Source organism: Gobio gobio (assembly GCF_949357685.1).
Source record: "Gobio gobio genome assembly, chromosome: 18".
NCBI classification, from domain to species: domain Eukaryota; kingdom Metazoa; phylum Chordata; class Actinopteri; order Cypriniformes; family Gobionidae; genus Gobio; species Gobio gobio.
Window position 1 is genome coordinate 9,859,570 of NC_137111.1, and position 144,179 is coordinate 10,003,748.

At 38.4% G+C, this 144,179-nt stretch overlaps 3 protein-coding genes across 5 annotated transcripts in view; 2 read left to right on the forward strand and 1 right to left on the reverse strand.

Annotated features, from left to right (window-relative positions):
• Positions 1-11,754: 11,754 nt before the first annotated feature.
• On the reverse strand, positions 11,755-41,353 carry phf10 (PHD finger protein 10). Of its 2 annotated transcripts, XM_079843580.1 has the most exons (12): positions 41,245-41,341; positions 40,752-40,858; positions 39,323-39,453; positions 39,143-39,226; positions 37,644-37,786; positions 33,968-34,117; positions 30,329-30,438; positions 30,011-30,161; positions 21,701-21,844; positions 14,442-14,550; positions 13,939-14,127; positions 11,755-12,028 (listed from the first exon to the last, which is right to left on the reverse strand). In XM_079843580.1, the coding sequence occupies exons 1-12, from the start codon at positions 41,311-41,313 to the stop codon at positions 11,943-11,945; spliced, it is 1,473 nt and encodes a 490-aa protein (XP_079699706.1). In that variant the 5' UTR covers positions 41,314-41,341; the 3' UTR covers positions 11,755-11,942. The 2 variants fall into 2 exon arrangements, with proteins under 2 accessions (XP_079699706.1, XP_079699707.1); XM_079843581.1 differs by lacking the exon at positions 21,701-21,844 and having other exon boundaries at positions 41,245-41,353.
• Positions 41,354-42,181: 828 nt separating this feature from the next.
• Positions 42,182-76,649, forward strand: actr2b (actin related protein 2b). 2 transcript variants are annotated; one of them, XM_079843162.1, is made up of 10 exons: positions 42,182-42,330; positions 52,207-52,317; positions 52,531-52,545; positions 58,126-58,341; positions 61,858-61,930; positions 62,082-62,218; positions 69,641-69,790; positions 71,972-72,117; positions 72,665-72,797; positions 75,373-76,649. In XM_079843162.1, the coding sequence occupies exons 1-10, from the start codon at positions 42,283-42,285 to the stop codon at positions 75,541-75,543; spliced, it is 1,200 nt and encodes a 399-aa protein (XP_079699288.1). In that variant the 5' UTR covers positions 42,182-42,282; the 3' UTR covers positions 75,544-76,649. The 2 variants fall into 2 exon arrangements, with proteins under 2 accessions (XP_079699288.1, XP_079699289.1); XM_079843163.1 differs by lacking the exon at positions 52,531-52,545 and having other exon boundaries at positions 75,373-76,648.
• A 9,462-nt stretch (positions 76,650-86,111) lies between these two features.
• Positions 86,112-144,179, forward strand: part of spred2b (sprouty related EVH1 domain containing 2b) — a 59,867-nt gene continuing 1,799 nt past the window's right edge. Inside the window, exons 1-6 of the mRNA XM_079842962.1 lie at positions 86,112-86,567; positions 120,307-120,484; positions 120,713-120,881; positions 126,658-126,722; positions 139,581-139,721; positions 142,788-144,179. The exon at positions 142,788-144,179 is cut by the window's right edge and continues 1,799 nt beyond it. Of these exons, the coding sequence (XP_079699088.1) occupies positions 86,542-86,567; positions 120,307-120,484; positions 120,713-120,881; positions 126,658-126,722; positions 139,581-139,721; positions 142,788-143,456 (1,248 nt within the window). The 5' untranslated portion in view covers positions 86,112-86,541 and the 3' untranslated portion in view covers positions 143,457-144,179. The remainder of the gene's footprint in view (positions 86,568-120,306; positions 120,485-120,712; positions 120,882-126,657; positions 126,723-139,580; positions 139,722-142,787) is intronic.

Consider the following 144,179-nt stretch of genomic DNA (forward strand, 5'->3'; position numbering starts at 1 on the left):
GGTGCTGAAAGCATTCTTTAGAAATGTTGGCCCATATTGATAGGATAGCATCTTGCAGTTGATGGAGATTTGTGGGATGCACATCCAGGGCACGAAGCTCCCGTTCCACCACATCCCAAAGATGCTCTATTGGGTTGAGATCTGGTGACTGTGGGGGCCATTTTAGTCCAGTGAACTCATTGTCATGTTCAAGAAACCAATTTGAAATGATTGGAGCTTTGTGACATGGTGTATTATCCTGCTGGAAGTAGCCATCAGAGGATGGGGACATGGTGGTCATAAAGGGATGGACATGGTCAGAAACAATGCTCAGGTAGGCCGTGGCATTTAAACGATGCCCAATTGGCACTAAGGGGCCTAAAGTGTACCAAGAAAACATCCCCCACAACATTACACCACCACCACCATCCTGCACAGTGGTAACAAGGCATGATGGATCCATGTTCTCATTCTGTTTACGCCAAATTCTGACTCTACCATCTGAATGTCTCAACAGAAATCGAGACTCATCAAACCAGGCAACATTTTTCCAGTCTTCAACTGTCCAATTTTGGTGAGCTGGTGCAAATTGTAGCCTCTTTGTCCTATTTGTAGTGGAGATGAGTGGTACCCGGTGGGGTCTTCTGCTGTTGTAGCCCATCCGCCTCAAGGTTGTGCGTGTTGTGGCTTCTCAAATGCTTTGCTGCATACCTCGGTTGTAACGAGTGGTTATTTCAGTCAAAGTTGCTCTTCTATCAGCTTGAATAAGTCGGCCCTTTCTCCTCTGACCTCTAGCATCAACGAGGCATTTTCGCCCACAGGACTGCCACATACTGGATGTTTTTACCTTTTCACACCATTCTTTGTAAACCCTAGAAATGGTTGTGCGTGAAAATCCCAGTAACTGAGCAGATTGTGAAATACTCAGACCGGCCCGTCTGGCACCAACAACCATGCCACGCTCAAAATTGCTTAAATCACCTTTCTTTCCCATTCTGACATTCAGTTTGGAGTTCAGGAGATTGTCTTGACCAGGACCACACGCCTAAATGCATTGAAGCAACTGCCATGTGATTGGTTGATTAGATAATTGCATTAATGAGAAATTGAACAGGTGTTCCTAATAATCCTTTAGGTGAGTGTAAATACAACATATTGTTTCCAAACTTAAATTGGCTATACTTAATGTTGGTTGTATAAACCTGAAGAACATTTTCAATTAAAAATTATTTGTATAAGCAACTTTCAGAATAAATGTATGCAAGCAGCTTACGTCCTGCATTAAGATCCCCAGTGAGCAAGATAAAGGGGACTATAGTGAGAAAAACTCACCAGAAAGATACGAAGCAAACATACAATTCTGGAAAGTATGTAAACGGCAAGAAATGAGAGAAACATTTAGAAATGAAACGGTTAGAATGTTTGGTAGACTTTATCCATTTTTGCTGTGTCTTTTCTGGACCCCTTAGAACCTTGTGGAGGACCCCTGGTGGTCCCCGGACCCCAGTTTGAAAACCCCTGATTTAAATTATGCTCAATTGGTTCTAAGGGGCACAAAGTGAGCCAAGAAAACATCCTTCACACCATTACACCAACAGCAGCTTGAACCGTTGATACAAGACACGATGGATGCATGCTTTCATGATGTTTACACCAAATTCTGACTCTAACATCTGAATGTTGCAGCAGAAATTGAGACTCATCAGACCAGGCATCATTTTTCTAATATTATATGGTCCAATTATGGTGAACTGTAGCCTCAGTTTGCTGTTCTCTGCCGACAGGAGTGGCGCCGGTGTGTCTTCTGCTGCTGTAGCCCATGATCTGCTTCAAGGTTGGACGTGTTGTGTGTTCAAAGACGCTCTTCTGCAGACCTCGGTTGTAACGAGTGCTTATCTGAGTTACTGTTGCCTTCCTATCAGCTGAACCAGTCTGGCCATTCTCATCTGACCTCTGGCATCAACAAGGCATTTTCTCTCACAGAACTGCCGCTCACTGGATATTTTCTCTTTTTCTCACCATTCTCCGCAAATTCTTGAGATGGTTTTGTGTGAAAATCGCAGAAGATCAGCCTTTTCGGAAATACTCAGACGTCTGGCACCAAGAACCATGCCATGTTTAAATTCAAGTAAATCACTTTTATTCCTCATTCTGATGCCCAGTTTGAACTTCAGCAGACCATCTTCACCATGTCTACATGCCTAAATGCTTTCAGTAGCTGCCATGTGTTTGGCTGATTATATATTTGCGTTAACAAGCAGTTGAACAGGTGTGCCTAATAAAGTGACCGGTGAGTGTTACACACAGATATTTAAGAAGTTTTAAAGTATAAGGAGATTGATGTCATTCCCAGAACTTCATGGGAGTGGGCAGTTCTTTAGGTCATTATTCTCTGATTGGTGGAGATTTCTCTGCAGATTCATCAGGATAAAATTCTCAGGAGTTGCACTGTCAAACGGGTTATTTAAAGATAATGTGGGATGATGTCTTTAACGGAAGCAAACACCATCGAGTAACAGCTTCATGACTCACAGCAGGGCTGTCTTTGAAGGTTTATAAGTAATCACTCAAATTCAGTTTCGCTATGGAGAAAATTAATGGGAATTTTCCTGCTGGAACCCAGCTGTTGAACTTTATAAGCAAAAATACACACTACACAGAAATATTAGGCAAACTTGTTCTTTTTTAACTACACTGATTGATCATTTTCAGCATTGAATGAATTACATCTTTATTTATAATCAGAGCCAGAAAGTATGCATACAACCTGATTTTTCTAATCGCGCGTCTGCAGTCTTTTTTGTGCTAGTTCGTTTGTCCACAGGGAGGTAACAGTGAGCCAGAGCTGTTAAGAAAAAACTGAATAAGTGGAAGAGAAAAATGTGTACAAGCTACAACAACAATGGATGATTGCATCGAGAGATAGTGCAAAGAGGTTAGACAGTACCCGCATTTGTACAACTCTAGCCTAATAGTTTATAAAGATGTGTAACTATCTTCACAACAGATGCACCGATCAGGCATAACATTATGATTATAAAACTGATTATCTCTTCATCACGGCACCTGTTAGTGTGTGGGATATATTAGGCAGCAAGTGAACATTTTGTGTGTTAGTAGCAGGAAAAATGGCCAAGCTTAAGGATTTGAGCGAGTTTGACAAGGGCCAAATTGTGATGGCTAGACGACTGGGTCAGAGCATCTCCAAAACTGCAGCTCTTGTGGGGTGTTCCCGGTCTGCAGTGGTCAGTCTCTATCAAAAGTGCTCCAAAGAAGGAACAGTGGTGAACCAGTCCTTCCAGAAAAATGCGGCTTTTTTTTGTGTGATTGTTGCGGGCAAAAATCCTTGATTATGCGGCACGTTTTCTTAAAAAATGCGATGGAAAATGCGGGATATTTATGCAATTTTATGCGATAAAATTGCGGGAACTTGCAAAAACTGCGGTTTGAAGAAAAAGAGAAAAAAAGCACTACATCACAGAAAGAATATTTAAGTTCTCATCTTGTTTTATTGAAGACCTTAATAAACACATGGCTCAAATTTAAAAAACATTGAGTCAAACAAGTTCTGTAGCTTTACAAAAGGAATATGCTACAACTTCTGAAAAAATGAATAAATAACTTCCTGTTTTACAGAGGTAGCTTTACAAAACAGACATTTGAGAGCTTCCAATGCACAAAGTGCAATCTCTTAAAGGGTTAGTTCACCTAAAAATGTAAATTCAGTCATTAATGACTTTCCCTCATGTCGTTGGACACCCGTCAGACCTCCGTTCATCTTCAGAACACAAATTAAGATATTTTAGTTGAAATCCGATCGCTCAGAAAGGCCTCCATTGGCACAATGCACGGTTCACTCTCAAGACCCATAAAAGCTACTAAAGACGTTGTTACAAAGTCCATCTCACTACAGTGGTTCTACAATAACTTTATGAAGTGACGAGAATAGTTTTTGTGCTAAAACCTAAATAACGACTTATATAGTGATGACGATTTAAAAAAACAGCATCATGAAGATTTGAAGTGTTATGAATCAGCGAGTCGATTCATGATTTGGATCGTGTGTCAAACTGCTGAAATACGTGACTTTGGCGATCCAAACCGCTGAATCGACTCACTGATTCATAACGCTTCGAAGCTTCTTGATGCTGTGTTTTGAAATCGGTCAACACACCGGGAAACTGCTTTGCGCTGTCTTTTGCTGTTATTTTTGTTGGCAAATGGGAATTAGCGTGCTTCATCATGGTTTCACCGATATCTATGGTTTCACCACAGGGTTTGCAGCTTTTCGATAACGTTCATGTCGGGTAATTACGTCACTTCAAAACATTCCCATGGCAATAGGGGGAAATGGCGGCTCTTGTGTGAAGTAAACAAACATTTTTCAACTTTCTGTTAATATATGTGACTTTTTTGCAATGAAAATGCGGGGATTATGAAATCATGCTAGCCCCGCATATTTTGCATGCGGAAATAGGCAATTTACGCTGCAAAAGTGCGGCGTATTAGAAAAAATGCGGCCCCCGCATAAATATGCAGACTTTGGCTAATTATGCATTAAATCATGCAAACGCATAATTGCGTTTTTCTGGAGGGACTGTTGAACCTGTGACAGGGTCATGGGCGGCCAAGGCTCATTGATGCACGTGGGGAGCGAAGGCTCTATCAAACAGATGAGCTAGTGTAGCTCAAATTGCTCAAGAAGTTAATGCTGGTTCTGATAGAAAGGTGTCAGAATACACACTGCGTATGGGGCGGCATAGCCGCAGACCAGTCAGGGTGCCCATGCCAACAGTGGGCACGTGAGCATCAGAACTGGACCACGGAGCAATGGAAGAAGTTCCAATGAATCACGTTTTTTTTTACATCACGTGGATGGCCTGGTGCGTGTGCGTCGCTTACCTGGGGAACACATGGCAACAGGATGCACTATGGGAAGAAGGCAATCTGGCTTCGACAGGTCAGGGCTGTTTTGGCAGCAAAAGGGGGACCAACACAATATTAGGTCATAATGTTATGCCCAATCGGTGTGTGTGTGAGTAAAAGTTGTCATAATACATATACACATCAAAAGGAGTATACTTGTGTACAACTGTGCTTAAGCAACAAAGAAAAACAAAGTATACTTTGGGCTTTAGAATGCCGTCTACATAGGAAGCTCAGTAGATATTGGACCGGAGCCCTGGACACTCAGTGGCCACTGGCCATCCTATTAGAGTGAGTATCTGTAGCAACTCTTTCCAATTGAGGTTTAACATCTCCAAGTCTTTGTTTTGGCCAACAGCCGGCGTTTGGAACAACTGCAGCATCACTCGTCACCGACCAATATTGCTCCCTAGAGGGTTTGCTCTTCATTATTGCTACAGCCCAAATATATAAAGAACTAAAAAATAGCCTTTATTCAATTCTATCAACAACTAGGGATAACTAGCTTGTTCATCTTGGTGTCAGCTTTTAACAGCACAAACTGACCTCAGTGTCAACGTCCCAAAAGCAAAGAGACCGAGCCATTTCTATTGTGACGGGGCAACAGGTGTGAGGCAGGTGCCCAAGCGTCGAGGCCGCTGCTCAAATATGAATGAGTTTCTCCGTTGCTTCACTGCTGTCTTGTGGTTCCAGCAGTTTTGAAAACAGAAAACGGCGGAAAGTATGGGGGTATTTGTTACCGAATCCTCCGCTCAGAATGCAAGGAGAAGTAAAAGCTTTCATTTAGACCTTGTAATGGGGTTTTCTATTGCATGTGGTTAGCTGTTTAAATATTGATTCTCTGTATGGTAAGACAACCACTACTCATTTGTTTGGACACAGGTCACACAGTTGTACAAGAGGGTGAGTAACCCAATGTGTTGTGTTCTTTAAACACCCCATCCCTGCTATAGATGTTATTGTGAACGATTCATCCATGTATATGTTTGCCAAACAGAGCGTTCGGGGGAGAAGGGCCTTAGTCAGGGAGGTGAGGTGACCAAAAATAGGTGCGCCAAGCTGGAAGCATCATACTCAAAAAGACTTGAGGCTGTAATTGGTGCTTCAACAAAGTATTGAGCATAGGCTGTGAATACTTATGTACATGTGATTTTTTTTCTTCCCCTTTTTAATACACTTGCAAAGATTTCAAACAAACTTCTTTCACGTTGTCATTATGGGGTATTGTTTGTAGAATTTTGAGGAAAATAATGAATTTGATACATTTTGGAATAAGGCTGTAACATCACAAAATGTGGAAAAAGTGAAGCGTTATGAACACTTTCCGGATGCACTGTAATATATTAAAGCGTATTTGGTGTTTCCGTGGTTTCTACAAAATAAAACCAGAAATTGAGGGTAACGTGGGTATGATGTCATTGATAGGCGATGCACGGTCACAGTCCGTGTCCTGGTTAAAATTGCTTATTTTTCTGGATTTAAACATTCTTGGGAACATTTTGGATAATGTAAGTACACAAGTCAAGAAAAAACACTATATTGCCAAAATTATTGGGACACCCCTCCAAATCATTAAATTCAGGTGTTCCAGTCACTTCCCTGGCCAAAGGTGCATAAAATCCAGCACTAGGCATGCAGACGCTTCTACAAACATTTGTGAAAGAATGGGTCGCTCTCAGTGAACTCAAGCGTGGTACCGGGATCGGTTGCCACCTGTGCAATACGTCCATTTGTGAAATTTCTTCACTACTAAATATTCTACAGTCAACTGTTAGTGGTGTTATAACAAAGTGGAAGCAATTGGGAACAACAGCAACTCAGCCACATAGTGGTAGGCCACGTAAAATCACAGAGTGAGGTCAGCGCATGCTGAGTCGCCAACTTTCTGCAGAGTCAATAGCTACAGACCTCCAAACTTTGTGTGGCCTTTAGATTAGCTCAAGAACAGTGCGTGGAGAGCTTCATAGAATGGGTTTCCATGGCCGAGCAGCTCATCCAAGCCTTACATCACTAAGTGCAATACAAAGCGTGGGATGCAGTGGGGTAAACCACGCCACCACTGGATTCTAGAGACGTGTTCTCTGGAGTGACCAATCACGCTTCTCTGTCCGGCAATCCGATGGACGAGTCTGGGTTTGGCGGTTGCCAGAAGAACGGTACTTGTCTGACTGCATTGTGCCAAGTGTAAAGTTTGGTGGAGGGGGGATTATGGTGTATGGTTGTTTTATAGGGGTTTGACCTCTTAATGCTTCAGCATACCAAGACATTTTGGACAATTTCATGCTCCAAAATTTGTGGGAACATTTTGGGGATGGCCCCTTCCTGTCCCAACATGACTGCGCACCAGTGCACAAAGCGTCGGCCCATAAAGACATGGATGAGCGAGTTTGGTGAGGAGGAACTCGACTGCCCTGCACAGAGTCCTGACCTCAACCCGATAGAACACCTTTGAGATGAATTAGAGCTGAGACTGAGAGCCAGGCCTTCTCGTCCAACATCAGTGCCTGACCTCACAAAGGCACTTCTAGAAGAATGGTCAAAAATAATTCCCATAAACACACTCCTAAACCTTGTGGAAAGCCTTCCCAGAAGAGTTGAAGCTGTTATAGCTGCAAAGGGTGGGCCAACTCCATATTAAACCCTACGGATTAAGAATGGGATGCAATTCAAATTCAAGTGCATTTAAAGGCAGACGTCCCAAAACTTTTGTCAATATAGTGTATATAACATTGTTCTAGTGTTATCTAAAAAAATGTACATATTGTGTAACCATATACCATATTTCAACCAAAGGAATACAATAGAAGTAATTGAAATCACATAAAAAGATGCACTTATGTTCGACGTAGGCATGTAAAAAACACTCTTAAATTCCACTAATCGCATTTAATATACATTTAAACCAATACATTTTATTTATTTGTAAATAATAAGCAGTTAAGTGCCTTTACAATCATTCACACTTAAGTATATTAGTTGTTTATTTAAAAGTATGCTAAAGTGTACTTGTTCCCATAAGTCCAGCACTACATTTTCACTTCAGTTTCACTCAGATGTATGTCACAATAATGAAAAAAAGATCTGTCAGGACTTCTGCATCGTGACTTTACGCTAACTCTGTACAGCTCTGGATTACAACACCACACAATTCAAAAGTCCATCGAGTATCAATTTAACAAATCCTCACTGCTATTAGCCTACTAATATCATCATTATTATATGTTATTATTGCTAAGATGTTCTGAATGGTTTTAGCACATTGCTATACAATTTCTATGCGGTTACTTACTGGCCCAAATTACTAATACTTAGGGTTGGGGGGTTTATTCATATTTCAATGCACGGGCACAGTATGCTTGATTTAGCAAACATTTCTAATAATATCATTATGTACGCTATGCTAATAAGCTAAAACATTTGCTATAATAACACATTACAAATGCATTTGGGTATTTGATCTGCCTTTGAAGTCGTAGCATTTACAATATATTTGACCAAGGGATATTATGGCTTGACTGAAGGTTTTACATAATTTGGCTATTCCTAAAGCCATAATTACTTATAAACCGACCGATTACACTGGGAATTTGTGTGGAGGGTTAAAGAGCTCTATTTGTGAATCAGAATTATGTATAAGATTGCCAGCTCTGAAAAAGAGTCGTTGCTGTCATCAGCACATTTGAACTCTGTGACTCCTTAAAATGAATATGTTTGTGATGTAATTCAATGAGACAGACAGACAGACAGACAGACAGACAGACAGACAGACAGACAGACAGACAGACAGACAGACAGACAGACAGACAGACAGACAGACAGATAGATAGATAGATAGATAGATAGATAGATAGATAGATAGATAGATAGATAGATAGATAGATAGATAGATAGATAGATAGTAAAAAAGAAGAAATACCATTATTTCTTTAAGTTTTATATGTTAGAAGCCAGCCCAAAAAGGCAAACATGCCAACATCCACTCAAACTAAAGAAGCAAAATGATTTAAAATTCATCTTTGACATTAAAGTCTCATCCATTTTTCCCTAAGTAAAGTTTAAAAAAAAAGATTTGCGAGTCACTTTCATGTATGTTTACCTTGTTTTACTTTGTTCCTATAGCCTACTACTTTGAGTTATATTATGAGTCTTGGGTAACAAACTTTCAAGTGTCTAGTTCAAAATTAGTCCTGAGTTATGAATATAGACATTTATTAAATTTTTATTTGGGTATGTCGTTTTCAGAAAATCCCCAAAAATAGGGGCGCGGGTCAACCTTACAGTGATATAAGATAAAAGAAAAGATATAAAGCAAAAAAATCCCACCAACACTACACATTTTCAAACTCTTCTTAATCAAGCACACCTGATTCACCTTGATTCACCACATTTAATAGAGACCCCAAGATCAGAAATATATGGGTCAGATAAGAGAGATATCCAAAATGTGTAGGGCTACTGTTGGTGAGCCTCCAGGATCAGAGTTGGGAAACACTGGCCTGTATAATGAGGATGTGCTGCAAGGGAGCCGCTGTTCCTGCTCTGAGGGAAACGTGAAAACGGAGTAACTGCGCCCTCGTGTGGTTTTCTATGGAGCCTAAGGGGGATATGGCGAAGAAAAAAAAATGTTATGGGAGGAAAAATGATTTGGTAATGCTGTTGCGTTCACTGACAATTTGTGGCAAAGAACACAAAGGTTTTGTGAGGGAACGCAAACGTTCTACCACCATTTCCTCTTAAGGCCTCCGTAGTTTTCAAAGGTGTCAGAGAACAAAACAATCTATCTCATTCGTTCGTGGTCAACCAAAATTAGAAAATAATACAAGAGTAGCCTAAATTTAAATCTAAATGGACTCGACTAATAGCCTACATTAAAGCTCAATACCTGACATCATCATTAAAATGGCATCGATTCAGTTCCTCCTCTTGAATGTTACGTTTCGTCAATCGATATTAGGCCTACGTGTAAACATCCCCACCTGAGGCATAACGAAAGACTTTTTTTTCTTTATGTATTATCTGTTTAGGCCTACTCGATGTCCCTCGTACCAAGTAAGTTGTTCTTTTAATTGTTAAATTCAACTTAGTTTCAATATGTTGTTGGATTGAATGTTAATTGTTTTTACTTGAGGATTTAATAAAATAAAAAAAATACGTGTAAACATTAAAATAGTTCTGACAATTAGGAATTAAATTGATAAAGAATGTGTGTTGTATTGGAAGGATGTGTTAATAATCAACAAAGCCAGTAGTATCAATCTAAAAAAAAATATTTTTTTCTTTTTGTGTGTAATTAATCTGATCTTGTTACTCGCTAAATACCACACTCATAAATCTAAATATCTAAATGCTAAGACTCTCTTTCTTATTTTTGTGAAAGAACTTGAAAAATACCTCCTTTCAATTAAATTATCTGAGAACAAAAATGCCATAAAACATTCTGTTTGAAATTCTTTTCCTTTTTTCAGTGTCATGTAATTCTCGTAAGTTATCAATATGTTAATTTATATTATCCCCCCAGTTTTTTTGTTCGTATTCTGTTGTTTTTTGTTATAACTTGTGTATTGTTTTGAGTATAAAAAAAATTGTTCTGGCTGTCTGAAAACCTTACCGCAGATTCCTCAATTTTTGTAACACGTCTGAATGCCATTGCATCAGATAAATTACCTAACGAAATGTCATTTATTTGAATGAATGTATAAACAAAATGAAAGTTTGTTGGCTGTCAAACGATGTGACTTTTTTTTTTTTTTAACACCTGTGTAACTTACTCTACCAAAAAATAACAAAACACTTACCGGTAATTCAAATCATTAAAAAAATTATACTAAAAAAATAAAAATAAAGAGATTTTAGGTTGGGTTAGCATTATTATTAAAATCGATATTCAAAATTTGTTCAAACTCAACTGTTTTCATCATTGAAAATCAGTATATTTTTATGATTTCTGAAGGATCATGTGGCACTGAAGACTAGTTAATAACGTTTTAAAATATATGAAAATAGAAAAGTTATTTTAAAGTGTAATAATATCTCACATTAGTTTTTAAATTATTTTTGATACTTTGTCTAAGGCAATGACATCTACACTTTAAAAGTTGCTAATGTAACCACTAACCATAGATATATAGGCTAAACATCTATGACTGGAACCATCATTATTAGATGCATGTTCATTTTCAGTTTATTAGTGAATAAAACTGAGAAATATGATCAAATCTATGCATTTGATTATAATAGATCAGAAGAGCCTAAGACTGCATACACTAACTCCTGGTTGCATAAGTCTACTTTTCTTTAAGACTGGCGTATCATTTTCATCCAAAGGGAGCTTTTGAATGGTTACCTGACTCTGGCCAGATCCAGTTACACAACACAACCTCCAAACAGCCAGACATCACCTGTGGCTCGGTCAAAACAGAGCCTCAATGGAAAGCTGGATCCTTTGTAATGAGGCTTTCACAAGTGTCTCTTTTCCAAGGAGCAGGTTGGCGCGTTTATTGTGCTGCATACACACATATCAGGTGGCAGAGCAGCCGTCTCACACACACCCACACCTGTTATCTGCTGTTTTACTATTGACCTCCACGTGGCATCTGCTACACAGCACAATACAACACAAAAATACTGTTCCCATTCACTAGTCAGTGAAAGTTGAGACTGACTTGTGTCATTATGGTGTGGTTAAAACACCCTGTGCGTCCGCCTGCTGCTCGGTTAAAAACACACGAGTTGCCACAATTACTGCATCAGGACGTTTCAAGTCTGAGTTATGAGGGTCACTAAGAAAGAAGTGAGCAGTGTTTAAGAACAATCAGAAATGACCAGCCACACACACACACACACACAAAATCTGTTTTGAACTTTATTTTAAACAATACAAAAACATCTACAGTGGAAACAATTGTATTAAAATCAGCTAGAAAATATTAAAAAAATGTATGCAACGTACCACACATATGACTTGTCATTCAAATAATAGAAAAATAAAAATTAATATCAAAAGTGTTGTAAAAAAAAATTTGTCGGTTTTTTGGAACTTATTTGGATTTTTTGGGTGTTTTTATTGTTCCTTTCTTCTGAGGTGTAGGTAAGTCTTTGTTACATAAATCACAGACCCAGCAACCTGTCAATGAGAGAGAAAAAGAAATATGGAATAATGGACTTTTGGACTCATCAAAAATATCCCTTTGATGGTACATTCTAAAATCACTTTACATTTTAATTACTGCTGTCAAATTGATGAATCGCATCCAATATATATGTATGTGTATGTGTGCGTGATATATACAGCGAGGAAAATAAGTATTTGAACACCATGCTATTTTGCAAGTTCTCCCACTTAGAAATCATGGAGGGGTCTGAAATTGTCATCGTAGGTGCATGTCCACTGTGAGAGACATAATCTAAAAAAAAAATCCAGAAATCACAATGTATGATTTTTTTAACTATTTATTTGTATGATACAGCTTCAAATAAGTATTTGAACACCTGTCTATCAGCTAGAATTCTGCCCCTCAAAGACCTGTTAGTCTGCCTTTAAAATGTCCACCTCCACTCCATTTATTATCCTAAATTAGATGCACCTGTTTGAGGTTGTTAGCTGCATAAAGACACCTGTCCACCCCATACAATCAGTAAAAATCCAACTACTAACATGGCCAAGACCAAAGAGCTGTCCAAAGACACTAGAGACAAAATTGTACACCTCCACAAGGCTGGAGATCTCACCTCGTGGGGTCTCAATGATCCTAAGAAAGGTGAGAAATCAGCCCAGAACTACACGGGAGGAGCTGGTCAATGACCTGAAAAGAGCTGGGACCACCGTTTACAAGGTTACTGTTGGTAATACACTAAGACGTCATGGTTTGAAATCATGCATGGCACGGAAGGTTCCCCTGCTTAAACCAGCACATGTCCAGGCCCGTCTTAAGTTTGCCAATGACCATTTGGATGATCCAGAGGAGTCATGGGAGAAAGTCATGTGGTCAGATGAGAACAAAATATAACTTTTTGGTCATAATTCCACTAAACGTGTTTGGAGGAAGAAGAATGATGAGTACCATCTCAAGAACACCATCCCTACTGTGAAGCATGGGGGTGGTAGCATCATGCTTTGGGGGTGTTTTTCTGCACATGGGACAGGGCGACTGCACTGTATTAAGGAGAGGATGACCGGGGCCATGTATTGAAAGATTTTGGGGAACAACTTCCTTCCCTCAGTTAGAGCATTGAAGATGGGTCGAGGCTGGGTCTTCCAACATGACAATGAGCCGAAGCACACAGCCAGGATAACCCAGGAGTGGCTCTGTAAGAAGTATATCAAGGTTCTGGCGTGGCCTAGCCCGTCTCCAGACTTAAACCCAATAGAGAATCTTTGGAGGGAGCTCAAACTCTGTGTTTCTCAGCGACAGGCCAGAAACCTGACTGATCTAGAGAAGATCTGTGTGGAGGAGTGGGCCAAAATCCCTCCTGCAGTGCAAACCTGCTGAAAAACTACAGGAAACGTTTGACCTCTGTAATTGCAAACAAAGGCTACTGTACCAAATATTAACATTGATTTTCTCTGGTGCTCAAATACTTATTTGCAGCTGTATCATACAAATAAATAGTAAAAAAAGCATACATTGTGATTTCTGGATTTTTTCTGGATGTCTCTCACAGTGGACATGCACCTACGATGACAATTTCAGACCCCTCCATGATTTCTAAGTGGGAGAACTTGCAAAATAACGGTGTTCAAATACTTATTTTCCTCACTGTATATATATATATATATATATATATATATATATATATACACATACACAACTCCAATTAAATAGCCTACATGAAAAAATATAAACGAGGCTCAAACATCCATTTAAGCATGCATGTTTATTTTAGTAGCTACATCCGTCAGTAAAACAATAAATGCCTACTACAGCCTGTAAAACATTTAAATAAATATCAGTAATAATACCCGCCCCCACCGCGTGGGAAAAAACTGCCACCGTCACAGCCCTAATGAATATAGAGCATCATCCAAAGACTCACCCAGAGGAATGGCGTCCATGCCCACACAGAAGGTGTGGTAGCCTCGATCACACTTGTCACAGAACATCATCTCCTCCTCGTGGTGGGGCTGCTGGCAGACGGTGCAGGTCTTGCACTCCATGCACTGCCAGGGATACATCTTGATCTTGGACACCAAGCCCGCACTCATATCCAAGCAGGACGGGTGACCTGAACACAAAGAGAGGCCTCTCATCATCTCCGCTATTCTCACAATGCTAGAAACCCTCAGGCTGAACCAACAGGATGCTGACACTTGGGAAACGATGCTTAAGATATCATAAAACAGCATCTTTAATCATCAAGAGGACAATGGTGACAGTTTTAGATGAGTGCTGTCCTACTAATACACCGAAATGTGAGAAGGAATAAACACTAGTAGTGTGGTAGACTAGAAGTTAAATACATCTCGATTCGACTTTTGTGTTTTATTGCACTTGTTTGAAAAGATGCACGCTAAAATAAAGGAAGAGATTTTGACTTACCACTGTTTTGGCACTGGGAGCAGTGGATGAGAGCCTCCGGTTTGCCTTTCTTGTTGGCCTCCTTACCCTTCTGGCATATGCCACACATAGCATTGGGAATGACCTTAGGCTGCAAGGGCAGAGTAATGCTATAAACGCCATGGCAACCAAGGTCATACACACCATGTGATATTATGCTTGAACCAAAACCACTATGATTTTTAAAATTAAAGAGATAGTTCACCCAAAAAAGAAAATTCTGTCATCAATTACTCACCCTTCCTTTCTTCTGTTGAACACAAAATATTATATTTTAAAGAATGTTTGTAACCAGACAGTTGACGACACCCATAGTATTTATGCCCTACTATGGTATCGTCCACTGTCAACCTGAGGGTGAGTAAATGATGACAGAATTTTCTTTTTTGGGTGAACTATCCCTTTAAATTAACAAAAATAGCAGAGTAATCTGAGTCCAGGATCTTTAAATGAATTGGAATCACCTAATATTTAAATTAAGCAGCACACAATATGTAAATAATAGACAAGCAACAAAGACAAAAAACAACAACATCTGTATTGCACATAAATGTGGACAAAACACACTACCGTTCAAAAGTTTGGGGTCGCTAAGATTTTTTAAAGAAATACATTTATTCAGCAAGCCCTCTGTTACCGTTCATGTGTCAGTCAAAAATGACCAATTATTTTATTTTTTATTTCAATGAAATGATTATACAATATTTTATTTTAGTTCGATAATGTTCTTTAATTAATATTTTGTATTTTTAGGGGATTTTATGGTACTAAATGATATTTACGCAGTAGCTATAATCCATTTATTAACTTAGCATAGACCTGAAAATGAAATTTCCAGCTTTAAACTGTCATACATTTTGAATGCTTTGGAGCACAGACTGGAGTTTGGTCTCTTTTTAAAAAGATGACAGATTGGCAGATAATTACTGAAGTAAAAAAAAGTTTTAAAAAGTGAACTTTTGTTTTGTATTAAAATATGTTACATTTATTGTTATTAAAATGTTAATTTTTTTATGAAATATATATTTTCCAAAACACGTTTTACTCTAAAACTGTGCAAAAATTAAAGCCATGAATCTAAACAAGCCGTTCCAAATTTAAAGGAGGATATTCTAATAATTTTAAAAAATGTGTTGGTAAAAAAAATAAAAAAAATGACAGAACAGCATCAGAGGGTTCATTTGTTCAAAAGCAAGATTAAAAAGACATTTAGAATGTAACAAACAATTTCTATAATTTCAAATAAATGCTTTTGTTTTGAACTTTCTATTAATCCAAGAATCATGAAAAAACATCTATATCTATAACTTTTCATAAAATAGTTAGCAGCGCAACCGTTTTCCACATTGATAATAATCAGAAGTATTTGTGCAGCAAATCAGCATATTAGAATGATTTCTGAATGATCATGTGACTGAAGACTGGAGTAATGATGCTGAAAATTCAGCTTTGATCACAGGAATAAATAACTTCTCTAAAATACACTATATTGCCCAAAGTATTGGGACACCCCTCCAAATCATTGAATTCAGGTGTTCCAATCACTTCCGTGATCGGTTGCCACCTGTGCAATAAGTCCATTCACGAAATCTCCTCACTACTAAATATTCTACGGTCAACTGTTAGTGGTATTAACAAAGTGGAAGCAATTGGGAACAACAGCAACTCAGCCACAAAGTAAAATCACAGAGCGGGGTCAGCGCATGCAGAGGGTCACAGTGTGCAGGAGTCGCCAACTTTCTGCAGAGTCAATAGCTACAGACCTCCAACTTTGTGTGGCCTTCAGATGAGCTCAAGAACAGTGCGTGGAGAGCTTCATAGAATGGGTTTACATGGCCTTACATCACCAAGTGCAATACAAAGAGTGGGATGCAGTGGTGTAAAGCACGCCGCTACTGGACTCTAGAGACGTGGAGACGTGTTCTCTGGAGTGACCAATCACGCATCTCTGTCTGGCAATCCGATGGACGAGTCTGGGTTTGACGGTTGCCAGAAGAACGGTACTTGTCTGACTGCATTGTGCCAAGTGTAAAGTTTGGTGGAGGGGGGATTATGGTGTAGGGTTGTTTTTCAGGGGTTTGACCTCTTAATGCTTCAGCATACCAAGACATTTTGGACAATTTCATGCTCCAAAATTTGTGGGAACAGTTTGGGAATGGCCCCTTCCTGTCCCAACATGACTGCACACCAGTGCACAAAGCGTCGGCCCATAAAGACATGGATGAGCGAGTTTGGTGTGGAGGAACTCGACTGCCCTGCACAGAGTCCTGATCTCAACCCGATAGAACACCTTTGAGATGAATTAGAGCAGAGACTGAGAGCCAGGCCTTCTCGTCCAACATCAGTGCCTGACCTCACAAAGGCACTTCTAGAAGAATGGTCAAAAATTCCCATAAGGGAAAGTGAAGTGACGTGTGGCCAAGTATGGTGACCCATACTTGGAATTTGTGCTCTGCATTTAACCCATCCAAGTGCACACACCGAGTAGTGAACACACAAACACCGTGAACACACACCCGGAGCAGTGGGCAGCCATATTGCTGCGGCGCCCGGGGGCAGTTGGGGTGTCTTGCTCAAGGGTCTCACCTCAATCGTGGTATTGAGGGTGGAGGAGGGCGCTGGTTATTCACTCCCCCCACCGAACCTGAGACTCGAACCTGAAACCTTCCGTTTACAAGTCCGACTCTCTAACCATTAGGCCACGAATGCCCTTGTGGAACACACTCCTAAACCTTGTGGAAAGCCTTCCCAGAAGAGTTGAAGCTGTTAGAGCTGCAAAGGGTGGGCCAACTCCATATTAAACCCTACCGAATAAGAATGGGATGTCATTAAAATTCATGTGCATGTAAAGGCAGGCGTCCCAAAACTTTTGGCAATATAGTGTATATTCAAATAGAAATCTGTTATTTTAAATTATACACATACATCACTGTTTTACTGTATTTTTGATCAAATAAATGCAACTTTGGTGAAAAAAAGCTGACCCCAAACTTTTGAATGGTTGTGCATGTAATTTACAGGATATCAAGAATGACATACAATGTGATCATCTGAATGATTGTTTCAGTAAATTCACTCGCATAAAATATTGCGATATTCAAAATTAGAATAGAGGAAAACGTAGAGGAAGCTACAAAACATTAAACTATCATATTTACTGTATTACAAATAGTTAAAAGATGTTTCAACCCATTAAACAAATAGGCAAAAGAGTAACATAAGTGTATATAAAAGGTCATAACACCCAAAAAACAACAATATTTGTGCGCTACTTGTAGAAATGCAGACTTGACACTTTCATTCAGTGCTGACAGCCATTAAGAAATCTCTCTACAGTCTAATTTCTTTAAAACCTCTTTATTCAAAAGGTTACTCTAAATACGAACATGTCAGAGGCCCTACCATAAAAACGGTTCAACTGAAAAGAGCAGTGACAACATTGTGTGGGGGGAAAAAAACGAAAGAGGCAGGCCGAGCTACAGTTAAAGACACATTTAGATGTTAGTGAAGCTCACAGTTATGTTAACGGAAGGACAAAAGCCTTCATTCTGTCACAGTAGGAAAGTACTAGCTGAACTAAGAGTATTACAACAACAAAAAATAATAATAAATCACATAACAGGAACAAGAACATTTAATGTTGTTTAACTACAAACACTTTTAACAAGACTCGAGAGATTGAATAAAAGAGGGATGGAAATAAACAAGCCAACAACATACTTACAGTGAGAGGATCAACAGAAGCTGTACCTACCGTGTTTTAATAAAGCACCGCAGTGATTCATGACTAAAACTTCAAATTAGATCGTTTAAAATGTAACGAATGTTTTCAAATTTCCAAAACACTTCTGGCAGCCTTTCTTCAACGATTTATCAGCACAATAAAACAATCGACCCATATAAACCCAGATGATGAACTACTAAAGAAAGAACACACTCTGAAGCACCGTTTACACCAAATATGATCACTATAAAGTTAATAACCGTGTGAAGTCTATGAGAATACTGAAGTTCGCACCACAGCTATAATGAGAAGAATATTGATGGAATTAGAATGTTTTTTTGTTCAGCTTCTAAATGATAAAACACTGGCATCAAATCAGAATCCCCTCTGCTTTAAAGAAACACGCCGCCTTTTTGGGACTTTAGCTTATTCACCGTATCCCCCAGAGTTAGATAAGTCCATACATACCATTCTCATCTCCGTGCGTGCCATAACTCTGTCTGACGCACCCACCGCTAGCCTAGCTTAGCACAAAGACTGGAGGTAAATGGCTCCAGCTAGTCTAATGCTCAATAAGTGACAAAATAACGCCAACATTTTCCTATTTACATGTTGTAATGTGTATAGTTACATTGTGTACTAAGACCGACGGAAAATTAAAAGTTGCTATTTTCTAGACCGATATGGCTAGGAACTATATTCTTATTCCTGCGTATTAATCAATGTACTTTGCTGCGTAATATCAGTGAAAAAACGCAACTTTTCATTTTCAGTCTTTGTACACGATGTAACTATACACATTACAACATGTAAATAGGAAAATGTTGGCGTTATTTAGTCACTTATTGAGCTGTAGGCTAGCTGGAGCCATTTACCTCCAGTCTTTGTGCTAAGCTAGGCTAGCGGTGGGTGCGTCAGACACGCGCGGAGATGAGAATGGTATGTATGGACTTATCTAACCCTGGGGGATATGGTGAATGAGCTAAAGTCCCCAAAAGTCTGCGTGTTCCTTTAAAAGAGCTTGAGCATTTAAAGCAGCACTTATAATAAACAATAGTTATTGTTATCATTCTTAGTGCTGTGAACGGGCCTGAATCCTGACAATCTAATGTTTAAGAGGTGGAAATATACTGGGGCTGACCAGAATTGAATACTAGCCGTTTACTGCATATATTATGTAGTATACACTGCATACTGCCTATTCTTCTTCTAAGAAAGTGAAACAGTATGCAATATTAAAAAACAAAAAACCTTTTGACTAGTAGTATGCTATATAGTAGTATCACATGTCCTCACGTGTTCTCATCTTGCAAATAAATTGGTTATTATCATGCCCTTCTAAAATGTCATTTTTCATTCAATTTGGGAATTCATCAGATTGGAAATTGAAGGTGAGTTGGAGTGCACTGCATTGTGGGATACAGTGTTCACTGTAGTATACTGGCAGACTACTCTGACAAATGTAGAAGGTCATTCGGGTACTCTCTGCATACAGAAAATCGACATGCTATGCATACTCTGAGTAGAATGCTATTGCGAGATTAGCTGGGCCAGTTTACACTGAGATAACGGAAGTACTAAAAAAACAAAATAAAAAAAAAACAAAGTACTACAGGGGAAACTAATGATAATTAAAGTGGGGGAAAAAAGTGTCCAATAAAATGATATGCAAACATTTTTTCTACAAGAAAAGGTTTGATAAGAGATTAAGAACAAACCTTTACAACCAAGAATAATTAAGATCGTCATTAACATTTAAAAAAAAAAAAAACGCACCTATTGCACAAATAAGGATTCATGTAAGCAGAAATAGAGCTTGAAATGCAAGCATATACGGGCAAGATACTAAATTAAATGTATTAAAACACTGCCAAACTTTGTCTAAATTTAGTTTTGTACAACAAGAGTAAAATGTAGTAATCTGTTGTTGTGGAAAATTAGTAATGTGTTAAGGTAAACCTTTTGTTGATCCGGCAAGCATTTTGACAAGAAAACAAAAAAACCCCATCAACTTACACAATTTAAACAGAATAAATCAAAGGAAACACTGATATCATATTTAAGGTGCCCATAGAGTCAGTGTAGAAAACTACTGACTTCGACAATGTTATACCAAACAATAGTTTGATAACCATTTCATGCCTGAAAGATAGTAATGCATCACTAGCATGACAAACAAAGGAAAAATAAAGCTACGTCTAAAAGTGCACTCAGTAAGTTTATGTCATGTTTCACTGGCTCTTCTTCATCTAGCATCTTTAAAGGGTATGACTAACTTTCTTCTGTGGAACATCAAATATTGTATTCAAAAATAAAATATGACCCTTTCTTCTGCTGAAAATACAATAAAATAGGAAAGAAATGTCTCAGTTATCCATACAATGGATGTCAATGGTAACCAAAATGGTATAAACATTTTGAAGAATGTTGGTATAAATGTTATGATTTGCATCATCTATCCCTTTACGACTATCAGCTAGAATGAATAAAATGTTTTGAAAGTTGGAATAGCTATATTTCAAGTTTTCTGTAGTCATATGATAACTATGCATGGTTCTTTTATGGTGACATTAATGGGGATAATGGGTGACATTAATAATCACAAAAGACATTTCACAAAAAAATAAACCAAATATACAGAATGAGATTTAAAAAAGAGAATTTAAATTCACAAATAAATAAAATGTTGGAGCTTGACAGCCATGGTCACTATGAACTGCTGCTAAATGGAAAAGAGCTTTAAAAACACATGTTGAGCACTGGAAATATGCTGCTTTATTATTATTGCTATTTGTGTTTTAATTACTAGTAACTTGGTCTGGTTGCAACACACAGCTGGCCATGTGATTTCAAAACAATAACAACTTGACATATGATTGGAGTCCTCATCCAAAAGTGCTATTCAAATCTTTGCTTCTTGCGATTATACATTTATAAATCATGGAAAACATTACTGAGTGCACTCTTAATATTTTCTTCAACTGTTTTATATCTATGGATTAACACTTTTCAGAGTTAAGCAGCCAAAGGGAACTGCTCACGTGCCCTGCAGTATAACTGACAGGCAGGTGGATAGATAAATATTGATAGATAAATAGAGGTATTTTAAGCTATATGAAGTACTGTTGACTTTATAAGGGTATTTACCTTCACAAGTGCATCACAGCAAAAGAAAGAGAGCCCTAAACTAACAGCAGTACCACACAAAAATGTTATTGCTCAAAAGGTTTGTGCAGAACACAGGAACTGTCACTGGGTTTCCTGGCACTGAAAAAAATGAGTGCCACACTTAAAAAGGAAAATAAGTTCCATTGACTCGTGCAGTCCCAATCTATGACCACCAGCGAGAGTGTGTGTGCGTGAGTGCATGAGAGTGTTTGGACAAGGTACTGATGATCAAGCCAGAAGAAAGAGGACTTCTCTGCTGAAAGTGCTGGAAAAGAGGGGTGGCGAAAAGGGGAGAAGAGAGGTGTTGGGTTATTTAAAAAAAAAAATATCAGGGGCTTTTTTCTTCTACCTTGTACCCAGGGACAGATTTGTGTTGGATGGAGCGAGGAGTGGCGTCTTTGCCCTGGGTGCCGGGTCGGTCTTTGCTTTTGACTTTGGATTGAATTCCGCTGTCTTGGCTGTCTCCATCTGAAGTGTTTCCTGATGAACTGTCCTGCAAGTCAATAGGAAATAAAATTGACCCACTTTTTTCAACACACTTCCTATCATCCGCACGATTCATTGCTGCACGTTATTCAAAAGGCGGGAAGTTTTTTTCCTTTTTGGATGATGTCACCTTTCATATAGGCCATCAATCAATCCAATTTATTCCTATTGGTTAAAATCAAATTTTTATATTATACATCGATCAGGCATATACAGTGGGGAGAACAAGTATTTGATACACTGCCGATTTTGCAGTTTTCCTACTTACACAGCATGTAGAGGTTTGTAATTTTTATCGTAGATACACTTCAACTGTGAGAGACGGAATCTGAAAATCACATTGTATGATTTTTAAATAATTAATTTGCATTTTATTGCTTGACATAAGTATTTGATCACCTACCAACTAGTAAGAATTTCGGCTCTCACAGACCTGTTAGTTTTTCTTTAAGAAGCCCGCCTGTTCTCCACTCATTACCTGTATTAACTGCACCTGTTTGAATTCGTTACCTGTATAAAAGACACCTGTCCACACACTCAATCAAACAGACTCCAACCTCTCCACAATGGCCAAGACCAGAGAGCTGAGTAAGGACATCAGGGATGAAATTGTAGACCTGCACAAGGCTGGGATGGGCTACGGCACAATAGGCAAGCAGCTTGGTGAGAAGGCAACAACTGTTGGTGCAATTATAAGAAAATGGAAGTTCAAGATGACGGTCAATCTCCCTCGGTCTGGGGCACCATGCAAGATCTCACCTCGTGGGGCATCAATGATCATGAGGAAGGTGAGAAATCAGCCCAGAACTATACACGGCAGGAGCTGGTCAATGACCTGAAGAGAGCTGGGACCACAGTCTCAAAGAAAACCATTAGTAACACACTACGCCGTCATGGATTAAAATCCTGCAGCACACGCAAGATCCCCCTGCTCAAGGCCCGTCTGAAGTTTGCCAATGACCATCTGGATGATCCAGAGGAGTAATGGGAGAAGGTCATGTGATCTGATGAGACAAAAATAGAGCTTTTTGGTCTAAACTCCACTCGTCGTGTTTGGAGGAAGAAGAAGGACGAGTACAACCCCAAGAACACCATCCCAACCGTGAAGCATGGAGGTAGAAACATCATTCTTTGGAGATGCTTTTCTGCAAAGGGGACAGGACGACTGCACCGTATTGAGGGGAGGATGGATGGGGCCATGTATCACGAGATCTTGGCCAACAACCTCCTTCCCTCAGTAAGAGCATTGAAGATGGGTCGTGCCTGGGTCTTCCAGCATGACAACGACCGAAAACACACAGCCAGGGCAACTAAGGAGTAGCTCCGTAAGAAGCATCTCAAGGTCCTGGAGTGGCCTAGCCAGTCTCCAGACCTGAACCCAATAAAAAATCTTTGGAGAGAGCTGAAAGTCCGTATTGCCCAGCGACAGCCCCGAAACCTGAAGGATCTGGAGAAGGTCTGTATGGAGGAGTGGGCCAAAATCCCTGCTGCAGTGTGTGCAAACCTGGTCAAGAACTACAGGAAACGTATAACCTCTGTAATTGCAAACAAAGGCTTCTGTACCAAATATTAAAGGTCCCGTTTTTTTAAAGCTTTGATTGTGTTTACAGTGTGCAATATAACATGTGTTCATGTTTCACGTGTAAAAAAAACACAGTATTTTTCACACAATTTACTTATCTGTATCCCGCTGTTTTCATTGTCCTCAAAACAGCTTGAAAGATTTCCCTGTTCTATGAAGTCCCTCCTTCAGAAACACGTAACGAGTTCTGATTGTGCCAGCGGTTCCTGGTTGTGATTCGACAGCAGCTTAGCGCACGTTGCCCGGAAAGGTCACGCCTCTTACCATAACGGGGAGATGAACAAGCTCAAACTACAGCCCCTGAAGGCCAAACAAAGGTGATTTGACTCCGGGATGAAAATAACAGCGTCTGGACGACATGGCGACAAACGCAACACTTCCTCTTCTCCACGTGGGAGAGCAACAAGACCACGCCCCCTTTTTCGCGTATTCTTGTGGGCGGAGGTTAGTCAACAAATTGTTCTACTGACGTCATTAAAGCAGGATGTACAGAGATGTAGTCCAAACCGGCCGTTCGCTGTAGGCTTTGAAAGGGAACTTCTGTTAAATAAAATATCTCGCTTGGCATTGAACTTTGAGCTTTATAATTTTACAGGTATTATATATGCTCTAACAGCAACATTACACACTAACTAAAGTTTGAAAAATGGGATCACGAAGAACAGGACCTTTAAGTTCTGCTTTTCTGATGTATCAAATACTTATGTCATGCAATAAAATGAAAAAGAATTACTTAAAAATCATACAATGTGATTTTCTGGATTTTTGTTTTACATTCCGTCACTCACAGTTGAAGAGTACCTATGATAAAAATTACAGACTACTACATGCTTTGTACATGCATCTACATACACTCTATTCAGTACAAACTACAAGCTACAACAATATGAGCAGCGTGTATGTAAAAGTATTTTTGAGAAAATGACGTTTATGCGTGGTTAGTGAAAAAAAAAAAAAACTGATTTTTTTTTGTCTTGTAGCCTACATTTTTTTACTACAAAATAATGTGCAAGTCATCCTAACCACTTATTCACATACAATATATTGATTTACATCTTGTAAGGCACTATTTATGTTAGAAAGGCAGAATGCGAGAGCCATGGACATTGATGTGATTCACACCTGGGGACACAAAGACACTCCCCTAAAATGGGCCTATCAAAATGAATGGGATTGACAGAAACAAAAGAATGTGAGGAGAATGTGAGTAGTAGTTTTGTAGTTTATTTTCAAGATCGTGCACAACAAAATATACATAATGAAGGTCAAAGGCACATTATTGAGCACATTGACCAAAACACAGACAATAGTACAGTTATGCACCTTTGTGCCATTTCTGAAAACATTTCCTGCTCAACTCAAGTGAACCATACCTGGCATTTCCAAGGTGTCTCCTGCTTCTGAAGAAAGAAAAAACTGCCCTAACATCAGTAGTTAGTGATGGAGCTTATTTTACCATGATCATGTAGAATATCAGTCCAGTGCAGTTGAAGAGCCTGCTGATGGTCAAGCACTCAAACAGTTTGAAGACAAAGTTTGAGTCAGCAGGACTCATCTGTGGTGCGGGAAACTGATCACTGTATATAAAAAAAGAGGGGGAAAAAGCAAACAACTGTAAGAATAATGTCAGGAGCAACAATATTACATTAGAAATCACTAATAGCCTACTTATATTCCCCACAGGTAAAACAAAAACATTCATAGACAGTCAAAATTGCAGTCATTCTATATTATCATACAGTACAAAACGAAACTATTATTGTTAAGCACATTATAAACATCTAATCTTGAGGAGATACTCCTGTACAGTATTTTACAGTAAACACTGGGGTAAGTGTAAAATGAATCATGTAACCGTATAAACACTCATATTACTTTTATATTGTATTATGCTTTTATATTATCATACAACATTTACATGCAATTCCAAACTAAGTCTCACTCGATTTAACACATTTTAGTCTGGCAATATAGTTTGGGAACTAGTAAAATGCGTACACGTTTATGTAAAAACACCTAAAATAATGTAAAAAATTTAATGGCTTGGAAAAACAGCCTTCTACTTTAGAAATATCGCAAAGCTAAGGAACATACAATCTGTTTCTGATGCAGAAAAACTAGATCATGCATTCATGACCTCTAGACTGGATTACTGTAATGCATTACAAGCTGGTTGTCCTTCATCCTCAATAAACAAGCTACAATTAGTCCAAAATGCAGCTGCTAGAGTTCTTACTATGTCAAGAAGTTATGATCATTTAACACCAATTCTATCATTCCTACACTGGTTACCTATTAAATTCTTTATCAATTATAAAGTATTGCTACTGACCTATAAGGCCCTAACTGGTTCAGCTCCTGTGTATTTAACGGCACTTTTATTGCCCTACAATCCATCACGCTCTCAAGGTCACAAAACTCTGGGCTTCTGGTAGTAACTAGGATATAGAAGTCGACTAAAGGAAGGAGAGCGTTTTCGTATTTGGCTCATAAATTCAGTTCTCAGACTCACTCTCCCAGTTTAAATCTAGATTAAAGACATATTATGAACAGCAGCTACGCTAACTATTTTCCATTTGCTTTTCTGTTTTATCTCAGGATGTCAGCTCAAGTTTGAATCCAGCCTCTCCAGACTTCAGACGCCTCAACACCTGTGAAGAGACGACTCCAACTCCTGCGAGGACTTCAGATGACGCAAACTCTGAATCAACATGCACCAATGCTACATTTTCTTGACAACTTGTGATTAATTACTTCAATGAGCTCATTGTTTCTGCCTTAAATGTAATGCATTATTAGCTAATTGCATGATTTGTATAAAGTACATTTCTGAAATAAGTATATTGGACACAGTCACCTCTGATAACAGATTACTCTAAATTGTAATGTCGACATGCATTTTCTGTAAAGCTGCTTTGAAACTATATGTATTGTGAAAAGGGGTATGCAAATGAATGTGAACTGAATTGAACTTACTCGTCAGTAAAATCCTCCGCTGGATCAAGTTGCATCGCGTTCTTCTTCTGGGGTAAATTCAAGGCTTATTCCTCATAGCGCGTTGTCTTCCAAACACGATGAAAAGTAGAGTAACCTGAAGCAGCTTGACGCTTTGTTTATCCAGGTGATGGGGGCGTTTACAGGACAATTACCGTATGAATAGTCTGCGCTGCGCGTAGATGTGACCACATTACAGAAGTTTAACTCTGTTTCCCACAGGATTGTAGTGGGTGGACCTCGATCCCTCCGCAATAATTTTTTTTTAATTTTAAAGTTAAATTCATCAATCTGGTGCACATTGAAAGTTCGATATTAAGAGCTCCAACCCATGTTCAGTGTGCAAATTTAACAAAGAAAAAAGTTGGTGAATTGACTTGTACCTAAACTTTAAAAGGTGCACTATGTAACTTTTCCGTCCACTAGAGGTCGCCTGTTCAAAACAAAGGCTTAGTTTGATGACGACATGTTTGAGCGCATATGAAGCAGAGCAGGACCAAGTGTTGTGGAGCTGAGCAAGGCCGCTGGAGCGATTGATAATGAGAAGAGAGGCGGGACTTTTATTATGACAGTCGCTGGCGCCACTTCCGGTTTTCCGGTCTTGAGTATGAGGTAACGCAGCTCTGTTTATCATATTAGACACATCTGAGTGTGTTGAAAATTATGTTATGACGTTACTCTGTGCGTTCGCTCGGCGGCTGCTATGACACTTGTTCACACTGCAGTAGGGATGCGCGGTATACCGGTACTGGAAAAATACCGGTATATATTTTATTTCAAACGGTACAATATCATGATTTTGCTCATTTCGGTATATGCTGCTGTTCCGAAGTTGGCAGCGCGCTACCCAAACTGACGTGAAACCGGCAAATGTGGCAACAGAACAAGATGAATACAGCAGTTGAATCTCAGTCAACACGCACAAAACTCATTAATAAAGAGAGGAGTAGACGTGAAATTTGGAATTACTTTGCTTATAAAACTGCTGAAGAACTATCAAACCTTGCCAAGCATCGGTCACTTCATTCCTGACTTGTAAGACATTAAGAGATCGACAGGTGAGTGCATAATTCTAACGATCTAATTTAGACATTTTTCTTTTAACACTGATTAACGCACATACATAAGATCGTATAGTTTAAATTAATATCCAGCGTTCGTTTCAACCAGTGACGTTTAGACCTCATAATATTTGCACGCATACTATTGCACTATTTACATCCGCGAAAGACATAATCAACTGTGTTTATGTAACTACTCACTAAAGATTGACATTTTTGACATAATCTTGTGTGTATTTGACTGAGGAAAAACAACTTAATTTGGAATGCGCGAGCTCTTTAGGCCTGAGCTCTTTAGGCTTATGTGTGTGTGTGTGTGTGTGTGTGTGTGTGCGCGTGCGTGTTTGTTGTTGGCATGAGCGCAAAGACAACTCTCTCAAAGAGCTCTCATCCCATATGTATTACGAAATGCTATAAAATCGCTTGCATGTTCAAATTGGCGAGGTCTAAAAAGACGTGGGCAGTAATGTCCGTCAGCTGTCGCAACGGAAGCGAAAGTGTTGAATCTGAGCGCGCAGGTTGCTTTTATAGTGCAGGTGCGATGTCTTTTGAAGCCAGAAGCAATTTGCTCTGGCAAATTTACTTACAAGAAAGTTTCCAAATGACTGATTGATGTGATAATCTTTGTTGATTAATTTAATAATAAACATTTGCGGTAATTTCCCGCTTCATAAACCCAAAACTTGCGAGAGTGAGTAAAATTATGCGCAATACCCGCATCAAAATTCAGACCCTGTATGGTATCGATTTAATATCGGTACTTTGGTATTAGATTGTGGTACCGTACCGAAGACAAAATTGTGGTATCGAGCCATCCCCACACTGCAGTGAGTAAAGTGTTTCTGCAAAATAAAACCGGAAACCGAGGGGAACGCAGATATGACGCCATTGACAGGCGACTCCCTCACATGTCCCGGTTCCTTGGTTAAAATAGCAGTTTCTCACGATTTACAAATAGTTGGAAACATTTGGGATATTGTAAGTACTCAACTGAACAAAATATATAACACTGGCCTAGTGGTTTTTGGATATTTTACAAATTTTTTTTACATAGGACTAAATTATTTTATTTTATCAGTCTATATTACATTCACTCTGGTGTATTAGGAAGCCAAACAATTAGTATATAATGGTAAATTAATTATAGTAAAATTATCAAACCATTTTATATTATTATTATCCCTATGACAGTTATTGCCATATATTGTTAAACAAATGCACTGTAAAATAGATGAAAATGAATACTTCATAAGTATTTTTCACTTTATGCTACAGAATGGAAATTATACTTTTTCCCTAATTTCTACATTTGCAACATAAAAACCCTTGAGCTTTAATTTTGACGAAAACTGCAGTTGGGCTTTTATCTCAACACAGAGAAAAGTGTGAGAAGTGTTTCTCGTGTGTGCCCACTTTGCTCTGAAAGTTGCAGCGTAAACAGACTTATTTAGGTCACAGACTTTTGCTATTTGATTAGTGGATACTGCAACGTTAAATATATTTTCGGATCACTAAAGCCCAATTTCCACCGAAATTATCCAGAACAATTTGCCCCAGGAATTTTTTTCCCAGGAACTCTTTTTTTCCCCCAGACCTGCAGCTGTCTGCGTTTCCATTGCGGTCTAAAGTACTGTGAAGATTAGTCTGGTGACTTAGGACTTTTAGGTTGAAATAAAATGCTGCATGAACCAATCAGCATGTTCAGCGCCCAAGTCCCACCGCCGAAAGTTCCTGCACTTTGAAAAAAGTACTACCTTGCAAGAAGGGCCGTTTTGAGGGGGACATTTTTACCCGGAACTTTATTTAGACCCCGGTTCCTGCGGTTGAAACACACTGAGTACCACCCCAAAGTCCTTAGTTCCTGGGGAAAGTTCCCGCGGTGGATACGCGGCTTATGAAACTGTGGCGGGACATATTAGACTATGGCAGGCCGCCACACGTGAAACATTCATTAACTAGTGTTAATCTCAGCTTCAGAGGTCACGCCCACGGACTGGTCCCACTGAATTTTGGCACACAAAATTGGAAACACTTCAGGAGTTTCAAACTTGTCATCTGATTGGTTGAATTCTACAGGATTTCCGGGAGATGTGTGTCGCATTCATTAACGGTCCGCCTGGAAACAAAGATGCTGTGACGCCAAACCTCATCATGGAAGGAGAAAGCCGTTGTGTTTACAACTGCGATAATGATCGCTTATCAGGATCAACTAAATGCTGGATTTCAAAAAATATGTGAATTATGTAAAGCTTGGGTCATGGACTCTTTAAAACGCGTCCAACACGTTACACACCGGTCTGTTACTGTTGGGACGTCGAAGTTACATTTTCATGCCCCTAAACATGACGCAGAACAAAACAAACGGTTATTGGTTGCTTTACATGTCAGTCAGACAGCCTCTGGGCGGTCCTTGGCAAATGAAAACTGCTATGGAGGTCAGACCTTCTGCCGTCAGACTAAAGGTCTGGCTATATGAGACTATGACTAAACCGACTGTGCATTTACAGTCACAAATGGTCACATGAAAACAACTTACAGAGGAACCTTTATGTTTTTTTCCATCTTCTTTTCCATCTTCACCATCATCAGAGTCGCCATCACTGTCCAGGGCAGGCAGCTCTGGGTCCAGCGGAGGCTCATAGAGAGCTGTGTTCAAGGGCAAGTAGCGGAGCTCATTTGGAGAGTACCTACAAGCGTAGATGAGGCAAGAAAAGCTCAGTCAGAAAGCTGAAAGGTGGCCATATTTTAGGACAACATTGCAGTGTTGTTCTCAAGTATAATGGAGATTACAGTAAATCATCAACAGGTAAATCAGAAGCTCAGCAGGATTTTGAAAATGTATTACACAATTGACCTTTTGTAGTACTCTTGGAACTGGCCAGGAATGAGTGCAACTGGGTATGGACCGGTCTTGGTTCTTTCTGGTGGGAGGACTTTGTATTTTCCTTGAGGTACCTGAATAATCTTCAGATAAAAGAGAAATAGCGAACCAAATAAGTTAAGTGTTTACATAGGTGTTCAAAGCCATTGCCAGGGTGTTGCTAGGCTATTGTTTTTCTGTTGGGGTGTAACAGATCGTAGATTAAATTAGCTAATTATTTGGAAAGTTTACACTACTTAGAAAAAAGTTTGATACTGTTCAGTTTATTTAAAAAATAATTTTCATTTCATCAGGTTTCTCATTCAAACAAAATTGCATGGTGTTAAACTGACTTGAAACAGTTGCCTTTTAGCTCAACTCAATATTTTCATTTTGAAAGAACATGTTTCAGTTACGTAGGCCGGAAATAACATTTGATGCTTGTTCAATTTACTCAAGTAAATTAAGTTAATCCAACAAATCTTTTCGACCACTTTACTTAAAGCTACACTGTGTAACTTTTTTAATTTATTCTTAGCTAAAAACACTTAGTTCTTTCAAAAATATATGTGCTCATTAATGTATATTTACTTCTTTCAAGTAATAAAGTAAAGTATTCTCGTAAGTTTATAATATGCCATTGAAAATACATACGGGTGAGGGGTTCGAATGCCGGTCGCCATGTTGCCCCTCCATCTTGAAAGTACATTAGCCAAAGAGGGACATACCCGTAAATTCAAGCTTCACCTTTTCGCGTTTTAACACTCGATGGCACCGTGTCGAATGTGGACGAGGTCGAACTGGAAGCCATGTTAATCTTGGACTAAATCAGCCACCGTAGGAGTTAAAACGAAATCGGAATTGAGAAGAACAGAAACTAATATTCACTGGATGGTCATATACCTTTTCACCACTAGATGGGGGAAAATATTACACAGTGTAGCTTTAATCCATTTGAGTTGAGAGTACATAAATGATTTTAGTTGTTTTAAAACTGCATTATAGAAACTAGGGATGCACGATATTTTCGGTACGACATCGGAATTGGCCAATAAACGCTTAATATATATAAAATGGCATAGGTCGATATGAAAAAAGATGCCGATATGCCTTGCCGATATGATAACATGTAGATATGCGCCTGCAATAACAGCAGCGTGGTCATTCTTGAAGGGAACTTTTATGTCAACAAGCAAATACATTATATGTATGGTGATTTATATTGACAGTTTTTAAATGCTGCCTTGAACTTGAGAATGCGTGTACAGAAGGACGTGACTGTCAACAGTGACTCCCCACTCCAACAGCCTCCACAGCAGCAGAAGCCTCCTCCAGGTCCTAGTGCCCGCCGGTAGATTGTTATATATATTTAGTGGGGGCGCTGTTGTTATAGTAATAATATGTAAAGTAGAATACAAAAATAACTTGCAGTAATGATGTCATATAACACAAGCACGACACAGGTAAATTAAATACTTATATACATATAAGTATATACAGTTTATTAATCTGTAATAAAATTTTATGAAACTGAAAATAATTAAGTAGTAAAATAACTGTAGAATTTTTTATTTGAAGCTCAAGACAGCATCAACTGATGTCAGCTCACCCCTACTTCATGTGCACAAACATTAAATCCAAAAATAAAATATTTAGGTTACAACTCTATCTGTCTGGGGTGAAAAATTACTGACTTTATTATTGTTAGTTTCAGAACTTTTTATATACTTTTATTATAAAAACAAGTTTATTAACATTTATTTATCTTTAACAAGTATCCTTTTCCTCAGAAATCTGAAACCAGAAAAAAAAAAAAAAAGTTTTTGCTTAAAATGGTGTCGTTTCCAAAAAAAGGAAAAAAATAAACCTATATCGGTATCGGCCAAAATGAGTTGAAAAATATCAGCATATCGGATTTCGGCCAAAAATCCAATATCGTACATCCCTAATAGAAACCAGGGACAGGATTTCCCCTTCCCATCATGCTTTGCACAGGACTGGATACGGAGAGTTAAAGGGTTAGTTCACCCAAAAATGAAAATTCTGTCATTAATTACTCACCCTCATGTCGTTGGACACCCGTAAGACCTCCGTTCATATTCGGAACACAAATGAAGATATTTTAGTTGAAAGCTGATGGCTGAGAAAGGCTTCACACAGGCCTCCATTGGCATTCAGTACATTGACACTTCCAAGATCCATGAAAGGCACTTAAAACGTCGTTACAAAGTCTATCTCACCACAGTGGCTCTACAATCATCATACAATGCGACGACAATAGTTTTTGTGCGCAAAAAAAAAATCAAAATAACACCTTTATCCAACTTGTTCTCGACTTCCGTGTGTGCCTCCACGACGCATGCGCGAGAATATGACGCAGATCCGGCGTTCGGACACATGACCCAGAAGCGATTTGTTTACGAGCAGAGGAAGACGCGCGTGTCTAAGCTGTTGGATTCTACATTGATCGTGCTTTAGGTCTCGGCGTAGTGCTCAAAATGGGGCTTAAGTGTGTATTTCATCGATTCCCGAACACCGGCGCTACGTCATATTCTCGCGCATGCGTCGTGGAGGCACACACGGAAGTTGAGAACAAGTTGGATAAAGGTGTTATTTTGATTTTTTTTTGCGCACAAAAACTATTGTCGTCGCATTGTATGATTATTGTAGAGCCACTGTGGTGAGATAGACTTTGTAACGACGTTTTAAGTGCCTTTCATGGATCTTGGAAGTGTCAATGTACTGAATGCCAATGGAGGCCTGTGTGAAGCCTTTCTCAGCCATCAGCTTTCAACTAAAATATCTTCATTTGTGTTCCGAATATGAACGGAGGTCTTACGGGTGTCGAACGACATGAGGGTGAGTAATTAATGACAGAATTTTCATTTTTGGGTGAACTAACCCTTTAATGTTGAAATAAAAATGTTATTATATGCGTTCTCTCATCAAGATGCTTAATGTTCTTTTATTTTTATATTTAAAAGAGATTCTGGTATGTTGGTGTTTTTGGAGGTTACCATTGTGGTGAAGTGTAGAGCATGTGCTTGGGGTGAGGACCTGCTAATAACAATTAAAGTTGTTTTAATAATTAAAAAAAAAAAACTACTTTGGGCATACCATGGATGTAACAAAACCATCTTCTGGCTAGCCAATAAGATTTTGTAAAACGCTTTCTTGTTAGACAACATTTGTAAATGTTGTACAAATTGTATTTCACCAAAATAAAAAATAATCAGTTAAACTGGATTACTCATTATGGTTTTTGTTTGATATTCATTTTAGAAAAATGTAACTTAATAGTTTTGGACAAAATTAAGAATGTTAACCTGATTTAACTACATGTCATTGAATTAACCTTATATATTAAAAACTTAAGTTTCCTGAAATAAACAATGTTAATTGAATTCAACATAACCCAGTTACGTGGAACCCGTTGACAAAAAGTTAAGTAAAATCCAATGTATAATTTTTTTTATAATTTAAGTCACAATCACGTTGCATTGTTATCTGTGCCAAGGACATTGTTTGGTAATTGCTGGATGCTTCTATTTGTGGATCGAAATGAAGCTGTTTTATATGCATTTTACACACCACAGTACACAAAGATTATCAAAGAACATGAGCACATCTTACATGTGTTTGAAGGTCAAAATAAGCCCTTCTCTCTTCCATCCGCTCTCGGTTGAAATTACTGTTGAATTCAGCAGCTTTTTTAGCCGCTTTCTTTATGTATTCTGGCACTTTACTTGCTTCAACTTTTTGAGGATTCTGTTGCTGCATTTGCTAAAGAGAAAAAAAGTCACACCATTAGCACCCACAGATTTAATTACAACATTATTGCTGCAAACAAGGATATACCAGTATACATGTTTTTAAACAAAGTCACTTATGCTCAACAAGGCTGCATTTATTTGATCAAAAAGAGTAAAAACTGTATTCTTGTGAAATATTATTACAATTAAAAATCACTGTTTTCTATTTGAATATACTGCATTTTGAAATGTACTTTGTTTCTGTGATCAAAGCTGAATTTTCATCATCACTACTCCAGTCTTGAGTGTCAAATGATCCTTCAGAAATCATTCTAATACGCTGAATTGCTGCTCAACCATAAGCCGCGTTTCCACCGCAGGAACTTTCCCCAGGAACTAGGGACTTTGGGGTGATACTCTGTGTGTTTCGACCGCAGGAACCAGGGTCTAAATGAAGTTCCGGGTAAGTATTTCCCCCTCCAAATGGCCCTGCTCGTGAGGTAGTACTTTTTAAAAGTTCAGGAACTTTCGGGGGTGGGACTTGGGCGCTGAACATGCTGATTGGTTGAGCTCACGCAGCATTTCATTTCAACCAGCATTTTAAAAAGTCTTTTGCGAGGTTCATTCTGCGTTCAGTAAATATCAGTCTTGCTCTTTCGGTCCAATGGCGCGCGTTGTCTCAGCCATCTCACAGTCAATGTCCGTAATAGCTGATAATAACATACGTTGTCTTATTTTAAATCTGGCTTTACGAGCTTTCAGAATACACTTTAGTATCAGTGCTCGTCTCTTTTCCGCCGTTTTGTTAATTACCTCGTTAGTAAACCAATACATAACTAACAAAAGCAGCGCTGCTTGAATCTCCTCCATACTTGTTATATTGTTGCAGACAGTATCGCATAAAAATGATTACTGTCCGTCGCTGACTGGGAGGAGAAGTCGCGCGCAGTCCCACGTCTCTGGACTAATTTGCCTAATCTTCATGGTACTTTAGACCGTAGTGGAAACGCAGACAGTAGCAGGTCTGGGGGTAAAAAAGTTCCAATTAAAAAAGACCCTGGAACAAATTTTTACGGGTAATTTCGGTGGAAACGGGGCTATAGACTGTAAAAAAATATGGACGTAGTGTCCATGACGTCACCCATAGGTTTCTTAAGAGCGTTTCTGAAGCCTAAAGTGTTGCCATCTTGGCAGCGCGTCACCACGCGTCACTCCCGGATAACAGAAAATGGGCAAAGATGAGCTAACAGGGGGAGTGGGTGGAGCTAACAGACAGCAGACAAATGGCTAGTAGTGACAGCAGCGGCAATCCACCTGTCACTCAAGTGACCACGCCCTTAATTATGCAGAACTTTAAGGCTTAATATAATTTAAACTAATTAGTTATAATATAGTTATTAAATAATATAGAATATAGTTCTTCTTATTATCAATATTGAAAACAGTTTTACTGTGTAATATTTGTGGAAACTGTGACGTTTTCAAGCTATCAGGATTTGTTTATGAATAAACCAAAGTAAAAAGTCGGCTACTTGCACAACTACTTCTGCATTGCACTTATTATGGCTTGTTGATTACAGTTGATTAAAACAATGAATCATGTTCTCTGTATTAACATGAATATTGAACCTGCTGAAACTTTCCTATATATTTTCTTTTCCAAATGCGTTGTGTGAATAATACATACATTTCCTACTAACCTGCAGCAATGTATTGCTCATTTTCTCATTAACAGTGCTTTTCACATACTGATCATATTTCATACCTGTCGAGTTTCCATGTATAAATGAATTAGACTGGCAAACAGGATTTCCTTGTGTTGCGCTTGTTGTGCTCTTATTCCAGTCATTTAACATTGTTTGAATGAATGCGCTACCTGCCTTAAAGAAATGTAATGATGGCAAACATTTAATAAGTCTTAAACAGTAACACATTGACAGTGCTACTACTATGAACATGAATTAAGAATTGTGCCATAATCATACTCACGTAAATGATACGCAACGAAATGACTGTCAATGTTTAAAGGGGTCATGAACTGAGAATTAAAGTTTTCGTTGATCTTTTGACAGTTGAGAGGTTATATAATATACTTTAGAAATATTCAAGATTCAAAACTTGCTTGTTATTTGAAAAACAGCTTTTACTGAAACCCAAGGCTAGAAAACGACAGGATCTGAAACAACAGGATTTCACAGTAGATTATTTGGTAATTCAATTGCAATTTCCGCGCAGGCTTTGCAAACAGACTCGACAGTAATGCGACATGTAAGTAACCGTATTAAATCTAATGCCTGATCTGTGACCAGTGATTTAGGTGTAATTATTCAAGTTCAGACAGATTTCTTAGAGTTCAATATTGTTTATGCATCAGTAAATCAAGCCAGTGACTAAATTATCAACTTTTATAATTGGTGCACCGAAACACTGCTTCATGAAGCTACGGAGTGTTATGAATCAGTGTGTCGAATCATGACTCGGATTGCCTATCAAACCGCCAAACTGCTGAAATCACATGACTTTGGCGCTCCGAATCATGATTCGACGTGCTGATTCATCTCGCTCCGAAGCTTCATGATGCTGTGTTTTGAAATCGGCCATCACTATATAAGTCGCTATTTAGTTTTTCTCGTTGCTTTATAATATTATTATTGAACCATTGTACTCACATGAACTGATTTAATATGTTTTAATGGATCTTGAGAGAGGAAATGTTGGCCATTGCTGGCTACGCAGGCCTCACTGAGCCATCGGATTTCAACACAAATATCTTCATTTGTGTTCTGAAGATGAATGGAGATCTTACGGGTGTGGAACGGCATGAGGGTGAGTAATAAATGACATAATTTTCATTTTTGGGTGAACTAACCCTTTAATTCCACATCAGCTACATAAATTAATCAACTAAACATTCAGGAACGTCCTATCTCATTCTACATGTTGTCACTTCTGAGTCTCTCCCTCATTCTCCGCCTCCAGTTTGAACACAAAAGGCTGAACAGTTTCATGGCATGTCTGCATGAGGTTATCAGATCAGCTAACAGGAGTTGTTGAAGCTCCGCCCCATGAGCAGCAGCTCATTTGCATTTAAAGACACACACAAAAACTCACCCTCAAAAAGTGACAATTTTAACATGCTACAAAAAAAGATCTGTGGGGCATTTTGAGCTAAAACTTCACATACACACTCTACGAACATCTTGTAAAAAGGGGCAAACAACCACCTCTTTAAAAAAAAAATGTAAATAAAGGACCATTCTAATATTATTCATCAAAACATTTCTTCTGCCGTTCTTGAAAATGCCCAGGTTTTTAAAACTTCTTGCAGATACACAGTGGCGTTCAGTCAACTAGGTGGCTATAGCACAACCGGAAGCTAGCGAGCCGTACTATTTGAAAACAAAACTAATTTGCAAGTAGTCCATTGAAATATATTTTTTTCTGTAAAAACTTCAAGGTTACTCTTGATCAATTTAATGCATCCTTGCTGAACAAATGTATTCATTAATTTAAATAAATAAAATATATATATAAGTACAAATAAAAGTGTTACTCACTGCACTAAGAGTGCTCACAGAGTACTCCTTAGTTATCCTCTGCCGCTCTCGCTCCTGTAGTATGACGGAGTACTCGGCATGCTTGGCTGGGTACTCCTTAATCATCAAATCAATAACTTCATCACTGCGCAAAGCAGTCAGACCTAGGGAAAAGGGCAATGTCAATAAAGGATTCTCGCATTTAGCCTTAGACTAAGCTGATACAGTGAACTTATTACTATTATTTGTATTATTACTACTACATCACAGTAAGCTACACATCAAGGCTAAAAAGGTGTTGAGCAAATTATGAATTAAATCACTGTGTTGGAAAACTAAACCATCCAAGTTTGAGTTTGTGTATTGACATTCAATCAAATATTTTCAGGGCAAGAATAAAGTTACCTGTAGGGTTGCAAGGCTGGAAACTTTCCATGAGAATTAACGGGAATTAGTAAAATGGCAGGTTATCCTATAACTGGAAACTTAAATGTAGTTGAAGAAAAGTCTTGGTTATACAACCAGATTTAATGCACTCTACACATTCCTCCATAACATGCACAATTGATCAAAAATACAGAAGAAAACAGTGATATTGTGAAATATTATTACAATTGAAAATTAAATAATATACTTTAAAATATAATTTATTTCTGTAATGCAAAGCTTAATTTTAATCAGCCCTTCGGAAATCATTCTTATATGATTTATTATCAATGTTGGAAACAGTTGTGCTGCTTAATTTTTGTATAACTAATATTTTTTTCAGGATTCTTTGATGAATAAAAAGTTTAAAAAAGAACAGCATTTATTTCAAATAGAAATCTTTGGTAACAATATAGGCCTGCACTACCGTTCAAAAGTTTGGGGTCAGTAATTTTTTTACTTTCTTTTTTTTGTTGTTGAAAAAAATTTATACTTTTATTCAGCATGAATGTGTTAAATTGATCAAATGTTTTGGTAAATACTTATATTGTTAGAAAAGATTTCTATTTTGAATAAATGCTGTTCTTTTTAACTTTTTATTTATGAGCGAATCCTGAAAAAGTTTCCAAAAAAATATTAAGCAGCACAATTGTTTCCAACATTGATAATAAATCAAAATATTAGAATGATTTCTGAAGGGTCATGTGACACTGAAATAAATACCATGAATAACAATTGCTGCAATAAAAATATTTTTATTTTACATTTACTAAATTAGAAGTAATCAATTGGAAAATATATCAATATGCAAAGAAAAACATATCCGCTTATGACCAAATAAAATTATTATATTTATGTTTGTATATGATAGTTTATATAAATTTCCCTAAATTTTCAATTAATTCCATCAATTCCTGTAAAGTTTACAAATTGGAATATTTCCAAAATTCCCCAGATTAAGTTCCTGTGGAAAGTTTCCGGAAAGTTCCGCCCCTTTGCAACCCTAGTTACCCGTTGTCAATTTTAAAATATATTACATTTTTCTGTTAAAAAAATAAATTGAAATGACAAAGCCTGAATTATTAAAATCTTACCCAGTGTACATTGTGTTTCCGTAATGACATTCTGCTCTCTCAGATAAAGTTTTTCTTTGTGAGACAGGTCTCTTCTTTCCAAATCTGGTATTAAGTTAAAAATGTAAAAAAGTGTTATACGTAATAACATGAAAACTTTTCAACTCAATTTTCCCTGCTGACAGTTATAGAGGATCATACCTGGATATTTCCGTTTGAATGACGTGACTCCCAAGTACTCGCTCACTTGTTCTTGTAACATATAATACTCCCCAGTGTCATCCGGAGGCCATTTGTATTCTGTCAGGTTTTCCGCAGGGAAGTATGTCGGTCTGTAATAAAACAGAAAGGCTCAATACACAAAGTAACACCGGGCCAGAATATTGAGTAAAAATTGGTTTTGGCCAGCTAGTAAGCAACCAACAGGTGCAGTTTCATAGAAATACGATATTATAAATAAAATATGATGGTACAAGATAAAACAGCTAAATAATTCAATTGTCATGGTGAAGGAATATCATTTTAATAAAAAAAATAAATCAATAAAGTTTCATAGTTCATAAGAAATATTTCTAGATAAATTATCTTAACCCTCACATTGTGTTCTGGTCAATTTGACCCAAAGAGGATTTTCTTTTTCCCAAAAATGCTGGTTAAAAGGGATAGTTCACCCAAAAATTTAAATTATCCCATGATTTACTCGCCCTCAAGTCATCCTAGGTGTATATGACATTCTTCTTTCAGACGAACACAATCAGACAGAATAGAAAACTGTTCTGGCTCTTCCAAGCTTTATAATGGCAGCCCAAAAAAAAGTGCATGCCATCCATTATATAACTGCTCCACACGGCTCCAGGGCTTAATAAAGGCTTTAGAAGTGAATCGATGGGTTTGTGTAAGAAAAATATCCATATTTAAAACTTTATAAAGTAAAATATTTCGCTTCTGCCGGACCGCCTTCTGTGTTCATCTTACGAAAAAGCGTAGCTGGCGTGATGATGACGTCAGACGTAGCGTAAGCATTTTGAACTGCGAGAGGCTTTACACTTTCTGTGTACGTTGAATAAGGAAGGTGGTCAGGCAGTAGCTAGATATTTTACTTTACATATGAATTCATACTGAATCAAGATCGAAATCGATATTTGTGCCCATCGTCTCATAAGCTAATGCTGACTTTAGGCATCTACGGTGTAAATCAACCAGTTAGCTATGGTGTTGTGGCACATGCATTATGCAAGTTATATACATTTTATGTAACTTATTTTGCCACACAATATATTGCGTTTTTTTTAAACTAAAACTAGACTAAAAATGACGAGACTTTTAGTCGACTAAAACTTGACTAACAAAAAAAGATATGTGAATGACTAAATATGACTAAAACTAACAAGGACATTTGGCACAAGACTAAGACTAAATTATAAATAGGTGACAAAATTAACACTAGTCTCTATAATTTTGTTTACATTTGCTATTCCTTATTCAAACTTGACCTCCGACATAATCATTGTTTGTCTGCTTGAAACTCATTGCATCTCCAACCAAACAACAACAACAGCAAAAATGTGCCATCGCCGCTGGCCAGGTTTAACAGAAACACCTGTGATGGTGTGTCAGATGTGCGGCTCACCCCAGCTCATGGTTGGACGTGTCACAGCTCCGGGAACTGTCCCCTGAGCCCATCCTGCGTCTCTTGGGGGCTTGACTACCATCACTGGAATTCTCCTCAATGTCATCCTGTTTGAAGAGACATAAATAAGATTCTGTCAAGGACATTTCTGAATTCGCCATTGTGATTAATAAATAATATGTTTAGCTGCGCTACCTAAAATCATACTATATGACCGTAATAAATTATTATTGACTGTCCAAAACCATCTAAATGAAACATATGGAGTCCTTTCATGTGTTTTAATTTCTTTTAGATTAGAAGTATTACTCTGAGCATCATCTATGTCTTTAGCTCTCTCGGCTAATACAGGCTAATAGTAAATAAACAAAGGCGACAGTGGCTCGCGTTCAAGTTTTAATGGACGCAGTAACAGCATAGATGTGTGCCTTATATTCTGCAATGTTATAACTGCCGTCTGTGCAACAAGATGTAGCCGTAAACACCCACAAACCTTCACAGACTGCGTCCCAGGAGTCGCAGGATTGCTATCGCACGGTCTCGGCGACAGAACAGCTGCCATGTTGATGTTCTGCTAATGAAAGAGTGTCGCATTTCCGACTGGAAACGAGGAACACGAGGAAGTGTTCCGACCTCAACACACAAAAAGCACCGTGCAAATACTTTTTATATCGAGAAAAAAAAGTAATCTTATTTACATTTTATACACTTTTCATAGGAACAATTTATACTTAATTTATTAGCAATATTTGTTATGATTTATTTAGACACAATTTAAAACACAAAAGGCTAGATTTTTCCAATTCTGTGGTTTAATTGTCTTAATAACGTTTAGCTTTATTTGATGTATTAATAATTTCATGTACAATACACTTTAAACTTACAGCTGGGGTAAAATCCACATTAATGAATAATATATTTTATGAAAATAACAATTATTTATAACAAACGTTTCAACGATTCAATTTATTTTGAGAGTTGAGTACCTTCCTTGGCCATATAACATTTGGGTTAAATTGGCCTTATTGTTTATTTGAAATCTTTTAATAAATACTGTTTGCGCTTAATTTTGCCATAAATGTCTATTGATGTCTATATGTTTAGATATAGATTTATAAAGTGTGTGTGTGTACTGTATCTCTAGAGTAGAAGTTATCAATAATTGTAACCTAAAGGCATTCTTGATTAATGCCAAGACATTACAGAGGAAAAGTGACAAATTATGTTACATACCGTATATAGAGTTTACTGCAATAAAATGTAAATATCTTATAATTACTATAAGAATGACAGTTTACTGGGTTTACTGCTATATGAATGACACCTCAACTGTCCAATCGTAGGCCGGTTGGAAAGTCTTACTAGCCAATTGGGACGCAGGAGGCGGGGCATTAAAAAAAAAACAGGCCGATCTGCTCGCGCGAGTCTCTGGATGGAACAGGAAGTGAAACCAGCTCCAGCTGCCGCTGAGTGCGAGAAGCACTTTGTTCAGAAACTTCGGCTGCCTCTGACGGCTCCGGGGCTTTAAAAGATGGACAGCCAAGGACGAAAAGTGGTGGTTTGTGATAACGGAACAGGGGTACGTTCGCAACTCTAACACCTGGCATTTATTTGTTGGCTCGTTTAGCTGTTGACTAAAGTTAAATGAGAGTGAGGCAGACAGACCTCTAACAGGAAGTCGCGAAAGCTTAGCGCAGCTATAAGGAATGTCTGACAGCTGCCCTCATATTCTTCTCTTATCCGACTGTGAAGTGATTTATGTTCTTATTACACACTGTGCATTAAATGCTAGTAGCACAGTTGCTGTGAAATGTGGGGTGATTTGCGTATATGATCCTGATATATCACTACACAATATAAACACAGTGATCATTTCGTATCTGGGTCGGTTGCATGACCAAACCCCGAGGGCTCAATCCTGCAGTTATCTCAGCCTGCTAGCTTGCTCCAATTATTGCTATCATAACATTAACTGAGATTAATTTTCGTTACAATGGCTACAATCTATGTTCCCATCCACTGCCTGTTATGGTCATCCACTTGCTTTGATAACGCTTTGCATATTGCAACACTTGAGATGCTACTTCCTCTTGCGCCTTTCGGTGTAAACGAGTTTCACTAACGTTGTGGAAGATCTTGGTAGATCGTAAACACAATAGAATTGATGCCTCAAATAATTTGCCCTGGAATTTGGGGGCGTGGTCGTGTATCCTGACCTCATAGTTGGCCAGTGAGTGAGTGGTCAGAATCTGATCTGGAAATAATGTGATCAAGGAATATTTTAGAAGTGTATTTTCAGCAAATACTAAAAGTGGTTGGGTCAGGGCGGCCAATGAAACGAAGAGCCGTGATGAGTCAGAAGGAAGTGATGTCACCTGTTAAAACCACAGCATGCTCAGAGAAAGCAGCAGTTGTTTGGTTGACCAATAAATGAGCCTGAAAGCCTTCAGACCATTTTTGGAATGGTGTTAATATGAGAGACAAATGAAATGAGTTTTATGCAGCTTGTTTGTTGGCGATGATTCACATACCATCAGGGAAGGATGAAACCAAACTTGAATTTGCGACCCGTGCTGGCTAAATTAATGAGTTATTCTTATTTGAATTCTCTATTTTTTAAAAAAAACTTCAAAACGATGTTTGATTTGTTTGAATCGGACAAATGACTAAGCTGCACTTTAGAGTCGAATTTGAGAAAATCTAGTTAAAGTTTTTAAACCTAGCAACCATACCTTAACATCCCTGGTCATAACACCAAATTCGGCACACACCAAGGCAAAACCAACCAAATATCTAAAGGAAAAATATATATCCGACTTCATATAATTCCTTGATACACTCAACAAACAAAAAAAACCTGTTGAACAAACTTAATTAAATTAAAGCTACACTGTAACTTTTTTAGTTTATTCTTACCTAAAAACACTTGGTTCTTTCAAAAACATATCTGCTCATTAATGTATATTTACTTCTTTCAAGTAATAAAGTAGTGATGCACCGATCATGATTTTACATGGCTGATTCCGATACCGATTTTTTTCAAGAAAACTGGCCGATTCCGATACCGATTTCCGATTTTTGTAATGAAGTAATGAAAGTATACATGAACAAGATGTTTATTTGGTATTTAACAGGCTAAATTGGCTTTTGGCTAATGAAAACAAGTCCGCAATCTGAAATTAACAGAAAATTGAATTGGAAATTAAAAGGCAGAAAGGTGAAATTAAAGGCAACAACTGCATATTCTGCAATCCAAACAAAGATGTTACTTAAATCAGCATTTGTTTTTAAATTCAGTGTAAAGAAAAAAAGTCTTTACCAGTGAAATTCAATAAAACCAAAGTATATAATTGTTCCAAAATGTTAAATCAAATAATGTTTAGTGCAACGAAAAAAACTAAGATGCTACAGCAGGTGCCTTTTAAATCAAATTAAGTCAATGTAATTTTAAGGTAAAATAAAAGGTAACACTTTAGAATAATGGTCATTAGTTAACATTAGTTAATGTATTAACTAACATGAACTAACTATGAGCAGTACATTTGTTACTGTATTTGTTCATCTTTGTTAACGTTAGTTAATATAAATACAGCTGTTCATGGTTTGTTCATGTTAGTTCACAGTGCATGAACTAATGTTAACAAGATTTGAATAATGCAGTTCTCTCTCATTAGTAAATGTTGAAATTAACATTAACAAAGATTAATAAATGCTTTATAAGTGCAGTTCATAATTAGTTAATGTTAACTAATGTAGTTAACTAATGTTAACTAATGACCATTATTCTAAAGTGTTACCAAATATAAATGATGATCCTATAAGCTACAGAACTGATAGTAGGCTATTTCATTTCTAAAATGCATGCATGTTCTTCTTTAGGCTACAAAAAGAAGTATTTCGGCTTTTTCACAAGTTAGTCTGTTTCGTTCTCATCCCGATCCAACACGTGAGAATCTGAGCAGAACAAACGCTCACTATCTACACTTGTGCAGGGCGGAGAGGTAAGCTCGCGCAGGAAAGCGGCTCTTCATTCCCTTCAGCGTATCTCGTCTCTCCCCCGGTCTCCAGGTTCTGTTTGTAACACACAAGTGACATGTTCGCGAATGATTGCAATATAGGCGTATGTGCACGCGGGCGCACTTCCGGATAAATCGGCAGAAAAATACAAAGAAACCGGCCGGTTGCCGATCGCGCGCTAGAAGCAAAAACCGGCCGGTTCCGGTTTTTGGCCGGTCAACCGGTGCATCCCTATAATAAAGTATTCTCATAAGTTTATAATATGCCATTGAAAATACATACGGGTGAGGGGTTCGAATGCCGGTCGCCATGTTGCCCCTCCATCTTGAAAGTACATTAGCCAAAGAGGGACATACCCGTAAATTCAAGCTGCGCCTTTCGCGTTTTAACACTCGATGGCACCGTGTCGAATGTGGACGAGGTCGAACTGGAAGCCATGTTAATCTTGGACTAAAGGAGTTAAAACGAAATCGGAATTGAGAGGAAGAGAATCTAATATTCACTGGATGGTCATATACCTTTTCACCACTAGATGGGGGAAAATATCACACAGTGTAGCTTTAAAGGGGCTATATGCAACTTTTTCCCCAAAATTAACGTAACAATAGCCTTTTTATTTTACCATTTATGACTCCAACATCTCCTGATGAGCATACTGACACCTTGTCCGCTCACAGTGGGTGCACCTATAAGCCTGTATCCTATTTTTCCTATTTTCTGTCGGGTCAGATTTTTCCCGCGCTGTCTGCGGATGTGACGTCACCACCGCTGCGACAGCGAGCAGAAAGTAAGAGCAGTTCTGTTTTTTGGCCACAGGTGTCAGTCGCGAGTTTAAATTTCAGAAAAACGCATATAGCCCCTTTAAGGAAAACTTTTCCAGGAAATTTAATTACATTTTTCCAACAAAATCTAATACGAGTTTGAAATTATTTGTTGTAATCTTGATTATCTTAAATTAATTTAGTCAAGACTACTAAAAAAATGGTGTCATTCCAACTAGATAAAGTTTAGTGCTTCGGTTGTGAGTAGCTGCCGTACACACACACACACACACACACACACACACACACACACACACACACACACACACACACACACACACACACACACACACACACACACACACACACACACACGTTCCAAGATTGTTTGAGAGTGGTAGATCTGATGAACATATGTAGACTGCGGGAACTGAATCAAACTCTATTTCTATAACAACTGATAACCAATACAACACTTGTTCACACGCTAAGTGAAGTGTGAAATTTTTGTAGCATGCGAGTATCGTTAAAGTATAACACTTAGAGAACTGACTTATTTCACATAGCCACCCACAACCTAACCACAAGGTCTACACTTCACGACAATGGTAAAAATCAACATAACATAAACTCTTTTAAATATTAAATATAACTGAACACCAAACTTTAACAGGTCTTTCCCTTTACTAAAAAAACACATTGAACAGCACTCAATTTCAACATTTACTCTCCTTATCTATCCCTATGCAAAGCATGCTGGGAACTAGACGTACACTGCACATATCAGTCAGCACAACAGAAATGATTCGTATAGTCCCAACACAAATGGTTTAGGTTAATTTAAAATGTTACAAATTTAATTTCATTTAACATAATAAAACTTGGTGCAAATAGCAATTAAGTTAAAAACTAAATATTTGTGTTGTTCCAGCTTATTTTATTTTAATAAACTGAGAAAATAGCCAGTGGTGTAAAGTAATGAATTACAAATACTCTCGTTACTGTGTGAGTAGTTTTTCTCAGGATTTGTACTTTATTAAGTAGTTTAAAAACAGTGTACATTTACTTTTACTTGAGTACATTTTAAGTGCTGTATCGGTACTTTTACTGCCCTATTTTCCCTAAACCTGCCGTCGCTACATTAAATTGTTATTTTTTTCCTGTCATCCTGATTGGCTTAGGCCAGGGGTGTCCAAACTTTTTTTAAAGGGGGCCAGATTCGATGTTGTGGACACACCCGGGGGCCAATTCCCTTTCTATTATATATAGCCTATAGCATATATAGCCATATATATATATATATATGGAAATCAAAATGAATTGAGTTTTTCCTTAAAACAAGCAAAATTATCTGCCAATGGGGTAAGAAAAATAATCTTGTTTCGGTTTGGGACAGAAACAAGAATGCAAACAGAAATAATATTATTTTTCTTACCCCATTGGCAGATAAATATGCCTGTTTTAAGCAAAAACTCACTTCAGTTTCATTTTATTTTCCAGAAAAAAATATCTTATGACATTTAACTTATCTAGTAAATGCATCTTGATTTAAGATTTTTTTTATATATATATATTTAGACTAGAAACCAGACAAAAATACAAAATAAGAGTATTTTTTGCAGTGCACACATGGCACCTCACTGCATGGTAAAAAGTAAAAAAATATGATTTCTATATCTAGAATGGCTTTATGGTATTTAGTCTATAAACATATAAATACAAATGCACAAAACTTTAAGTTAGTTTATGACAAAAATAGTCTGTAATTTGGCCTTTTTTACTCATTTAATACATGTCATGCATTACAAATTAAATACAATTAGATATTAACCTACATTTCTGACAAATTACCATGGTTACAGTTAGTGTTACCACAGTAAATCCATGATAAATGTTGGTGAATTGTTGTTTGAAAAGTATTCTAACCGTTTCTCCTGATTTGCACGTTAGTGTTGTTGTTAAGTCAGCGCTGTTTAACTGGCTTTAAACGAAATGAAATCACCGAGATATTTGCAGCTTGTAGCTAAGACCTCTGTGGCGAACTCGAACGCTTTTCACAGGCTGTTTAGTGGGCGCGTGATCGACACTCAGCAGGTAAACACATTTGATCAGAGTCAGAGCTTTCTTTTACTGTCTATGGTTCAGAGAGCTTGCGAGTTCCGCTTTTTGGCGCTGCTTCCTTGGCCTTCTAGTATTTTCCACCTTGCGTTGACATCGTGAAACTGCAGGATTTGTAAATGATGCGTGGCGGGCCACATATAATATATTTCAGTGTTTCCCCTACAATATTTTCAGCGCCACTGCAAAATCTTCACATGATCAGTAATATCACGACATTCACTTACACACTGTAAAAGAGAGAGAGAGAGAGAGAGATTGACGATGGCCAGAGAACTAAACAATAATGTAGTCTGCTTACACTTTAGGGCTGTGATATTAATCTTATTTTATTTTCGCTTCCAAGGATTATAAAAATAAGATATGAGGTAAACCTATTATAAACTATGCTCGCGCATCGTCTAGCACAAGGTCCTTCCCTTCATAGCGCGCTGTCATTTCTCCCCAAACGTCAGATTCAGCACAATCTGTGATTGTTGTCAAATGAACTCTCCACTTAGGCTAAATTGCAATGAAAAGCACAATAATCCACGCAATAGACGCTGTTTCCAAGTTCAAGGCGGGTGTGTGTTTGTGTGTGTGTGTGTGCGCGCACGCTGCGAAACCGACTTGCACATATGCTTTGTGTGTGCGACTAAACCATCAAACACACGAAAAAATAGCCTATATATCAAAATGACAGGCTTGGAGAGTATTCACTTAAACACAGTTTAGCTTAAATGGGCGTGACTGCATTCGGTCTTAAAGGGGCAGCATCTAATACACCTGGTGACGATTGAGCCATTAATGTGAATCAAACAACAAAAGACAAAGAGAAAATTACTTGCAGCTCTTGTATGATATGTGATTGTTTTTTTTAACCTTTTTATTAATCATTTATTTGATTAATAAAAAGGTTAAAAAAAACATGTAATAATATTTCACAATATTAGGCTACTGGTTTTTTCCCCCGGTATTTTTGATTAAATAAATGCAGGCTTGATAAGCATGAGATTTTTTCAAAAACATAAAATAGTATCCAAACACTTTTTTTATTTGTATTTTTACATATTGCCCCTTTCTTACATTTGAGCCCTTGCCCCTTAGGACCGTTCTGCACGTCCCTGCAGGTTATTGAAGTAAAATAGGCTATAAGCTAGTCACCTTTTAAACTAATGAAAAGTTTAATTTGGATTTTAATGTTCAAAATGTCTATTTCTATCCACAAAACTTGCCAGAAGTCATGGTTTAAGGGGTTATTTTTAAAAAAAATTCTTCCGGAGGTGCATGCCACCGGACCCCCCGACGCGCGGCTTGGTAACAACCTCCGGCACGTAACAGCACCGCTGCTGGAAAAATTTCTAGGGTAAACACTGTATTTTAATAGACAAGTTGCGGCACCGTTTGAAATTCATCCCCGGGCCGCATTTGGCCCACAGGCCGGACTTTGGACACCCCTGGCTTAGGCGAATAATCAGTCCTGTGACTCTATGCTTCACGCGTGTGACTCCAGTCAAATCAATGATAGCGACCAGCCTAGAGTGAGAGGCACGCACGCTTTATGAAAGGGGGTTGTTGCTGGTTACTGTATGATGACTGAAATCGTGAAATTGCCTTAAACACTTACTTAAAATTGACTGCAGAATATTACATTTTCTAATACACGCACAAATGGTACGTATTCTGTTAGCGCCGCACGAGCTCGCGGTGCCATCTGCTGGAAACACTTCATTTAGCTTGATTGTCTGCCAGGCTTCAGTGCATTAGATTAGGCATTAACCAATCGTTACTGCTCGATTTGTGTCACTTACATCGGTTTCGCTCAACACATTAACCTGCTTTCTGTCGGCTTGTTCAAGTGCATATTTTAATGTAAGGCGTTCTCAAATGAGATCTAACATTTTTGTCCATGTATATAGCAAATAACTTTCATAAAACATCCGATTTATATTTAAATCAGGTTTATTTTTTTAATTGCAAGCAAAAATAATCAGTGGTGAAAATTGTGAGTTACTCGATTCTGATTTCTGAAGTGTATTCTTTTTACAGAGAAAACATCCGTTGAAATTAAAGCAGCACATGCGTCTTGAAAATAAATAACTCTGCTTTTTTTTAATGTAAAATTAAATGTTACCAGATTATTGGTTGCTTTCTCAAATATAGCATGGCTGTATTTTTAGTGCTAGCAGTCAAAAGTAAAACTTGGAGAAATATTCAAATACTGTTGGTGATCTCATGTTTTTTTTTTTGTTCTTACTGAGAATCATCCATAAAAGAGTAAGCTACATTTTTAATTTGCAGGGTATAAGGTGGAATAACATTCATAGCAGACTACTCACTACTCTTGAGTACTTTTAAAAGGGCTACTTTTTTACTCCTACTTTGAGTAGTATTTAGGACCGGTACTTTTACTCTACTTGTTGCACTACATTTTTTGACAAGTAACAGTACTTTTACTTGAGTATGCTTTTTCAGTACTCTTTCCACCACTGCAAATAGCTAGAATAATTTTTTGAGTGTACCACAATTGTTGGATTAACAGTAATTAAACAGACAGCCTATATATTAAGACCTTCTGTACTGCACGGATCTAAACTAATGTCACACATCGGATGTTTTTCCTCAACAGTTAACCAAGTGTTCACTTAAGACATAACAGATAATGTTTGCGTGAATACTCACCATGACAGATTTTTTTGAAGTACTGCAATTCTGACTACTTTAAGACTATTTTTATATATTGGGGGGTTACGGTCCTACTGTCTGGAGTTATGGATAGATAAGTACAGATAAATATCTTAAAACAATATGGGACATTCTCACTAGGGCAGTTGTCTAATAGGAGACAGATCAAGTACTTCATGACACTCACCTTGATTTGTTGTTGCAGCTCATTTGTTGGTGGCCTGAATGATGAATGATGAAGTCAAGAAACTATAAATATGTAAAACAATTAAGAACACATTTATACAAATTTACAGATCATCAAATACTGTATTACAGTGCAGCAGGAGTTAGTCCTAAAACCTGGAAACAAGGAGGCATTTTTGATTTTCCATTTCCATCGTCCTAGAGTCAATCGTTTTTGAATGGGTTTTTGGGTAAATGCCTGAAATAAGGACTGTGGTGAACACAAGCTCAAGATATGTTTATCATTTATTCATAAAATACATATATACATGACAATATACACATCCCAACACATAATGTGTCTTAAGAAAGGCGGTTGCTAACAAGAGGCTAAACTGGACTTTAGAGCATATACACCGATCAGGCATAACATTATGACCCAATATTGTGTTGGTCCCCCTTTTGCTGCCAAAACAGGCCTGACCCGTCGGGGCATGGACTCCACTAGACCCCTGAAGGTGTGCTGTGGTATCTGGCACCAAAATGTTAGCAGCAGATCCTTTAAGTCCTGTAAGTTGTGAGGTGGAGCCTCCATGGATTGGACTTGTTTGTTCAGCACACCATACAGATGCTCGATTGGATTGAGATCTGGGATCTCTGTTTGATTGGACCACACGGGCCAGCCTTCGCTCCCCACGTGCATCAATGAGCCTTGGCCGCCCATGACCGTGTCATCTGTTCACCACTGTTAGTTTCTTGGAGCACTTTTGATAGATACTGACCACTGCAGACCGTGAACACCCCACAAGAGCTTCAGTTTTGGAGATGCTCTGACCCAGTCGTCTAGCCATCACAATTTGGCCCTTGTTAAACTCACTCAAATCCTTACGCTTGCCCATCTTTCCTGCTTCTAACACATCAACTTTGAGGACAAAATGTTCACTTACTGCCTAATATATCCAACCCACTAACAGGTGTCGTGATGAAGAGATAATCAGTCATAATGGGTCAATAGGTCATAATGTTATGCCTGATCTGTGTATATATACGTAGATACCGTCCATTACAAATATGTCATCCTTGTGGCACTCTATTGTAGTATTTTATAAAACGTGTGTTATAGCATTCTAAACGTTATTAAAACCAGGCCTTTTGTCATTGGATATTTAGGAGAAATTCTATGAATCTTTATGAAATTGATACTTTCATCTCGTAATTTTGTTGGTCAAATATTGTAGTGACCATGGGAATAATTTTTTCGGAACACTTTAGATTAAGATCCAATTCTCACTATTAACTGACTATTAACTATGACTTTTGCCTAAATAAAATCCTATTTACTGCTTATTAATAGTTAGTAAGGTAGTTGTTAAGTTTAGGTATTGGGTGGTTGAAAGGAGGGATGTAGAATATGGTCATGCAGAATAAGGCATTAATATGTGCTTTATAAGTACTAATAAACAGCCACTAATATCCTAATATGCATGCTAATAAGCAACTAGTTAATAGTGAGAATTGCAACGTAAACTAAAGTGGTACCATTTTTTTAGTTTGCTGTTAATATATAACATCTGCACCAGCGGACCATATCAATGGCCAACCATCAAGATGTGTTAAAGGCATCAAAAATTCGGTTTTGCTTTGCTGTCTTGTTCTCTCCTGTTTAAATAAGTAGAGGATGAACACAGTATTCTTCATTACTTTTCTCTCTCTACCTCTCAATCCTTTAGTTTGTCAAGTGTGGCTATGCCGGATCCAACTTCCCAGAGCACATCTTCCCAGCATTGGTGGGCAGGCCCATCATCCGATCCTCAACTAAAGTGGGCAACATTGAGATTAAGGTGAGGTCCACACTCTCACACTCATACTCTACTTTCTCCCTGGTCAGATGATCGATTTGCAGTTTGTTAGAGAATACTTTATATTGAAGGATTCTCAAAAGTAATGTTCAAAACCTTTTCAGCTTAGTTGTTTTAAAGAGAGCCTTCATTCTGTCCTGTTTGACCTTCTTTTTATACTTGCACTCTTTCCTCCTGGTTCTTCACATGAAGTAGAATAACAAAAAAATGGTAAGTGCAGCCTGACGTGTGCTCTGTTTAACACTTATCGCCTGCTGAGGAGAGTGTGTTGCACCAAGCACATTTTCAGTGGGGTTGCCGATTATTGATCTTCGATTTCTATTTATTCTTGATTTATTTTGAAGAGTTTCTCATTCCATATAACCAGGTCTGGGTGATATAAACAAAAGAGTATATCTCTTTTTACAATATATTCGCTATAGTTCTATAACTAGTCTAGGGCCGTATGATTTCCGCTATGCAGAAAATGGAATCACGGAATCCAGTCATAAAAACGGAATTTACTGTATAATACGGAATTTCACAGAATTTGTCAAATTTTATAAAAAAATAAAAAGCAGGTCAGTGTACTTAAATCAAATTGCGATATAAATAAATATATATACACTAGTGTCTGTGAATATTAACATCTCAATGTATTAACAATACTAACACTTATAATAATGCAAATAAAATATTATTAAAACTTAATTTTTTGTGCAGCACTTTGTTGTCTATCAAACACAAAGTTTGTCTATTTCTATATGATTTCATAATGTGGGAACTTAATAAATGTCATAAGGGCCCTAAACATGTAACGTTTGTAAATCTTTTTGAAGTGACAAAGGACCATCTTGTCACTTAGGCTAGAGGTGTTGTTGGGTTATCTGACGCATGGGATCCAAAACGATGCGTGATAATCCACAAAGAAGCACTTCCAGTCCAGTACTGCATTTATCACCTTTATTTGTCACAGTTCCGATGCTCAAACACAGTATTCCTCATACCCACTCCTGACACGGTCAAAAATTGTTTGCTTCCCTCATTACACCTGACCTCACTTCCTCTCTGGCTACCTATACCAATTAAACCCACACTCCCCCCGGTGTCTAACAGTGGAACTACAACAGACATTTAAATAGAGCATAATGGCTCTTACACTTTTAATAAATTGTTGTAAACAGTTTCATGATTTCAATTACCATTATAACCTAATAACTCTGTCTGAACCAATATAACATTAAAATGGAGTCCAAAAACATTTAAATGGAAGAAAAACAGAATACAGGCAAGGCAAGTTTATTTGTATAGCACATTTCATACACAGTGGCAATTCAAAGTGCTTTACACAGAAATGGAATTAAAATATTCGTAAGGTGAATAAAATAAAAAATATATATAAAATAGTTATAATAAGAATAAAATAAAAATAGAAACGATACAGGTATAAAAGAATGAAAAGAGTAAAAAAGATGCAAAGATGAAACAGGGTTTAAATTGAAACATAAAATAAAGTGCAAGCAGTTCGGACAAAGCACAGTGCTCATTCAGTAAATGCACAGCTAAACTGTTTTGAGTCTGGATTTGAAAGTGGCTACTGTTGGAGCACATCTGATCTGTTCAGGAAGCTGGTTCCAGCTACGGCTGGCATAATAGCTAAAAGCAGACTCTCCTTGCTTTGAGTGAACCCTTGGTATTTCTAACTGACTTGATCCTGATGATCTGAGTGATCTGTTGGGTTTGTGTTCCATCAGCATATCTGCAATGTATTGAGGTCCTAGGCCATTAAGTGATTTAAATACCAGTAATAATACTTTAAAATCTATTCTAAATATAACTGGAAGCCAGTGTTAAGGCTTGAGGACTGGTGTCCTCAAGAAAAATTAAAATGGAAAAATGGAATTTGGGAAAAAATAAAACTGATTTAAAAAAAAAGTCCCTCTCCCCAGTAACAGGAACCATCTTTTCTGCCAAACATTTCTGCCAAACATATGCCAAACTTTTCATACCACACACATAAATCCTTTAATCAACAAAAATAACTCGTATCATATTAAATTTCTCATATTAGCCTATGCTCATATTGCCCACCCCTTGCCAAACTGCACATACCAGCTGATAAACAATGTAGTCTTGATTTGGGTGGTTACTGCATTTGAAAGTTTAAAAGGGTTTTAAATCTTATAAATCAAGTAAAATTACTCAAAAACAAGTAATTTAAGCATACCAAAGTCAACTTTAATCATATAAAATGTAATTTCCAAACGGCAAAATTGTGGCCAGTGAAAATGCTGAGTGGCTAGTAACTTTGGAAAACCACTAGCCACAGTGGCTGGTGAGCAAAAAAGTTAATGTCAAACCCTGGTAGCAGGTACGAAAGATCACCTTTTTTAGCACCCCTATCCAAAAAGCACAACCAGTTTTATTACATTTCAACATAAACATACATCGCTAGACAGGTAAAGAACATAATGCATTTATAAGTAATTTATGGCTGAAATATTGCAGGTATATGTAACAAAGTATTTATCATAATTCAGTTTAGATAACATAAAAAAATATCAGTTCTGCTGTTGTTCATAAATACCAGTAGTGACGTTGACAAATAACCTGTTTTCATGTCACCATCAGTGTCCCAATGTTTAGTGAGCCTTACAGGGTCCTTACTGTCCTTACCAGTGCAATTCAAATACAGTTTCTTTTACTGACGTTTATATGATATATTGTGAGTACTCTATATATCGCCCAACCCTACTTCAAATCGTAGTTTTATTTTTTGTTCTGTTGTTTATTGTTTTATCTAAATTGCCACAGTGCATCGCTCAAAGTGCCCTTATGCTGCACTTTGTCTTCTGTTTCAAAGCTGCAAATGTCTTTCACAGAACTTGGCAACAATTCAGATCCCCATCAGACATTATAGCTTAATTTCCTCCTCCGGTCCGAAATAGATTTAGCAGAAGTTGGCCTCAAGATGGAGGGAAATGTTGATGTCTCTGCACTTTGTGTAGCTGCCCGTAATCCTGCCTGTCTGTTCAATGTCCTCTGTCTTCTAGAATAAAGTTTGAGGAACTATAAGATACCAAAAAGGAACCAATAAGCTCTAAATAGATTCGGATGTGTCACCAAAGATGCATTGGTAGCAGTGTTCACACGATATTGTTTTGCAGGCAGAGCTGCTTTTAAAACACTTCTAGACTAGACAGCCCTGAATATGCCTTTTCAGATAAACAAAATGTTGCTGAAGGTGTGCTGTACCCAGGAAGTTAGTCAGACAGATGAAATTTAAGGACAGCAGGGCTCCATTGAAAACACATGGCTCGACCAGACACATCCTGTACTGCTGCCAAAGAACACACTGTACCCGTGCACGGCGTGATAATCCATTTAATTACCATTCAGTGATTCATTCAATACTCAAAGCCTTCCTAGTTATCTCAGACAAGCATCTCTATTACCAAAGTGTAAATAAAAAAACCGCTCAATGATTGGATCATTATTGCAGTGATTATTGTGTTTCTAGCATGTTATATGTTTGGTAACAGTTCTAACCCTAATTGATGGAGTGTGTAGCTTTCCTTTTCTTAAACATCCATGTAGGAAGACACATCATGGCCAAATTCAAATGACCTTAAATTCATTGAAAGTCTCTTTGGAGGAGACTTTACAGAGCGTTGGGTTCTTGCAATGCCAATGCAAGACCTTGAACAAAAATGGATGCACCTCTTGATGGAAATAAATGTTGTGATGTTATTTCCATCAAGAGGTGCATCATAATTTTTTTCATTTTTGCAAATGTCAAGCACTCTGCAAAGTCTCCTCCTGGAAATATGGCTATGATGCGTCTTCACATGGTTGTTTAACCCTCATCCTTCCCTCGGGTCATTTTGACATGAAAAAATTGTTCATCGGAGTGGTCCTAGACCAGGGATCCTCAAATCTGGCCCACGAGATCCACTTTCCTGCAGAGTTTAGCTCTAACCCTAATTAAACACACCTGAACATGCTAATCAATGTCTTCAGGTTCACTAGAAAATCACAGGTAGGTGAGTTTGATCAGGGTTGGAGCTAAAGGCCCTCCAGGGCAAGATTTGAGGAACCCTGTCCTAGACCCTAGGACTTTGCACTTGAACCACGAATACGTACAAAAAATGTACTGGATTCGATGAGTTTTGTGCTTGAAATTTTAAAAAGTAACAAATCCTTCCCTCGCATGCCAATTTGACCCCCTTAGCAATCAATGAAATGTGAGGAATGCTTCAGTACACCTAGAAAAACCTAAAAATCCTAAAATTTACCAAAAAATATTTTTAAAAGATTTTTTTTTAATGCGTTCTGAAGAGAACTGACTTTAGGACCCAGCAGAACAGCTCATTTTCTCCATATAGAGCTATAAGGCCATCTAGTGGCAAGAGTCATGAAATATCATGTTATATAATTTTTTTCCTCAAGAGGTCAGCAAAGACAACCAATGTAGGTTATTTTGAGCTTGGGTTATTTTTAATTGAAAGGCACTGTGTAAATTTTAGCGGTATCTAGCAGTGAGGTTGTGAATTGCAACCGCCCACTGCTCACCCCTCCCTTTCGAAGCACATAGAGAAGCTACGGTGGCCGACAAAGGACAGCGATGTCATCTGAGAGAGCAGAGAGTGACTAGCGCTCTGTAGAGAAGTTTTTTAGTTTAGGGCTACTGTAGAAACATGGCGGCGCAAAATGGCGATTTCACCGTAAGGGGACCCGCGGTGTATGGAGATAGAAACGGCTCATTCTAAAAATGAAAGACATAACGGTATGTAAGGTCTTTATACACCACTGAAAACATATCTATGCATATTATATTGCATTTCTGTCAACAGATCCTCATAAATATTACACACTGCAAGTTGAAAGAATGTGAAGAATATGCTTAAATTATTATTTTTCATTTATTGATAAAATCTAGTATTTTAAAGGTAAATCAAATAAAAAAAAATCCCCCAATTGCATTAAAATAGAAAAAATATTTTTAAAATGAAATAAGCTTTCTGGACAAAAAAAGAAGTATAATTTTTAGGGCCATTTTTGAATGAATCATTTTGACCTGGGGGGGGAGGATTTGTTACAAAGTGCGAGGGAAGGATGAGTGTTAAGAAATGAAAAGCTACACACTCCATTAATTAATTCATTTTAGTTACAGGTGTTATAGGTGTGGACTTCCCTTTTCTCATAAGCCGCGTGTCAATTCCGCAAAAATTCCCATATATTGCAAAAAAAGTTTTTACTCTCGCATGAGGTGGTTTTTCTGGCAATTCGAAAAAATTATATTTCGCAAAACTGTAATGGAAACAGTTTTTTCTCATTTACAGGTCACCTGGCGTAAGTAAAACTCAATAATTATTTTAAAGAAGGTGCGTTATGTATGGACAGAAGATGAGACCGAGTTCTTTATTAAACTCATAAAAGACAAAAGATTAATGCTAAACATGTGAGGGTTTATCTGGGGTAAAGGGGGTCAATGAAAATTACTAACATGTTGTGCATGGAGATCTGCTGCTCTGTGCATGTTGGTTCTAGTGAAGGAGGGCCGTGTTTACTGTGCTTGAGCTCTACATGAGCCATAACGGAGGTGTCCTCGTGACTCATACTCTAACTCTGCACCAAAGTGTATCAGCTGTGGGACATGAGATTCCCTGTGTCCTGCATCTATTGTGGAAATGCTGATGCTGAGCTGCCACATTGAAGTGTTTTTGACTGATACTATCAGTGACCTCTGGTCTCATCATCATAGCTATGAGCCGAGATGGTTTTCCTAACCTTTGACTTATGATTACTCAGGATCTGATGGTGGGAGATGAAGCGAGTGAACTGCGCTCAATGCTGGAGGTGAACTATCCAATGGAGAACGGCATCGTCAGGAACTGGGATGATATGAAGCACTTATGGGATTACACCTTCGGCCCGGAGAAGCTCAATATCAACTCGCGCAACTGCAAGATCCTCCTCACAGAGCCTCCCATGAACCCGACCAAGAACCGCGAGAAGATCATAGAGGTGTGTAGTCAGACCATTCTTCTGAATCTGTCCATGTCACATTTCACACCATAATCTAAAGAAATGAATTGAGAAATTAATATTTCCATTAAGACAAATGTAGCCTACCCACCCTAATCGGAGTTATTATATTGGTATAATTCTTGTTCGTCATGGTAATTTTCGTAAGTTTCTTATTGCTGTAAAATTTAATGAGATTACTTTGTGTTAAATCTATTAAAAAAAAATTTGTGTGAAAACATGCACCGAAAAATGCATATCAAAACGTCCCCAAAAATGCTGGAAAGGTCATTCAAGTATCATAGTGTTTGGCCTAGCCTCGTAGTTTTGAGCGTTTTTGATGCCCTAAATTATGTATATACAATATAAAGTATATATACAGAATATACAGTTCAAAAGTTTAAATTAAGGCAGGTGAAAATCAAGACTTTTACATGATTACATTTCTATTTTAAATAAATCCTGTTCTTTTGAACTTTCTATTCATCAAAGAATCCTGATAAAATGTATCACGGTTTCCACAAACATATTAAGCAGCTCGACATTAATAATAATATTAAACGTAAAGGCGCGTTCACGCCATGTCGTAATAACGTAATGATTCTGAACTGTAAAAAGCCTTCACTTCGTAATTTTCTGAGAGCTACGGCTTGTACCATGTGATCGCTGTACCACCTGACCACCGCAGATTTAAGGTGTGTTTGACTGGAAGCACCGCTGTGCAGACCAAATGGTGTATGACATGAGCGATACAAAAGCATACAGAGCTTTATTTAAGCAATTTTGACATGAAAGCAACATTTCTTGAGCAGCACATCATAATAATTTCTGAAGGGTCATGTGACACTGAAGACTGGGGTAATGATGTTGAAAATTCAGCTTTGATCACAGGAATAAATTACATTTGAAAACGTATTCAAACGGTAAACAGTTATTTTAAACTGTAATAATATTTCACAATATTAAGGTTTTACTGTATTTTTGATCAAATAAATGCAGCCTTGGTGAGCAGAAGAGACTTTGAAAACATTAAAACAATTCTCCTGACCCTAAGCTTTTGAACGGTAATATATTTCATGTTTTTGACATGGTATGAACGTTTTTCTCTCATGTAATTTCTAAATAGTGGGTTGACATTATTCTTTGATGTTGAAGTTGAAGATGTGGTTTTATGAAGATTAGCGCCAGCACAGTCAGTTCATCAGCTCTAACTGCATTATAAATAATATATCAGTTTGAGCGGGAATGACGACTACATTTGTAAGTGTTTGTGTGTGTCTCGACAGCTACAGATAAAGCCACATTAAGCTCTCGGAGCGAACTTGTCAATCCACCTTATAGATGATGACGCAGGAAACTGACCAATAAGATGACAGTTTTACTCTCATGTGACTTGCATTTTGGAACGCTTTGAAAAGTCCCTGTTTCGGAACAAAGCTAATTATCTAGAGGTGTGAAAAGACTCCCTAAAAGACCTAAAAAAGAGCTGGTCCCACTTTACATTAGGTGGCCTTAACTACTGTAAATATGTACTTACATTTTAAATTAATAATTTGATACAATGCACTTATTGTGTACATGTTTGCTCAAATTTTGTACATTGTACTTACTTTTTTTAAATTACCTGCATGTAATTATATCTGTTATTAATTTCTGTAGTTATTACATTTTATAATTTCTCTGTTGACACTTCCCTTACACCTAACCCTACCCTTAAACTTACCCATAACACCACACCTGTCCCTAACACTACCTGTATCCCACCTCAATATCAGCAATATATGTGTTTTGCTATACAATATGAACACAATAAGTACATTGTACTTATTTTTTGATGTAAGTACATAGTAGTTAAGGCCACCTAATATAAAGTGCGACCAAAGAGCTTAAAGGGTTAGTTCACCCAAAAATGAAAATTCTGTCATTAATTACTCACCCTCATGTCGTTGGACACCCGTAAGACCTCCGTTCATATTCGGAACACAAATGAAGATATTTTAGTTGAAAGCTGATGGCTGAGAAAGGCTTCACACAGGCCTCCATTGGCATTCAGTACATTGACACTTCCAAGATCCATGAAAGGCACTTAAAACGTCGTTACAAAGTCTATCTCACCACAGTGGCTCTACAATAATCATACAATGCGACGACAATAGTTTTTGTGCGCAAAAAAAAATCAAAATAACACCTTTATCCAACTTGTTCTCGACTTCCGTGTGTGCCTCCACGACGCATGCGCGAGAATATGACGCAGATCCGGCGTTCGGACATATGACCCAGAAGCGATTTGTTTACGAGCAGAGGAAGACGCGCGTGTCTAAGCTGTTGGATTCTACATTGATCGTGCTTTAGGTCTCGGCGTAGTGCTCAAAATGGGGCTTAAGTGTGTATTTCATCGATTCCCGAACACCGGCGCTACGTCATATTCTCGCGCATGCGTCGTGGAGGCACACACGGAAGTCGAGAACAAGTTGGATAAAGGTGTTATTTTGATTTTTTTTTGCGCACAAAAACTATTGTCGTCGCATTGTATGATTATTGTAGAGCCACTGTGGTGAGATAGACTTTGTAACGACGTTTTAAGTGCCTTTCATGGATCTTGGAAGTGTCAATGTACTGAATGCCAATGGAGGCCTGTCTGAATCCTTTCTCAGCCATCAGCTTTCAACTAAAATATCTTCATTTGTGTTCCGAATATGAACGGAGGTCTTACGGGTGTCCAACACCATGAGGGTGAGTAATTAATGACAGAATTTTCATTTTTGGGTGAACTAACCCTTTAAGTCACTTCATTTGTAAAGAGCACTGCCATTTTTATCTTGAATATGTGAGGCTTCCGGTGTCAGTTACTTCCAGTTATTTTAGCTGCCTTGTCTGTTATGTTATATTAGCATATGTTAGCATATTATTTTAATTTAATATCATTATTATAAACACACTGGTTTGTAGCACAAATAGTTTAACCTTTTACTGCACTTTATTATTCTAATTATTTACCTATAATGGCTATATGAATAAATTCTCGTACATTCACAGGAAATAGCTCACTTCTGTGTTGAGAAATAAGGTGGATAAACCAGTTTTTGACAAAATTATAAAATAGCTGATATGCTTATGTAACCCCTCCTGTTCAAACCACCCGCTCCAAAAGGGATTCGAACCCGGGTCTGTCAGCATGAGAGTCGGACGCTCTAACAAGGAGGCTAAAGGCAGAGGAGTGAGGTTTACTCGCACAGCAACTACTAGCTGGCACCGTTACACCCACCCCACTAAACCTCACTCCCATCTGGGTCACGGCACCAATGTAACCCCTCCTGTAACCACCTCTGATCTCAATAGACGCTCTAGCGACTGACGCTAGAGGTTGCAGCCTTTATCCCCTTTGTTAGAGCTTCCGACTCTCATGCCGACCGACCCGGGTTCGAGCCCTGCTGTGAAATTATTTTTGGACTATGGTCTAGTGTTATTATAGTGAATTGTTTTTTGTGTTAATTTGTCTTTGTTTGTCCCCTTTAGGTCATGTTTGAGACATACCAGTTTGCAGGCGTTTATATCGCCATCCAGGCTGTGCTAACCCTTTATGCTCAAGGTGAGTTATCCTATGTACTGTTTTAACCCTGACGTAACATTATTGCTCAATGTTGAATTGCCAAACATTTTATTGCACCTAGTCCACTATCAGTGTGTCGCTTATTTCGGACATTCTATCAATATTTGTCTGTTGTGCTACATGTACGCAGGCCTTTTGACAGGGGTGGTGGTGGATTCGGGCGATGGCGTAACCCACATTTGTCCCGTGTACGAGGGCTTCTCTCTGCCCCATCTCACGAGGAGACTGGACATTGCGGGACGAGACATTACACGCTATCTCATTAAGGTATGGAAAATTTCACTTTTCATGATTCAGCATCTTGGTTAAAATAATGTGAAGTATCTAATTTCACTTCCTCATTTTAAAACGTCCGAGCTTAGATGTCCCACAACACCCTAAATTGCCCTAATAACATGTTAAAGCAACTACCTTTTAAGGAGCCATTCAGACAGAGCATGTTTTTGTGTTTAAAATTGCGAGATGCAGGGTAGTGGAATGAAAATGGAGCAAGGTATAGAGAACTCATTTAACTTGTATTTAACTTGAGAGCTGCATTTTTAAAATGATGTGTCGTGCAAGAAGCTGAAAAATATGTGCGACTTGAGCATAGCAGTCAAACATGTCTTTCTGTGGCTATCACCAGACCAAGCTCAATCTTTTTAGATTGAACATTAGTCTGGGGAGTCTGCTCTGTATTTTCTACTGCCCAAGAGACGTGATCAACGGGCATAGTTCAAATGACTCTGTATGCAATTGGAGAGTCCTTCAACCAATCAGACAACAATCCGTCACTTCTCTATCAGTCATTGTGTTAAACCCACCAATAGCGTGCCAGGTGGATAAGCCGGTTTGTGATTGGTCCCCGCAAATTTGTAACGGAAGCAGGATAGAAATATGTACGGGGTGGATGGGAGTGGGCGTGTTTGTACTCTTATTTACTTTTGTTTTATAAAAAATATTCAATTAACTATCACAAACTATGCATCATTTGAAAGCTAAAACAATCAAGATTCATGTTCTGAACTTGTTTTTGCAATAAATACACCAGAGAGTAAAGGGTTAAATGAATTGCTAAAGGACCAGCCATGTAAACATGAACAGAATAAACGCAGTACTCATCTTTCAACTCCTATCGTGCGGATCGGATCGGACGAATCCAAGAAACGCTCTTCAAAATGCATCCCACTTTTTAATCCAAAACAATGAAAAAATAGGGAAAACAACCTCCTTTGTTTGCTTGAGCGTTTTGAATTAGAGTAATCTATCATGTCCATTTTCAATAAACTATCGATTCTAATCCGAATTTTCTCGCCTATACTTGTGTATTTTGGACTCTTGCGCTCAAGTTGAGCCCTCCCTCGTCTCTCTTCTTCAATCACAGGCGTTTGGGTGACTCAATATATCCAGGAAGGGCATTACAGGCTTGGGTTGGTGTCAATCATAGCACCCATGGTTTTCATTGGATAAAGCCAGTCAATGCCTAGCCAATGCCTTGCCAGCAAAGTTTTAATGGATGGATGTAGTGACCAATCAAAAGGCATCATCTTGTGCAGTATATGTAAACAGCATTGGTGAATACTACTCGTGCTGACGTTTCCATTCACACTGGCGCAGTTTACGCACACACCTTAGCGCAGCTCGCTGACTGTATGACAGACAGTCCTTATCAACTAAATTAGTTTTTTACACTTTGTAAATTCTGTAAATAGTTGCCTTAGTTTTTCAGTAACTAAAGCAACAGTGAAGTTACTGTATATCCATTATAATTGACAGTTTATTGCAGATTTATTTTAATGAAAAACTTCTTTACAATTACAAATGTTCTGAAATAAATGGCCATTTTGAAAGGAAGCCTACACTTTTCTTGACATAAAAGCTTACAGAAGCTACGTTTTTGAGCGCATCATCCTCAAATTGGAAACAAAACATGATCAGACATTCAGTTTTATATTTAGGTTATTTTCAGGCCTTTAACATTAAAGTCTCATCCATTTTTCCCTGAGTGAATTTCAATAAAAAACTAAACGTGAGTCACTTACATGTATATTTTACCTTGTTTTACTCTGTTCCTATGCTACTTTGAGTTATTATGACTCTTGGGTAACAAAATGTCAAGTGTCTAGTTTAAAATATGACCAGATTTATGAATATAGACCATAGGGTTTAAGAGCTGCAGACATTTGTATGTGGGTATGTCGTTTTCAGTAAATTCTCAAAACTAGGGGCTCAAGTTAAGAGGTTAAAAGTAGACATTTCAAGCTCTCTAAAGATAGTAATTCTCAAGTCTGTGAGGCAAGTAACCTTTACTCTGAGTTTCGGGTTCATTTTTATGACATGCTAGAGTTCACAGAGACTGAGATGGCAGAAAGAGCATCCTGTTTGTTTTATTCGTTTTATCAAAGAACAGCGTTTTGATGTTATTGGGAGTTTACACAGATAAAATCTGCATGACTAAATATATATTTGAAGTTGTTTCCACTGTTATCAGGAATAAATTCAAGTTATCGTGCCGGCGCCTCCAGGTCACTCAGTTAGTGCACTAATACTTTTGCTGTACACTATTAATAGTGCACATTTATCTAGGTTAACGTTAGAGTGAAGTTGCTATTACTTGCATGTTTCAAATGATAATCCATATTTGAGGGCGATGGATGATAGGTAAATGTTTGGATTTCCTGCCTGACATACTGTAATTACAACAAGTTAACAATCTGTCCCTCACGGACTGCATGACTTTGCCACTTCTTATGTATATATTTTTTCTGCGACTAATGTTTAGCCGACTATTAGGGGGCAGCCCTACACCTGACTTAAAAGGTAGTCAAAAAAAAAAAAAAACATCTAACATTTTATTATTCCATTCAGAAATAATATAAAATATCTCTAAATCAAAAGAAACGTGTATTAACATTGTAACATTATAGTTCCCCTCACTCCTCAACAAATCCTTTATATTTAACAGTATTCTAACAGTATATAGAACAGGCTACTCTCTCGTACAGCATGAATCCAAATGTGTGCTCTTTGTGCGTGTTTTGCATGCTTTGCATTAATTACATTATATAAGTCACTTTGGAACAGGGCTTAAACACTGGAGGGGGGAAATCAATAAGTTCACTCCGAGCAGAATCAGTATTTTACAATACATTTCTGGTAACACTTTAGTATGGGGAACTCATATTCACTATTAAAGTCCCTGTAAAGTCACAATTAAATATGTGCTCTGAGTTTGTCACACCACAGACAAATGTGTTAACCACCCAGCCAAATTTGAATCATAAAAAAATCCGGCAAGTAAATAAAATAACTTATCAAAATCTTGAAAAAATAAGCAGCATTCTCTGCTCTCAAACGCTGGGGGTGTGTCCGCTCTCTGCGCTGAATCCACTCCCATTGCGGGAAAGCTGTCTTAAGCACACGAGACAACACTCACGTAAAGTTCACGAAGGCACCAGATGTCGGCGGGACGGGAGGATGAAGGCCGGCGCGGAGAAATATTGGTTCGGCCCCATTCTGCAGTGAATTATCAGTGAATCCCAGTGGTCTCAGATGAAAGTTTGTAAAACTATCCGGTGTAAAGTCACTGCAGAGGCAGGTGTTGGTGGTGATCCACAGCTCTCCATCAAGGTAGCTGTTCACAAAATTAATGCACCTCTTCTTGATATCATCGTTTTTGCTTTGTAAGTTGTTTTGTAAGTTGTAGGCTGTAATAACTAACGGTACTGACAGTAACTCATCGCGAGCAGGTGAACTGATGCACGTGTTTGTAATCTTTGTAATGCGTTTCAGCAATACATTTCTAATATTTATAATGCGTTTAGAAACAAATCTCAGAATTGCCTTTACAGGGACTTTAAATATGACTTTTGACTCAAACTCAAAGGCAAAGGTAGTTGGTAAGTGTAGGTATTGGGTAGGATTAAGGGATATAGAATCAAGTCATGCAGAATAAGGCATTAATATGTGCTTTATAAATGCTAATAAACAGCCAATAGCCTTGTAATATGCATGCTAATAAGCAACTGAACCCGTAAATAAATTGTTACCACATTTTTTACATTTACATTCCGAAAAGGGTTTGATTAGGAAAATCCAGTTATTAACTTTTCTTGTATATTTTTTTTTTGCCAATACTGATCTTGTGATTAAACCTCGTAACTCCAGTGTATCCTCAAACTGTCAGTGAAACCTCATACAGCAGCTCTAGCCACCTCAACCGTTAAAGGGATAGCTCACCCAAAAACAAAATTTTTATGTCTATCTGCTTACCCCCAGGGCATACAAGATGTAGGTGTCTTTGTTTCTTCAGTAGAACACAAATAAAGATTTTTAACTCCAACCGTTGCAGTGTGAAAGTCGTATAATGCTTGTCAATGGGGATATTTTAGCGTATGAGAGCAATGAGAGTAAAAACACATAGACATACGAATCCATATTAAACCATGCAGCTCGTGGCGACACATTGACGTCTTAAGACACGAAACGATCGGTTTCTGCGAAAAACGAACAGTATTTATTTCTTTTTTTTTTACCTCTTATCAAACTAATGTTATCTAGTATTCCCAGCGCCATAACTTCCGGTGAATAAGGTCAAAATACTGACGCGATCAAAGATATATATACGTAGATGCCTCATTCGACCGATCCGTGCAGGCAGTAATGAGGAATCTATGTATATATCTATGATCGCGCCGGTATTTTGCATGTATTTTGACCTTATTCGCCAGAAGTGATGGCGCGGGTACGGCTGATGCAGAGCCATAGAAAAAAATTAAATACATTTTTAAATATGGATATTTTTCTTACACAAACGCATCGATTTGCTTCAGAAGGCCTTTATTAATCCCCCAGAGCCGCCGGAGAGATGATTTTTTTATGGACTTCAAAAATAGAGCAACTATTACTGCCATTATAATGCTTGGATTAGCCAGAACATTTTTAATATAACTCAGTTCATTTTTGGGTGAACTATCCCTTTAATGAAAACCTTTTGGAGCCTCGTCTTCTTTGCAGTGCAAGGGTAAATAAAAAAACTGGCTGTTTGAATAAGTACAGCTAGCCTGATGTTGTCATACTCAGACTCTAGTCAGAATATGAGTCTGTTTCTGCTCCATTGGGCTGTGATTATGAGGCATGTTTCAACCGAACCAGGAAAGAAAATGCCTCTGCACTCAATTGGATAGACCTAAAACCAATCAGAGCAACGGAGTAAGTGATGTATGTTGAGCGGCAAATGCCTTGAATGCGGTTCTCTGTTCCTCTTTTAAAAGTAATGCACTGTCGATATCTTCTATAACAGACGCAATGGCAAAATCTACATATCTCAATTCTCCAGCGGCAGCCATCTTTGTTGTAAACGAATTCAACCCAAGCGCTCTTTGGTGACGTGGATGATTACGTTACTGTTGATCATCTGTCCATCATCGTATATAAAGCCCGCCCTGACAATTTCATTGGTCCGAACAGCTCTGGTTCGAGCATAGTTTCTCCACAACGGATCAAGTCCAGACCAAACTTCCCCACCTCAAATGTTGTGGGCGGGGCTAAGTTTGGCTGGCATCCAGGCTAAAGTACAGCTTTTTCTTTACTCTAAAAACAGGATGTTTGTAAAGGCTAATGTTTTATGTATTTGAGGTGCAGAGAAGAGAGTCGTAGTTTGGTATTTGCTGTCTAGTCATAGTCAATACAGCCTATGTGTAATCACTTCATCTTTTATAACACAAGATTTTGGCCACATGTATTACACAACAGGAAAAACCGAGCACTCACATAGCTACAAGAAACTTTGTAACTTGTAAAATGATGAAAACGTAATGCAATGCACTGACTGCCGTTCTACTGACAGACAAAACACAAATCTCAGATATTCGCTGGTGAAAAACCTCGTAGCTCATTTTGAGTTTGCTTTTGGTCAAATGCTAATAATATAATGACACATGCAAGTGCCTGACCATACATAAAGCCACAATACTAACTTTAAAAACATGGTGTTTATTTTTTTCCTGTAGCAGTTCTACACTAACCTGTAATTTTGGCTGGTTTGAAAGCACACACCAGGCTGGATATTACCCGCCATTCATTTTCACTTAAATGTAATGCTTTAATAGTTGGTGTCAAATCCTCTGGAAAAACTCCTGAGATCCAAAATCTAATGCCAGTGCTTTGCCACAGCGGCTTACCTATGATGATTGACAGCTGAGCCCGCGGGCATTTCACTCACGTTGGATGTGTCAACATCACTTTTGCATAGGCTGTACTATTTGAATTCATGATTGTTTGACTGATAAATTAAAATACAGTGGCAAGAAAAAGTATGTGAAACCCTTGCAGAATCTGTGAAAATGTGAATCATTTTAGATAAATAAGAGGGATCATAAAAAATGTATGTTATTTTTTTATTTGGTGCTGTCCTGAATAAGATATTTTACATATTTTTTTTTTACATATAGTCCACAAGATAAAAAATAGCTGAATTTATTCAAATGACCTGTTCAAAAGTTTATGAACCCTTGATTCTCAGTGCTGTGTGTCGTTTTCTTGATGATCCACGGCTGTGTGTGTGTTTTGTGATGGTTGTTCTTGAGGCTCTTGTTTGTCTTATCAGTTAAACTGCCCAATGCTCTTCAGAAAAATCCTCCAGGTCCTGCAAATTCTTCAGTTTTCCAGCATCTTTTTCCTATTTCAACCCTGTCCAGCAGAGACTGTATGATTTTGAGATCCATCTTTTCACACTGAGGACGGTTGAGGGACTCAAACACAGCAATTAAAAAAGGTTCAAACATTCACTGAAGCTCCAGAAGAAAATAATGCATTAAGAGCTGGGGGTTGAAAACTTTTGAACAGGATGAAGATGTCCAAATTTTTCTTATTTTGTTTAAATATAATTTTTTTTCCATTTAGTACTGCCCTTCAGAAGCAACAGAAGATACTTGCATGTTTCCTGGAAGACAAATGAAGTACAATTTACCTTGATTTTCAAATTTAATAAGTTTTCACCCCCGTCTCTTCATGTGTTGTGTTTCCTTCTGGAGCTTCAGTGAATGTTTGAACCTTTTTTAATAGTTGTGTTTGAGTCCCTCAATCGTCCTCAGTGTGAGAAAATGAATCTCAAAATCATAGTCACTGCTGGAGAGGGTTCAAAAATGAAAAAGATGCTGGAAAACTGAAGAATGTGCAGGACCTGGAGGATTTTTCTGAAGAACATTGTTCAGTTTAACTGATCAGAACAACCATCACAAAACACACACACAGCCGTGGATCATCCAGGGAACGACCCACAGTATTGAGAATCAAGGGTTCATAAACTTTTGATCGGGGTCATTTTAATAAATTCAGTTATTGTTTTGTCTTGTGGACTATATGTAAAAATAAATTATGTAAAATATCTTATTCAGGACAGCACTAAATAAAAAATAGCATACATTTTGTATGATCCCTCTTATTTAGTTAAAATTATTCACATTTTCACAGATTCTGCAAGCGGTTCGCATACTTTGTCTTGCAACTGTATTAAACAGATAGATAAAATAATGGTATTAACCAGTTAAAGGTCATTTCAAACAAGCGTTTCTGTTCAGAATGATTCAATTTGCTTTCTTTTTTTGTTTGTTCCTTGATCCAGCGGAGCCCTGCTTTGGAATATAAATTGCAACACTCATCAGATGATAAAAAAAGCGTGATTTATGTTTGTTTTTTGCCATCACACAGTTGCTCTTGCTGCGAGGATACGCCTTCAACCATTCGGCAGACTTCGAGACCGTGCGCATGATGAAGGAGAAGCTCTGCTACGTGGGATACAACATCGAGCAAGAACAGAAGCTCGCCCTGGAGACCACCGTATTGGTGGAGTCCTACACGGTCAGTTTTATGCGACTCCGGGAAGAATTTCATGAACCGTTTTAACGCAAGGTTGCGTTTTTAAAAGGTGTTAACAGCTTGCAGGGTGAAAGTATCCTTCTTGCTGAGATGTTCGAAAGTTACAGTTCAAATGTTACAGTTTGTGAGGCAGAAGTTTTTCTGGCTGGAGTTTTTAGTATGTGGTTTCACAGATTTCCCACTGGGGCACGTAAGTGTTCTGCGTTTCCATGGTAATATGCTCTTCGGATTGGATTTAGCAGCAGGGAAATTCTTCAGTCTACACTTTGACATCCTGTCTATGAGACGCCACACACTGCTGGAGTCTGATTGGCTGCTGGAGGTGTAATTAAGCAGAGTGGCCTCAAGAGGGGGCAAAAGTTGCTCACAAGTTGGTCAGAGTTTTACTAAACTGGGCAACGTTCCTTCTTTTCTTTGAGTTTGTAGGTATGGGTGTGGTGTTTTTCTTTTGATTTCATTTCTGAACTTCTTCTTTTAGAGGGCATTAAAAAAAGGGGAATCAAAAGAACACGTTTTGAAACAAGGAAGGCTGTGTGGTGTTGAAGTTGCTTAACCAGCATGTAACATCATTTCCTGCGTGGCCACAATCCTTCCCCAGCTGGGAAGCTCTGCATTTCCGACCTCTGGACCGTCCTCAATGGGCTCTTTATATACTCCCACGCACCCTGTCGCCATTTTCTCATTAGTCATCACAGTTAGGCTCGGCTGTGGGTTACCCTTCAGACCTGAGACTTTGCTCAGTCTAACAGGAACATCTTATGATCAAGTCCAGTTTGAAGTTAGTGAGGCATGTGATAAGAAAGTAGCTGAATGTGGACACAAGGAGTGGTTCTATACCACAGTATTTATTTTACTTATCATAAATCATAAATACTTGCTGTCGTGTTGCCACTGGAGACCGTTTAATAATGCAAGTCACAAATCATATGTGCATGTACATTACAGTTTAAAAGTTTAAGAAATTAATACTTTTATTTAACTCGGAGAAGCAAAAATAGGAAGGATCACAAATTTTGTCTAATTACATATTCAGGGAAGTAGTCATTTTATCAGCAGTAAAAGCATCACAGATGTATATTTTGTATATTTTCGGACCAAAGACATGTAAACGAACAAAAAACAGGACATGGTCTCACAAAATGCGACCCTAAAAAGGACAGAATGCTCAAGCACACCTGTTTTTTTCTCGTCATAGTCTTGATGTTGCCCATCACAGCTCAGTACAGGCGTCAGAACCGCATCTCCTCACAGCAGATCTTCGCTTGTGTGTGTGACGGAGGGATTCCTGCCGCTGTTTTGACCCCTTTACACATTTTATAAGCTCTTCATGAGTTCTCAGCTGGTCAAAACACCATCATATGTAGGCTACACACATACTACGAGCACATTTAACCCAGTACACAGCATTGTTTTGGATGTTTGGTTCGTTCCGCCGCGAAATATACGTAATAAAAGCCGACCAATCAGGTATATACACATCCCTATGCCTTTAGGTTCGGTGTTAAAATACCAATATGAAAGCTAAGTGGACCAGGACTAAGAGTGTGTTCACATTTGTAGTTTGGTTCGCTTGGTTCATTTGATCCAAACCAAAAAATGAAAACATTTTTTCCTGGTCCGCTTAGTGTTCACATTTGTATCTTTATCACCGAACCTAAAGGCAAAAGGATATGTTCACATTCACAACCTGATTGGTCGTATTGCGTATTTGAGACGGAACCTACTGATGTGACCCACGGTTCTGATGCCTGTACCGAACTGGGATGGGCAACATCGTGACTATGACAAGAGAAAATGGGTATGCGAGTCTTTTTAGGGTCTCCTCTTCGTTTTCATGTCTTTCGTCTGTTTTGCTTTCATATTTTTTTCGAAAAGCATCAGAGTTTGTTTGGATGAGGACGAGACCCATCTTTTCAACGAGACCCATTCTCGGTCCACTTGTTTGGTGCGCACCAGGGTTCGGATGGCAGCGTTCACAGTTATTCAAATGAACCTCACTCAGAGAGCAATCACACCAGGGTTTGTTTTATTTGAACCAAACATGCTAATGTTTTTTTTAAGTCTCGGAACAAATGAACCAAACTACAGTGTGAACACACCCTAAAACTCTTTATATTGACTGATTTAAAACCCTAAACGGTTCTATTTTCTCTGTGCCTCCAGCTCCCTGATGGCCGGCTTATTAAGGTGGGAGGAGAGAGGTTCGAGGCCCCGGAGGCTCTGTTCCAGCCCCATCTCATTAATGTGGAAGGGGTCGGAGTGGCCGAACTTCTCTTCAACACCATTCACGCCGCAGACATTGATACCAGGTGAGCTCTAATTCCACACCACCAGCACTTCCTACAGTTTCTGATAGGATCCTCCCTCCAATATACAATATCATTTATGTCTCAATTTGTGGCACTAAAATAAACAAACCATGCAATAACATGATAATCTAAAGATGAACACTTGGTTTTTTTACTTTACCCTGTACGCTTCCAGCATCAATGAACCTCACTGTATGTTTTTATCTGCTCATCCTCCCCTCCTGTGCTTCCCTTCTCTCTCTCTCTCTCTCTCTCTCTCTCTCTCTCTCTCTCTCTCTCTCTCTCTCTCTCTCTCTCTCTCTCTCTCTCTCTCTCTCTCTCTCTCTCTCTCTCTCTCTCTCTCTCTCTCTCTCTCTCTCTCTCTCTTTCTCTCTCTTTCTCTCTCTCTCTCTCTCTCTCTCTTTCTCTCTCTTTCTCTCTCTTTCTCTCTCTTTCTCTCTCTCTCTCTCTCTCTCTCTCTCTCTCTCTCTCTCTCTCTCTCTCTCTCTCTCTCTCTCTCTCTCTCTCTCTCTCTCTCTCTCTCTCTCTCTCTCTCTCTCTTCCTCAGGGCTGAGTTCTATAAACACATTGTTCTGTCTGGAGGATCCACCATGTACCCTGGTCTGCCCTCTCGACTAGAGAGGGAACTTAAGCAGCTTTATCTAGAGCGGGTACTGAAGGGTGATGTTGACAAGCTTTCGGTAAGTTTGCCCTATGTGTAAATGTGTCATCCATCAAACATGAGCTTAACAATAGCCCATTTGCATCTGATTTTAAACAGCTTCGCGATTATTCACAATGATTTACCAACTTTCTCTGCCACAGAGTCAATGTTTAAATCAGCATACAAATTGTTCTTGTAGTTGACTTGGATGAAAAAGCCTTACATACAAAACAATAGTCCGGAACAGTTCATTTAAACGTTAGACAACATAAAAAAAAAAAGAAGTGTGTGTGTGTAGTATTATATTTGATATATCAGGCTTTTATGACTCACATAGTGTGATTATAAGTGAGAATACAGAGCTCATACTTGAGAAGGAAAAACTGAGCAAAAATATGCAATTTGGTGCTGTTGCTGATATTTCTAAACACTGCTTTTAACTCCGGGTAAAGGAATGTTTCACACTTGTAATTTAGAAGCAGAGTTAGCACCACTTTTTACCTAGGTTTATGAAACGCTTTTGCAGATGCCAAACTTGTACAGTGTGAAATGGTGCAGTGTTTGTGTGTTAAATCTAGACGCTTAGCAGACAATCAATCGCGTACTCATATTTGCGTACTTTGGACAGACACGGCAACACTGCACATTGTATATAAACGGTAAATTCAGCGTTTGAGAGGAAAAATCTCAAATTCTGACAGAAAAACGCAACAACTTGAGTGAAGAAGAGACAGTTTCATTCTTACCTTTTATAGTCCGAAGTGTCCTTTCAGTATAAACTTGATAATACAGTCGGCAATACTAAGATGCGCAATGCTAGAACTTTTATGTAAACAGGTTGCGCGCTGCATTCATCCAATCAATGGCATTGACCCTGCAAATAGGCAAAAAGAACATTAACCCTGGGTTTAGAAATGTACAATGTGAAACATCATCTTATGAATACCCCGGATTAATTATGAGCAGAGTGAAATGTGAAGCTAGATAACCCAGGATGTAGTTTACCCAGGGTTAACCATTTCAAGTGTGTAAGTGCTTATAATCTCCTAATAATATGTCTTTGTAAGGTGATATTTAAAGGGTTAGTTCACCCAAAAATTTAAATTCTGCCATTAATTGCTCCCCCTCATGTTGTTCCAAACCCTTAAGAATTTTCTTTCATCTTAAGAACCCAAATTAAGATCTTTTTGATTAAATCCGAGAGGTTTCTGATCCCTCCATAGACAGCAATTTAACACTTTCAAGGCCCAGAAAGGTAGTAAAGACATTGTTAAAATAGTCCATGTGACTCCAGTGGTTCAACCTTAATTTATTAAGTGACGAGATTACTTTTTGTGCTTGAAACTCCAACCCCGGGCTGCCGTAGAACTCAGAAGTGCTGCATTCATTACACTACGCCAACAGCGTAGGAGATTGACACAGATGAGAAGAGATTGTTGAATAGTCATTATTTATATTTATTTTTTTAGGTTGAACCAATGTAGTCACATGGACTACATTTACGCTGTCTTTACTACCTATCAAAAATATCTTAATGTGTGTTCAGAAGATGAACGAAGGTTTTACAGGGTTTGGAAAGACATGAGGGTGAGGAATTAATGACAGAATTTTCATTTTGGGATGAACTATCCCTTTAAATGATTCGTTTTATGGTCAAAGCTATATAGATTTTATTTGGGGGGCAAAACATATAATGCCGTGCAATACAATGATGATTGAGAGATGAGCAAAGAAACATTCCTCAAAAGCCTGATGAAAACTGATGTGGATAATCAAGTAAAGCTCATTGCTTCAGTATATGTTCATCTTGAAATATAACTAATATTATAAGTTATTCTCAAAGAATTCACAGAAAAAAAACAAGTGTATCACGAACCTAAAAGGGTCAAAAGTATAAACCGTCAATCAGACAACAGAAGCCATGTGATCGATGGTGTACAACAGCATTTTCAGGAAGTTTTGATCATGTCGATCATTTAGAGGTCTTAGAAATTTGCATATCAAATATGACACAGTAGACTTTATAAAGTTAAGCTGGGATAGAAGAAAGTATTTACACGTTTTAAAAGCACACAGGCGTGTCGTAATGCCTCTTGTGCACCAGCAGGTGGAGCTGCATCACCTGCTCCTAAACAGTGAGAGAACTGCCCAGCTGAGCTCCATCTCATTTAAAACCTGGCCATTGGCCTGGAAAAGCATTTTGGGGAGCCTCAGAGTGGGCCGCATGTCAGGCCGCTATATATAGATGATCAATTTCAGATGGCATGCCCGATACGGCCGAGCGACGTGTCTGTCTGCCTATCCCAAAACTGCGTTTAAGGCAAATTAAAAAGCAATCGACTTTACACGAAGGCCTCCATGAGAGCCTTTCAGCCACCTGTTTATAGCCGTTCAGGGTCTGAGAGCGGAGGAACACAGAACGGCTCCACATGTACACTGTACACCTCATTATTCTCCCATTTGGGTTGGCCGCTCCATTCCCAACTGGACAGTGTGCTTTTTATATGCATTAAAGAGATCCATTCAAGCCGTTTTCTGGTATGTGGGTCAGTGTCCATGCTATTCCACTCCCCTGAAATTCTCGTCACGCTGTCTATTTAATACCCCCATAGAAATTCAAGATCCGAATCGAGGACCCTCCCCGCCGCAAGCACATGGTGTTTCTGGGTGGGGCGGTGCTGGCTGACATCATGAAAGACAAGGACAACTTCTGGCTGACGCGGGAAGAGTATGAGGAAAAGGGCATGCGTGTTCTGGAGAAGCTCGGCGTCACCGTCAGATAAACGCGGATCTCTGAAAGAAACGCCCCCTGCATCTATTTTACATCACCAATCTCCTGTGTTCAGCCTGTTCTGCCAGTGAATCGAGTCCTCAGGTGTGGATTTATGGGTTTGAATTATCAATGGTACTTTTTATTTGCTCCTCTGTCACTGCACTGACGTACGAGTGGCGATCAACTTTGCATTACATTTTCTTGTCCTCTTGATTATAATATAGAATATAAGAATAATATTTGATATACTACCATTCAAAAGTTTGGGGTCAGTAAGATATTTTTAATCTTTTTGAAATGCACACCAAGGCAGCATTTATGTGATTTGTACTTAAAAAAAGAAGGTATTATTAGGAAATATTTCTATGTAATTATATATTTTAAAATGTAATTTATTCCTGTGATCAAAGCTGTGTTTTAGACATCATTACTCCAGTCTTCAGTGTCACATGACCCTTCAGAAATCATTCACATATGATGATTTGCTACTCAAGAAACATTTATGATTATTATCAATGTTGAGAATGGTTGTGCTGACTCTTATTTTGGGGATTTTGTTGATGAAATGACAAATTCAAACAGCATTTATTCGAAATGTAAAAAAAAAATGTACTGTCTTTACTGTCCCTTTTTGTCAGTTTAATGCATCACTGCTTAAAAAAAGCTATTTTCCCCCCAAAAAATATAAAAATTAAACCTTCTTACTGACCCCAAACTTTTGAACGATAGTGTATACTTTAAATGACAAATTATAAATGTGTTAATATATAGAATAAAATATGAAACTCCCAATTGTTAAAGATTTTCACCATTATTTAGGAATATAGTTTTTTTATGTAATGAAATGTTTTTTTTTTTTTTTTGGGGGGGGGGGGGTATTTTTTAATGATTAAATATTTTATAGTTTAATGATCCTGTATTATCTATCATTCCTTGCTCCGCCCTATTCGAGGAAGTGACATTATATTTGGTGGGAAAACAAGCATCTTTAAGTATTAGCTATGAATTCTGTGATGTTTTGTGCTATTTGTTGGTTTGTGTTACTTTAAAACGCTTCAACTATTTGATACAATTACAGAAATTATAATATAATTATGAAGAAATAAAAGAATCATAAAAACAATTACTTTGAAGTGTCAGTTCCTCTCTGAGTAATGGCCAACTTTAGCTTTTAATTCCCATCTAATAAGGCGTCTTATTCACTTGTAATTTGTCTAATTGTTTATTAAATACATGTTTAAGTGTCTGGTCTTAGCTAGAACATACTTCTACAACTCTTACAGAAACGCTTCCTTAAACTACAACACAAGCATGTTCATTTGAGTGCGTGAGTAAGATGACAGGCATGACCCAATCCGCGATGAGCAATAGCAATATGTAACACCAAAGCTTACAAATGGTTATGACAGACACCATCATCACTTCTGTATTACTGCTAAGACTAATATAAGCTGTAATGAATCCTCGACGCACCCCGTTCATGACTGGATGTGTTGTACAGTATGTCAGTCCAGTGACAGAGAGACAAATGTGTTATTGTCCGTGTGTAATGTAAGGGCAGAAATCGAATGCATTTTTTCCAGGGGAAATGACTGTTCTCTGCCAGTGTTCTACGACAAATGAAACCGAGCAACCAAAACTTATTGCGCTCATTTTGATTCCAATGTGGTCATGGAGCTTTAGCCCTGTAGCTGAAGGGAAGCCTTTTTGCTGTTTCTGTCCTGTTTCCCTGTTACTGTGTCATGTGCTTGTCCAGAATAACAAGAGGGGCTACAGTTACTGCTACAGGGTTTTTTTTTTTTAGCATTTGGAGAGATTGAACTGAGAGTTTGCAGGATTTTTTGCTAATGTATTTATCAGACGGGCCAGTCTTCTGCTATGTCTGCCATTTTAAAAAATTGTTTAAGCACACTTCAACATACGGCTTATATATATATTAAGAAAAAGTTTTTTTTATTCTCTTAGCTGTCCTTTTGTTTTTGTTTTTTAATATTTTTTTTTCACTTGCATTGCTGTGTCTGGCATAGAATAAAATAATCATAAAAATAATAAAAGTTTTGCTATATCAATCAGACAGTTGCTTCAATTTATTCCTAAATTGATGATCCGGGATGCTATTTTTAAGAAAGTGAGGGTGGAGATAAAATCATATCTGGATAATATTGTTTGAGGCCGATCGTTTATCAAAGAGTACATAACACAAGCATCGGTAGACGTGAAGAGATTATATTAAATATATCATTGTGCAGTGCCAATCACAATTTATGTAACTGGGTCTTTTTACTTTTTTTAAATACTTTTTTTTTATCATAGTGTAACTGCCTAATGCTGATTTGAATAAAGAATGTGATTTATATATTTTCTGCTGTTATTTATTCTTTCTTTTTTTTTTACCTCTATCATACTCAAGTTGACTTAAAGGGTTAGTTCACCCAAAAATGAAAATTCTGTCATTAATTACTTACACTCATGTCGTTCGACACCCGTAAGACCTCCGTGTTCTTCAGAACACAAATGAAGATATTTTGGTTGAAAATCCGATCCCTCAGAAAGGCCTCCATTGGCACAATGCACGGTTCACTCTCAAGACCCATAAAAGGTACTAAAGACGTCGTTACAAAGTCCATCTCACTACAGTGGTTCTACAATAACTTTATAAAGCTACGAGAATAGTTTTTGTGCGCAAAAAAAAACTAAATAACGACTTATATAGTGATGACCGATTTCAAAATAATGCATCATGAAGCTTCAAAGCGTTATGAATCAGTGAGTCGAATCATGATTCGGATCGCGTGTCAACCCGCCAAACTGCTGAAATCAAGTGACTTTGGCGATTCAAACCGCTGAATCGACTCACTGATTCATAACGCTTCGAAGCTTCATGAGGCCGTGTTTTGAAATCGGTCATCATGATATAAGTCGTTATTTAGGGTTTTTTTGCACACAAAAACTATTCTCGTCACTTTATAAAGTTATTGTAGAACCACTGTAGTGAGATGGACTTTGTAATGACGTCTTTAGTGCCTTTTAAGGGTCTTGATAGTGAACCGTGCCATTGTGCCAATGGAGGCCTTTCTGAGCCATCAGATTTCAACTAAAATATCTTCATTTGTGTTCCGAAGATGAACGGAGGTCTTACGGGTGTCGAACGACATGAGGGTAAGTAATTAATGACAGAATTTTCATTTTTGGGTGAACTAACCCTTTAAAGCTGCAGTCCGTAACTTTTTGCACTCTAGCGGTTAAAGGGGCACTTCAATGCTAATGTGTATTTAAACCGGGTCATTTACGTAGTAGAAATGTGAAATTATTTTTGAATTTGGTGCCTTCTAGACTGAAAAAAGACAGAAAATGTATTTTTGTCTCATGTGGATGAAAGACAACAACTCCCAGAATGCACTTGCTTCGCTGCCCAACGAGGCCACTCCCAAAGCCACGGCCACTGGTTATCACTTGCCCACCATGACACCGACCCCACCGTCATTTTGATTTTCATAGTAATTAAATAATTTTGTTCGGTTAGAGAACAGACACTACAATTAAAAACTGAACGTGTCTTTTCAATAAAGTGTGAGTGAGCCGAACGAAAGGCACGGCACAAATGCAGCAGGAGTCAGATTTCATTCATCACAAGAGAAGAGCTGAGCAGAGCTGAGGTAAGCGCGGCTGTCAATCAACACGCGTGTCCAGTCTGGCGCTTTTTCAGATCGCATATGGAAGATACATTTTCATAGGAATTCATTGAAAAGTTGAAACACTCACTTTGCTCCGCACCGCTCCATTATTAATGCCTGAGCCGAGCGGCCGTGAACATTTACATTCTGTGAGTGAGATCTCTCCCCTGTGGGCGGGTTGAAACATGCAGAACTAGCTCCTGTAGTCTCTAGCGTCTGGCCAAAAAATGCGTCATCGGAGGATTATTTTCCAGAAATAAAATGCATAATTTTTAGGGAAAGGGAAAGTACGATAATTTGAATATACTACCGGGTTTCTACTGATACAAAGCCCAATGCTAAATCACTGAAGTTACCCTTTAATAAACAGAACTGCATGCGTCTTGCGGAAGAACATTGCAGCCGGAGCTACTTCTCTCTGTTTATGTCTATGGCGAGTCACGCAGGGACTGTGCTCCTCCGCAGCGGCTCCTACCAGACCGGTCTGAAATAGTCCCAATATAAACACTTATTATAAGTGTACCATAATGATTCAGGGTAAGACAAAAACGCGGTTTGGAAAATGGCTTCATGTTGTACATTCTCATTATATAATTTTTGTAAATCTTGAACACAAAAAAAGTTACGGACAGCAGCTTAAATCTAAAAAGTATAATTTTTTTTTTCACAATTAACTCAATTTAAAATACGAGTCAATGCATCATCAATCCTTCATTCAAAACGTGTTTTTTTATAAGTATATTATGTTTTAGATCTGACGGGATGGTTTTCGCGGGAATTTGCGTACATAGAGACCGAGTGTATTTAGGCCACGCCCACACCGACAATCCAACGCTCTCCATTGACTTTTATATTGCGTGAAGCTTCTCCTTGTCATTTCTGACTTATAACAAAAAACAGAACAATGTCTAAAAGCTGATATGTGACAAGGTGTACAGCAAACAAGCTAATAAACCCAGAAATACGTTTTTATAAACTGTCGACCCCAAAAAAACGAGCGTTTAACCCTCTGGGGTACTTCGGGTCAAAAATGACCTGAAGCATTTTATTATTATTTTTTTTAAATCGTAGCTTCATCGGAATGGTCCGAAACTTGGTGACTTTATTGGTACTTGGTATATGAACCCCAAAAAAATTGGGGACAGGATTTGAAAAATCTAAGTGGTCGTAAAAAAAATAGTCACACTCAGGACCTTCGGGTCAAAAATGACCCGCATAGGAAATTAATGGGAAATTGGCAAAAATATGAAAATACAGAGGTTTTTTGTGCATACAATCTACAAATCAGCCAGGATGCAGAAAAAAAGGACTCAACAGTGAAGGGGTGAACCTTTAAAACATCAAGAGTGCAAAACTCTCTCACACACACACACACACACAAAAACACAATTAGCTTTTGGAATGGCACGTGTTCATTTGTGTGTGCGTGTGTGAGTTTTTTTGTGTCTGTTTTGCACTCTTGAAGGCTTTATATAATGTAAACGAATGAGTAATAAAAATATTCACCCCCTCACAGTTGTCATGAAGGGCAAAATTACCCGTATAGACCAAAACCACAATTTGTACCAGGCTGTAAACATGTGTTTTTCTGCTGTAAAGTTGGGCATTTTAACATGAGCTCAATGAGATTCTGCTCACTTCTGGTGGCCAGTCGAGGAATTGCAGTTTAAGTCACTTCCGTATTGGCTTCAAGAGAAACTGCGGGAGGTGACCACTTGGTTGAAAACTGTGAGGAGGGTGAATTTTTTTTATTACTCATTCGTTTAAATTAAATAAGCCTTAAAGTTCTGCATAATTAAGGGCGTGGTCACTTGAGTGACAGGTGGATTGCCGCTGCTGTCACTACTAGCCGTTTGTCTGCTGTCTGTTGGCTCCACCCACTCCCCCTGTTAGCTCCTCTTTGCCCATTTTCTGTTATCCGGGATTGACGCGCCGCCAAGTTGGCGACGGCCGCACTTAAGGCTTCAGAAACGCTCTTCAGAAACCTATGGGTGACGTCACGGGCACTACGTCCATATTTCTTTAGCGTCTATGGTTGAAACGCACCTCATAATCACAGCCCAATGGAGCAGTATCAGACTCGTATTCTGACCAGAATTGAGTATGACAACGTCAGGCTACCTTTCTGTAAATGTTTTCCCACTTTTCCGATGATCAAACATTTGCCCTAGCTGCCAATGAGTAAAATGTCACATGATCATGGGATGGTGAGGGGGTGGGCATCACAATGGTGTTCTTATCTTGAAGTACAATCACTGTAGTTGTTGATTGTGATAACCAGGGTAGTTAACTATTGTCAAGTGTTGGAAGCTTGCTTGAGTGTATAACCTGAAAAAGCACCTTCCTGATTACTTTATGGCATCTGAGATACTTTGATGAGATTTGCCAATGGTGCTTATAGAGCAATACTGGCAGCTCTCACTGGAAGTCATTGTGTAGTAAACTGATTTAACGAGGAATGCTTTCTGAGGGAGTCCTGATTTCAAGTGATCAATAAGGAATGTGGACTGTCACTGGTGAACGTTCCCCTCAGTTCTCAAAATACCTCGCTGGTCCCTTGATCAAAGCGCGTCTAATCCTCAGCTTTCCCTCCGAGTCAGAAGTTACACAGATAAGGAGTCTGTGCTGTCCACCTTTGACCCTGATTACACTTTTTGGAGGAAGTGGTGCACAGAAGTAGCACTTAAAAAGCCTTTGTTGTTGTGTAATGTTATACATCGCTGCTCACATAAGGTGGACAAAACAAAAAACATGAAAAAAAGATGCTTTTTTCCACAGGCAATTTCAGAAATACTTCAAATAAAGAGGTTTAAAAAAAAAAAAACATAGAAGTCATGGATGGCCTGTTTATGTAAGTTTTGTTTTAACAAGCCATATACATGGCTTATTTGAAGAGCAGTTTTAACAGTTCAATGATTGAAATGTATATGAATTCACTAAGAGAAACACCAAAAGAGAGGATTTGTGTTATCTGCTACTCTGTTTTTATTAATTTTACTGAAGAACTGGTCATCCATATCAAATGACATAATTTATTGGGTTTCCAACTGTCAGTAACAGGAAAAAATACTATTAAAACATATATCCAATTCCTGATCCTTTATAACGAAGTTATACACTAAAAATTGTATGATCAAAAGTTATGACAACACATGATTTTACATTGTCAAAATAAGGTATGTGACAATGACAATAAATTATTTTTTTTACAGTATTTGCTGCCATCTAGTGGAAACAGCCAAAACTGTCTGCAGGGTGCTAGACAACCCTCTACAATGCGACTAAATCTTCACTCTGGGCGACTAAACAATAGCTATCATTAGCCATTGGCTAATAAATGCTTAGATTTTACTCGCCAGTGTGTGTGTTAGAGGCTAAGAATCAGTTTTGCATAGATATATTTTGACTCAGAGAAACAGTTACACTCTCCGTCAAGAGAGTCCAGCTCAACGGAAGCACAGCGTGCCTGTATTTGACGTACCATAAACTAGTGTGAAGGCGCACAACTGGGCGTCGCTTTGCCAAGAGCGCTGTGCTTCTCTCTCTCACACACACACACGCACGCACGCAAAGAGAGAGAGTCTTAAATACCACGCAGAATCGACGCGCTACATGTAAACCATAATTTTTGTTGTATTTTCCTGCCAAAACAACATTTGGAATTATTCAGCTTTTAAGAACAAGCAGAAGATTTCTCCGGTAGTGGGCGGGACTAATGCGCAAACGGCAATCTCATTGGCTGGCGCTCATCTATTACCTTCACTGTTTTGATTTCACCAAATCAGTTCGACTAAACGCAGACAACGTGATTAATATTCATGAATCCAGCAGCTCATCAATCCTTAGTGCGTTTGTATTATTAGTAGTAGTAGTAGTATTTTATTAATAATTACTATTATCTATTACTATTATCATTTTTTACAAACACTGAATGACCAACAATATGTATATAAATATAAAAAACATTTCTTAAATATATACATGTGTGTGTATTTATATACACATACACAGTACACACATATATAATGTAAACTAACTTTTATTTTGGATGCGGTTAATTGCGATGAATCGATTTGATAGCACTAATATAAATAAAAGAGTATATTAGTCTGGCGAGTAAACAAAAAAAATGTACGAGCCAGTGCTGATTCTATAGCCAAGGTGTGCATATAGAGGGTTGCTAGAGCACACATGGCCTGAGTTACACACTTTCAAACATGAATTTATGACTAATAAAATCAAAAAGCGCCTCTTTTTTGCAGGGTTTATTACAGCTCAGACAACATATACTTACATGTTTATCACTTTTAGCAGTGGTTTATGTAACTTCAAAGGGTTTAAAATGACACCAAAATTGTGCATTGACGTGTATGGGATGCTTTTCAATTTTGGGAGGGCAAATCCAGGTGGAAATCCCCAAAAATGGTCCCAGAGCTAAGGAGGTTATTGTAACCTGGTTGCCTTAAAATTTTAAGGTTGTTAGAATTAGAAAATTAAGTACATACAAGGAAGGATATTGGTTTTAATCAACAGAAACTCAAAATATTGTGTTATCTGAACCACATTGATGTAGTTGATTTGACAAAAGAAAAAAAAATTTTTTTACAGTGTGGATGTAACAAATATATTTAAAACAAATATACATCAGGAGTATGGCAATAGACTATATTTCAGTGTAGAGTTTTATTTTGTTTTGTTTTTGCAGTTTAAGCCACAATATGGAATTTTTCGCCGCTAGAGGTCGCTTATTCAAAGCAATGGCGTAGCTTGATGACGCGTTGATTTCGCAAAACTTTTATTCTGCCGCAGTCGAACGCATCCGCTTCTTCCGCTCATGCATATGTGGGGTAATGCAGCGCTGTATTTTTTTTTGTATCATATTAGACATTTGAGTGTGTTAAAAGTTATGTTATAATGCTACTCTGTGCGTTTGCTCAGCGGCTACTATGAGACGATATTAGACATGGTAAAACCAAGCGGCAACTTCCCGCAGTTTCTCTTGAAGCCAATACGGAAGTGACTTAAACTGCAATTCATCGACTGGCCACTAGAGTCAGGCTCCAGAAGGGAGCAGAATCTCATTGAGCTCATGTTAAAATGGCCAACTTTACAGCAGAATAAAACATGTTTTTAGCCTGGCACAAATTGTGGTTTGGGTCTATACGGCTAATTTTGCCCTTCATGACAACTGTGAGGGGGGTGAATTTGTTTATATATCTCATTCGTTTACATTATCTTAAAGTTCTGCATAATTAAGGGCGTAGCCACTTTGAGTAACAGGTGGATAGCCATTTATCTCATTTATTATCTCATTTATCTCTTATTTGTCCCGCCTCTTTGCCCATTATCTGTTATCCTGGAGTGACGCCAGCTCGTTCCTACTTTACGCTTCAAAACTGCTCTTCAGAATCCTATGGGTGACGTCACAGACACTACAGTTAATGGGTAAAACATGGTACTCACCATAAATCAAGAAAACAAGATTTAAACAACAAGACTAACTGTGTTGAGCTGTATAACAATTATTAGTTTTCTGTCGATGAATGCCTCCAAACAGTTGCTCACCAGTCTAATAAAACACATCATAACTGTCACCGTCCCACAGGTGGGACGCCTGGTGCTCTTTTCTCGGTCGCCTTTTTTCGTATCATATATTTAAGTAATTATCATAAGTTAGGTATCATTTGAAAGCTTACAAACTCAAAATTCATCCTGTGAAAAAATCGAAATCGGACATTGTGTTACCGTGGAAACGTGACTCTAAATTATTCTAGGGCTCCTCCCCTAGTGGGCGGTGTCATGTTTCATATTACAACAATTATTTTACTTTATAATCAAAATATTTTCCAATCTTGGCAAAACACATATTGTCGTAAAGGTCTGAGTCTCAAGGGTCCATATTTGGTGACTGTTTTGTGATGGAAGTGATATTTGGACAGAAATTTATAGGAAAATGCATCAAAAAAACAATCAATGGAATTTGAATGACACCCGGTGGCTATTTTTGGTATAGCGCCTAAACACAATCTCATGGGAACTTCAATTTTTGTGATATCAAATTTGGAACACAACTTGGTTAGACATATGGCTTTGATTTTATAGTAATTTTAGAGTATTTTTTTGTAAAATATATATTTTATATGAAATAAAAAATATTTAGTACAGTATTTTTCATTTACAGGAAATTTAAACTACCATAACTTTTTCATACTTTCATATTTTGAATTGTGTCTTCTTGAAAAACGAGACCAAACTTTGGTCTATATTCCAAAGCATTCTTGAATTACAGCCCTTTAAGTTTGGATAGTGTATTCTCAAAAAGCGTGTTTGTTGTTTCCATGGTTTATACAAAATAAAACGGAAATCGAGGATAATTGTCACTGAAATCGCTTATTTCTCTGGATTTCTCTTGGGATAATGTACACTCTAAAAAATGCTGGGTTAAAAATAACCCAAGTTGGGTTGAAAATGGACTAAGCCAGCGATTGGGTTAAATGTTCAAATGCTTAAAACAACCCATTTGCTGGGTTAAAACAACCCAATTACTGGGTTAGTCCATTTTCAACTCAACTTGGGTTATTTTTAACCCAGCATTTTTTTTAGAATAGTACACAAGTCAACAAAATATTAGACGTTGTTCTAGTGGTTTTTGGATATTTTTGAATCCAGAAATCTTACATATTGTGCCTTTTAAGAGTTTAAATAAAGCTCGGGTTCTTAATACGTATGAATGTGAGATTCATATCCATATGCATAACATTCTTTAAGTTGCTTGCAATCTCGATTAGCCTCAGCCAGACGTTCTCCCAAACAATGTGATCCGTGAAACGATTCCCACTGATTTAAAAGGCGTTCGGCCTGCAGTGTGACGTCATCGCTTCCGCCCTCCCTCCCCCCTCCCCCCGCGCGCTGCTGCTGCTCGCGCTGGGCTCGCGCTGTTGCTGCACAACAATAATCCAACATGGAGTAATCAGAGATGGGGCTCGTTGGGGCCACCCTCAGCAACATCAACGCACATTTCATCTAAGGGATTTTCGGGAATACACTCAAGCACTCAAAACTGTGGGAAATTATTCGGGGGATCCGATTTAGGCTTCTTTAGTCCAAGATCCTCCAAGGTTTTCATCAGCGACTGGTTAGATCCAGTGAGGGGAAAAAAAGAAAGAAAACGAAAAAAACCCATCAAGACGGAGACGAGGAGAGGAGAGAGAGCCGCGAGAAGACACTATTAGACGGACGAAATGTGAGGGATTATTTGGGAAAGAGCGGCGTAAAAATGACGAACGAACAGAGTGCACCCGTTGTGGGATTTTTTTGTAGGTGAAACGAGAAAAATGATTGAAGAAACACACCCAAACGAGTAAGTACCTGGAAAGAAATGTCTTTTTTTTTTTTTTGTCTGTTGGGGTTGTCTTTGTTCTGGACGTTTGTTCTCATGTCACATATTTTATGGTTTGGGTAAGTCACATCGCATCCAAAGTTGGTGCTGTAAAAGTTTGGTGAACTATTTTACGTTGAAATGTTGAGTGGTATTGTCAGTGGAAAGGGGAGGGGGGGCATCGGGCCCTCTCCCACTGATAGTCTGAAGGAAGGAGGGAGGGAAGGGGGGAAGATGGAGTAGGGGTGGATCGGAAATATTTGGTAAAGGGATTTGATGTTTTAAAGGCCCTTCCTTAAACATTCCTACGTGTTTGCACGCCACACGCTGCTTTGCGCAGCAGAGCCATTTTGTTTGTTTGTTTTTTTTTTGAACAATTGAGCTTGCGTAAATATTGACCAGTCATAAAAACCCAAGTGGTTTTATGTTCTGGAAAGTCTGTTGCAGTGGGTCGGATACATCCGCCATTTGTCTTCTTCTCAGGCGCTTTGAATCGTTCTCATTTGCATACAGTGCTTCATTCATAAAAACACCATTTGACTTTGTTGGCTCGGTGACAACGCGTTATTGGGCTATTTTAACTCATACATGTTCGTTTACCTCCTAATAACATGACACGGCGGAGCGTTTTAATGTAATTGTTGGCCGACATATTTGCGCGTCTCTTCCCCTTCACGCGTTATTTATTTGTTTTTCACCGACTCGACGGGTGGGCACTAATAGGCCACGTATTATGATAGCTGTATTTGCTAATATTCGGCCCTTCCGTGACAGAATTGCTGTCACACGTTAACAATAGTGGCCTCACGGATGAATTGGAGTCAGTCTGCCAGCGCTTGTCAAACGGAAGGGCGAAGGGCAGAGGAGTTGTTGTTTGCGCTCATTCATAAAAGCTGTAACCTTCAGCCGCTCCATTCATGACTGCAGCGATCGCTTCGGCGATAAGCCGCGATCCGCGCGCGTCGAAAATACACGACACCCCCGGTGAAGAGAGTAAACAATTAACCAATAGATGTAGCCATACTTGTCCAGCTCATTCATTACTACATGAAGAATTGCACACAAAAACTAAAATTGTATTACAAATTTTCTGAAATGTTATAGATGGATATTAAAGATGCAAATGAGGCGTTATCTAATTAAATATACATTCATTTGAATACATTTCTAGAACAAAATCTGAACATTGGATGAAGTCAGGTTCAAAATTGTATATATATATATTTTTCACTCTATAAATCAGAAAATACTATCAACATCCAACTAAAAAAAATGTCACAAAAAGTAATAAAATGTGTAAAATCAGGCAAATTATATTTGAACACCCCCCTCTGTAAAAGCCTTCAGAATATACAGGATATAGGAATAAAATTTAAGAGTATTTAAGAGCTGCTGAATTGGAGATTTCGGACAAAAAAAATGGCCTTTAAAGATATATAATTGAAATCTCTATAAATCGCAATTAGAAATAGTGCTATAAAAGATACACTTAGAAGTGTATTTGGGATGTTTTCTTCCCACTATTCTGAAAAAAAAATCTTTATGAAAAGCCAAAAAGCCCCAAAATCTCAAATTTGACAAATGCATGGGGGGAAAAAAGTATTTTTGCAGGTAATGTCTCGCCTTAAAACGGCTTTTTGCAAGTGTACATACACAAGTGTACACACACACAGGTGCAACTAAAAGGTGAGTTAAAAAATGAAAACCAAGCTTACTTGTTAATACTGTCCATGAACTTATTACACATTACGCTGGACATTTATGGAAAGTTACAATATTTCCTCCATACTAAAATACCAGCGTTATATGATAAAAGCGTGAAAAATAAATGTTTATAACAAGTTTATTAACGCTCATCAATATTAAGTACACAAGTGGTTAAAACCGTTAAAAACTACATTTAAAAACTGAGGTTGCTTACATTGGTAGTTAAGGTCAGGTTATATAAGTTTACCAAAGCTACTGTAGTATCATATATCATATCATAGTTACTGTTACTACAATGGGAGTGTCTTTAACTACTATGTACTAACATATTTGATACAATGCACTTATTGTGTACATACAAGTTATGTTGTACTTATATTTAGAAAAAAAAATGCATTTATAATTACATTGTTGACCCATAACCTAACCATTTTTTTGCAATACACATATGCACACAATACGTTTCATTATATCATCTTGGTTGCACTTTCTTTGGTAACACTTCATTTTACAGTGGCTTTGTTACACACGAAATGTTGCATGTAGTTACTATAGTAATTACTATACATTGTGCTTAATTACATGCAACTAACCATCAACCAAACCCTAATCCTAACCCTATAATAAGTACATGTAGTTAATTATTATTATTACTCAGTACTTAAATGTATAATTACACTGTAACACGGACACCTTAAAACAAAGGGTTACACTGTACTTACTATAGCGTTAGGGTTTGGTTGAGGGTTAGTTGCATGTAATTATGCATAATTTACTGTTATTACTATGGTAGTACATACATATATATATATACACACATATACATATATATTACAGTACAAGGACACAGTAAAATAAAGTGTTACCTGTAACCCTTTACAGTGTAATACTTCTTGATACAGTGTAATTATGTTTTTAAGTATATTTATGGTAGCCTAATATTAATTAACAACATTACTATAGGGTTAGAAATAGAGTTTGCTTAGGTTAGGCATGTGATTATTACAACATGTCTTCCAAGCAATACGCCTATATAGGTCGTTTGTCACCCATAGGAGCGTTTACTAAAGTTGCGCCCCATCGACAACAGGACACTTTCATTTTAATGCTTTGTTCCCTTTATTTGCATCATATTTCGGGTCAGCATTGCAAAATACAACATCATGTAATCATGTGATCATGCAATCGTGGGTTCGATCCCAGGGAATGCATGCGCTCATAAAGTGTATATACACTATAAATCACTGGGTAGGTTTAGGGGTGTTGTAGTTGTAGTTGTTAATAAAAAAATATTTTTGCTAAATGGAAATATGACAAATGGTGGGAAAAAGTCCACACATTGCATTTAAATGAACACGCATTTTGATTGGTAACGACAGTCATACGTCATTTCATGACGACAGATGTAACACAACACTGTCATTATTTTTACGCCAGCTAGGTATGACTTAAAAACTTAAATAAGGTGCTTGAAAAAACGACCTATAGAGTCCGTTTTTTTTGGAGGACAGCAACTACATGTAACATATGTAACAAGGTCACAAGGACACTGTAAAACAAAGTGTTTGATTTTAGTAGTCACAGTAATGGCAGGAAGTAACCATGGTAAATGATTGTAAGGTTACACATTATATACTCGTCTCTACCGTGTTATTTAGGGACTAGCAGGTTTAGGAGCTTGTTACCCAATAGGATGAATGTGTTACAGCGCTCGCACACACAAACACAGAGCAGTCATATCAATCCTATTGATCTCTGTAATAATGTTCCCAAACTAACATTTGACTCTGCCTGTAAGTAGTATAGAAGACAACAGTGCAAAATGACTTTCAGAAAAGGTCACCCAGTCCCCAACCGTTCCCAATCCCCTGCCCCGTGCAGGAAAAATCGATTTCAGATCCTCATTTTCACTCTGACTCATACAAACAGCCTCGGCACAGACTGTGTGTGCCGTAAATAAAAGTATTACTTTATGCAATCAATGCATATTCTTTCTTATAATATGGTTTTAGAAAATCATCATGACAGCACTTAGCTCCTAACGTCTGATATTTCTGACATGCTCGCTTGATCCGCAGCAATAATTAACCTTAATGTCTTAAAATGATGAGTCCTCAATGTTACACAAGCAAGCTCAGCAGTTTTCCAGCCCTATGTCCCTCTTTCGATTAATTTGACTTAATATTGGTAAGTTTAGCCATTTAATTCCCTTTAAGAGGATGTCGGACTGTATTGCTTCCCCTGGCTTTTGTCTGGGAAAAGAGCTTTACTTAAATCTGCTTATATTCTGATCGGGTTGTGTTTTTTGAAGTGCAATAAACCGAGGATTGACCGTTATTATGCTACTATTACCTGAAGTGTATTTATATTCATTTATAGTTAATTGGATGCTTATTTACTTGGGGTGAGCTTTTAAATTCATATTCTGAGTGAACAGGCAACAATGTGTTTTGTTTAAATGCAACAAAAGTCCTAAAACATTCCAGATGATCGTTATGATGTTTGAAACCTGATTTTGAAGGCGATGAACATTCACATTTTTCACATCTTGCACTACATGAATTACAGTACATTACAAGGTGATAATAATAAGTTAACACAAGTCAAGGTCAATAAAATGCATTATACTTCAGTTTTGGTCCTTCCTTGCACTGTAAAAAATAATTTTCATGATTTGTTATCACACATATGATTCAGGTAACATAATATTTTGAGTTTCTATTAGATTTTTTATTTAAATGAACTCAAAATTTTAAGGTAACTTACTTTCATGCTCAGGTTATGTATCCAATAAATGAACATTGAAGCTGGCTAGGGTTGGGTACCGAACTCTGTACTTTTTAATCAATCGGTACAAAATTTTGGTACCTGAGAATGCATCTGGTGAATATTAAACTGCAAAAAGACTATTTAAATACGAATCCTGTGTGTCCTGCGTATCTCTGTGCGAATGAATGGAGCAGATGCATGGTTTAATTTACCTCACACACACACACACACACCCTCACACTCTCTCAGAATCACGCGTGACGGTCGCATGTTTCCATCTCTGCCGTCTCATATGAAGACATGAACGCACAAACGTCATCTCCAGAGACACGAGAGTCACTTTATGAGTATTTTACCGTGTCATTTGAGAAAAACTACCGTCATATCATAAACACACAGAAACTCAAAGGTCTTCACAGCAACCCGTCAAAATAAAAGTTTGGTTTAACTTGACAAATACATCACTGTTGTACTGTAGAATTGAAATAGCCTGGCTCCGCCCCCCTACGTACTTCCGCTCAATTTTCATTTTCCTTCAGTACTGGGATTGCGGTATATTCTCTGGTTTTCTCCGGTCAAATTTTTCCAGTAGTTTTAAACTTCAACAGAGTACCCGCCCTTTCAAGGAAGTTAACGCTTGTCAATGGAGAGTGGTCCGACTATTACAGTAGTAAATATTACAGTGTACAAACATCACAGACAATGGCGGACAGAGACCGAGGCAGCTCTGGCATAATGTCAATGACACTTCTATAAATGACTTACAGTTTATTTACAGTAATTGATGTAAACAGCCCTAAAGTACCGAAAAAAGGTTTTGGGTACCGGTACCGGTTAAAATATAAACGGTACCCAACCCTAAAGCTGGCAAGTATATGCTTCACAAATCTGCATAAGTTAAGTGAGGTTTTTTCCTCTTTAAGACTCTAAATATTTGATCGAGCAACAATAGAGGTAGTAATAATAGTTCGCGTAGTAAATATTAAGACGATTATCGGAATTACAGAAACATAAAATTTACGTTATTTAATATGCAAATTAACTGCACTGATTTTAATACTTCAAAAATGTATGAAAAGTCCAGTTTTGGTGTGTGTTTGTCCGGTGACATTTGCAAGACGATCGACAAGACGAACACAGTAATGTTAACCATGTATGTCAGGTGTTAAATAATTTAAATTGATTTTACAGACTTTAAGCATTATTGCAATTTCACATTATTTAACAAGTTATAACACCTCACTGCAGCCCTATATGTGCATTTAAATACGATTATCAAAATATCCTGGAAATGTGATGAATTAAAGATGTACAGTTGGCGTTTAGTCTGACAGATTTCCATTTCAGAGTTCAAGAAGTGCTTTTCTTATTCCACATTATCAGACGTTATGAATGTGTTTTACATCCTGTGGAAAAGAGGCAAGGGCCAAATGCTCCTGCCCAATCTTCCAGGCTGTTAATTTTTTATTTGATTGTTTCCTTAAATGTTTTCTTGGTCAAGCCAAGCAGTAAAATGTGATGGTTTATTTGTGAAGGCCACTCTGCCGTTGTAAAGCGGCCTGTCCAAACATAGCTCCCAGTCCCCTGGAGAATGAAAGCGTTGTCAACTTCTCACCCCTCTGTGGTCCTGCTGAGAAGGGAACACAGATAGCTCTTCTGTCACGGCCCAGACAGGAAGCCATTATCTGCGCTTTATTGAACCTGTTGTTCTTTTTCATTCAATCAGCCCACCCCACCCCACCCGAAAAGCATTGCGGAGCCAAATGAGGTCTTGTGAATTTCAGCGCTCTCATATGGAAATGCGCATGTGTCCACTGGAGGTCCAGTCAACTGCACAAGTTCTTTTATTCAGAGCGCTTCCACAGCCCAGTGACCGCCCGGCCATTCAATAGTAAAGCCCACGGATAACGAGGAGACTTTTGCCAATGCGTTCCCGAGCCAGCGAATAGAAGTGGCCAAGTGTCATCTTAGCCCAACCGCTCCGAGTTTGTTAACTCTAAATCAGACTGATTCAGCCTGAATTGAATATCAAATGAAACGGGACACCTGGACATGAACAATAGCTTTGGTATTACTTGCCGCCATTATTTAGCGCTCTTTGTGTCCTTTCTGGCCTCAAGGGTTGGTTTTCCCCCTTCTCGGGTTGAGGATGTAGTTGATATGACACGGATCTATGGCTGAATAGCACTTTATTCTGCTTGTAACCATATGTTTTTGGTGTCAAGTTTTGTGTGTGTGTTTGTGCGTGGCATGGTAATGCTATTATCGGGACAAAATGTCGCAACAAAAATGGCAATATCCGAAATCCTTGTCCTTGTGGAAAAAAATGTTTGGTCCCCATGAGGAAAACAGCTGAAAATGCAGAAAGTTTTCTGTGATGGGTAGGTTTAAGGTTAGGGGATAGAAGACACAGTTTGTACAATATAAACCATTATGCCTATGGAGAGTCCCCATAAAACATTAAAAACAAAACGTGCGTGTGTGTGTTGTAAATCCTACATTATGGGGACAAAATGTCCCAACCAAGATAGCAATATCCAAAATCCTTGTGGGGACATTTTTTTGTCCCCATGAGGAAAACATCTTATAAATCATACTAAATTATATTTTTTGATAAAGTAAAAATGCAGAATGTTTTGTGTGATGGGTAGGTTTAGGCTTAAGGGATAAAATATACAGTTTGCACAGTATAAAAAACATTTTATGTCTATGGAAAGTCCCCATAAAACATGAAAAACAAAACGTGTGTGTGTGTGTGTGTGTGTGTGTGTGTGTGTGTGCGTGCGTGCGTGCGTGCGTGCGTGTGTGTGTGCGCGTGTGTGTGTGTGTGCGTGTGTGTGTGTGTGTGTGTGTGTGTGTGTGTGTGTTGTAAATCCTACATTATGGGGGCAAAATGTCCCAACCAAGATGGAAATATCAGAAATCCTTGTCCTTGTGGGGACATTTTTTGATGGGTAAGTTTAGGGTTAGGGGATACAATATACAGTTTGTACAGTATAAAAAAAAAATATGTCTAAGGAAAGTCCCCATAAAACATGAAAAACAACACGTGTGTGGTTGTCTGTGTGTATGTGTCTATTAATTTCCTCAAAAATACATAGCAAATGTAATTCAGGAAGTGTTTTTCTCACAAAAACCCTTGATATACTCGCTACAACAATATTTTAATTATTTTTTTAAATAGCAGTCTTTATTAAGGTTATTTCAGGTTGTCAAATGGTATTACCATTAGATTCTTAAGTTTATGATATAACGGTTTTTACTTGAACATTATGGTATAAAACATTTCAAAAGACTTAGATGCTATTTTACTTGGTTTATACCAAATACTTGACAGGTATACCACTTGACATTGCTAATCAAAACTTTTGTTCAAAATAGTGTAAAGGTGTTTCAAATGAAGGGTAAGGAAACGTGAATGAAGGCTACATTTCTAAGAACATGGTACAGAAGTTTAATAGATTTTCCCTTTATCTTCTTCACACCACATGCACACAGACACTACCGTTGAAAAGTTTGGGCTTTCTGACTGTTAGACTTTTTTATGTTTTTGAAAGAAATCACCAAGGCTGCATTTATTTGATCAAAATGCACTACAAAGAGTAATCATTTACTTTTAATAATATCATTTATTCCTGTGATCAACGCTGAGTTTTCAAGATCATTACTCCAGTCCTTAGTGTCACATTATCCTTCAGAAATCATTCTAATATGCTCAGGAAACATTTCTTATTATTATCAATTTGTTACTGTTGATGAACTTAATTTTAAACCTTTGAACATTATAGTATAAATATGTGTCAGATGGCCGTCTTTGGCTACTGTGTCATGTCTTTTTTCAGCGTCTCACTCCATGAGCTTTGTGTTTTTTAGACACAATGTCAAGTTGATAATAGTTCCGCTTTTGACACATGTATCAATATCAGTTCATGACAATGGGCCAGTCATGAATCTAATGACGGGACAAGCGTTTTGAGCTTATTAGTTATTTACATTTGTAATAATATACTTAAGCATGTAGTTTCTGTGCCGCGAGCACAGAATTTGCACATAACTTTGTCATTTAATATAGTGTAATGCCCCATCAACATTAAAGTTCCTTTGTTGTAATGCCTGATGTATACAAAATAGACTTGCTTTAAAAAAGCGAGTCTTGTGTTTCCCCTTCTCTGTCTTTTGTAGTCTGCTGTGAGTAGGGCCAGGCCGGGTTACACAGACCTTATCTAAGGAAGTAACACTCTGCCCTTATCAGGTTTGGTGTAACTGTTTAACCCACCTGCCAAAAAGAGGCGGAAACCACTCTGGCCCGCATTTATATATTGGTTTTCCATTACTTGCCCAGAGATTTTTTTTTGTTTCTTTTTATGTGTGCCCTGTGCCAGATTTCTCGTTCTCGTCGGGGCTCTTTGTGTGAGGAACAGAATAAATTTAAAAGCGCCATATGATGCTATTTTAAAACGTCATTATTTTGCATATTCGGTGTACTAATAGATCAACATATGTTCCAAAAAACACATAATTTTTCACATACTGTGTTATTGCAGCACCTCTATTCTCAATCTGTCTGAAACGCTCTTGATTAAAGGAACAGGCCGACTTTTTGGGACTTTAGCTTATTCACCGTATCCCCCAGAGTTAGATAAGTCCATACACATACCATTCTCATCTCTGTGCGTACCATAACTCTGTCTGACGCACACACCGCTAGCCTAGCTTAGCACAAAGACTGGAGGTACATGGCTCCAACTAGCCTAATGCTCAATAAGTGACAAAATAACGCCAACATTTTCCTATTTTCATGCTGTGATGTGTGTAGTTACATCGTGCACTAAGACCGACGGAAAATGAAAAGAACACTAGAATTCACTCAAACCTTTGCGTATGCCTTTGGATGGGCATTATGCTAATATTTCACATTGTGACGTGGATGTTTGAGGAAGTATCTGGACTTCGATCGAGGCATTTTCGACAGGTCTGGATCAGTGTTCTCAGTTAGAATAAATCCTGTTTGCAGATCTTACATATGCACAAACAGATACATTACACACTGCAGGAAAAGGAAACCATTAAAAAGCATCATATGGCCCCTTTGAGTCACTGAAAAGCTTGCCCTCAGTTTTTACATCTCATTCACGGTCGCACATATTCAAACCAATTCAGCTGCGAGTCAGTGATGTCAAATCAGACACCTCTTTTTCACGTTAATGTCAGATGCTGTCAGAGACTTGAAAATGTATATCTTTAGAGTTTTGCTATGGCAAAATAAGACCAGGAACATGTATTAATCAAGTAACTATGGTCAATTTTGATTTCATGGTGTATTAAAAAAATTAAACCATTTATTTAACATCGGTGTCTTTTATCACCATTTTATTAAAGCAATAAGCCCACATAAGGTAGGACCTATACACCCCTCACATCTGGTAAAATCACTTTAGCATATGGCCTGGAATGGCTTATCCGCTCATTAATTCGTTATGTAGGGAATACCGGGTCCAAGCCTCCATTCGTTTAATGTGTTTCGTGTAATTCGTTTAAGCCATTTATGAGCACTATTTATTTATATCAAACTTTTAAGCTTTTAAAACGTTACAGTGTACACTACAGTCTCTGAGGTCATGGCTCGCGGACACCAGTATTTTAAAGATTTATAAAAGACGACTCACTCTCTGGCCAACTGAGATTGCACTATGGAGATAAAAGTTAGGATCATGATTTTCTGGTAGTATTATAGCTCACTGTGTGTGTATATTAGCACCGTTTGTTGTTTGCTTTTGATATCTCATTGAGCGCTTGAACCCGGAAACGCTGACACGTGATGTCAGACTTAACAAGTGGATTGCTTGAATACCCAATAATAATAATTTTTGGTTCTTTTTATTTGATAATTTTTTCCAATATTAAGTTGGGCAAATTGAGCTGGAATTGGGATATTCATAAGCAGAGCACACTGTAGCTGATAGAGTGGCTACATGATTGTGTCCCATCCCCCAGAATTCACGTGTTTGCCCGAGAGAGAGAGAGAGAGAGAGAGAGAGAGAGAGAGAGAGAGAGAGAGAGAGAGAGAGAGAAAGAGAGAGCACTCTACTGACTGAACTGAGTGTTGCAACACTCATGTGATAAATGTCATGTGTTCACATGTCTACTGAATGTCCACTGCACCACTGGACTGAATAGTGAGGGCGTCCTGTATCCTGTCCACATTCTGCTCTTGTACAGGAGTAAGATGCAGTTTGGCGTCTGCAAGATTTTTTTCCTTTTTACATTATAGAAGATGCAAAAGGAGGAAAAAATGCAGGCCCCAAATTGCTTCATAGTTTACAACACGAGAATGAACCTCATTGGTTCTTGAGGAAGCTCAAATGTGCTGAGTAACACGAGAATGAACCTCATTGGTTCTTGAGGAAACTCAAATGTGCTGAGTAACACGAGAATGAACCTCATTGGTTCTTGAGGAAACTCAAATGTGCTGCGTAACACGAGAATGAACCTCATTGGTTCTTGAGGAAACTCAAATGTGCTGAGTAACACGAGAATGAACCTCATTGTTACATGTGGAAACTCAAATGTGCTGCGTAACACGAGAATGAACCTCATTGTTACATGTGGAAACTCAAATGTGCTGCGTAACACGAGAATGAACCTCATTGTTACATGTGGAAACTCAAATGTGCTGCGTAACACGAGAATGAACCTCATTGGTTCTTGAGGAAGCTCAAATGTGCTGCGTAACACGAGAATGAACCTCATTGGTTCTTGAGGAAACTCAAATGTGCTGAGTAACACGAGAATGAACCTCATTGGTTCTTGAGGAAGCTCAAATGTGCTGAGTAACACGAGAATGAACCTCATTGGTTCTTGAGGAAACTCAAATGTGCTGAGTAACACGAGAATGAACCTCATTGGTTCTTGAGGAAACTCAAATGTGCTGCGTAACACGAGAATGAACCTCATTGGTTCTTGAGGAAGCTCAAATGTGCTGCGTAACACGAGAATGAACCTCATTGGTTCTTGAGGAAACTCAAATGTGCTGAGTAACACGAGAATGAACCTCATTGTTACATGTGGAAACTCAAATGTGCTGCGTAACACGAGAATGAACCTCATTGGTTCTTGAGGAAGCTCAAATGTGCTGCGTAACACGAGAATGAACCTCATTGGTTCTTGAGGAAACTCAAATGTGCTGCGTAACACGAGAATGAACCTCATTGGTACTTGAGGAAGCTCAAATGTGCTGAGTAACACGAGAATGAACCTCATTGGTTCTTGAGGAAACTCAAATGTGCTGCGTAACACGAGAATGAACCTCATTGGTTCTTGAGGAAACTCAAACGTGCTGAGTAACACGAGAATGAACCTCATTGGTTCTTGAGGAAACTCAAATGTGCTGAGTAACACGAGAATGAACCTCATTGGTTCTTGAGGAAACTCAAACGTGCTGCGTAACACGAGAATGAACCTCATTGGTACTTGAGGAAGCTCAAATGTGCTGAGTAACACGAGAATGAACCTCATTGGTTCTTGAGGAAACTCAAATGTGCTGCGTAACACGAGAATGAACCTCATTGGTTCTTGAGGAAACTCAAACGTGCTGAGTAACACGAGAATGAACCTCATTGGTTCTTGAGGAAACTCAAATGTGCTGAGTAACACGAGAATGAACCTCATTGGTTCTTGAGGAAACTCAAACGTGCTGCGTAACACGAGAATGAACCTCATTGGTTCTTGAGGAAACTCAAACGTGCTGCGTAACACGAGAATGAACCTCATTGGTTCTTGAGGAAACTCAAATGTGCTGCGTAACATGAGAATGAACCTCATTGGTTCTTGAGGAAACTCAAACGTGCTGCGTAACATTAGAATGAACCTAATTGGTTCTTGAGGAAACTCAAATGTGCTGAGTAACATGAGAATGAACCTCATTGGTTCTTGAGGAAACTCAAACGTGCTGCGTAACACGAGAATGAACCTAATTGGTTCTTGAGGAAACTCAAATGTGCTGCGTAACATGAGAATGAACCTCATTGTAACATGTGGAAACTCAAATGTGCTGCGTAACACGAGAATGAACCTCATTGTTACATGTGGAAACTCAAATGTGCTGCGTAACATGAGAATGAACCTCATTGTTACATGTGGAAACTCAAACGTGCTGCGTAACACGAGAATGAACCTCATTGGTTCTTGAGGAAACTCAAATGTGCTGCGTAACACGAGAATGAACCTCATTGTTACATGTGGAAACTCAAACGTGCTGCTTACACGAGAATGAACCTCATTGGTTCTTGAGGAAACTCAAATGTGCTGCGTAACATGAGAATGAACCTCATTGTTACATGTGGAAACTCAAATGTGCTGCGTAACACGAGAATGAACCTCATTGTTACATGTGGAAACTCAAATGTGCTGCGTAACATGAGAATGAACCTCATTGTTACATGTGGAAACTCAAATGTGCTGCGTAACATGAGAATGAACCTCATTGGTACTTGAGGAAACTCAAATGTGCTGCGTAACATGAGAATGAACCTCATTGGTTCTTGAGGAAACTCAAATGTGCTGCGTAACATGAGAATGAACCTCATTGTTACATGTGGAAACTCAAATGTGCTGCGTAACATGAGAATGAACCTCATTGGTTCTTGAGGAAACTCAAATGTGCTGCGTAACATGAGAATGAACCTCATTGGTACTTGAGGAAACTCAAATGTGCTGCGTAACATGAGAATGAACCTCATTGGTTCTTGAGGAAACTCAAATGTGCTGCGTAACATGAGAATGAACCTCATTGTTACATGTGGAAACTCAAATGTGCTGCGTAACATGAGAATGAACCTCATTGTTACATGTGGAAACTCAAATGTGCTGCGTAACATGAGAATGAACCTCATTGGTACTTGAGGAAGCTCAAATGTGCTGCGTAACATGAGAATGAACCTCATTGTTACATGTGGAAACTCAAATGTGCTGCGTAACACGAGAATGAACCTCATTGGTTCTTGAGGAAGCTCAAATGTGCTGCGTAACACGAGAATGAACCTCATTGGTTCTTGAGGAAGCTCAAATGTGCTGCGTAACACGAGAATGAACCTCATTGGTTCTTGAGGAAGCTCAAATGTGCTGCGTAACATGAGAATGAACCTCATTGGTTCTTGAGGAAGCTCAAATGTGCTGCGTAACATGAGAATGAACCTCATTGTTACATGTGGAAACTCAAATGTGCTGCGTAACATGAGAATGAACCTCATTGTTACATGTGGAAACTCAAATGTGCTGAGTAACACGAGAATAAACCTCATTGTTACATGTGGAAACTCAAACGTTCTGCGTATGAAATAGAATGACTCTGTTTGTTTTTCCCACACCAGTATATGATGCTGACTGCATAGATCGGAGATTTGACATTTTATCAGCAATTTAAAGTATGTTGTTCAAGCATCTAAAAAGTCTGATAAATGTTGATAAAATAACAACAGTACCTGGCAAAACTGGTCGGAGTGCAGCATTCTTTGATTCTTTGAACCAAGATTTTTCCTTTCATATGTGAGATTCCACATGCACATGTACCTATTATCATCTTTTCATTAACTTACTTCACAATCATATCAACAAAGAAAATATTGCTTCTGTATAAATGGGTGGCGACAGCCTTTGTTTTCCTCCCTTTTTATCTATGCTTTCATATAGATTTGCAATAATAAATAAATAAACACTTGTTTTTCAACTTAAATGAAGGCCTGTGTATGCCTCATGTACAGTACCATTCAACAGTTTGGGGTCAGTACACACTACACAGTTTCCATAGAAGTATTAATTAGCACAACTGATTTCAATTATCATAATAATAATGTTTCTTAAGCAGCAAATCAGGATATTAGAATGATTTCTGAAGGGTCATGTGACACTGAAGAGTAATGATGCTGAAAAATCAGCTGTGCATCACAAGAATTTAAACATATATTCAATAGCAAACCGTTATTTTACATTGTAATAATATTTCAATTTTTCATCCATGTGGAACTAAAATAGAATTATGCCTAAAGGGTCCATTCAGCCAAAAATCACTTACTCGCCCTCATCCAAACCTGTATGCCTTTCCAAAGATATTTTGAAGAATGTTGGTAGCCAAACAGTTTTGGTGAGCATTGACTTCCACTGGTGAGGAAATTATGACAATACTTTCATTTTTAGGTGAACTATCCCATTCATAGTAGTCGCTCAGATGGAGCCACTGGACGTAAATGCCATATTTTTGGTGTATAAAACATGTTTAGTTATAAAACATGGCTACTTTCGAAAGGCCTCCAATGCAGAAACCAGTGGGTCAAGGTTTAGCCTCTGCAAGTAGATGCCAAAGCTACACCATCTGCCTTCAGAAAGCATCTCTCTCTATCGACAGCCATCATAACACCGTCTTTCCTTAAACACTCAAACGAACAGGACCAGCTCTCCTGTTCGCACCAATGATTGACGGTTAAGAGATGTAGGTGTTTACACAGCGCACAGGCTCCGAGTCAGCTCTCGTGTGCGTTGTGTGCGTGTAGGTGTGTTGTTTGATGTAGAGGGGCACAGTAACTAACTGCACTGGCTCATGTTCGGTTGAGCCCACACCCTGTGCATGTGTGGGTGTTGTTGGTCGTAGCTTTAGCTGGAGGTGTAGGCGAGCTGGAGCTTACGCCGCTCGGAGATTATATTCTCTGCACGTTAGACTGCGAGAGAGAGAAAGCTGTGCTGTAGGCCGCCGGCTCAAGGCAGAAATGGCTGCTTGCGGATGACTCATACTCCAGCACTCCGAGTGTTTGTCAAGGAGACTGAATCATACAGCGTGTGAAGAGGAGGCTGGAGCTTTCTCCCTGCTTTCTGGACGCAGACATGCTCGGTCCCCGTCCTTCTGAGCGCGCCCGGGAGACGCTTGCCCCGCCGATGCCGTGAGCGCTGCCGCCGGATACGCAGAGATGACGGAGAGCAGCCGGTAAGCCCGGTCCAGGCAGGTTTTTCCAGATAGTTCTGTTGTCAAGAGCCGTTCTGCTCTGCGTTTGTCTGCAGTTTCTTTGCAGGTTGAAAACACAAGGTGCTGCTTTGGATTGCAAAAGTGGCGGTAGTTGGGTTCCATGTGGCGTCCACACGATTCTTGATGCTCAGTGCATCTCGGTTTTTCGGCAACAGTGCAGGGATGCAAATTTGTGGTGAGCTGATAATTCTGTGTAAAGATTCGATTTAAAAGCCGTACTTAAATATGTCTGCGCTGATGGGCCAATAGGAATAAGCGGCTATAATAAAATCAGAGACAGCTCTGTGTAAATGAAATGCCGCATCTTTAAACTTGGTCATTTATGTGGATTATTTATGGATGCGCACGAGCATGAGTGATTTTTTTGTTGTTGTGATGAATTGTGTCTTTCGATGTGTAATGAGTTGGTTGGTTGGTTCTTTATGATCTTGCAGCGTTGTACTTCTGTATGCCACTTGTAATGTCTTATCCTAAACTTTCCAATACCCAGAAATATGAATTACATTTCAATTACAATTGATTGTGGATCGATGTAGAATAACTTGAAAGAGAATCGTGATGCATTTGTGAATCGATTTCTGTCCCCCTCCTCTAGTGTCAGTCACAGGCTGAAGAACGTTTAATATTGTGAATCCGATTAGCACACAAGATTTTGTCTGTTGAAAAATAAACCATTAAGCTTTGCGTATGTGATTTTTAACATGGGTAAATGCTGGTAAAATCACTGTTGCTTTACAAAGCGAGTAAATCACTCGCATTTGCGACGAAATCTTCACTCTGGGCGACTAAACGATATCTATCATTAGCCATTGGCTAATAAATGCTTCAATTTTACTCGCTAGTGTGTGTGTTAGAGGCTAAGTATATGTTTAGCATAGATATATTTTCACTCGCTGAACACTTCATCGAGTCTATTTCAGTTCAGCTCAATGGATGCGGAGCGTCCCCATATTTGACGTATCGTAAACTCTAGTGTGAAGGTGCACGACTCGCTGCCGCTTTGAGAGAGCGCTGTGTTTCTCTCTCACACCGTGTCCTAACTACACGCTACGCGATAAGATTCCAGCGACAAGCAACTTGTCTGTCCACACCAGACGCGACGCGACTACGAGATGCGACAAATCAATCAGAAACCCCAGCCAATCAGAACAGAGTGTGGGCGGGCTCTAACCTTTAATCTCGACGGCACTCGCAAGGAAATGGATAAGTAGCCTACATAATCAAACTAACAAATATTACACCATTTAAACATTACTAAAATACATACTGAGTTACTAAAACAATCTTTGTCATAGAATATACTTGTTTGTTCACAGTTTAAACGTTCTTTTAACTCCCTTTGTTTAATATTTCAAGATCTGAGGTAAATTATCCATTGTTGCTTTTAGTACGACTACGTTACAAAGCTGGGAGCTCTAAATGATATTCAAAGTCACATTACACGCTTTTAACATTATATAAAGCGCAAACACTACCTGAGATTATCATTGCCGTGTTTTGTTTTGTTATTCCAGCCACAATCATCGAATCATCGCGTGTCGCCGTCGAGGCTGGTTAGGACAAAAACTCGAATTAACATGGAAAAGATACCGCCGCGTGTAGTTAGGACACGGTGTCACACAGCGCGCAAAGAGAGAGAGTCCTGCATACCACGCAGAATCGACACGCTACATGTAAACCATATTCTTTGTTGTATTTTCCTGTCAAAACAACGGAGTTCATTTGGAATTATTCAGCTTTTAATATGAAACAGAAGATATGCGGTAGTGGGCGGAACTAATACGCAATCTCATTGGCTTGCGCTCCTCTATTACCTTCACTGTTTTGATTTCAGCAAATCAGTCTGAGCAACGCTGACAACGTGATTAATATTCATGAACCCAGCAGCTCATCAGTCTTTAGTGAGTTGTATATTGTTATTAACAGTAGAATTATTAGTAGTAGTATTATCTTAATAATTAATGAAATCTATTACTATTATATTTTTCTTACAGAAACACTCTTTGACCAACATTAAGCACCACCACCAGTATGTGTCTGTACTGTGTACAATTATTATGTATATATAAATACACACACATTATTGTATATATTTAAGAAATATTTGCATGTATATACTGTATATATATATTTATATAAAATAAATATTTTATGTATAAAAAACCTTTTAAATATATACATGTGTGTGTATTTATATACACGTAATAATGATACACAGTACACACATATATTATGTGAACACAAACTTTTATTTTGGATGGTTAATCACGATTAATCGATTTGACAGCACTAATATAAATAAAATAGTCAGTCTGGCGAGTAAACAAAAGAAATGTATTAGCCAATAGCGATTATATTGCCATGTTGTGCGTAGAGGGTTGTTTTATATACACAATATGATAAGAGACGCCAACATTCAATAAGTATTTAATGAATTATAATAATATACTATTATTCCACCAAGTAATGTTTTCACTATATGCTGTTTAGGGTTGCCACATTAATATAGGTTGTGCACTCAGTGTTGTCAGTTCATCGACTGCTCGTGTTCGGCAATGTTTTTTCGGAGAAATAGAAACGGTTGATAAAAGCTCTGTTTATGCTGTTCAGTCTTGAAATGCACAGTAGCTAAATGGCACATGTCCAGCAGGCCTTTGTGGCAGCCAAAAACACACACATTGTGTAATTGTATGCACAGTTTTTTTGGATCCCCTTTTGTCTGATTTGTTTGATTAAACAAACGGTTAATGGTTAAACAAGTTTAAATTGGTTCAAGGAAAGGACAGGAAGGAGTCGTCCGTTCGAGTAATAAACATTCTCAGAAGCACAAGCTTTATGGATGGGTTGTACCATTCATCAGTCTCTGTTATTTTGGGAATATTTGGGAATAATGTTTCCAGCAACTCACGAGGATCACCCTATATTTGGCCTCACAGGAGAAGATTGCGGATTGAATTAATTCCCTGAGTCGTCCATTGTTGATCTCATTGAGACTCTGGGAAGAGGTGGCGACAAATCATTTAAAGCCTAGAGAACGTGGACAATTCCACATTGTACGGAAACCATTGTGCCCTATTGTAACGGCGGTGCCCCTGATTGTAATCAAATAGACTAAACTATGGTGAGACATCCGTCTATCCGTCACTCTCTCCTGACTTTACCCCAGTTCCTCTGTGGCTGCCAACCTGCACGTACACCAAAATACCCAGCCACAGAAATTCTGCAAAAAAAGTTTTGTCATTTTTACTTCTGTAAACTTGTAGACCTTTTATCTTCAAGGAACCCCTGAGTTGGGTATTTTTGCTGGCCCTTTGGAGGGCACCTAAAGAATCCCAATGGCTTTCTATGACCTTTTAATATGGGTAGCTTGGAAATATATTTGTACTTTGTGTTGTTTTGTGTCAAGGTCCTTTAGGATTGTCCCTTTCTTACCTCCATCCTAAGGTTCAATGTGTCATTTCTGTGGAACTAGATAAAACCATATTTGAAGTGCCTGACTGGACTGACCATAAAACAGGCAAGTTTGGAAGATGGGGTCATTAGTCGCGTTTCCACTGTCAGGCCAGAAGCTCCGCAGCGCTTCACTAAAACACGCTTGTAACACACCTCTCTGGAACACGTCACACAAACAAACCTCACCAACAAATGTATGTTTTATCAAAAAACTAATCAGAGAGATCGCAAAACGAGCATGATAAAACGGCCGTTTGTTGCCATTTATGTTGCTTACTTAAATATTTAAAACCCAAGCATCAATGTTTTACCACAGCTTTACAATAATAAGTGATACATTTATCATAATAAATTAATTTGTTGAGAAGATTGCACAGAAATAAAGTAGTATTTACCGTTATTTCAGAAAAGAAAGTCGTGTCCGTTTTTTTATTTGTAGTCACGGGACAGATTATCACAATTAGAAAGAACAATCACCTCTACATATTCTACAGCACTTTATTTTATGACATATGTGGAGCTAAATATGGATATCAGTGCAGTATAAAGAGACGAGACGTACTGAAAGATACAAATAAATACATGATTGTGATACCCTATGATATGTCTGATTTCTTCTAGCAGTCGTATTTACCATGTTTACTATGGTAATGGTTAGGGCAAATAGTCTTTTGCATGGCATATAAATATTTCTGCCTTATACGGTGATCAGAATCCACATCAGATCACATACAGAAGTTATATCAATCACTCGCAGGTCGCAGCTGTCTCAAAAGTGAGTTTTGAGCTAAAATTATTTGAAAAGTCTGTAATGCTGGTATATGAAATCATCCACGCCCGCGGCGCTGCCATCTCCAAGCTCAGATAAACTCCACCTTTGTTCGTAACCACTCCTCAAGTCCAGGCTGGCCCACTTTGGACCAAGGTATTCGGGGGGCCAAAAACGGCCAGAGGAAGCCCCGACGAGGCCCGATCAAGCCCCGGATGTGACAGTGGAAACGCGACTGGCCCTGGCACGCACTAGTATGCCCACCTTTAGCCCGACAGTGGAAACGCGACTATTGTGTGGAAAACCTGGGGAATCTTGTGAAACCTTTGTGAGGTAAAAAGATTTGTTGTTTTAAATGTCATTTAAAATGTTAGTTCACTTTAAAATGAAAATTCTGTCATCATTTTCTCACCCTCTTGTTTTAAACCTGAATGGATTTTATTCTTTTGTGGAACGTAGAAAGAAAAAGCTGTTCTTTTCCATACTATGAAAGCATACAGATTGGCCAAGTGCGGTAGGTAATCACAGCGTGCTGATATACAGCCATATTGCACTGCTATGAGTGTGATATTGCATTTATACAACAGTTTGATGGCACAAAGGAAATCCCCAATGAAATCCCCAAATGAATTATATCTCATGTTTAACCACTATCTACAGTAAGAGTCAGCGGCAAATGCTGATACTGGGAGAATATCGCAAGGTCGGAAAAGGCTCTCAGCCAATCAGATTCGAGAAGCAGAACAAACTGTGGTATAAACATTGATCTCTGCACATTAATCAGCTTAGAGCACATCAGATATGCACAAGAACCAGTGAGGTTTGTTCTTGCATGTCACACAAGCATGTTTGAGTTTCCTCAAGGACAAATTAAGTTTGTTCTCATGCGTCAAGCATACGGGTTGAGCTTCTGTTTACCATTTATGATTTCACTTTTTTAACTTTATTTAGCTGTTTGAGCATGAACAAAGTTTGAGCATAATCTGCAAAGTAACGACGCTCAGAGTTCAAAGCAAAGGGAGATATTTTATTATAAAGAAATCGCTTTTTAAGGACTACAACAAACGGTTGTCACTTCTTCTTGAGTCTCTCCATCATTGTCTGACTCTGGTTTGAACATAAAAGGCTGAACAGTTTCTGACATTTGTCTGCGTGAGGTAATCGGAGTTGCTAACACGAGCTCTTGAAGCTCCACCCTATTATAGAAAGGGGGCGGGAAGCAGCAGCTCATTTGCATTTAAAGGGACTCACACAAAAACTGCGCGTTTTTGCTCACCCTCAAAAAGTGACAATTTTAACATGCTATAATAAATGATCTGTGGGGTATTTTGAGCTAAAACTTCACACACACACTCTGGGGACATCAGAGACTTATTTTACATCTTGTAAAAAGGGGCATAATAGGACCCCTAAAGCAAGTTTTGAATGTGTGGACTTTCAATAGAGGGACAGTAATCTGTCAGGTTTCATTAAAAAAAATCTTAATTAGTTTTTTTCTTGTTCTAACAGAAGTCTTATGGGTTTGGAACAACATGAGAGTGAGAAAATGTTAGCAGAATTTTCATTTGTGGGCGAACTATCCCTTTAAGATATTAATCACTGAAAAACAGGAGGGTTTGAAACACCCTAAAGAGGGTCTAGCAATGCAAATGACATCAGTGTTGATGAACCAGTATGTTTATTTAGCCATGCTACCCTGTGAGTTTGCCACGATTGAACTGCACACATCTTCACTTCTTTTTTTGTTGTTAGTCAATACAAGTTGGACACTTGTGTTCATGGGTGAGCGCAGGACGAAAGCGGATGGGGGTTGTTGCTTTTCTCATTTATTTATTTGCTTACACATTATTTGAAGGTGTCTTTGTTACAGTGTAATTATACATTTAAGTACTGAGTAATATTAATTAACTACATGTACTTACTATAGGGTTAGGATTAGGCTTGGTTTAGGGCTAGTTGCATATAATTATGCATCATTTTTTCTCCATTATGATTCCTTCTATGTGACCATGACAATTGAATGAGCATGCGTGACACGTTTGAATGGAGATGGAATAAGGAGGATGGTTGTGTTGCGGTTGATGGTCACCTGTGTGGCACTTCGGCGAGTTGTTTCTTGGCTGGTTACGGTGGGGTGTGACGCTGGCCTGACGCCCACTGCCGCACAGATGGGAGAGAGGCCGTACTGAGACACCTTCCAGCCTGGGACGGCAGCGAGCAGAGGGAGTCGTGGCTTTCGCCGCCTTCATACATTCTGTTGTGTGTGTGTGTGTGTGTGTGTGTGTGTGTGTTCAAGTACGTGTGTGTACGCGCACGCTTCACATTATGTCTGTTAAATGCCTGTAATTCTATGACCCTATTTTTTCCCCTGAGAAGCCAGATGGTAGATGTCCCAGCATGCTAAAGAGACATGCTAAATATTCTCAGTTATTTACTTGGAAAAGATAACCAGCTAACTAAAACAACTGCACTGGAGGGAAAATTGCGGAAGTATTTGAATTATGCAAGTTATGGGTTTTCACGGTCATGGAAATGTTGCTGCGACTATACATTTGTGTAGTTTTCATTGTTGTTTTGTTTTGTTTCATTGACTAGTTATTAGGGGTGTAACAATTTATCATGTCACAGTATATCGCAATACAGAAATTAAACAATATGTATTGTGGATAGTGAAAGTTTGTATTGTGTATAGAGTAAAAATTCAAGTGTTCAGAGTTTAAGTGTCAGTACTACATTAAACTACTACATACACCGGTCAGGCATAACATTATGACCATAGTGAATCAGGTGATTATCTCTTCATCACGGCAACTGTTAGTGGGTTGGATATATTAGGCAGCAAGTGAACATTTTGTCCTCAAAGTTGATGTGTTAGAAGCGGAAAAAATGGGCAAACGTAAGGATTTGAGCGAGTTTGACAAGGGCCAAATTGTGATGGCTAGACGACTGGGTCAGAGCATCTCCAAAACTGCAGCTCTTGTGGGGTGTTCCCGATCTGCAGGGGTCAGTATCTATCAAAAGTGCTCCAAGGAAGGAACAGTGGTGAACCGGCGACAGGGCTCATTGATGCACGTGGGGAGCGAAGGCTGGCCCGTGTGGTCCGATCAAACAGACGAGCTACTGTAGCTCAAATTGCTCAAGAAGTTAATGCTGGTTCTGATAGAAAGGTGTCTGAATACAAAGTGCATCGCAGTTTGTTGCGTATAAAGCTGACCAGTCAGGGTGCCCATGCTGACCCCTGTCCACCGCCGAACCACCAACACAATATTATGCCTGATCGGTGTATAATGTTGAATATAATGTATAATAATGCAATGGGGGATTATTTGTGGGTTCTAAAATTGCCAAATATCTTATGTTACCAGTAAAAAGTGGCCTACATTATCTTAAATATATCTCATCAGTGACAGAGTGTATTTTCAGCTTCAGAATCATGAATATTTTATTCCGTTCATTTTGTTACCAGCACCAAGTCCAAGCTTATTCATTTCCACCCCCAATGTAATACCAGATTTGGCGTTTTAATCAACAGTATATTTTTGTTAAAATTTTACCATATGTCTCACAATAATATCGCATCGTGAGTTCTGTATCGCATCGTGACATGACAGTCTCGTCACACCCCTACTAGTTATTGCTCTTAGAAAAAACTTGTGTAGGCAAAAGCCAGTCTGATAACATCTGAAATGAAAATGAACATTTTGTCATTGTTTACTCACCCTCATGTTGTTCCAAACCCAACCCAGGCTCATTGGAAAAACGTGTCTGTTGCGACATTTCTGCAAAGTGATGTTTCATTGCTTCTTGCACTCTCACGTGCGAAATGTCCAGCGAATGGCGTTACAGGCGGGTTCGGTTTTATCTGAACCAAATGAGCGTGAATACAATGATCAAGATATCATAGAAATCCATTGCTCAAACAGTACGGGGGAATATTTTACTGTTCCGATTCTTTGTTCAGTATACTGTAGCGTGATTTTGATGTCTTTGTTCAAATAAAGAAAGAAGATGCAATGCAAGGAATTCTAAAATATGTTGATGACTTAAAATGCCGTAAAGATAAAAGTCTCCTGTTATAAATGTCTAGTGTCCTTGGAAGGACAAAGGAGATAAACAACAGGAAGCAACAATGACATCACACAGGAAGGAAACAGCAGTCTCTAATTTTAACCAGACACTACATTCAGTGACTAATAAGAGTGTGTTTGAAATGTAAGGGAAGAATTCAGTGTCTTCAGAGGTAATGCTTTAGCATAAAACGAGTGGACATGTTCAGATTGACAATCAGTCTTATTTGTTCCTCCGTTTGTAATATATCTCTCACCCCTTTACCCTCTTGTGTCCTCCTGCACTCGCCGGAGTGTAAAGGGGTGCGATCTTTTAGACTGTACGAGAGAAAAGCGAGGAAAAAGGACTGTTTTTTGTAAATTTCCACATCACAGATGGATAGAATGACTCACTCTCTCACACACACAGACATAAACACTCACACATACTTCAGTGACATTTTCACTCGCCTTTCTGCATTTAACATCCAGGTTTTATCATGCGTCCTCTTTTAGATCCGTCGTGAGAGAGAGCTTATCGGTAATATTAGCATTGCTTTTAATCAAATATATCCGCCGGTGAACTAATTGGCCGACATTGACTAGCATTGACTGGTATTTTGGCATAGTAGACATGGTAATTTCCCTTTATGTTTGTTCCAAAACCTACAGCCTTGATAATAAACATTTTTCAATCTGGTTTTACCAATTTTTCTGGGTTTTCATTAAATATTGTGCAAAATATGTAATTTGATCAATTTAATTAGTAGCTATATTTTGCTACATTTCTAGGTTTCATTTAATCCCAAATATATATATATATATATATATATATATATATATATATATATATATATATATATATATATATATATATATATATATATATATATATATATATATTCACTCTCTCACATATATATATATATTATAAGTACATTCTAAAATACAATTTATATATATATATATATATATATATATATATATATATATATATATATATATATATATATATATATATTAGTGCTGTCAGTTAAACGCGTTATTAACGACGTTAACGCAAACCTATTTTAACGGCGTCAATTTTTTTATCGCGAGATTATCGTTCTTTTTGGTCTAACAAACTTTGTAGTTTTTTCACATGCTGTTGCAGCAACTAGTAACGTTAGAAAAACTACAACACCACTCCGGATGTAGCTAGACCGGAAACAAAACATCAGGCACGCTGCGGCTGCCCACACTTGTGGGCCATTAAAAGAGTAGATGTGGATGGCAAGCGTGAGACGCCGAAATGAGAAACGTATTATGCCATGGTTTAACTCAGGGGTCTTCAACTAAAAGTGCTTGTCTTGAGCGCTGCTTTCTGCTCTGGTGGTGCATTCACACCGGACGCGAATGAAGCGTTTTGCGCGAGTGATTTAAGTCAATGCAAAGACGCAAATAGACATTCTGCGGCGCGAATTAAGCGGCGTGCATGTCGCGTCATTCGCGTCCGGTGTGAACGCACCATCAGTCTCTTCTTCACTGCATGCTTGACCGCGCGTCTGGGTCTGAACGTAACAGTGAGCATTGCAACGTTTCATTAGCCTACGTCAAAAGGCTTCGCGGTCCGGATTTGGACCGGAGTCCGCTAGTTGGCGACCCCTGGTTTAACTGCACTATAGGCGGAGTCCTAGTTTACCTTGCATGTGCACTTTGTAATTTTATTTTGTATCACCCTGTTTTGATCCCTTAGAAAGGGCTGTTGAAGGGGCTGTTTGTGCAACAAAGTATTTTTTTTCACCCTTTTATTGATGGACAGTGTTACATTGTGTGAGCGATTATTTGCTCCAAGTGTGAATGACTGCTTCAAGTGAGAATGTTGGTGTGAAATCGAACACTACAGTATGCCAATGTTGTTTTCAATAAAACAAACATTTGAACAAAGCAAGCCGATCCACTTTTCTATGTTGATAAGAGCATTAAAATAAGAAAAAATAATGGGACAAAAAGAAATCAAGGGACATTTAGAATAAAAAAAAATGTGCGATTAATTGTGATTAATTGTGAGTTAACTATGGCATTAATGCGATTAATCGCGATTAAATATTTTAATCGTTTGACAGCACTAATATATATATATATATATATATATTATAGCTGTCAAATAGATTAATCGCGATTAATCACATCCAAAATAAAAGTTTGTGTTTACAATCATTGTGTACTGTGTATGATTATTATGTAAATGTATATATTTAAGAAATATTTGCATGCGTGTGTATTTATATATACATAATCATACACAGTACACACACATGTAGACTCAAACTTTTATTTTGGATGTGATTAATCACGATTAATCGATTTGACAGCAATATATATATATATATATATATATATATATATATATATATATATATATATATATATATATATATATATATATATATATATATATATATATATATATATATATATATATATACATACACATATATAAAATAAAATATTAGACAAAGATTAGAAACGTTAAATGGGGATTAGAAATGTTGTTTTGGCAACTAAGTGAAATAAATGTTTAATATTAATAAAATTACTTAAACTGAAAGAAATTACTAAAAAAGGAAAATAGATCTAAAATCTAAATAGATTTTTAAAAAATAATAAAAATGAATAAAGCACATAACAAACATATACATTAAAATGAATCTGAAATCAAATAAAGCAGCTAATTCAAAATATTAATAAATAACTATAATACTATATAAATAATACTAAAATCTAAAAAAACAAAAATACTAATATATATACCCACACACACACCTTTTGGACCCCAGACACCGTGCGGGACATGAAGGACGTGTGGTGTGAATCCCACCGACAGCTGCAGCTTAGAGAGGAATCACCAGCCCTCCGCTCGTTCAATTATGAAAAACACCTAGTTTTATGAGGAGTTACATTTGATTTGATTTTAATTAGCTGCTGATATTGAATGACTCTGGCATACAGACAATCCCCTGGCCTGGCTCTCTAAGTGTAAGTACATTAGACGGTGCTGCTCCCACAGGACTTCCTCCCTCATTAATTCTAATCCCACAGACAGCATTTCTCTATTTTCTTTCCACTAGAGGAGCCACATCTACGCAGGCCCTGGGCCAGTCACTGTGTGTAATGATTACAAATGGATGACCGTAATAACCGCTCATATGGCATGTTTTGTAGATCCTGTCATAAGACAGAATCTCAGATTGTTCTAGATGCTCTTCAAAGGGACCTTTCTAGCTCGTTGTGACAACTAACCAATGACACTCCCACTCCATAGTGTCAAAGTAGCCGGAGCAACTTTTCTCTATTTATGGATACGATGAGACACGCACATACCCAATTTCCCACGAAAGCCATCCCGACAGGTCTGAAATATAAACACTTTTAGGCCCTGACCACACGAACACGGTTATTTTTAAGAATATTAGTTTTTTTGGCCATTCGTCCTCACGCAAACGCATTATCTGGTCACTTAAAAACTCCTGCCAGGGTGAAGATTTTCAGAAACTGCAGTTGCAGTGTTGTCATTTAGCCGGTGAAACCCGAGATTTTGGCTTGTGACGTCGACAGGCGTGCTGTTATCTCCTTCGTTTGACGTCAGATTGTACGCTGCTATCTCCTTTGTTTACATGAGGCGAGTCTGTGGCGGACGTAGCCAAAATATTACTGCTAATAACTATGCTAACAGGGCTTATAACATACAGATACATGCAGTTCTCTCATCATATGGAGGAACAGAGTCAGATACCTCTCGGTAGTGAGTAGGGTTGGGTATCGTTCTGTTTCGGGTCCCAACCTTAGTAGTGAGTAGTGTTGAAAGTGAAAGGCTGTTTTAAGCCTGGAATACACCCAGCAGTTTTTGTGCATCGGCCAACTAAGTTTTCTCGGTGTGTTCCACACTGTCGGCTGACATTGGTCCTCGACTGCTATTTTTCAGCCAATTCGACATGTTGAATCGGCGTCGGTGCTTGTCGGTCAGTCGGGTCATCTGATCGTTCTGATTGGCTGTTCTGCAAGCGAACCAATGCACAAGAAAAACCCCCAGAAGTGACCGTCTGTGGTGAGCGAGATTATGAGGTGGTTTGTTTATATAGGGTATACAGGGTAGCTCTTCCGGTTTCCCGCTTTGAATAACGAAAACAGACACCAGCTGGTACGGAAAGCTATTTACTCTTACGCAGGCGCAGAACGGCCGTCGGATGTCGAGTGTCGGCTTGGTGTGTCAGGGGAACTTTGGAGCCAGACGCTGCCAACGTGAGCCAACTCCGAAGTCTGCTTTCGTCTTTACTAGTTGGTCTGCGTTGGTTTGGTGTGTTCCTTGCTTAATAGGGATGTGCGCAACGACTAGTCTCCACCGCGAGTGCCAGAGAAAACCAACGCATGCAAAACCTGAGGTAAAATTAAATAATTTTGTTTTGCTGCAGATATACACTTTTCAGAATAATTTCAAGATATAACATTAAAATGAAGGTAATTCCAGTAAATCCTTTGTAAAAAAAAAAAAAAAAAAAAAAAAAAAAAAAAAAAAAAAAAAAATATATATATATATATATATATATATATATATATATATATATATATATATATATATATATATATATATATATATATATATATATATATATATATATATATATATATATATATATATTTATTAATATAATCTATTCTCAAAGTTGGGTTGGGAGCTGGGTCTATACTACACAAGCTATGATGACTTTCACCTTGATATTTTAGCGCGGATGTTTACCTAGCCGAATTGCACTGTAGGGGCCAGAGAACGAGTCTTCAAACCTGTGTGTAATGTATACCTACTAGTGTTGTCAAAAATATCCATATTTCGCTATGTATCGATACTGAAATATCTGAAACGATACAATACTCATTTTCTACAGTATCGATATCAGCTGCGCTCTCCTCTCAGTCCGTTTAATCCTCTGAACATTGCGAACGGGTGTTCTGCTGGACTTTTGTTAGTATTGGTGTGACCGGTCTGAATTTCGCGAGGGGTTGCACATAACGTTAATTCTACTAATTCCCGCAGATTTCGCGCTCGCATCTGAAGCACACACACACATACCGTAATAAAGCCGCCTCTGACATACAAGTGCAAAAATGAGCTCCTTTTTCCAGCTTTTTAATGGTCAAATTAACAAAAAAATGTCTCAATGCCCATTTTGGTGAGTTTTAACGTAAACACAGTCGTAACCAGCTCACAGGAACAGTGGGATCTATGCGTGCGTCAGGTCTTAAAAGGACAGAAGTTATTTATTATTCAAACTACAAAAAGACAAACGATCACTTACGAGCACACATATTCTGAATGCCTTCGGCAGAATTCAAATGAGCCATTTTAATCTAGATGAATTCCAAGATTTCAGTGAGATTAATCTAGATTAAAACAATTAATCTATGCCCACCACTAATATATATATATATATATATATATATATATATATTAGTGGTGGGCATAGATTCATTTTTTTTCCCTTGCTCAGTGTCACACATTGCAGATGAAAACAGAAACAGAAATAATGCAGAGATGCTTCTTTTCATCAAAAAGAACCTGCCTCTCATTTTTCCGAAAAAGGCTGTATGACTATTGGCTATATATGATAACATATCATTTCAGTTGTTCTGCTACTATGTCGTGTGGTACTGAAATCCACTGAATGTTACAGGTTACATTTATGTGAAATGGGCAGCAGTGCCATGTTTGTTTAGGAAAACGCCAAATTGAATCTTAAAATGTCTGCGACAGCATCAATTTGTATATTTACTTTGTTACAGTCAGAAAGTGAAAAACATCTGAACTGTAATGGTATTATCAAGTAGTCATATTGGTACTTGGTATCGGCAAGTTCCCAAATGGTCTGAAAAACGTGGTATCGGTGCATCCCAGCTTATGACTATGTGTTAGTCTATATACCGGAGCCAGTAATAACCTTTTTTTTGGGCTTCTGATTGGCCAACATGGACAGATTTTTTTTTTAATAAAAAATCTGTGTACGTGTGGACTAGGCCTTAGACAAGTAAGACAAAAACACATTTTGGAAGACACCATTCAAACGTTTGCCTAAGAAAGATCATTTAAAAAAGCATTTCATACTTTTAATTAGCATTAAGTTGATCAAAGTAAAGTTTTTTTTAATTTTACAAAACATTTCTATTTAAAATAAATGCTGTTCTTTTAAACTTTCTATTGATCAAATAATCCGGATCAAATGAAAACATATTAAGCAGAAAAAACTGTTTTCAACATTGATAATAATCAGAAATGTTTCTTGAGCAGCAAATCATCATATTAGAATGATTTCTGAAGGGTCATGTGACACTGAAGACTGGAGTAATGATGTTGAAAATACAGATTTGAACACAGGAATAAATTACTTTTTAAAAATTGTAATAATATTTCACAATAGTACTGTTTTTACAGTATTTGATCAAATAAATGCAGCCTTGGGGCTCTATTATTCCAAACTTTTGGCTAATCATGTTTTTATTATACTAATATTATCTGATAAAAATACTATCATACATTTTGCTTCTTTAGCCGACAACATTTTTCAGGTCCTGCTAAAGCGAATGCAGCCTTTACCAAAAAAGCAACTGGCTCTTTTATCTGATAGGTGGGACTTCCTGTACTATATTGAGTGTTGTGGTTTCTCCCAGTCATTTCCTCCTGCTTACATCTGTCTGAGCCCAGTTTGAGACATCGTTGAGATCTCTTCTGAAATTCTAGAGGAGAAACATGAGATTTTAATCAGAGAAATCTTCATTTGCTCTCCATTTAATCTCACTACTCTCTGATGGGGGAACAACTGAGATATTCAGTTTGTTTTCTTTCCTCCTGGTTATTTGTGAGTCAGACGCTTGAGGTCTTAATGTAGATTGTGAGCGTTCACACGTACGTGAGGCTGTTTCCTTCCTCTGGCTCAGTCTATTGATTTAGTTGCTCTCTGGTCTTGAGACGTGCCCTCACCTCCTCACCCGTCCGCTCTCCTTCTCTGGTTAATTATTGAACACGCCAGCTCAGGTTACCATATAAGGCTGACTGCTGACTTTCACAGCATTACAGGGGAAGAACGCTTGACTTAGTTTGAAAGTATACCTGGCTCAGGCTCTGGAGCCTCACTGTGAGTGCAGATGCCTCTTGGGATGACTTTTTAAATTTGGTTTTCATTTTGCCGCCTTGCCCTCTGGCCGTATGTAACACTGTGAATATTGTGAATTTCATACTGACAGGCCACCTTGCTTTGGCCTAAGGTGTTGATGTCTTGATTTCCCCATTGCTATGTCTGACATCACTGTGTAAAGCCGCAGATGAATGGAAAATACACAGCTGGATATAGAGTATGGCTGGGCTTGGATATAGCTAAAATAAACTGTTTTAATTATTATGATAAAATCAATAAATCCATGTATTTATTGAAATACTCTACCATTCAAAAGTAAATTATAATATTTATATTAGTAAGTCTCAAGCGATATGTCAGTAAATGTGGATTTGGACTTGTAGTATACTTAGTATGAATTAAATGTATTTTAAATATATTCTGATGTAGTTTTTTTTTTCACTAGGGATGCTACTTTTGAATCAAAGACATTTAGCAAATCATGATTTTCACAGTCATTTTTTAATCCCTAATTTGGATCACGTCCCACACTCCCAATCATGTGTCTTTCTCTTTTTTTATTTATTGAAATAAAATGTGTTTTAATGATTATAATAAATCAATGTATTTATTGAAATTACACTACCATTCAAAAGTTTGGCCTCCATAAGATTTTGTTTTTAAGAAATTAATACTTTTATTCAGCAAGGAAGCATTACATTGATTAAAAGTGTAAAGACTGTGTAGAATGTTACACAAGATTTCAGTTTCAAATAATTGCTTTTGAACTTTCTATTCATCAAACAAATATATTAAAGGGTTAGTTCACCCAAAAATGAAAATTAGCCCATGATTTACTCACCCTAAATCTTCTTTCAGATGAATACAATCGGAGTTATATTAAAAAAGTCCTGGCTAATCCAAGCATTATAATGGCAGTAATTGTTGCTCTGTTTTTGAAGTCCATAAAAAAATGCATCTATCCATCATATAACTGCTCCACACGGCTCTGGGAGGTTAATAAAGGCCTTCTGAAGTGAATCTATGCGTTTGTGTAAGAAAAATATCCATATTTAAAACTTTATAAACTAAAGTTCTGGCCAATCGCCTTTCAACACTTTTCCCATAAATTGAATACGAAAGGCAGAATCAGTGATCGGACGAAACTTTACTTTACAAAGTTTTAAATATGGATATTTTTCTTACACAAATGCATCGATTCGCCATGTGGAACATGTTATTTGACGGACAGATGGATTTTTTTATGGACTTCAAAAACAGAGCAACAATTACTGCTATTATGCAGGTTGGATTAGCCAGGACTTTTATTAATATAACTCTTGATTGTGTTCGTCTGAAAGAACAATGTCATATACACTTAGGATGACTTGAGGGTGAGTAAATCATGGGATAATTTTCATTTTTGGGTGAACTATCCCTTTAAGAAATGTTTCTTAAAAAGCAAATCAGTATATTAAAAGGATTTCTGAAGGATCATGTGACACTGAAGACAGGAGTTATGATTTGCATCACAGGAATAAATTACATTTTAAAATGAAGTAATCAATAAGAAGTAAAAACCTAGTTAAAATTTAATGAGCATAAAAAAGAATATTAAATCCAACATAAGTTCATAAAGACAATATTTCTCAGAATGTTATACAATATTTGATGTCACCACTGGGACTACCGTGAATATTTGATAACAATTTGAGTTTTGAATCAATGTTTTTCACAATGAATCAAACTTTAATGTTACTTTACTCAAATAAATATACCAAAATGTATTTGAAATACATTTATTTTATGCTAAGTATACTACAAATATATTTCCACATGTATGTACCTAAATACACTGTAATTGTACTGTTGGTATATTACATTTATATACTTAAAGTCTGCTAAATTGGAAACTAATTTTTCACATAATGCACTTTAGTTATCTAGAAATAGTGCTGAAGTTCAACTAAAGATACGTGTATTTGATTGTGCTAAAGTGGAACTATTGCAAGTATATTTTAGGTACACTTTAAATATCTTGACTGATATTATACAGAGATCATACTATCCTTACTAATAGTGATATTAAAACACATTTTAGGCGTAATAGTAAGAAATTTGCATTGTGCAATAAAGAAGTACTCCAAATAAAGTTGAATTATATCAGTAAGTCTGAAGCGATATGTCAGTAATTGTGTTAATGGATTTGTAGTATACTTAGTAAGTATCAAATAAATGTTTTTTAAATACATTCTGGTGACATTTAAATCAAAGACATTTAGCATTTAAATCATCATGATATTCACAGTAATTTTTTTTTTTTACCATTGTTGTTATGTGCTGTCCATTACCAGTGTTGGTATCTGTAAAATGTCCTTACCATTTTTGGTATCTTACAGTTGTTATTGCAATCTAATTATTAAGTTAGCAAAGATAAAACAGTTACTTTTCGTCCTCAAGTGTAATGATATGAAGTAATGGTCCAATGAAAACAAAAAGGAAGCTTATTATGTTATGTTATATGATTTATGAGAAATGGGGGTGGGATTAAAAAAGTTTTCTTCTTCCCACTCCTTTTTGGGCAAACGGGAAAATAAGTCTTTTGTGTTTTTTTATTGTATTTATTTATTTTTATTTGTGGATTAACCGCACAAACTGTCAAAAAAAGATGTATATTATGTTTCTTTGTGTTAAAATGTTCACTTGCCCAAAAAAAAAAAAAAAAAATTTTTTTTTTTTGACAAAATGTGTTGCAAATATCAGCTAATCCCCCATTTGGATTACGTCCCATTCATGTGTCTTTCTCTTTCTCTCTCTTTCTCAGTGACAGTTACATTGTGCGCGTCAAAGCGGTGGTCATGACCCGAGATGACTCGAGTGGGGGATGGCTGGCACAGGAAGGTGGAGGCCTCAGCAGGGTGGGCGTCTGTAAGGTGATGCCTGCTGAGCTGACCGGCCACAGCGACTTCCTCATCCATGGCGAGCGGCTCAAAGACAAGCAGGTGTGGCACGAATATTCATAGTCTTCCTCCCCAGGGGCTTCTAGGAAATCAAGCTGATTTACAACCTGGGGAGTTTTGCATGCTGGGTTCTTTTCCAAGACAAATCTGGTTACAAATCCATTTGTTATGTGATTTGCAAGAGTTTTCTCAGGCAATGACCTCTAGCAGAGCAGCAGCAGAAGGCTGTCGGCTCAGTCTCAGATATGTCTCACTTGTTTTGGCTGGCAGGTGATTTTGGAATGTTTCGTGAGGAAGGATCTGATCTACACGAAGGCCACGCCCACATTTCACCACTGGAAGGTCGGAAACAAAAAATGTGGCTTGACGTTCCAGAGCCCCGCCGATGCCCGTGCCTTTGACAGAGGTGTGCGGAAAGCCATGGAGGACATTACGGAGGGTGAGAACATTGAAAGTAGAAAACACATGCATGTATCCAGGCTTAAAAGTGCACTAAATATTTTTTTTCTACTCCACAAAATAGTTTTATACATAAACAAATGTTAAGTACTCTTGGAAAAGTATCTTTTAACTCTTTCCCCGCCAGGGTTTGAAAAAAAAAGTTACCACAAAAGTTTTCTGGCCCCCAGAATATTTTGTTGTATGAATATCTGAACATCTGAAGTTTAAAAAATTATCTCAATCATTTTGAATGTGGGTAAGTTTCACAAAAAAAGCTACATTTTGAGCAAAAAGCTGAGGAAAAAAAAAAGTTTTTGTAAAGAATACGTACCGATGGGATTCAGAATGATGATCAAACGATAGATGGTGTAGATCAACATCAACACCCCCTAAACTTATGCAGGCCTATAGCTCGTCCTGGGGCGACATTTCGTTCAGTAACATTAGGCAGTTTTGATTTATATGCTGTTTAAAGGGTTAGTTCACCCAAAAATGAAAATTAGTCATCCTAGGTGTATATGACATTCTTCTTTCAGACAAATACAATCGGAGTTATATTAAAAATGTCCTGGCTCTTCCAAGCTTTATAATGGCAGTGAATTGTTGGGTCGTTTTTTAAGTCCATAAAAGTGCATCTATCCATCATAAAACTGCTCCACATGGCTCCGGGGGGGTTAACAAAGGCCTTCTGAAGCAAAGTGGCGCGTTTGTGTAAGAAAAATATCCATATTTATATATAGACTAAAATAACTAGCTTCCAGCGGTCAGCGGTACGCAAGTCGACTTGCGCTAAAAGAGTAACCCCTGACGCGATGTACTGGAGCATCGCTAGCTTCTTCTCTTATATCGAGATCCTCCGCCATTTCTCTTTAAAAATTCTTGTTTTAGACGCATAATTCATGACCGGTGTTTTGTTTTGCTCTATCCTCTGCGCTTCTGCGTTCGTCAATACGCATGCGTCAAGGGTTACTCGCGTATTGCTGACCGCCGGGAGTTAGTTAGACTAGTTATTTTAGTCTATAAAGTTTTAAATATGGATATTTTTCTTACACAAACGTGCCACTTCGCTTCAGAAGGCCTTTATTAACCCCCCCGGAGCCGTGTGGAGCAGTTAAATGACTGCACTTTTGTGGACTTTAAAAATGACCCAACAATTCACTGCCATTATAATGCTTGGATTAGCCAGGACATTTTTAATATAACTCTGAAAGAAGAATATAACCTTGGATGACTCGAAGGTGAGTAAATAATGGGCTAATTTAAATTTTTGGGTGAACTATCCCTTTATTGTTTATAATCACGTTATTTTAAATATGCATCTGCTTACATCTGCTGTCCCATGTTTCTGTTTCTTTTTCGGCTGTGTTTTGATCCAGAGATTCTGTACTTAAGAAGTGTAATAGCGTCCCCTACTATATAACGGTGAAAACACGGAAAGCCGGAAAATTCCGTCAATGACGGGGAAAGAGTTAAAATTAGGGATGCACCGATATGATTTTTTGGGTCCGATACCGATTTTAACAAACAATTATTGGCTGATACCGATACCGATATTTGTCACTTGCCCTCTTATTAATAATTTTGTCATTTGAAATAGTGTTTTTTAAGTAAAAACAAAAACAAAAACATTATTAACTCATAGCCTACTAGCTAGTTTATTGCTGCATTATCAAATAATTTCTAATGAACATACACTGGATCATTTTAACATTCACCAGGCCAACATAAATATTACACACATACACACAACAGTAAATATGAAATAAACAGTGCTTTTTAAGTAGGTTTAATGTTAATTTGAGACGTAGCTCTTCTGTACAACATTAATCCTGTCACAATTACTTTGTTAAACTGAACTTTTATTTGACGGGTTGCCGTGTGCGTCAAGTTCCTGTGTGTGTGTTTTGATGTGACGATAGATTTTGTCAAATAAAGCGGTAAAATGCTCATAAAGTGACTGGAGATGCATTCGTGTCTCATATTGAGGTGGCAGAGGCTGAAAAACACTGCGAGTTTCAGTGTGTGTGTCAGTGTGTGAGAGAAAAGAGGTAACGTTAGGCTAAATGAAGCCGCGCGTCTCTATTCATTTACAGAGACAGAGAAACATGCAGGACTCATGTTTAAGCAGTCTTTTTGGGGCTTAATATTCACAGACACTAGTATGCATCGCGATTGATTTAAGCGTACTGACCAACGTTTTATTTATTCATCAAAACATTGAATGATTCTGTCTGCGTTGTCTGCATCGCGGAAATAAATCCTTATGAAAGTTTAGTCATGAGTAGTGAGCGATTTATTTTTTGGTTTGTTGGTCTTTTGTTGTTTGAATATTACATATAATCTTGGATTATGCAGCAGACATTATACAGCTAAGTGCCTTCACGCAGTTCATTAATAAACCATGGTTGTAAATTGATCAAAAATCGGCCGATACATCGGTGCATCCCTAGTTAAAATGCTATACACTCGCATAAGATAAAGACTCCAGTCATATTAGAGGGGTCTCCCCTCATGGTGGCAGCCATGTTAAGATCACATGACCTGCTGACTACTCAATTTATGTCAGTTTCACTCTTATTATTAGACGCTTTTGGCTGTGGAATAAATAAATCATGGGTGACAAATAGGGAATGTCCGCAATTGCATCAATAAATGATAAACTGCATCCACACCAGTAGGTGTCAGTGTGAAGTCTAAGACCACTGTTGTATTAGCTAGAAAAACAACAAAAAAGCATTGCTTACCAAAATAACAAAAATGAATATGTCAAAGAAACAGAGATGTTCACAACAACATACTACCAAAACACTTTTACTCTTTTGTTGGGATGCACAATATTATCGGTACAACATCGGAATCCGTATAAAAAAAGTATGCCTTGCGATGTGATAACGTGTTGATATGCGCTTGCAATAACTCGCCTGTGCAAGGAGCGCTATAGTTTAGCTCCAACCTTGATCAAACTCACCTGCCTGTAGCTTTCTAGTAATCCTGAAGAGCTTAATTAGCTGTTCCAGGTGTGTTTGATTAGGGTTGGAGCTAAACTCTGCAGGACACTGGGCCTCGATGACCAGGGTTGAGAATGCCTCTTCTAATGGACACGAGACAAACTAAACAATCAAATTGTACTTCATATAATTTTTTTCCCAAAGTTGGTTTATGTCATCTTAGTCAGTTTTAATCACGCTGATTTCATTTCATTTTATTTGAACAAACACAAAACAAAATAACATGAATTGCCCGACACACAAAAAAAAATAAACACAAAAGTATACATAAAAAATAACAACAAGGCGTTGTACTATGAACAGAAATTAGGGCTGCACAATAAATCGAAATATCGCAAATGTACATATCGCAATATGAATATCGCAAGGGCACGCAATATCGGAATGATTTTAATAGGCTACTTCAACATTGTAAAAAGTCTACGTTTTAGGTTGACACATAGCAGCAGAGAATAGACTGGGCACACGACTGTTACTTATGTGACTGACTTGACGTTAAAGCTACACTGTGTGATATTTTCCCCCATCTAGTGGTGAAAAGGTAAATGACCATCCAGTGAATATTAGTTTCTCTTCCTCTCAATTCCGATTTCGTTTTAACTCCTACGGTGGCCGATTTAGTCCAAGATTAATATGGCTTCTAGTTCGACCTCGTCCACATTCGACACGGTGCCATCGAGTGTTAAAACGCGAAAGGCGAAGCTTAAATTTACGGGTATGTCCCTCTTTGGCTAATGTACTTTCAAGATGGAGGGGCAACATGGCGACCCGCATTCGAACCCCTCACCCGTATGTATTTTCAATGGCATATTATAAACTTATGAGAATACTTTATTACTTGAAAGAAGTAAATATACATTAATGAGCACATATATTTTTGAAAGAGCTAAGTGTTTTTAGCTAAGAATAAACTAAAAAAGTTACACAGTGTAGCTTTAAAACGAGTAATTAAACATAATAACTTGCGAAAAACAACTCCTTGCAGTCTCGTGCTGTCTGCTGTCTGACACACACATACACCGAAACGTGCGAGCCGTTCTTTTTTTCGTGTCTTGTTACACACTTGAACTGTCAAATACACACACAGTTATTTCAAAATGGCTGTCTTGATGAGTATTCATGTAAACACAGTCGGTTATGCTTTAAGTGAAATATATCAGTTGGGAAAGAAATAGATTTTACACACTTAAAGCAATATCGTATCGCATATCAAATATCGCATTATTTAACAAGGATATTGCATATCACATTTTTCTTCAATATCGCACAGCCCTAGCAGAAATGTGTAACAGGACCAACAGAGAACAAGGAAAAAACAGAAGACAAATAACCTCTGGAGACACTATATCATACCAAACCTCAGAATATCACAAATAGAGGCATTTATGCTGTCCAAATATGGTGTCCAAATGCGAATAAAGTATCAGTTGTAGAGTGAATAAAACATGCTAGAAGTTCCAGAGGAATAGTCTCTCTAATAACTGAATGCCATCCCTTTATCGCTGATCCACGACGTTAGTAAATTCTTCCTGGCAGCAAAAGTTAACAGGCTAAAAAGACGTCTTTTATGCTTATTAGAAAAAAAGCTTACATGGAAAACCCAGGAGAAGAGACAAAGGGTCAGGATCCAAGGCCAAACCAAAGATGTCATTCAATTGAGCTACGATTCTGGACCAGTAGGTCTGGATCACATGACAATCCCATACGCTGTGAAAATAATCTCCTATGTCAGATTTACATTTGGGGCAGAGTGGTGAGTGAGCTGGATTGTATTTGTGTCTTAAATCAGGCATAATATGTATTCTGTGGAGGATCCTAAGCTGAATGGCTCTTGCTCTATTGCAAACTGAGAGCCTATTGGCTAGAGACCAAACCATCTCCCATTCATCCTCCGAGATATCCACCCCAAGCTCTCTTTCCAAAGTTAATCTGAGGTGCGAGGTATTAACTGTAAGTGTTCGTTTTTTTAAATAAGTTTAGTTAGTTATTTGATGCTATAAAAACAGGGGTGTGACGTTATGATTGACAGCTGAGATTGACGGCTTCTCTGAGTGAAGTCGTTACTGAGGCACCAACAGACTTTTTCCAGGATTTTCGGGAGGAGATTGGAGCTTTAGCTTTCATTTCTACTTTTCCATAACTTCATGTGAACAAACGTTAAATCCAAAAATAAAATATTTAGGTCTGGGGTGAAAAATGACTGACTTTATTGTTATTTTCAGAGCTCTTATTATAAAAAGAACTTAATTAAAATGTATTTATCTTTAACAAGTATCCTTTTACTAAGGAGACCTCAGAAATCTGAAACCAGTATGAAAAAAAATAGTTTTTGCTCAAAATGGTGTCTCCAAACAAAGGGAAAAAATAAACGTGTTTCGTGTGTTATCGACATCGGCCAAAATGAGTTGAAAAATATCAACATATCTGCAAAAATCCAATATTGTGCATCCATACTGTTTTGTATATTGTGTATTTGTTTAGATCAACAAATGCAAATTCTTAATATAGCAAATGTGCTGCAAGACTTTGAATGAACTACAACCACCCATGTTAAGGGTAGAGAGGCTATACATTAGCAATGTGATGCCTAAGGCGTCAGTGATACGCTCTAGGACATCTGGCTGGAGTTGCGTTTCATCCATCAATCAATCTTTCGCTGTCTTCTTGTCAGTTTCTTTCTCTCTCCAACCTCAAATACCACCATTAACCGACAGGATATGTGAAGGTCTGTCGGCTCATGTCTCCTGTTTGTGTGTTTTATTTTAGGTTCCACAACTTCCTCTTCAACACTCCAAAACGAGGCTGAACTTGGAGATGATGATGTGTTCACAGTAAGAGCTTTTGTTGTATAACGATTCTTTAAAGGGTCTTGAAACCCTAACACATGTTTTGACATGTTAACAGATATGTACAGGTTGCACATCAATGAAAACCTTTTCCTTCTTCTGGTTTAAAAGGATAGTTCGCCCAAAAATGAAAATTAGCCCATGATTTACTCACCCTCAAGCCATCCTAGGTGTATATGACATTCTTCTTTCAGACGAACACAATCTGAGTTATATAAAAAAATGTCCTGGCTCTTCCAAGCTTTATAATGGCAGTGAATGGCAGCCCGAAAAAGTTTAATACGGAAGGTAGTCTGGTGGAAGCTAGATATTTTACTTTATAACATGTTAAATATGGATATTTTTCTTACAAAAACCCATCGGTTTGCTTCTGAAAGACGTTATTAACCCCCGGAGCCGTGTGGAGCACTTTTATAATGGATGGAAACACTTTTTTGGGCTGCCATATTTAAGCTTAGAAGAGCCTGGACATTTTTTAATATAACTCTGATTGTGTTCGTGTGAAAGAAGAACGTCATATACAGCTAGGATGGCTAGTATATAATTTAAATGTATTTAAATACAATATAAAACTACTTAAATATGACATAATAAAAGATTAAATTTGTTCTGCATTACAGTAATGAGAAATCACAGTAATGCAATAAATGTCAAAGATTTGGGGGCAAAAGTGTTAAATGTGATTAAAAAAATTTTTTTAATGTTTTTTAGGCTTCCTTCTCTTTCAGCTAAATAAAATGTCTTATTTCTTTCTTTTGATTTTGGAGTGAAATATTACAAAGCCCTGCACAAAACATGCAGAAATGTATGAATTTGTGGCAAAAAAAAATTATTTATTCAGATTTTTTTCGTTTATTTAGTTCAATTGTGCCTGATTCCTATATAATTCCTATTGTGTTGGACGTGTCTCTGTATGAGCCAGACATGTTCTTCACATTTCCTGTTTCCTCACCCAGACATATCGGCGGTGCGTGTTGTTTCACTCTATTGTGCTCTGAGGACATATACATTTTAAAAGTAATATTTAGTAACTTCCTCTTCCATTCAGCTTAGAGTGTGTGTGAAGCGTCCCAGAAAAGAAAGTCCTTGTGATATTTTTTCCCACCGTGGAAGAGACGGGCCTTTGTTTTTTGAAGATGGTGGATGTGATAGCAAAGCAGGCAGGTTTCCTGTGGCCATTTCTGAGGAGGCTGTTCTGACGCTTGGCTTTTGCCCACTTACTGTCACAGTCACAGGAGACCAGGAGCAGCAGGCGGGGTCAGGAGATGACTTCCTGCTCTCCCCAGTAAAACTATCATTAGCAGCTGCTTCCTAGCTAACTGCCATCCTGATTTACTGCCGCCCTGGGTGGAAGGAGGGGGGCACGCACAGGGGAAGCCTCATGGCTCCTCTTTCACTCGCTGTCTGTCTCGCTTTCAGGCCAAAAGGGTAGACTGCTAAGCCAAGGACCCTGAGCATGAAAGGAAACTTAATCCAATGCTTCTTTCCGTCCTGGAATTTATGCTCTTCTTGTGCTGTTGGATGCGTCCCTGTCTGCGTTCAGAAAAAAACAGAACAAGATTTACTGCCGTGCGCCAGTTCTTTTTAAAACCTACCTGTTTTGCAGGACACACACATTCTGCGGCTGTCAGACCCGCTCGGAAGCGAGTGGACGCACACTTCCACGTGAGGTCGTTGGCGCAGTTGTTGGGTTGGGGGCTGGTGTTGATGACCTTTCCATATATTGCCGTGTGAGGCAAGTGGCCGCAGACAGCAGAAATGCGGGTCTGGATTTACAGCTCGGGGCGATTATGTCGAGGGGAGTTGTTCCTTTGCTGGGATATACATTCCTCCTGATGGTTCCTCGTGAGCTAACCTATACTTAACCTCAGCTCGTTTTAGCTCATTCAGATCAGGAAAAGGACTCGCGTCTCTGAATGCTGGGCATTTAGCAGGGTGTGTGCTCTGAGACGCATGGTTTTGAGATGCTTGTGCCCACAGCACCTCAATCTACAACTGATTTGAAATGACATTTTCACGTAATACATATTTGCTCTGAAATGGCTTTTTTTTTACAATCCTTTCAACCAAACTGCCTATGTAACCAAGCAGATTCAAAACTTTAGAAGTAAATTTAAGGAAAAATCTAATTTATGCACCGATTTATCAAGACATACATATATAATACAACATTAAACGTCATAAAAATGATTGCAATATGTATTCATTTTATTTCACCAGCAAAACCATAGTATAGTTTGACTATTGGATATATTAAACGGAATTAGACAGAAAACTTTTTTAAATTTATACTATCATGGTTTTAAATAAATAATTTTTAAGCATTATTTTCTATTCATTTATTTTATTATGCATGCTTGAGAAAGGCAACATACAAAGGTTCTTCTAAAATCGTAATATTTAGTCGTATTTTTTTTGTTAGTAGACTAAAAACTGATCCGACATCCAGTAGCGGACTTCCAAAGAGGTCTAAAATCCCATAGACCTACATTGACTGATAGATATATATACATAGATACCTCATTAGTGGCTGTTTCTATGGGCCGCTATATGTAAGCCATCCGCCATATTGGAACGGTTTAAGTCGGTCTCTGACACGCGAGAGCAAGTTGACTTTGCGTCTGTAACCGTAGTTAAACGCATGTATGAATATCTACTGTATATCTGCAGTCGATTTCAGCTGAGCTTTTTTTTCTAAACTAACACAATACAACAAGACGAAGGCGCCAGCTAACGCGACATTAAAAGGTTACCATAGTATAAAAACCTTATAAAACACAAATAAAAACACATTCTCACCTGTAAAAGGTTATCCCATTTCTTTGTGAATTTAAGTCTCGGCGGTCAAATGATGTTGTAGCATCATTGGTTCTTACTGTGAGTGACGACAAGCTGACCGTTCCAAGATGGCAGCGTGCCGATATGTCTGGAGCGATCGAATGTGGCATCTACATATACATATCTATGGACGGACTGCTCAAATGGGGAAAGATTCTTCTAACTCCACCTGTTGAACTTTTTAAATTGAACCGTACACTAGAGTACAGTTTGCATAATGCTAATTTGCCAAAACATGCTAGCAACACTTTGTTGCTAACGATTCATCATGCTAAAATATAAAGTACGGTTCATGGATGCGCACCCAAGTTCGAAGTGCAGCGTTCACATCATGCAAATGAACCAAACTCTGATGTCAATAAAACATGGGATGGGCACCAAAAGTGCACCCTCAGTCACTTTTGGGATTTTAGCTTATTGACCGTATCCCCCAGAGTTAGATAAGTCCACACATACCATTCTCATTTCCGTGCGTGCCATAACTCTGTCTGACGCACCCACCGCTAGCCTAGCTTAGCACAAAGACTGGAGGTAAATGGCTCCAGCTAGCCTAATGCTCAATAAGTGACAAAATAACGCCAACATTTTCCTATTTACATTTTGTGATGCGTATAGTTACCGACGGAAAATGAAAAGTTGCGATTTTCTAGGAACTATTTTCTCATTTCTGTGTAATGATCAAGGAACTTTGAGCCATACCATTGGTGCAGCGGCGCAATGATATTACACAGCGCCTGAAAATAGTCCCCAGCACGCTCCCTGTGCAAGCAGCAGACCTGCCAACATGTACGCATTTTTCGTACTCGGCACGCATTTTGACCCTTTGGTACGCTTGTACGATTCGCTGCTCTCTATGTACGCATTTTGTTGCATCTCGCATTTCGCCGGTTTCAGTGCAATCTATGACGTTGATTCTGCTGCTGAGCCACAGCGTGAAAGTGGAGTGAAAGGCTTTCGGCCAATCAGAGCGCTTCATTTTAACCCTCCGCTTACATGCCCGCCCCTCCTAGACAAATGCTTCGAGCCCGCGCCGCGCGCGTTCGTTTCATTTCAGTCAGTGCTTCAAGCAAGCTAGGCAGGCCGGATAACTGCAGGCTTGCATGCCATGGCTGAACCGCCTCACAGAGATGCGCTGTTGGCGGTTACAGCCGCGGATGACTTGACGAAAAATTATATTTTAAATTTGGGCGAGTGGCGGTTGAACCAATCAAATGGAAAAAAAATATATGCATTCTTAAATATTGTTACAGTGCACTAAGCAAACCTGCAAGCTATGAGCCCAGCTGTCAGTATGGAGGCCTAGAGTAAGTTACTTCTCGTAGATATTTTAAAACAGCCAGTCGTTGTAGCCTACCACTCGGGGAATAGGTATTTAAACAGACAGATTATGGAGTGATATAAAAATGGCATCGGGCAATGGCAGCGCGAGATGTTCAAGAACGCAAGAGCTAAACTTCTACAAGCTCAATAACATCCACAGCAAAAAAAAAAAAGGTAAAACAGTAGTCGAAAAACTTTGCCCATCGTTTATTAGCAGATGTGCAAGGCAAGCGGGCAAGTTTTGGGGTTGTTATGGATAATTAAAATGTGAACATGCACGTTGCACAGTTGTGCGGTTGACTTTCAGCGAATTTTAGTGAATGAATAGAGTTGGCGTTTCTGTAATATCAAATCTCCATAATTATTTTCTTGTATGATTTTGTTTGACCTGCTGGTATAAAATGAATTAACGTAACTGTTGTGTTGTGTTGCGTCGCATCTTGCCACATTCAATGTAGAAAGCATTGCTTTCGTTTGAGGGTGCTTAACTCGCACCAGTAGACAAAAAGTTACCTGATTGTGACAGATTGTCGAATTCACATGACATTATAAATTAGCATTATAGTCTGCCATAGCCTACCCTACAGTATAAAAAAGACCAAAGCCCTCTGATGCAGGGAAGATGAAAAATGGGGATAAAGACAGAGGTAAAGTGATGTAATGGATGAACAGTTTATCTAATTGCATAGTATTAAGATACTAGTAAATGAATGGCAGTTATTTTTACCTTAAACTTTATGCTAACAATTGTGCTTGGTTGTCTAGAGAGGCACCAGACAGTGTGACTTTACCTTAATCTTGTCAGATTTTTTTAAACGCATGGAATATCAGTTTTTTATTAATGTTTTTACTCTACAGTTGTGTAGTTGTGTTAAATTATATACATTTTTATTTATTAATTAAAATTCATATTTAATTTGATTAAATATTAAATTAAATGTACATGTAAATTAGTAATAATAGTCTATTTATATAATAGCAACATTTTATGTCAAATTCAAATAAAATATCTACTACTCAGTTTCATTCATAGTGAAAATATGAAATGTGCCATAGTTTAGTGGAAGATTGCTGCCATCTACTGGAAAACAAACACTTTTGCTATTGAATACGGTAGTTTGTTATTAATCTTACTATTTGTGTTTAATCTGTCTTTGGTTCTATTTTTGTATGACGTTTAACCATCATCAGTCTTTTTTGTATATAATATCGTGAACACAATAATGGGTGTGCAGTAACTGTACAACATTTATGGTCTGCTTGTATTTGTTTATGGAGTAACTAATAAATCGTAATTGGTGAAAGTATATTGTGTATATTATGTATTTTAGTGTTAGGTATCTCATAGATTACTTACTGGTGGGTGGACAACGGTGGAGCGTACATTGGCGGTGGGCTATCGGGTGCGCTGGGCGCCCGCGGTGGGGGGTGGGGGTTGGGGTGTACTCATAAAGTTTCTTCAAGGTTGGCAGGTCTGAAGCAGGTTGTCACATTGGTTATGTTGACGGAAGTAAGCCTGTATTCAGGCACTGTGTAATATCATTGCGCCGCTGCACTCATGGTACAGCAGAAAGTTCCTTGATCATTACGCAGGTAGGAGAAAATAGTTCCTAGTCATATCACTCTAGAAAATCACAACTTTTCGTTTTCCGTCGGTCTTAGTACACGATGTAACTATACACAACCCAACATGTAAAAAAAAAACTATTTGGCGTTATTTTGTCACTTATTGAGTCACTTATTGAGTCTTTGTGCTAAGCTAGGCTAGCAGTGGGTGCGTCAGACAGAGTTATGGTACGCACGGAGATGAGAATGGTATGTGTGAACTCTGGGGGATACGGTGGATAAGCTAAAGTCCCAAAAGAGACTGAGGGTGCACTTTTGGTGCGCATCCCATGTTTGTTCCCTTAAAAAGAAATCAGACCATATTAATTCAAAATATGAACAACATCTAGAACAGTATATAAATTATACTAAAATAACACTGGTATGACTGGCTTTCTTCTGTAGAGCACACAGGAGATATTTATATCCGAATGTCCTAGCCATCTTGTCTAGCATGATTATCAAGACATGAATAAGTCTCAGTGAATAAGTCTGCTCATATGACTTATAGTGTAGTCATTTTAAATTTTAGTTTGAACAATCCCATTATTTGATGTGTTTGAGCTTAGTATGACTTCCTTGTTTCAGGTGTGTATCGGATTTACATATTGCATGAATACACGCTTTACTCTATACTTTAATAAAGTAAGGTAGAGTTTCTGGTAATTTGGGCTGTGTAGTGTGTGCGTGTCGGGAGGAAATATATAAATGACAAAAAACAACTTCCTGTGCAGCAGTCAGGCAGGATAAGGCTTTGCTGTATAGCGAGCTCACAGCCAGGGCCCTGGAGGATGCTCAGGGGAAGTGGGATGTGGAAGACTAACAGTTCTGGGAAGAGGGGAAAAAATGAGGTGGAAAGAATCAATGCTTCTTTATGCAAGAGGTAGAGAACCTTTATTCTGTTATCCTCTCCGGTCCTTAGCAGCATTGGGCATCTGCATGTGGAGTTTGTGTACGTAAAGGCTCTCAGCACTAATCACAGCAGTGGAAAAGGTACCGGTGCCCTTCCAACCTCCGGGCCGCCTGCCTCAGGCTCAAGGTGGCTAATTACAGGCAATTTGACTTGGAACTCAATTAGTTCCAGCACATTTTTCACTCCCTGGATTGTCTTATTGAGGAATTATAGCTGAAAACACCATACAAACCTTGTTGTCAGTGGTTTGGATTTCTATACAGAATATAAAACAATTTCCAGATAGCATCAGTCATGCATGTTGAGCACACGCTGACCGCACACACATTTAGCGATGGCGGGCATTTGGTGCGATCAAATCTGATTGCTGCGGTTGACCTGAGCAGCAGGAAAGCTTTTGATGCACAGCAAATCCAACTATGCTCAGACCTACAATGTTAACTGCTAACCTGTAAAGCTTGCAGCACCTCAAGACATGTTGCTCAGCTATTAGAAGTGCCTAAAACTAAAGCCTAAAGCATAAGCATATGGTCAAACTCGTAGACTTTCAAAGTATACTCCATGTGATGGCATTCTCGAAAACAAGCACTTGATACATGGCCTCAAGATAGTCCTCCTTGTCCAGTATTGCACTATTTCTCTCCAGAAGTTATGACCGATTCAAATGTCTTTGTACTCGTTTAACCTGCAGTTGCGGGTAACTGAACCCCTTCACACAAGCGTTCATCAGCTCAGGCATCTTTGTTGTTGAGGTGTCCAGTAGTTTATTGTTCTTTCTCCATCTCATCTGTTTCAATTTTGCCTGTTAAACAAGCCAGTCTTGGCACTTTCTGGACAAACACATTGTTGCGAAAAAATTCAAGGCGCATGGTTAGAAAAGTGTGCATGGTTAGAGAACTTTTCCACTGCATGGAACGGCTCGTTACGGCTCACTTTTGGGCTTCAGTATCTAGTACCTGGTACTTTTTTTAGTACCACCTCGGGTTGGTACAAATCGTCACTACCAGTGTCATTGGATTTGTGACACGAGACACCAAACCTGCTATATTTAAATAGTCAGCAACAGCCACCGCACCACGGTGTCATTTGTTCACACAATTTGCTTTAAATGACCCTTGCGCACAACTTGAAAAAAGAAATGGCTGTATCGTGGTCAGTAGACGAGATGGCAGCGCAACTATAGCGATTAGTCTATAATCCATCCCACTTAGAAGCGTTACTAAACTGCAGTGGAAAAGCCAAAGTAAAGCGAGCCGAGTCGTGCCAAGGCTACCTTCCTGCAAAGTTCAGCTCCAACCCTGATCAAACACAACTGAACCAGCTAATGAAGATCTGGATCAGGAGCACTTGATAATTACAGACAGGTGTCTTGGATCAGGGTTGGATCTAAACTCTGCAAGTAGGAAGATCTCCAGGCCACATTTGTGAGTGGGCTCGCAACAACCCAGAAAACCCTATAATAACCAGATAGAAATATGCTAAAACTCAGAACCCATTAGCAACCATCTTGCAACGCCCAAGTAACCTCCCCACAAAGATCATTTTTGTCAATACAAATTCCGCCTTTGTTGTTGCTTATGTAGTAAACGGTTCTTCCTATATGTTTTTAAAGGCTTACATGACTTTTTCTGACCCCTGTACTCAGTTTTGGTCTATGTATGGGCCTGGTTTTGACCTCTGCTTCTATTTTTTGTGCTCTTCATGCTGGTTCTTTCTCAGTAAATCCTATGGGGCCACATTAAGGTATGTCCGGTTATAGCCGGTTTATTGCTCAGACTGTTCTGCCGGCCCAGTTTGGATTGGTCTAGTGTGGTTTCGTGCCACAGGGTGGCCAGCCTCAGACTTAATGAAGGAGGGCCCATTTGTGAAATTACCCAAAAGACTTCATTCCCCCTTCAGTTTTGCTCCCCCACTCCCCCCTCATTATCTTTCCGCCCTCCCCCACTGTGCCACTGATTGCGCGTCATTAACAGGCCGGCATCGGCTCTGCTGCTGGGAAGGTATGCCTTTGAATCAGAGTTGGGCCACATGTGCCTTTGAACTCTCTTGTTATCTGCGCTACGCCACACAATTTTAGAGCTTTTCGATAAGACGGTTGATTTTGTGGTGGGGGTTAGTGCTTTAGTTTAGTGTGCCATTTTGTGTTCTCTGTTATGTTCTTCGTTTCTGTTACAAAATCTGTACTGTGAACTTCCTATGTAGGCAGCATTTTAGCATTTTAAACATATTTCTGTCATGAAAACTGTTCAAAAAGGAAGGCTGCATGATTATGTTGCCTATTAAGATTCCTAGTTTTGGCTAAATTTGAATGCTGCATTTCATAATGCATTGCATTAAGTCAAGGCGAAAAGTCAGAATATAGCAGAGCAAGCAAACAAAATGTCTTGTGTAATATACATTTCTGTATTTTATGCTTATAAGAGAGTCATACGCACTGTTGGGGGTAATGCATTACAAGTAATCAGATTACTTTTCAGTAACACATTACTTTTAAATGTACTTTTTCAAATAAGTAACGTAAGTTACTTTTTTTTCCCATTTATTGACTGACTGTTCTCTTGTCCCCATGTTGAGAGAAATTGTAAGTCAGAATCAGAATACTACGCAAACATCCGATAATTAAATACGTTAAATAAAACAAATATTTTAATGTATTTAATCTCACTTTATTGACCAATGTACTTGCTGCTGCATCTGATTGAGAGTTAGAAACAAAAGGTACACTACGTAGTCTACTCTTAGTGTCAACAGTGTGTTTTTTGAATGACTTAATTGTGTGCTAGACAGAGCAGAACGTGGAAAATGCAGCATACCCGAGTCTGTAGCTTCCATCTAGGTTAGGATGCTGCCTTAGAAGACAGCTGCTTATTTAAGTAGTAGGCTGCTCACTATTTTTATATCTATGTCGGCATGATACTGCTTGAGTGCTTTGGAGCAGTGTTTTTTAGACCTGCAGTGTAAACATCTGAAAGGGTCTGTATTTTTAATTATCTCCAGCAGTCCGGCCCCAGCTACCCTCCTAGACGTATTTTTAAATCATGTCGGCTCAGGCTCTCTTGGCAGTGATTTGAGGGACGCCTGTATTATTTTTGGCCAGCAGTTCTGAGGTCTTTGTATGAACACGAAGGGGAAACCAAGGCCCGGCCAGGCTGGACTAGGACAGGGAGAACGAGAGAGAGAGAGAGAGAGAGAGAGAGAGAGAGAGAGCTTGGACCGGGGTGCAAGGGCACGGCCAGCCACCGGAGACTCCTTGTTCCTCTCGCACAGCTGGAGTTTAGTCTCCAACATGGAAAAACTCAGTTTGAGTGGCACGGCATCATCTGATCCCAGTGATCCTACAGACCTCACGAATGGCTTGATGAACAGTTTTCTTTCCTGTGTTGACATATTTCCTAAAAAGAGAGCGTTTAGGCGAGACATATCGAAGAGCGGAGTCCACTATTGCTAGTCAAAACCAGGAGTTTATTCTTTTTCAACACAAACTAAACATAGATCATTAAAAAGACATTAAAATAAAATAAAAGCACTTTGATGGACTTACCATCTGTCCAGGATGTTTCCTTGCCTACAGCCCGAGATGCTGGGATGGGCTCCAGCATCTCTGCACCCCTACATAGCGGTTTGGAAAACTGATGAATGCAAAATAAGATCGAATACATTTTCAGCTGTTCTTGTTAGGGGTCGCCCAGTGCATACTTGTTTGCTTATTTCCTTATCATTCTCATATTTTTTTGCCATATATTGAATATGAAATAAAACAAAATAAATTATCTTTCACTTTCAGCTACTACCATCAGGGGTCGCCACAGCTATCTTCCTCATTTTTATTTGGATTATTTATTTATAAATTAAAATAGATAAAAATGACAGAAAGGGAAGAAACACCACTTCCCTTGGTCAGCAAAATCTTCTAAATCTATAGAAACCAATCAGAAGATGCGAATTGAATCGTACGATTTCAAGATGAATGACGGTGTGCATATGAGCCGGCTTTCAATTGCCGCGCAGCAAGTTTTTTATCATGTTTTGTCCATCGTTACAGTGCCAATGACAGGATTTGGCGAGTAGCAAGTAAACACAACAGTGTTCCTTGTGCTTCTGTAAAACAGAAACAGACGCCGCTGTTGAATCACAGCTCCCCCTACTGTGTGGATCAGTTTCTTCATCGATACATTTTGAATTCTGCTTTCATCATTTGCAATGTTTCTAGTTAGCCTGACAAGCCAGACCCAAATCAAGATGTTGGGTCTGGGAACTCACCATTGGTAGGGCTCAATCCGAGGGGCGGGATAAACGGTTGTCTTTCAAATTCCATTTGCACGCAATAGGATAGCGCTACAACCAACCAGAGCAGTGGAGAAGGTGAAGCGGAGCTAGTTGATGGATTAAACTTTCGCCGTATCCGGTCGGCAAAACTCAGAACACATCTTCCTTTCTTAAGAATGACTTCAGTGCCGTTCTTTGTTCTTTTCTCAAAGAAAAGCTTAACTCCAAGGTCTTCCAGAGTCGCGGCAAAAGCCAATTCGAAAGACCGCCGTTCCCCAGCTTCTTTGTTTACGAGTAGCACGCGGAACCGTGGCATTCGTTATGTTCATTATGTTAAGCCCGCCCACCGACTCTATACACAATGTGATTGGCCTGACTCGAGTTTGGTTTTTCCAGCTCACAAGCCAACGGAGAGTTGCTAGACGCCCTGGCTGCAAAATTAGATTTACTGCCGCTAGGGTGCATAGATTTCTAGGCTAGTTTCTAGTTGCATCCTTAATGATTTTGCAACTGTTTACTATGTCGTGTTGTCCAAAGAGGTGGAGGTTTTTGCAAAAAAAGCACGCATGGACTTTGCAGCAAAAGACCGTTGGATTTGTTAAACGAATATACCTGCGCGACTTATGACTGGTTTTGTGATCCATGGTTGCATATTTGTTCAAGACTTTCCAGTATTTGAAATGTGTTCATCTGCTAAAAGTGAATTTTGTACATTAACAGAAAAAAAAAAAAAAATCTGTTGGTTTCGCACTATGCCATCAAGTTTTTGACATATGTTCTTCTAACCACATACATCTTTTTAAAGCTCAAAGTGTGTGTGTGGGTACTCGCACTCCACCTGGCAGGTGGTTGTTGAAGGCATCCGGTTCAGCCAAAGGAAGGATCACGTCCAGACTCTCAGCCACTAATCACTTCCCATCCGCCCAGCCGCCCTGCCTGCCTGTCTGTCTGTCGTTCTGTCTGTCTGTTCGGTCCACCTCCGCAGGCAGCTGTCTGTCTGCACTATTCTAATGTTTTGTGTTTAACGACCAGGCTGGAAACTTTTCACTGGAGCTCATCCAGACGGAGAGCTGCATTTCTGTTCATACGTTTGAAGTAGACGTGTGGCCGTTTCCATTGACCTCTTCTGACAGGCCGTTTCAGAGTCTCAGTTTCACTCCAACCTGGCAATGATAGAGCAAATCGACACTCCTTTTCCTTCTGCTCGACCACTCATTTTTCATAGCTAGATGTTCATAGCTACATTATAGCACAAAATATATTGCACATTAGATACAGTGGTACACGTCAGAATTACTTTTTTACCTCAGCAGGAAGAGAATATCTTGATTTTGGGTACAAGAACAAGCAGTGAGGTGTTCTGTAGGACTCTCTGGTGATGTTACGGACCAGAGCTGTTGGTTTTGTGTGTGATGGCCTATATCCCAGCATGCTGGAATCATTTTGAGTTCCTCTAATAACAGGGAGACTTCAGAGGTTTTTACAGATCCTGCGGCCTGAGGCCTGATTTTTTTTTGTTTAATTGCAAACTGAAGTTGAGCCACGTCACGTCGGATTGACTGCACTGACGTGTGCGTGTGTGTGTGTGTGTGTGTGTGTGTGTGTGTGTTTATGTGCAGTATATGAGTGCGGTATATTAATGTTTAGCTGTGAATCAATGCCACTTGCCCATGATGTCATGGAAAACTACATTTACTCTGTAAAACACCTGTCTGTGATCGGGATTGCCGCCTCGTCTTTTTGACAAGACTGACCGCAGTTTCCCGGACAGTACGCGTACTGTGTTCAGCTCTTGTTTTTTCATCCTGATGTTTCTCAGGAGAGGATGGTTTTTCATTTTTTTCAAATGTCTCTAGGTCGTTTGAGACTGAGTGTGTCTGTTTTTTCTCTTTGTTCTTCAGACTGCCACCGACAGCTCCTCAAACTCATCTCAGAAGAAGGAGCATGCTACACAACTAGTGGCCACCTCCACCTTCTACGAGCCTCACCCGCATCGCTGCATCCTGCAGTACCGACCGCCTGAGCGCTACAGCTTGGATCAGGTGCGTCACGTGGGTCATATCTAGAAACTGGAGCCTAGTAAATATTTGCATGAAAGAAGGAATATTAATAATACGTCATCTAGATCCGGGATACTAGTAAATGCAGAAAATACACTGCCGTTCAAAAGTTTGCTCTGTTATTTTGTTAGTTTTTTTAAATAAATTAATGGTTTTATTCAGCAAGTATGCATTAACCATCACAAGTGACATTAAATACAATAATATTGTCACAAAAGATTTTTATTTCAAATAAATGCTGTTCTTTTGAACATTCTATTAAAATGTTAATAACGATAACAAGGTTAACAAAGATAAAATAAATAACGATTTCCACAAAAAAGCATTAAACAACGCAACTTTTTTTTAACATTGATAATAATCAGAAATGTTTCTCGAGCACACTCTCAGAAAAGGTACAGTAGAGGTACAATTTTGTTCCTTGGGGAACAAAACATATAACTGTACCTAACTTTACATTTATACCATTGCTTAGAGCAGGGGTAGGCAAGTTTGATCATAGAGAGTCTCTGTCCTGCAGAGTTAGGCTCCAACCCTGAAAGACATCTATAGAAACTCTTATTGAGAATGAACAGAGGTTTAGATGTTGATGTTTTATTGAAAATGTTTGGTCGCCATTATGATGATCAGTGTTTGCTTTAGTTGGGCAGTTTGACTCTTGGCTTTTTATGTGAGTTTGTGGTTTTACAAAACACATAATCTGTTCAAATCAAAATAAGCCATAAACAAAAATTATCATGAAGAAAAATGTTTGACTAAACTCATCACTGACTAAAAATGTTAATAAATAATATTCACCAACAATACTTTCTTAACACAGATCAGATTTGATTTTTAAATACATTCTTGGGTGAAAAAAGTTTAGACGCGCACAGATATCAAGAATCAGCATGTGAATCTCAACAATGGTGACATACTTAATGTTGCAATGCATGCTGCATAAGTTTTATACTATGGTGGCTTAGTAGGGTTGGAGCTAAACTCTGCAGGACATCAGCTCTCTAGGACCGAACTTGTCTTCCCCTGACATAGAGGTACAAAAATGTCCCCTTAGGGTTGCACCCCAGTGACAGCCACTTGTACCTTAAAGGGTACATTTTTGTACTTTTTTTTTTTGAGACTGCATATTAGAATGATTTCTGATGGATCATGTGACACTGAAGACTGGAGTAATGATGCTGAAAATTCCACTTTGATCACAGGAATAAATAACATTTTACAATGTATTCAAATAAAAAACAGTTATTTTAAATTGAAATAAAATGTCACAATATTACAGTTTTTACTGTATTTTTGATCAAATAAATGCAGCCTTTGTGAGCAGAAGAGACATCGTTCAAACACATAAAGAATCTTACCGACCCCAAACTTTGGAACATTTTATGTATATCATAATGTGATCTCCCCCCAAATTCAACAATTCAGCTAAGTCATAAAGATAACTTACATTCACAACTCATCAATATCTCATATACTTAACATTTACTGAATAAAACATAACTATGATACATCATGTGAAATAACGGTCTTGGAATACAATGAGATGAGAAAAGGTGAATTTATTGGGCTTTTTTTCACAAAGTACCTCACAACATCAACATTTTTGCGGAAACTAAGCCATACCTCAAAATATGTCTCAACTGGTGTCGTTAAGAGGAAGGAAACATCAATGTACACATCAAGTCAAAAATGCATAGAATAAACACTACAAATACAGGGGTTGGCCATTGAAAATGAAAGACCTGGTTTTAGACCACAATCATTTATTAGTATGGTGTAGGGCAGGGGTTCTCAACTCTGGCCCTCGAGGGCCACTTTCCTGCAGAGTTTAGCTCCAACCTTGATCAAACTCACCTCCGTGTAGCTTTCTGGTAATCCTGAAGACACTGACTAGCCTGTGCTATACAGTTTTACTTAAAGGTCCCGTTTTTCGTGTTTTTTTGAAGCTTTGATTGTGTTTACAGTGTGCAATTTAACATGTGTTCATGTTTCGCGTGTAAAAAAACACCGTATTTTTCACACAATTTACTTATCTGTATCCCGCTGTTTTCCCTGTCCTTAAAACGGCCTGAGAATTTCCTCGTTCTATGAAGTCCCTCCTTCAGAAGCACGTCACGAGTTCTGATTGTGCCAGCGGTTCCCGTGTTGTGATTCGACAGCAGCTTAGCGCACGTTTCCCGGAAAGGTCACGCCTCTTACCATAACAGGGATGCATGCGCTCAATGATCTCTAAGTACAGCGTCCCTGGTAAAGCCAAAAAAAGGTGATTTGACTCCGGGATGAAAATAACAGCTTCTCGACGACATGGCGACAAACAAACTATACAAACGCAACACTTCCTCTTCTCCACGCGGGAGCAATAAGACCACGCCCCCTTTTTAGCATATTCTTGTGGGCGGAGGTTAGTCAACAAACTGTTCTACTGACGTCATTAAAGCAGGATGTACAGGGATGTAGTCCAAACCGGCTGTTCGCTGTAGGCTTTGAAAGGGAACTTCTGTTAAATAAAATATCTCGCTTGGCATTGAACTTTGAGCTTTATAATTTTACAGGTATTATTTATGCTCTAACAGCAACATTACACACTAACTAAAGTTTGAAAAATGGGATCACGAAGAACAGGACCTTTAAGATAGCAGGAGCATTCTCTAGTTCAGGCACAAAAATGGGGACTGAATTGTAATAAAAATTGTGGTGGCGAACTGGAACTTTGATTCCTGATCTAGATCTAGATGCCCGTCCTTCGGATGAGACATTAAACCGAGGTCCTGACTCTCTGTGGTCATTAAATATCCCAGGATGTCCTTTGAAAAAGAGTAGGGGTGTAACCCCGGCATACTGGCCAAATTTGCCCATTGGCCTCTGTCCATCATGGCCTCCTAATTAGATCTACAATAATTGAAACAATATTATCAATATTTAAATGATATGACTAAATCAGATAAAGTAACATTTACATGTAAACACAACAGTAGTTGCAATTGTTGATCTATGATCACACAGGCACGGTCACCTCCTTTATCGGTTTGTATTCTTCTTGCCTTTTAGAAGTTCTCCAGGAACCCCTTCCCCTTTGAGGAAGAGGAGATCGTCCGAATCAACCCCCGGGAGCGCTGGCTGATCACAGGCTACGAGGACTACCGATACGCCTCCGTGCCGGACAAGTTCATCCAGCCTGAGGACTCGGATTCATACGTTCACATCGCTAAAAGCGAACCCTTAAAGCACGACTACAACTACCCCTACGTGCCCAGCTCCGACTTCAGCCAGTGCGACCTCAAGAGCCACTGCGATGGCGGCGGCGGCGGTGAAGTGGTGGCCACCCAGCCTCGGGTGTTCAAGCTCAAGGGCAAGCGGAGGAAAGAGGACGGAGAGCGGTCGCGCTGCGTCTACTGCCGGGACATGTTCAACCACGAGGAGAACCGGCGCGGACAGTGCCACGACGCGCCCGACCCCATTCGGACCTGCATCCACCGCGTCAGCTTCATGTGGTGCGCCGACAGCATGCTATACCACTGCATGTCCGACCCAGAGGGCGACTACTCGGACCCGTGCTCGTGCGACACCAGCGAGGAACGTTTCTGCCTGCGCTGGACGGCCCTGCTGGGTCTGTCGGTGCTGGCGCCCTGTCTGTGCTGCTACCCGCCGCTTCACATGTGCCACCGCTGCGGCGTGGCCTGCGGATGCTGCGGAGGAAAGCACAAGGCCGTCGGCTGAACCCCCTGCCCGTCCCGAACAATCCCCAAACACGCCCCTCGGGAGCGCTAGCACTGAGGAGGGTAGGAGCGGACAAAACCGACGCGGCCCGGTTGGAGCTTTTACTGTCTTTTACTTCACGGTCTGGTTCCGGAAAACAAGTGGTGCATTTAACTGGCTTGAAAGACATTCTCTTCTCTTTTGGTTTGATTTTATAAATATGAATATATATATGTATATGTTCTTTTCTTTCCCTTTTTGTTGTGGATGTTTCTCTCAGTTCCTTGGCTCTTTTGTCAGGTGGCTCCTGGAGCCGTCGTGTCATGCATTACTTATGCAGGTACTTTATATTTTTTACACTGATTTGACTTTTCAAGAACTTGAATAGCTTGTTTCGGTTCGTGGCCAGCAAAGGGAGGAATCAGCTGTTTACTCTTCCTAAACAGGTCCTTACATAAACTGGCATTTGTATCCCAAGCCCTTTAACCATTCAGAACAATAACAATGAGATTAGCTCGAGACACTAAACCTGTAGTTGGAAGCGTCCGTTTGTAGTGCGTTTGTGGGAGAGCGTGTGTCGGTGCCTGCGTGCGTGTTGTAAAGGAACGATAACATTGTATCACAGCATAGTATTGTTGTTATTATATTTAAGCCAAATTTACATAAGCTGCATCCAGAGTATATGTAAATACTGTATACTCATATGTATATGTTTCAAATCGAATTATTGTAATCACCTTCGAC

Coding starts and splice junctions, on each gene's coding strand:
- phf10 (XM_079843580.1), bottom strand. CDS start 41,313: ATGGCAGCTGTTCTGTCGCCGAGACCGTGCGATAGCAATCCTGCGACT. Junction 39,454..40,751: donor ACGTCCAACCATGAGCTGGG/GTGAGCCGCACA, acceptor GTTTTATTACAG/ACCGACATACTTCCCTGCGG. Junction 34,118..37,643: donor CTGTGAGCACTCTTAGTGCA/GTGAGTAACACT, acceptor TTTTCTCTTTAG/CAAATGCAGCAACAGAATCC.
- actr2b (XM_079843162.1), top strand. CDS start 42,283: ATGGACAGCCAAGGACGAAAAGTGGTGGTTTGTGATAACGGAACAGGG. Junction 58,342..61,857: donor ACCGCGAGAAGATCATAGAG/GTGTGTAGTCAG, acceptor TGTCCCCTTTAG/GTCATGTTTGAGACATACCA. Junction 69,791..71,971: donor TATTGGTGGAGTCCTACACG/GTCAGTTTTATG, acceptor CTGTGCCTCCAG/CTCCCTGATGGCCGGCTTAT.